The sequence below is a fragment of the Panthera uncia genome, assembly GCF_023721935.1.
Source record: "Panthera uncia isolate 11264 chromosome C1 unlocalized genomic scaffold, Puncia_PCG_1.0 HiC_scaffold_3, whole genome shotgun sequence".
Lineage (NCBI taxonomy): Eukaryota > Metazoa > Chordata > Mammalia > Carnivora > Felidae > Panthera > Panthera uncia.
The window spans coordinates 35412991-35539549 of NW_026057584.1; the positions used below are offsets into that span (position 1 = coordinate 35412991).

Here is a 126559-nt window from a genome sequence, read left to right on the forward strand (position 1 = left end):
TTGTCCCCTTCACAGTGCCTAATATGCTTGGCACATCAGTAATCTTGTTCATCATTGATTGATTGCAAGTAAATTCTTTAAAGGGAGTTATCTTGTCTCTTCCCCTTGAATAATAGAGATATTGAGGAGAGGTACTGTTTTATTTATACTCTCAGAAAGAATCAGATGGTTAAATCAAGAGGTTTAATGGATAGAATTTAAGAAAAGTTCTTTTTATAGAGGTGTGGGTAGGATAAGAAGAACCAGCAGGGGATCGTGAGGCACCCAGGAGTTAGCAAGAAGCCACAACCACCCCTAAGCCTGAAGAGGAAGGGGAGTGATATTACTGGAATCCAGTACAAACTGAGTCCTTAAAAGAGGAAGCTTTAGAGAAAAGCTGAGGACATCAAGAAGCCTAGAAGAATCCAGAGGAATGTGGCCGCTGCCCAAATCCTTGGACTGGCACAGGGTTGTGATGGGGAGAGGTAAGGTGACAGGAAATAAATACTCCAGCCTACTGATTGATCTACTACTGATGTCTCTACAACCAAAGACAAGGGACTAGGTGAAGCAGTCCATGGAAGTCAGCCTCCTAGGACTCAGGGTGGGAAAGAGACAGTAGACAGCAGATCTGGAGAAGCAAACCAAGAGGGAAATCAAGAAATACTTGGTGACTGAAGTTTTTGCTTTATTCTGTCACTTTTATATCAAGATTTACCATTGCCTTCTTTCCTCCTTCTGTTCTTTATAATCAAGATGCCTATTACTTACTTTTGTGTTTTTCTGCAAGAAACACAATTCCTCACCACATATATACACATATATATGTACACAATAAAAAGGCATAAAGCATATTTTTCTCTTTTGCTGCATAGAACCAGTTTAATAAATGAGCTAGAGTCTGTGGAGTGGTATTGTGAGGCAGCCTTATTTTCTCACACCAGAGTGTTTCAGAACTGCTCTATCTGCCCTCCTTTGTCTGCCACTCAAAGACATCTAAGGCAGGCCCCATCATTTTCTCCAGTCACTTCTATATCCTAACAAACAATGCTAGCCTCAGGTATTAAAAAAATCCAGCTTCATTTAGGTCATAATCTCCCATCTCTCATGCATTCTAAAGCTTTGCTCCTTCTCAGTGCTTCCACCTGACCCGTGCTTGGACACTTGCAGAGAGGAAAGGAGGAGACAGAGGGCCCTCTTTTCTCTTCTTGTTCCTTGTTACCTGACTCAGAGTAGGAGAGGTGCAAGCAATGGTTTTCTCTAATGCGGGACATCTGGCCGTTCTTTAGCGACTTTCTGCTCTTAAGATTCTTTCACTGTACCCTTTCTAGACACATAGGCTTACCCTTCAGTACCACCCTATCTCACATGGAGTTGGGCAGTGCAGCGGCTTATTACTACTTCTAATGGTACCCTTCTCACAGAATCGGGGATGAGGTCATCCCAAGACAGATCACACTCGGCTGCCTGTTGTGATGTCCACTTTTCCATGTGAAGCACCAGGAATATTCACTTCGACAGCTGCTGGAAGTGTTGAGTATTTCCACTGCAGCTCTCTCTGCCTACAGCCCTCACTTTGGACTTATCTAAGCGAAAGGAGGGTATAGGTCTATGTCCTTCAAACCTCATGGGCCCACATCAAGCCCTCTGAGGGGTATTCCTGAGCCAGTCCCTTCTTTGAAAGTGGCTGAGAAAAGCAGAGCACTCCAGCAGATCTCTTCCCCAGATACCTTCTCTGCTAACCTTCTCCTCATGCTGACCTTTTCTTATACAGAGACACTGAAGACAGAAGAGCCTAGAAGTGATGCACACAGGGTTTGGAAATGTTACAAGAATGTGTGAGCACTAACAGGTATTGTTCTGTCTCAATTCATAAACTAGAAAAGTCCCGTTTAGGCTCTTGTTACAACCTTGGTACTGTGAAAATAGTAGAAAGTAAATTCCATAATCTCACCCCCGCAGGGAAATTTTCAGCTTCAGGATTCTACTCCAGTCCTTTTTGTAGGCATATTTTATGTAGTCGTAAATTCAATATTAATGACTTTTTTTTTCTTTGGTTGCTCAACTATTTGGTTATGAGCACTTTTCCTATTTCTATATGGCTTATCCAATAATTTAACACTATTAATGGAATGCAAATTATTATTAATAATAATATAACATTATTAATTGAGACTATGCATCCACCAAGAATATAGTAGGGAAGAAAATAGACATATAGATTAAAGGGCATTCTCAAAGGGCAGTTAGGCATTAAAGAGATAATCACAAAAGTATGATGAGTTGTGTGATCATCTAACATCTGTAGCTAATATTTCATCAGGTGGATAGGCCATGTTTTACTTAACTATTTCCCCAATGTTTCCTATTCTGAGCAATATTCATAATCATGTAAATGGTATTTTCCATATTCTGAATCATTTCATTAGGCTTGAATCCAACACAGAAGATTAGGCACAGTGCATTTTTAGCCTGAATTGAAATTCTTGTGTTTTGAGAATTCTGTTACAATTGTTCAATATCCATATAAAGCACTTAGAACAACATTGGGCATATTATAATCACTCAATACACATTAGATATTATTGCTGTCACTGCTATGCTTTTGAGATAGAGTTATCCTGAGATGTTGTGGCATCAGACTTAGGAGTTCTACTGTTAAAGTTCTACTGTAAGGAGGTACAATGTTAGAGGAACACCACCCTTTGATGAAGAAAGTATATCCCATGATTCCTGTAAAGGTAAAATAGGATACATAGCATATATCTCATGAAAACAAAGCACAAACCACTAGAAAAAGAAGTAGAATTCGACATTTCATTTCAGTCTCTTTGGCATTCTGAGACTTCTAGATCAGTGCTTTTATTCCCTAATTTCTTTTTGCCATAAAGCTAAGCTTCGGGCATTCTAGACTTGAGGATGGGGATCAGAAAATTAAGTTCCTCAGTTCGTGATCCCATCACCATCTGAATTTCTATCAGTTGCTTCTTGCTTATCTACCTGTTCTTTACGAGGTTTTTGAAGGAATGTTTGTAAAGTACAAAATATAAAAACATGTCTGTCACGGGAAACAATATACATATTTTTGCACATAACTCATTCATGCTTGCATCATTTATTATTGAATGTTTACTCTGCATATGGATGATCTGAAAATGTGAGCTATAAAGTATATCTGTCTCCTATCAAGCTTCTCCACTGAAGCACAGTGCTTTCTTAAAAATACAAATTCAACCATTTCAATCCCACGTTTAAAACTCTTCAGTGACATACTTCAGGGGGAATTCTAAAGCAGTCTGAGATTTAAAGTGCTAAGTTGTCTGATAAAACCTTAGGAACTAGGGGTGGGAGGGCATAAGAGGGAAGTAAACGTATTATCCTAAAGGTCACCTTCTACTGAGGCAGAAGACAAACAGAAGGAAAAGAGGGCCTATCAATGGGAAAACAGTATATCGTGTTGGTGAAAATAGTATTTTGTTTTCAAATAATAAAAGAGAAGTTGATGAATAATGATGAGAAGAGTGTAAAAGAGGTAGCAACTTAATAGATTAGAAAAATGCTGAGGGGGTGCCTGGGTGACTCAGTTGATTAAGTGTCTGACTCTTGATTTCAGCTCAGGTCATGATCTCGCAGTTTGTGAGATCAAGCCCCGCATTGGGCCTGTCAGCACAGAGCCTGCATATGGATGCCGCTGTCAGCACAGAGCCTGCTTGGGACTCTCATTCTCTCTCTCTGCCCCTCCCCTGCCTCAAAAATAAATAAATAAACTTAAAAAAGAAAGAAAGACTAGGGAAAAATGGAATGAAAAGCAATTTGATCATATCAGGAAAAATAAGAGAAAAAGGGAGAAATGAAAATGTAAAATAAATATGGACTATTTGAAATATAAATATAAATATATATATTGAAAAAATATATAAAACATAAATATGAAATAAATGAAATAAAATCAATTATATCAGTGATGGATCCGACATAATTCTTCCATAAAAGGCAGAGACTATTACATTAGGATCAAAACAAAACTCAATTACACACTGATTAAAGAAGAATCACTTGAAATGAAGGATAAAAGTAAAGTAAGAGACACCAAAACAAAACAGACAAAAACAGAAAACCATAAAAAGGTAAAAAAGAAATCAAGAAAGCAGGAAAATAATATTAATATTCAACATGTTAGAATTTAAGATTAAAAGTGTTAAATAGCACAAAAAAGCAAATTAGACAATGGTAAAAGGCATAATATATGAAGAAACTATAATACTTACAAATCCATATGTACCAAACAACCTAGAAAATAAAGCAAAATCCATTGGGAAGTCAAGGAGAACTGAATAAAAATGATAATAGGAGATGTCAATATGTCTCTTTCAAAATTGGTTATATCTAAGAAAGCCTTCAGACTACTCATATTTCTTCTTCTGCCAAAATGGCTTTATCCTAATTTGTCACCAGTGGGAATTGTGTTCACCTTTTAAATTTTATTTTGGAATCGTCTTCTCCAGGAAACTTTTTCTTCATGCCTCTTTCCAGATGGAACTTACTATTCTCCTTTGGATTGCAATAAATTCCTTGCATACATGTATCTAACACAGATCTGAGAGTTTTCTTCATATTTACTGGTGAAAAGTCTGTCTCGCCTAGGAGGCTGTAAGTTCTTGGAGAGCATCCATTGGGATGTTATGTTGATTTACTAATAAAAGTATTTCCACCCCACCTTGGACTCGGCTGAATTTCTTCTCTTGAAATCCAATCCAACCAAACTTTAAGCTACCAAACATGGGCCTACCACATCCAAAAGGTGGTAAAGAGCAACAATAATCCCATTACAACAGTGTGTTTTCAATAAAGTACAAATGTTCATCATGGCATGTGCTCACTGAGAGGCTTGACACCGTCCCCAACAGCCTAAGAAAGTCTCTGACAATTCTGCTCCAAGAGGGTTATGCAAATGGCTGAGGGTAGACTTGTAATATCTGGATGAGGAAGACACAGAAACGGTGGACTGGAGACATGATTCGATTAATGCCAGACAGAGGTGTGGCCATGCCTGAGAACCCAAATGATTGATTAGTCACCTTGGCATATGCCAGTACAGGACTGACAATCGGATCCCTCCTCCTCCTCCTCCTGCTACATTAGCCTATGGGAACTCAGAACCCCGTGACCTGGAGAGGGCAAGGTTGGAAAGGAAAAATTTGGGAGTAGACTTTGAAACAATGGATTTTTTTTAAATGTTTGTTTATTTTTAAGAGAGAGAGAGAGAGCAGGGGGAGGGGGGGGGGGGGGGGGGGTGAACAGAAGATCTGAAACATGCTCTGCGCTGACAGTAGAGAGCCCGATGTAGAGCTCAAACTCATGAACTGAGTGGTGAGATTGTGACCTTAGCTGAAGTTGGATGCTTAACAGACGGAGCCACCAAGTTGCCCCCAAACAACTGGTTTTATTTGGAAATGACTAAGTTAAGGGATATGCCAACAGACAGAAGCTGATTCCAGTTAGCAAAAAATAAATTGCATGTGTGCTTTTCCAAGCTAGTTATTTGGAAATATGAGACCTGTCACAAGTGTGTATATCCCCCCATCCCTGGAACCCTGGCTCTGTGTCTGACAGTTAGTAGATACTTAAGAAATGACTGTTTATTTGAAGGAAGGATCAAATAATACTTGAATAATTAAAATCTAAAATTTCTTATTTGTTATTGGAATTTGGGTAAATTAGTTGCCATTTGAGACTTTAAAGATTTGCTTTTATTTGTTTATTTTTTTGCTTTTCACTTTAAAGAGAATGGTTTGAGACAGTTATGGTCATCTAGATATTTGATGTGATTGAGTTGTGGTTTTTAAAACTAATACATGTAAAAGGGAGGCCAGACATGAAGGCCTACTTCCTCAGTGAGGGCCAGGTCTGTTAATGAATATCCAAGATCTGTTCTCAAAATTCACTTGTTGTTATTCAGGACAGAAGCTTAGCATCTCGGAACACCCCCCCCCCCTTTTCTTTTTCCCTCTATGCAATTCAGGACAAAGTAAACAGAAAGAGTAAAAAGATGTCCTACCACATCTTCAAATACTTGGCTATACATATGAGCAAAGACAGAAACAGCCATTTATCTTTGGGGATGATCAACAATTTTAATCCCTGGTAACTAATGAGGTTGAACACCATTTCATATGTTTATTGGCCAATTGGATATCTTTGTTTGTGAAGTACTGTCAAATCAATAACCAGTTTTTCTACTGAGTTTTCTTTTCCTTTCTTAGTGATTTGCGGGAGTTTTTTTTTTTTCTTTTTAAATATTCTAGAATCAAATTCTTTAGTTAATATTTTCTTCACTTCTGGGGGTATATTCTCTTCATTAATGGCATCTCTTTATAAACAGAAGGTATATATTTTAAGATAGTCTAATTTATCCATCTTTCATTTATGCTCAGCGCTTTATTTGTGTCTTGCCTAAGACATTTTGCCTACTTCAAAAGCATAAAGATGTTCTTCTGTGTCTTTTGTACTCTCCTTTGAAAACTAGTTTCCAAATACTTAATTTTCCCCACTCGTCCTGTTGTCACCTTTTCTCCTTCTCGTACTCTTGTGGAACAAGAAAGATTGCTCTGTAACACTTCCAGTCTTATATCTCAGAAACTGTGTGTATTAGGGGCGCCTGGGTGGCTCAGTTGGTTGGGCGTCTGACTTTGTCTCAGGTCATGATCTCACAGCTTGTGAGTTTGAGCACCCTGTCAGGCTCTGTGCTGACAGCTCAGACGTAGAGCCTGCTCTGGATTCTGTGTCTCCCTCTCTCTCTGTCCCTTCCTCGCTCACACTCTGTCTCTCTCTTTCAAAAATAAATAAACATTAAAAAAATGTTTAAAAAGGAAGAGAGACTGTGTGTATTCTAAATCATCACCATCACTAAATGTCGAATCTCTGTGTGCAGAGTATTGCACAAGAGCAACACGTGCATTTATATTTTGGGTGTTTGGAAAAGGACTCTGAGAAAAACCCTTGAATTCTCAGCAATTCTCCTCCCTCCCAGTTTGCTGAGACTTTTATGTGCTTTAATAGTTTATTGTCCCTGCAGAATGCCTATCCAAATCCAAACCCCACAAAACCACACTGAGCTGAAGCCATGCTTTCCTTAAGATAACAGAAGAAGCAAAAGTACAGAAGGATACTGACTTCAGCCCAATAAAACTGGGTTCTAGGCCAATTTTAGCTCTGAATGTGCCTTTCCATATAGCTCTCAAAAAAAAAAAAAGTAATTCTTTTTGTTACTATTAAAAAAGAATAGCAACACCCAATTTGTTATTCCGTAAGATGTCACCTGATGTAAACTCTGTCAAGGGTTTGTTTAATGTGTCATCTCTATTTCATCTTCTTGTTTTTTTTTTTTTTAATTTTTTTTAACGTATTATTTATTTTTGAGACAGGGAGAGACAGAGCACGAACAGGGGAGGGTCAGAGAGAGGGAGACACAGAATCTGAAACAGGCCTCAGGCTCTGAGCTGTCAGCACAGAGCCTGACGCGGAGCTCGAACTCACGGACCGCAAGATCATGACCTGAGCCGAAGTCGGCCGCTTAACCGACTGAGCCACCCAGGCGACCCCATCTTCTTGGTTTTAGATGCAAGATAGAGCTCAGTTCGTTTCTAGTTGAGAGAAGATGCTATGAATGCTAGTATCTGGGATGAATCCTTATGGGGAAAAATAAAGTGTTTCTCTTGTGAAACTCTTCCAGAGTTTAATTTTGTTTCAACAATTTGACCAATATTTTTTTCAGAAGAATAAAGCCATTATTTAAGCATCATTTTGAAGCTGCTGTCAGATTAATGAACAAATTTTATGCCCTATGCCAGACCTCATTTTCTCTATAAAATGGAAAACCGTAGGAAACTAGAGTATAAAGAGAAATACAACCAGCATTAATCTCTAGAAGCCCTGCAAATCAAGGAGAGTCTGCATGGAAGGCTTTTACTCTCCCATTTCAGTCTGTTTTATAGGAGTCAGACAGTAGTTCCACAAATGGTATTACAGTTCCAGTGTACTAAATAGCCATAACTATGAAATATGCTTACTTAAAAAAATGAATGCTTTCTCTCAACCACAACATTCTGCTTTAGAATAAAATTCTGTTCTTCGAGGTCTAGAAGCCAGATTCTTTCTCCAGATTCAACTTGTCACTTCTTTCAATCAGTTATTCACCCATTGCACCCTGGGTGCTCCATTTGTGCCAGGAGCTGTTCTAGATGTTGAGAATATTAAGATGAATACACTATGGTCTCTGTCCTTCAGGATTTTATAGCGGGGAGAAAGATAATTAAATTCACACCTATATTATATGATATGCTAAGTGCTGTGGAGAGGAGTCACCAAAATCTGATGTGGCATTCAGGGAAGACTCCTCAAAGGAGGTGATATGTGTGCCGACAAGTGGTGGATGAGTTTGATTTGGCTAACTGAAAATGAGAGTAATCTAGGAAAAGTAAATGCATGAGAAGAGCCATACATAAATAGTACTACTCTTCCAATAATGGTAAAGAAGAATCCTTGTGGGGAATGGTGGGGAGGGAAGCTACAAAGGCATATGAGGAAAAGGTCATAAACTGTGTTTGGGCTTAAGGACCTGTACTTCTACGAACAAATTACAAAGGGTGTCAAATGCTGCAGGGACGAAAAGTAGAGGAGGACAGAGAAATGTTATTGAATTTGGTGGCACTGAGATCATTGGAGATTAAATCAAGTCATTTCAGTTGGATAATAGATAAGGATAATGGATTGCAGTGGGTGAGTGTCAATGAGAGGTGCAGAGATTTCCAGACACCTTCTTCTGGAATCTTGATTGCAAGATGAGGAATTAAAAGAAGTATGATTGACTTATGGTGATGTTTCTTTCTTTTTGACAGAATTTTAGACTTCAGATCATTTCCAATAGTGCAGATAGTTCCTGTATAGCTCTCGTGTTTCCTAAATGTTAATATTTTTATCACATTTTCCTCATTTGCTTTATTTCTCTCTCTGTCCATGTACTATCCTGCCCCCTGACACACACCTCATTATTTATTTTTTTTCTGAACTGGTTGGGAGTAAGTCACAGATACGATGCTGCTTTATACTTCATATTTCAGTGTATTTCCTAAAAAAGAAGGATATTCTTTTATATAACAATAATCCAATAATCAAAATCAGGAAATCGATGTGATATATTATTATCTAATTTACATATCTTATTTAGATTTTGCCAATTGTTCCAACAATGTCTTCTAGTGCAAAAGAAAATCCCAGATCAAGTGTTTCATTCATTTGTCATAACTCTGAGCCTCCTTTAACCTGGAATAGTTCATCAGTCTTCATACTTTATAGTGAACTAGCATTTTTGAAGAAAATAGTCCAGTTATTTTGTAGGATGTTGCTTGATTTGGGTTAGTCTGATGTTTCTCCTGATTACATTCTGGTAATGCATTTACTGCAGGAATACTATAGAAGTGATGTTGTGTCTTTCTCAGTGCATTATATTAGGAGGCACACGGTGCTGATTTGTTCCGTACTGGTCATTGTAATTATTTGATCAAGGTGGTGATATTTGATAGATTTTTTCACTGTAAACTTTCTGTTCTTCTCTTTATAATTAATAAGAATCTTACAGGAGATATTTTTGGACTAAGTAAATGGCCCATTTCTCTTCAAATTTTCACCCCTAGCTATAGCATCTGTTGATGATTCTTGTTGAATCAATTATTATTATACTGGTTGCAAATGGAAATTTTCTAAATTCATTATTCCTTTCTACATTTAATTCCCTCAGAGTATGAGGAAGAGCTTTCCCTTCTCCTCCATTCATTTAATTATTCATTCATGTCACTGTGGACCCATGGATTCTTACTCATTCAAAGAGTCAAAATCATCTACTATGGGTAGTTTTTTTAATTGAAGTATAATTAATACATAGCATTATATTAGTTTCATGTGTATATTCATGTGTAAATAAACAAGTCTATACATTACTCGACGCTCATCAAGATGAGTGTGCTCTTAATCCTCTATCTATTTCACCCCTACCCCTACCCCACTTCCCCTCTGGCAACTGCCAGTTTGTTCTGTGCATTTATGTGTTTGTGTTTTGGTCTCTTTTTTGTTTATCTGTTTGTTTTGATTCTTAAATTCCACATAAAAGTGAAATCATATGGTATTTGTCTTTCTCTGATTGACTTATTTCACTTAGCATTATACCCCTCCAGGTCCATCCATGTTGGTGCAAATGCGAAGGTCTCATTCTTACTCTGGGTAGTTTAAAACAAACAAACAAACAAACAAACAAACAAACAAACACACTTGAGCACATTTAGAGGCATAGAAAAAAAAAAGCCAGGGAAAATTCGGGAGGGAGAGTGCATAATTGATGTAGCAAAGCATCTAACTTTTATTCTGCAACTCTGTTAAACTCTGACTAGTCTGGGTACTGAGATGCAAACATGAGTAAAACAGGGCCACATCACAAAGAAATGTTATATATTGGGGGATGGGTCGGGAGGGGCAGCCCCCTGGAAAAGGGAACAGAAACATTTACTAAGGTGATTTGTAAGAGCTGTAGATATGAGAGCAGAACTGTGGGTGGCACTGAGAGGAAAATGATTCATTCTGGTGGGTTGTGAAGGCTTCCTGAAGAAATGACCTTTGTGATACATCTCAGCACATTAGTTGGATGGGGGGAGCAGGGGAGAAATAAAGAGGAGTAGGAAAAACATTCCAGACAGAAATGTGAGCCATGGAAATGTGGAAATAGCTTGTTAATTTCTCCTGGATAGTCAGGAAAATAAAAGGCTCCCAGTGAGTTGACTCGAAAGGCTGCAAGGATATGTGGTCACTTGAGGTTGAGGCTGCCTTTGCTCAATTTGGGGATTGAGAGTCAGAGGGTGTGGACATTTCAGTTCAGAACAGATCTTGATTTTTAAGGGAAATCCCTCCCTGACCAGGCCTCAGAAAAAGATACTTTTCTGCCCACCTCCATGGTTACCATGATCATCAAAACGAACTCTGTGCCCACTTTAAGGAGTTAGCTGCTAGATCTGAGTCAGCCTATTCAGGGAATCCTGTGAAAATGTGGAGTTCCCCTTAAAACATTTGCTTTTGACTTCTGAAGATGTACTCACAGACCATTTGCCTAAAGAGAGAATGAATCTGACTGCAATGTTAATTATTTAGCTTTATTTATTCATCCACACTAACAAAAAAGCAAATGTAAGCCAGAAGGCAAGAAGTTCCATTTATTTTAGATTTTACCTTAATTCCAAAGATGCAAAAATGTGGTTAAAGTTTCAATAGATTAATATTTCATACCTGAAAAAAGTCCCTCCAAAAGTGAGGTATTTTTTTGTTTTTGTTAATCTTATTTTGTTTTAAGAATGTAGAGATATATTAACGTGGTTTTACATACCTGGAAGAAAACAAAGTAATGCATTTGTTACCCCATCATCCAGTACACATAATACTCCCAAAGAAATTTAAACGAAAAGATTCTAAATCTTAGATTTCATTTTAGCAAATGCTGTCTAGCTGCAAATGTAGGTCACATAGTTTTGGCATCCTGTGTGGGTTTCCAGCTGTCTGCTGAACACAGAAAACAGAAGAATACGTGTTCCATAGCACGGCACACTTGAGAGTGAATTTCACGTTAAAGTCTAAAGTTATTCACTTACTGAAACTTATTTTTCTTCAACGTTCTCACTTCTGGTTTTTCCTTCTCTTTCGGGTCAGGATTTTTAGGTAGTGCAGAAAATATAACATTTTCTTTCTTTCTTTCCACTGTGGACTTAGTTTTCTACCAAATTAAATTAAAAACAAATTCAATCTTGGTATTAATCTAATTCAGATAATAAACACTGGCCTGTGATAGTTCAGTTTATTCCCAATGCAAACACAGAAAAGCTAACACACCAATGGATTCTTTGAGCTTTTAGGAACAGGAGGATAAGTAAGAGAGCCTTGCCCCTCGGTGGTTTATGAGTTAGGTTTGTACATCGAGACTAACCAAATAAGGCAGTAAACAATAAATGTCATGTGAATGCCACAGATAATAAATGCCACAGAAGCCAAAAGAGTGTACAATTGGGGCCAAGGGAGAAAGTAAAAGAAGTTTGTGAAATTCTCAGCCCATGTGGTTGTTCCACCAAATTGACATAGCTGAAGGACTCCCTTACTTTGCTACTGACTAATCGATGACCCTCCAGTAGTTCAGTTAAATTAAATTCCAAGAAGGTGGAGAGTCATCAGAACCTTTCTCCATCACTTATCCATCTTTTCTCATATTGCAGACTGACATTTATCACTTCTCCAGCTCTTGTAGTAGAACATGGCTGCCCATAGTTCTCAAGTTTACATGCTGCCTCAGAATTCTACTTTCATTTCTCAGATGAGAGACTCTGACTGGGCCAGCTAAAAGGGAGGTGTCCATCACTTGTCCAGTCAGCCAGGGTCATGGGCAGTCATATAGTAAAATGTGATGGCGGTGGTCACGGGAGTGGGTGTGGGGCTGTGGCAGTTCCCAAAGAAAGGAGGGTCTCTGTGAGCTGGAGCAACACCCAAAATGTGTTTCAACAAATACCTGCTTCTCGTGGGTGGCTATCTGCCCTCGCATAGGAAAGGAGGGTTATGGGCTAAGATTAGTTTACAGATGACCACTCTGAGGGAAGACATTGCATAAGGGAATTAAAAATTCTGGAGAAATCTAAGGAGTGGGAGCAATTAGTGACTGAAGAATTAGGAAAGGCCTCATGGAGAAGACATTGGAGATAGGCCTTGACAATGGGTAGATTATAAAGATAGAGATATGCATAGCAGAAGAGAATGGGGATATAAAAATGGTGCGTACAATGGCCAGAGGGAACATTGACAACATAGGGACCTGGAGGCAAGAATGATAAGTTCTGAGAAAATGAGAAGTAACCCCTGATATCCCTCACGATTAGGTTTGCCTGCAAACGATAAAACAAAAGAACAGGCAACAAAATAACCATGGCTTAAGTAAGATAGACGCTTATTTCTCTCTGATACAAAGGAGTTGAGAGTTCAGGGTTGGCAGGATGGCCATGAACATCAAAGACCCAGGCCCTTTCCATCATGTTATGTTGCCATCCTTCATCAGTGGCTTCTAGCTTGCAGCCCAAGATGGTAGTCCAGGTCCAGCTATCACATACACATTCTGCCCAACTAGATAGAAAAAATGGGGGAAAAAAAGGTGCACCCTCTACCATTTAAAGATACTTCTCGCAAGATGCACACATTTCTGCTTACAATCTGTTTGCCAGAATTTTGTCTCAACGGACATGCCTAATTGCAAGGCAGGCTGGAAAATGTAGTGGCCCTGTGCCCATATAAAAACCTAGAGTGCTATTTCTAAGGAAACTGGAAAGAATACATACTAAGAGACAGGAAGTCTCTTCCACCCCCACTTTGCCAAAAAAAAGTAGGCTCTATATGATGGATGAGGCTAGAAAGTTTCATTAGAAGCACTTGAATGTTAGGCCAAGGAGGTTGTTTAATTTGGTTGGCAATGAACAACCATTAAAACTTTTGGAGCAGGCAAGTGACATGATCAAATTTATACTTTAAGAAGATTGCTACTGAAATGGTTATGAAGTAAGGCAATAACTATTAAGTATCATTTGAGAGTGACTCCTAGTTTAACATCTAGAGATTGTGTTGGAGGTGGAAGAGGCAAAAGGTGTGTGCACGTGAGTGGGAATGTGGGGGATGGGAGGTAGGAGGATTAGGAGATTGCATTAGTCTAGAGTCTAGACAAGAATTAATAGGATCTACATTGGGCCTGTAGCAAGGAGAAGATGGGATAATGGGGGAGAGGGAGAGGAAAAAGGAAATTCCAAAGTTTTGAGCCTCAGGGACTGAGGACCGATTGTGCCCTTAATAGAAACAAGGAAGTCAGGAAGAAACAAGGAAGGAGGAGGAGCAGGTTCGAATGCCAAAAGGGAAGACCACTGGTTTGGCATCAGGTCCTGTGGTTAGCGCGTCAATGGCAGGGATGTCCAGCAGGATGGCTGGGAAGTGAGGCAACATGAGCAAGAGTCTCCAGGACGACTTTTGGCAATTCTAGGATTCTCTGGTGTCATATTGCTAGCACTTAACAGCGATGTGTGGCTCAGGAGTTATGATACTACTGATTCATGGCTTGCACTTGCACCTCTCTGAGAAGCTGAGAAGGCAATAAACCTCCATCACTCTTTCGTATTGAAATCTCAGATTATTCAAGGTACTCTGGGCACATTTAGCATGGGTAAGTGAGACTTGGGTGTACTGATCCTGCTATATTTCCAGGAAAATGTCAATAAAGCTGCAAATGTAATTTTTGACCTAGGTTTTAAGTGGAGGAGATTGATGTTGAGGTGAACACTAAAGGCTTTTCAGAGAAATTCTTATTTCAGGACTTTATAATTTGTTTATAAATCAACTATTCATTCAATAAATATTTATTGAGCACTGCTATGATGTACTAAATACAGGGTTTATAAGGGTGGATAAGGCAGACACAGTCCCTGCCTTAGTCTAGACCAGGGGTTGGCAAATTATAGTCCATGGGCCAAATCTGGCCTGCTGCGTGTTTCTGTTCTGCCTGCAAGCTAAGAATGGTTTTTACATTTGCAAATAACTGAAAAAAATAATCAAAAGGAGTACAATATTTTGTGATACCTGAAAACTATAAGAAATTAAATATGTATATTTATTTATTTATTTATTTATTTCCATATATACAAGGGGCACCTGGGTGGCTTAGTTGGTTAAACGTCCAACTTTTGATTTTGGTTCAGGTCATGATCTCACAGTTGTGGGATCGAGTATCAGGTCCAGCTCTGTGCTGGGCGTGGAAACTGCTTAAGATTCTCTCTCTTCCTCTCCCTCTGCCCCTCCCTTGCTCATGTTCTCTCTTTCTCTCCAAAAAAATGGTAAGAAATTCAAATTTTAGTGTTCATAAATAAAGTTTTATTTTGTATAGCCCACCCACTCATTTACATCTTGTTTCTGGTTGCTTTCACACTAGCAGGGCAATAGTTGAATAAGTGTGACAGAGATGCATGGCTCACAGAGCCTACTGCATCCTTTGCAGAAAAAATTTGCCAACCCCTGGTCTTGATAGAATTAATCAAACACGTGATCACACAAACAAATAGATATTTAAGCAAAGTGGGTGGTTTGACTATTGTCTGATTTTACCCAAGAACCTTTCTCGCTACCACTCACCCCCTCTAATATCTAGGTCTGTGGTAGGTAGTCTCTAAAAGATGGCCCCCAGTGAACTGGGCTTCCCAGGATTTAGATTGTTTTAGCCATCCCATCTCCTTAAATCTGGCTAGCCTATAACCTGCTTATAAGCAAGAGAATGTAGCAAAAGTTACATGGTGTGGCTTTTAGACCAGGTCAGAAGAAGCCTTTCACCTGGCCTCTTGGAAGGCTTGCTGTAAGATAAACCAGCTATTTACCTGAGTTCACCATGCTGCAGGAAAGCCTGAGCTAGTATATGGAGAGGACATGTGGGGAGAAAAATGCTTGGACAGCCTCCAGCTTTTCCAGGCATCCCAGGCTAGGGAATAGACATGAAGATGGTGAACAAGCCATCTTGGATGTCCCACCTAGTCAAGCTTTTGATGACCAACCCCAGCTGATAGTCTACTGCAACCCCATGAGGGACCCCAAGTGAGAACTACTCAGCTGAGACTAGTCAATCCTCAGAACTATTGGAGATTGTCATGAATGTTTGTTTAAATCATAGGTTTTGGGATGTTTTTCACACAGCAGCAGAAAACTGGAACAGGGTCTGGACTTGTATTTTTGAAGGGGCATTGAAATGGGTGGGGTGGGTGAATTCCACATGTTGACGTTTGGACAGGACTTAACAAAGTCTTAGGAATGGAGAGGTAATCTGCTGGCTTATCTATAGGCCTTTTCAGGCCTGTCCTGGAATGGAGATAAAAGTCTGCAGGCAGGACTGATCACTGGCAGGTCCACTAATATGACTGCACTGGCTACTAAAATATGGGAATATTTTCATGCCAGTTGGGAAGAATTATAACAGTAACTACAGTATGCATATCTCAGAACACGTGGTTATCACAGAAACTCCATGCACTATAGTACTGAGACTGTTTTTCTGGCTTTGAGTGCTATATATGTACACACATACGCATTGTGAAAGCCTTCCTCCCATCCTGTTGAGATCATATTCATTACTCCAAGTTTTAAAGTCTTCCTAGGGATGGCAGCACTCCACAGCTGAGCTGCGATAGGGCTGCTGCATGAACCATCACTCGGTTCTTCACAGGGTCTCTAGTCACCTAATGATTATCACTGTAAGAGGGAAGTCATTGAAAAATTTTGATACAATACCCAGTATCGAACCATGATTCGTTCCAGGAAATAATTCAGAGAGCATGTTAGTTTGGGTTTCTCTCCAAAGCAGAGCCTGAGACAAGGATACGACAAATGTACAAATGTACAGGGGGTGCATTTGCAAGTTGGTCCCAGAAAGCAGTATGGGAGTAGGAATGAGATGGGGCAGAAAGGGATGTCAACAGATGAGATGTCACTATATTGGTTTTCACTGTGGACAACTGGGACCAGATCCTATTAGGGACACTTTGAAAAACCATGTAGAGCACACCTCAAAGTTGTCTTTCCAAAAGATGGGAGTCTGGGGGGCACTGTTTCCCAGTGATGCCTGGTTACCACTGTCTGAAGTTGGCTTCTGGGGTATTTGTCCTTGGGTACTTCCAAGCTGTGTCTGCACAAGGGTTGGGTGAACTCCTGTGGCTTTGGAGAAAGCACCAAGGCAGCAAAGTGAAGAGATCAGCAGACACTTGTGTTGGGATGCTGATGGTGTCCACGGGAGCCAACTACCTCAGCTGCAACTGAAATCAGAGGGAGGCCCAGGGGAGGAGGCATGGGGTGCCTGGAGAATCTTCCCTAGATAGTGACAGCTGCATCAAACACACGAACACAGCAATTGTTACAACCCAACAAATGCTTTGGCAATTGTTACAATGAGTTATTGACTGACTCATACTATAACTTGTGTTCATGGCAAACAGTTTCATACTCTAATTTAGATAACTTCAACAATAAGGGAATCTTTTTAATTTTTGATTTATATATTGGTTTATATACTAGTAAATATTAACATCAGATTGCCAAATCTTTGAAGTACACTCCTGGCTGTATGCTGCTGCTCCCTCCCGGGCTCCCTGGTGCTGGCCAAGGATAAGCCTTGGAAGTGTCCTGATGTCAACTCTACTTTTCCTCTTTACCTCGTCCCCAGGTTACAGCATCAGCTCTGCTCTCCCTCCACCTGCATCCTCACAACCTGCCCTTTGAATTCTTATAAGCTTCTATTGGAAGACGAAAAACTGAGCATGAAATGTTTCTTGCTCTTGTCACTCCCTCTATAAAAATCCTACTTGTCCTTGAAAAAAATTGAATGCATCTGATTAGGGAAAAGGTCATGTGTAAGTTGTGGAGGGAAAAAATTAATATTTCAAGTTATTATCACACTGCACTAACACTTGCGGGAAGCGCTGTGAAGGCAAAGTACAGGATGTTAAGAAAAAATATACTGAGGATGACTGGCTGGGAAATCAGGGAATGCTGCTGAAAAGGGACTTTTCAGTTAAGATCTAAGGGATGAGAAGAGATTAGGCAAAGACCAGGGAAGAAATTTGAGGAAGAGAGAACAGCATGTGTGAAGGCCCTGGGGCCTCTAAGTAAGGATCTGAAAGAAAGCCAGAAGTGTGGATAAAGATGGCAAATGGAATCATGCATGCACTTTGCTTTTTTCCTAAAATTGCAGAAGCTTTCTCCTGAATGAGAATAAAGGGGAAACCTAGGATTATAGTTGCTCATCAGATGTAGGAGTCCACGCAAGCGAAATGTCTTGTATAGCCATTGTCATGAACTTAGTTGTTTGAGAGTAAGGCGAAGATGTTTACACACTAATGGAGAGTGTAGAGCTGACTTAGTGATAAGAACGTCAAGCCAATGGGAAAAAATGACAATTATATTTTATTATTTTTTAAAATTTTTTAGCATTTTTATTCATTTTTGAGAGACAGAGAGAGACAGGGCGTGAGCAGGGGAGGGGCAGAGAGAGAGGGAGACACAGAATCTGAAGCAGGCTCCAGGCTCTGAGCTGTCAGCACAGAGCCCAACAAGGGGCTCAAACCCATGAGCCCAGAGATCACGACCTGAGCCGAAGTCCTACACTTAACCGACCTCCAGACGCCCCAAAAATGACAACTATTAACTCCAGGCAAAGTAAAATTTATTCAAGAAAGGAAAAGTAATGTTTGATACAACTTGGCTCAGCTATAAAAATGTTTGCATAGCCTCAGAAATGTAAACACAGGGTATTGTCTAACCACAATTATCAGGTAGTCGTGTTGAGAAGACAAGGGAATGGGAAGAACACTGTTGGGGGCGGGACGAGAGAACAGCAGCAGAGAATGAATTCTTACCTTGCATAGTAAGAACTCAATAGAATAGTATGCTTACAATAAAATAGGGAGCACCTGGCTGGCTTAGTCAGTAGAGCATGCAACTCTTGATCTCAGGGTTGTGAGTTTGAGCCCCACATTGGGTGAAGAGATTACTTTAAAAAAAGTTTTAAAAATGAATAATAAATAAAAAATAAATAAAGACAAAAAAGGGTGTCTGGCTGGCTCAGAGAGTAAAGCATGCAACTCTTGGGGTGGTAAGTTCAAGCCCCACATTGGGCTTTGAGGTTACTTAAAAATAAGTAAGTAAATAAATAAATAAATAAAGGCTTAAAAGTATGGTATTTAGAATTGTAAGCACAAAATTCCAAAGAATCAGCTGAAAGTTTTAAGGGGTTGCCCTTGGGGAGATGGAAGTTATGGGAGAAGAGGCATGTGATATTTGTTCAGATGGGGCCATTACGAACTTCACAGAAATTTCTTTCTTTCTTCTATAAGTGTATTATAACTTGGATTGAAAATAAAAACCACACACTGGTAGGAGTATCTGGAGGAAGCAGGCAGCAGCATGAGTAGAGTCATAAGTGGGAGGTGGGATCTTCCAGGCCATATTATGAATCTTAAGGACAATAGGAAGCAAATGAAGGAAAGATATTTTCAAAGGGGAAACTGCATAACCTGTTTTATATTTTAGAAAGGTTCCTTTTGCTGTTCTCTATTCGAGAACAGATAGAAAGAGGAAGCCAGAGTGGATATGGGGAGACCAGATTGTCATGTGAGAGAGGAGGCTGGCTTGGATGAGAGTTGGGGAGAAGTGGAAAAAATTCAAGTGGGTCTTTGGAAGTCGAAGTCTATAGTAAATAATTCCAGAGGGGTGTAAGAGGAGGGATGAGAGATTTTTCTTGATTAAAAACCACCATAAGCAACTTCAAAAATTATAGTTAATGACTCTAAAATTATTCCATTGATAAACCGTTCAGATTATGTAACATTGCAAATAGGCAGATATATTCATTTTGGGCTGAGTGCTTCTGGAAAATATGCCGGCTAGCCCCTTCATGGCCTTGCATCCAACAATCCTATTTTCTTCAATTAAGCAGCTATTTCAAAGACATGTCATCTGTTTACCATTAATGCATCCTAACACAGCCATCCGTGGATCAACAGCAGAGACCATCTAGAAAGGCTACATTATACTTGTGCAATTTTTATATGCTTTCTCATATGCATGTACATTTCAATTCCAAGCCAACATCTTTAAAGCGAAATATCACAGGGAAAATAAAATGACAGTGAATTTAACTTTACAGGGGAAAAATGTATTGAAACTTATATTACTTAAACATCAATGTTCTTTTTCTGACTTTTGCTTTACTCAGATGTTCAAAGTGAAGGACTTTGCAGTCCTTCTTTGCAACTCCCACATGGACATTTCTGTATACTTCCAGGCGAACTGGCAGTTTCTCCTTGCCATGACTTAAAATTGTCCTAATATTTGCTAACCAAATTTGGGTGTCATTTTCCTTCCATAACAGTCCTTTTCCTTTCCCCAGGGGTAGAAAGAGATGCTGAGGTGTTCTGAGAAACAATTAATTTAAAAAGAAAAAGAAAAGGTGAGTGAAATAAGTCCCTTTAAGCTCAGTCCTCTCCATAAAGGCACCTTGACTCTGTCCTAGTCACTTGATTTGCTGACTCATGAAGCAGCCAAACATGTCACAAAAACAAGCAGCAGTTTGTGTGTCTGAGATTTAAAACCAAAGCCCACAAGTGATCAGAATGAGGTGAATGGAGTTTGCTCATTCTTAGTGATCTTTTTTGGTCCAGTTTGCTTTGCATCCTTATCTAGAACAGTTTCAAAATGTTGACAGAGAGTGGAACCGGCAGAAAGAGTGGGCAGAATCTCCTTGTGTTTTGTAGGGAACTGTTTCTAGCCCAGGACCCCAAAACTACTTGGTTGGCTCTTTGTAACCCTTTCCTCACCAAGCCTTCAGAAGAATGTAAGAAATATCTGTCATTCAGCATTCAGATTTAGCAGTTGTTAATATTTTCCCATATTTGCTTTGTATCTTTTGTGTCAGGAAATGTAATGTCACAGATACTGACTGCTGAAGCCCACTTTGTCTCTCTCCAGGTTCCCATTTTATCTCTATTTTTCTCCAGAGGTAATCACTGTCTTGAGGCTTAAGTGGAACAAAGAGGTCAATCTTCTTATCCATGTTTTATCGTTTTACTATATTATGTATATATCTGTAAGAAATATGTATGACAGTCCGGAGCTTTTAAAAACCTGCCATAAATGGTTTTAGGCTCCACATTTCATCCTACAACTTGCTTTTTTCAATCAACACTTTGTTTTTGATGTTTATGCATTTTGATATAGGTAGCCCTAATTTACTTATTTTCATTGCTATACAGTGCTTTGATGGGTAAAAACACCCATCCCCTGTTTCTGATGAAAATTTAGGTTCTTTTCATCCTTTTACAAACAACTTTGCAATGAATGTGGTAGATTACATTAATGTACCCAATTCTTCGCGTGCCTGGGTGGCTCAGTCAGTTAAGCCTATTACTCTTGATTTCAGCTCAGGTCATGATCTCACAGTTTGTGGGTTTGAGCCCTGTGTCTGGCTCTGCACTGACACCATAGAGCCTGCTTGGGATTCTTTCTCCCTCTCCTTCTCTCTCTGCCCCTCACCCACTCACATGCGTTCTCTCTCTCTCTCAAAATAAATAAACATTAAAAAAATAGACTCAATTCTTCACTGATCCCCGAAACCATGTCCTTTGCTAGATGACTTTGGAGTTACTCCTACTAGAATGTATTTTTCTGTTTGGCCCTGCGACTTGCTTTGTCCAGTGGAATGTTAGTAGGCGTAATATGATCGAAGGCTTGGAAAGAAACTGTGTTGTTAGGTTGGTGCTCTTACATCTTTGTCATTGCCATGAGAACATGCCTAAACCACTAACTAGACCTAGGAGGAAGATGGTCGAAGTGGGTCAGAGGAGGGCTGCCTGGTGGAGGCCAGCTTATATCAGCTGACACCCACATGGGTGTGAACCACCCCAGCTGACAGGAACAAAGTCACCTACCTCAGCTAATCTCCACCCAACCTACAGATGCATGAGCCCAATACACGGTTCTTCTTGAATGCCATGGAGATGTTGTAGTCTTTGTTCCACAACAATGTCTAATTAATATGGTAGATACCCTTGTAAATAAAAGGAGAGTTCTAAGATTTTTACCTAGAAGTGGAATTGCTGGATTACCAGGGATATGAATTTTCATCTATTTGTGCTAGATAATTCCTAAATTCCAAGCGATTGGACTAGTTTACACCTCTACCTGTGGTAGATCTCATTTTCCTACATTCTTACTAACACTTGTTATTTTGTCTATCTTTTCTCATTTCTTCCTACATTTCTTTACTTTCCTTACTTTCTGTACTTCAGTCAGCCCAGCTTGGGCTCAAGACATGTGAGTCAAAAAGCCATCTTGAAAATGGGTTCTCCAGCCCCAGCTGTTCCTGCCACGAGCTATTCAGATCACTCCCTCTTGTGTGAGCTCTCCCAGGTGAAGCCTCAGATACCGTGGAGCAGAGAATGTGGTCTCCTTTGCCCTTTCTGAATTCCCAACCCATAGAATCCACAAGCATAATAAAATGGTTGTTGCTTGTAACTATTTTTTTTTCCAAACAGAAAGGGAGGGAGGCAAACCATAAAAGACACTTAAATACAGAGAACAAACTGAGGGTTCATAGGGGGTGAGAGAGAGGGGAAAATGGGTGATGGGCATTGAGGAGGGTGCTTATTGGGATGAGCACTGGGTGTTGTATGTAAGCCAATTTGACAAATTATATTAAAAAAAAAAGATCCTTGTAAGTTTGGGCTGCTCTGAATCCAAATAAAGAGAAGTTTCAAAAAAATAAATAAATAAAATGGTTGTTGCTTTATAGCACTGAGTTTGTGGGTGGCTTGTTAGGCTGTCATACATAAAAGGAACAGTGGATCATCTCAGCCTGGTGTGGGACCCTTTTAGCCCCAACTGCAGTGCAGGGGTTGACCTCCGGCTGCCTCTGTCTGCTTGTGCACCCAGACCTTGGCTCCTGGGTTCCTGCTTTGAGTTACTGTTTCATCTCTTATCCAAGAAAACTTTTGGTTTCGGTTTCGAACTGTCTTTTTTTTTTTTTTAGATTTTATTTTTAAGTAACCTCTACACCCAATATGGGTCTCAAACTTAACAACCCTGAGATCAAGAGTTACATGTTCCACCTACTGAGCCATCCAAGAGCCCCAGTCTTGATGTACCTTTTATTCTTTTCAAGGGCTCCTGGGTGCTGGGTGGTTCAGGCGGTTAAGTGTTTGACTCTTGACTTCAGCTGAGGTCGTGATCTCATGGTTTGTGAGTTTGAGCCCCACATGGGCTCTGTGCTGACAGTGCAGAGGCTGCCTGGGATTCTTTCTCCCTCCTTCTTTCTCTGCCCCTCCCCCACTCGCTCTCGCATGCTCTCTCTCTCTCTCAAAGATGAATAAATAAACTTTTAAAAAATAAATACTCTTTTCATATGTTATCTCTCATTGTTGTGTGCCTGGAGGTTTCAAATCAAACTTACAATGCTGACTTGCCTGCTTGTCAAGTGTTTTTAGTAAAAGATCTCATCGAGCATACAGCCCATCGGGCTCATCATTTCTTCAAAATATTGAATAGCACCCATTGTGTGTAAACACTTTTCTAGACATACTGGAGGATATCAAGAAAAGTCAGAGATGATCCCTGCTCTCAAAGAGCTTATAGTCTGCTAAGGACAAGATATACATAAATAACTACAATATCACACAGATTCATAAACCGTATGAGTAAAATGATGAAGATACAGAAAAAGTACTACCACTCAAAGATGATAAATAAACCAAAATAAACCAAGTCGGTGTAGTATAAGAAACAGACTGGGCCATCTGCTCCCATGTGTCTCTGCTCTCTTGGAGAGGCCCATCTACCATGCTTTTACCTCCCCTGTGGCTATTATCACTGCACACGTGACTGGTAAACTCGTATCTCTGCTCTGGACTCCACAAAAATCTTCCTCTCACTTTCCTGCCTCTGGTCCAAGCCTCCACATTCTGCCAGGTGCGTGGATGTGAAATCTCAGAATTGACTCTCACTCTTCTTGCTTTCTCCTCCATCTAGGAAGTTCTCACCCCATCGGATGTCCCCTCAGACTATCTTCTGTGTGTATTTATCCACCAGTGTGGGTTGCCATCTGCTCACGTGAGTATTACTGCGTGAAAAAAATGTGGCATCTCTAACTCTAAACTTTCATATTTCTCATCCTTCCTGCATGTTTGGGCCAGGTTCTCTTCCTTTAAGGAGATGACACTTTTGTTATGGTACTTTTATTATGTTTCTTCTCTGGCTTCAAAACTTTTAGAATGTCCCTCTTTTCTTTCTTTTTTTTTTTTAAGTTTATTTATTTCAGAGAGAGAGAGAGGCAGAAAGAGAGGGAGGGGCATAGAGAGAGAATCCCAAGCAGGCTCTGTGCTGTCAGTGCAGAGCTCCACACTCACAAAGTGTGAGATCATGACCTGAGCCAAAATCCAGAGTCAGGTGCTTCACCAACTGAGCCACCCAGGTGCCCCGGACATCCTTATTTTCTATTGTATCTCATTTAAACTTTTTAGCTGGATCCCAATTCCTTCCTCAAATCAGCCACACTCTGAGGAGGGCATGCTATTTCCTTAATTATATTGGGACTATCTCCCCATTGTCCTGAGTGCTTATTTTCATAGTGAGAACGTTTTCCACGTTGCCCATTGTCTGGAAGGCTCTTGCTCACTGTTACTTTTTGTTAAGCATTTTTTCTTCATCAGATCCTATTATATAATATTCCTTGTCCTTTGAAATTTTCAAATGAAAAAACTGCTAAAAGAAATGAGGGTGCTGTCATATGGAGAAATGGTGAAGCATGGCCTGTGAAGAGGAGCATGAGAGAAATGTCAAGTGGTATCCATAAGACCCCCCCAGAAGGAGTCTGGGCAGGTGCTATTGTCCCCATTTCCTAGATCAGTTGAGGTCCAGGGGAGTTGATTTATTTATTCAGGGTCACAAAGCTATCTTGTGTCTGAATGAGGCCTAAACCTCACAGCTTCTCATTCTGAACCCAGAAGGGTTTCCATAACACAGCAGCGTTAGACATTGTATGTATAGCAAGTGGATAGAAGTTTTCTGAAGATAGATTTCTGCTCACAATGAGAAATAACTTTAACAGTTAGAGTTATATAAGAGCTGAATGAGTGACTTTATTTATTTTTTTTAAGTTTATTTATTTATTTTGAGAGAGAGAGAGCATGGGCAGAGTGAAAGGGAGAGAAAGAATCCCAAGCAAGCTCCACACGATGGGTGCAGAGCCCAACACGTGACTTGAACTCACAAACTGTGAGATCATGACCTGAGCTGAAGCCAAGAGTTGGACGCTTAACTGACTGAGCCACCCAGGTGTTCCAAATGACTTTATTTTAAAAATGAGTTCTGCATAGGAGAAACAAAGATAGGATGATGGAGAGAGGGTCCCTGTTGGGAAGTAAGGGGATGTGACAGCTATGATCATTTTGAAGGGTAAAATTCTGTTATTCCTAGCTTGTTTGCAGGTGCTGCTTTTACCTGGCTCACTGGAGTGGGGAAGGGAGGGAAGAGGGATGGAAGGTGTTGTTTGTTTAATAAGTATTATAGGTGACATCCTAAGGGATTTATAATTTCATTTGATCAGCAACATCCACATCAACTTAGTAGGAAAGGTTTTTATCACCATCCCAAATTTGCAACAACAACAAAAAAAATTCAAGGTTAAGAGAGCCTAATAAATTTGTCTAAGACCACATGGCTGATAAGTGGAGAAAATGGGATTCAAGCCAAGCAGAGGGAAGTCAGTGAGGTCAGGTATTTGTTTCCCTAGCTCCCTCCATGTGGGAGTCTCCAAGGCTGGCTGCTTCTCTGGACCAGAGGGTTCCTGTCAGGCACCCTCCCTAAGGTTCATTTCTTTTTATCACATCATACTGCACATGGTGGGACCTAAAAATGCCTATTATATGATTACCTGATAAAGGGGTCAAATAAATAGACAAAGAGAATTAAGTCAGTGTACCAGGAGGTCAGAATTGTATTGCTTTTGACCAAAGTTTGCTGCCTGACGTATGGAGCAAGAGTGGATGTCAAGGAATATTTACGATACCATACACAATTCAACAATAAAAAAGTATAATCATGGGAGACATTTAGAATCCTTACCATACCTTAAAGGTATTCTTGACCAAACATGGACACGTCTGAAGTAGCATTAACTCTAAGTACAATGCAACTGGAGCCTGTGGTAAGTAATATCAATAGATAGATAGATAGATAGATGATAGAGATAGATAGATATAGATACATATATACAAGAGCTTGTGTTAAAGGGCTTGTGACTCCTTTTTCCTGGTACTCTTGTGGACTAGATCGTTCTTAAATTACTTTCAAGAAACTTTGGTTTGAGTATAGATATGTGGAACAAATTAAGAGATAGTATCAAATGTCTGCTACTCAAGTGTCTCCATGTATTTATGTTCACTTGTCTTGAGACATTCACTGGCATCTGCCTTCAGTCATGGCTGCTTTGGATGTGGAGTGCTGGAGAGATGTGCCTGGCCAGGTGGTTTTATCTACCATGATTATTTTTAATCTTGGAAAATATGGTATCCAAAATAGCTATCCTGAGGGACATGGAGTTTTGATTGAAGATACACTCATATAAACTGGTGCATGCTGCAAAAACGACCCGTGTGTGACTTGAAGTAATTTTGTGTTTAAAACCAAAATGATTCTCCGGCTAGATATCATCAGCTGATGGCTCTCCTAGGAAACCTGAACTGGGGGAGTTTTATTATGGTCACACGAGGGTGGGGTGTGGTGGAGCAGAGCAGAATCTCTGCCCATGTTATGGTATTGGAGCAGGGAAGAGAGGTGCCCAATGTAAAAACTTTGCAGGTAAAACGTTCTTTATGGTTTCCAAGCTTGAATTGCATGTATCATTCCAGATTCAAGCCCCTGTTGCATAAGAAGTATAAACTGCTCTGGGTGAATTTTAGCACAAAGGTGACTATGTGGTTAATGTTAGGAGAACTAGCACTTTAGCTGGGCTTCTGACTGAGGGATTGTAGTTTTTACTCTTTTGGTGTAAGCTCCAGGAAAAGTGTGTGTGTGTGTGTGTGTGTGTGTGTGAGTGTGTTGAAGTAAACCCTACATATTTAAAGTGCTAACAGTGAGTATTTGAATACCCGTCATTGTCTGTCTGATATTAAATACCAGATTGGTTTTCTAAATAAATGATCACTCTGGTTTGTGACTTTTGAAATAATCATAGAGTTTGGAAAGTAGGCAATCAAAGTCTACAAAATTAAAATAAAATAGGTTATATAGTCAGCAGACAGAAGAATAAAGATGCCTTGAAATCTAATTGAGGGAGGGAACAATTGGACTTAGAGACATCTTAATTATGTCATGAAGCTAGAAATTAAATGTGGGAGCCAGGGATTTAGTACAATGCTGAATGTCTTATGTTTACCCTTCCAGATTTACTTTCTACCTCTTTCTTCCCTGCTCTGTGCCTCTGGACTCTGACAAGTATGGAGGATGTTAACAGGTTCCTTGGTCCTCTGGCTTCCAGTTGGGTTAGGTCAACAGGAAGCACAGGAAGGAGACTGTAGGAAGCAGGTATTTATTCGGCTGTTTTCTTCCTGTGGGATACCCAAAAAGTGATGGGAGGTCTAAGCTCCTGTCAGGAGGCCCTGCCTGCATAGCCCACCTGTTCTCACAAAGCCCTGCCTACCCTGCTCCTTCAAGTCTAGGTGTGGTGAGTCCCACGAATGCTAGCCTGGGTGATGAGTGCTACATTATTCCTTATGCTTTTGCTCCTTTTGTTAATAGCCCTTTTATTAAACTCTTCTCAAATAATCTTTTTTTCCCCATACGTTCTCTGCTTCCTGTGTAATTTTAGCCCTTGAGCCATCAAAATAAACAGAAAGAAAGGGGGGAGGAAGGGAAAGAAGGAAGAAAGAAAGAAAGAAACCAGGGTGTAGTTATGAAGTTGCTAAAGCAGAGTAAAAGACATCTGTGAATGTTAGCGCCTCTGAAAATTTCAGAGGGCTGAGTCAAAGGCAATGGGTGAGCATTGAGGAAACATCAGGAAATCTCAGAGGTGCTTTGTACTTTACTGCACTAAATAACCAAGAGGTAAGCGCTGGTCACTTGATAATTGTCCTCCCCCGAGACTAGCTTGTTCTCGAGGTGGATGCTATTGGATTTCTCTCAGGCTTTGTGCTTGTTCGATATCTGTTTGTCACACAGCTTGGAGGTTTATTGGGCAATAGGGGCCTGGGTTTTTTTCCCTTTTAATTATTGAGGCAATAGTTTTTCTTTTCTGGCTAAATTGGGTGTCCAGGATTTGAACCCAACGGGGTAGAAATTTACTAAATAATTCTGGAGAAAATGTATCCTTCTGGAAGGCCTTACCTGAGGGAAAAGATCATTTTGTTTCTTTCCTGTTGAAACAGAAGACCTGAGGTAAATTAAGTGTCTATTAAAACAGGGACAAATCTGAGGGGAAAAAATCCACTTTAATAAGCTATTTATTTGAAGGCTAAATCTTAGTAATAACATACTTCAATGTGTGTGTGTGTGTGTGTGTTTACCATTGTTCCATGGGAGATTTATAGAATGGTTTAGGCTAGGTAATTTGGTCTTTAAAGAAGTCAACAAATTATTTAGGGTCCAATTAGTGCAAGGCCTTGTCTAAGGCAAAAGAGATCCAGTTGTTGACCAAGATAGGCAAGATTCTTGCCCTCAGAGGGCCTGCATGCTGGCTGACACGTGGATGGCCAAGCAAAACCCACTACCCCTACATGTAATGTGAAGTGAACTTTTATTGTAGCTTAGCCTTAAGTTTGACAGGTCATACAGGATTTATCAAATACTGATTTTTTTCATCATTCCTATGAGTGACTTCAACATTTTTTTGTTTTTAATTAGCAGCATTTTTTTTTAGGTTTATTTATTTTGAGAGAGACCGAGACAGTGAGAACAAGAGAGGGTCTGAGTGAGAGGGAGAACCTCAAGCAGGCTCTGCACTGTCAGTGCAGAGCCGGACGTGGAGCTCGAACCCACGAAACTGTGAGATCATGACCTGAGCCGAAATTAAGAGTTGGAAGCTTAACGTACCGAGCCACCTAGGTGCTCTGGCGTCAACCTTTTCCATCTTGCTTTCTGAGCTTTATATTTTTGTCACATCTTTTAGAGGGTTACTGTGTTAATAGCAACTTCACCCAGCTGGATAGTTTGCATTAAATACTTGTTACCCCTCTCTGGAGTGCATGCTTAGGGGCACAATGATGTGCGTTCAGTCTTTTGTCTGGGTGAATGCTCAGTTTGTGAATACTTCCTGATGACAATACCAGGCAGCTCAGTATCCAGGAAGGACAATAACTTTCCAGTTTTCAATGAACAAGATGAGCCCCCAAGCCATATCTGGTAGGAATCCTCAGGTATACTTTCTTCTGCATCTTTCTTTGACTGGAGAGGCATTCTGTTCTGCCTTCAAAAGGACTTTTATGAGCCAGATGTTCAATTCATATTGTATTTTGTGACTTTGGAAAGAAAGCTGAGCACCTGGACAAATGCTAGGAGGAGGAAATGTTTAAAAAATGGTAACAAAATGCCCAATTTATACAATCCATTGAAAGCACGCAAGGCACCAGTGTGTGATGAGTCCTCCATTGTTAGATCAAACAAAGCAGAAAAAACTTGCTTTGTCTTTGTCACTAATGAGATATTTCTATACAGCTGGAGTCTTTTTAAAGACCTCAAAGAAACCACACTTTATACAAAATGCTATTTTACTTAAAAAAAAAAAAAAAGACCAAGCAAGATTCCATTGTCTAAAAGACACTGAAAATACATTCATTCTAAAAAATTCTTCTAATTTAGGAGTGAATTGCAGTCCAGATTAAGTCCTAGAGTTGGTCTGAATAGTTCAGTCTAACTGTTCTGTAACTGTAAACCCTATGGTCGCCATCAGCTGGGAGATAAAATTTAAGTGGGCACAGCGTTTTGTCTGCTCTACACCCTCTTTTTCTTTCCCTTTCATGACCTTGTTATCTATAACCATCTATTAAACACTGAGTTCAGAAAACACTTTCACAATGAGATGGAAATGACTAGGTATGTTCAGCAGAGTATGTGGACTTTAACTGAAGGCAAAGGAGTAAATCTGCACCAGGGAAGAGTAGAGCACCAGCGGGTAGAGGAGAGAAATGCGGGACAGTGATCCTTTCTTGATGTTCCGCAGCATCAAGGGGTTGATAGATGCTACACCAACCACCACTGCCCACATTGTGGGCAGGGAGGGCGATGGTGGTCAGGATGGGGTGCAGCTACAATTGTCATACATGCTGGTTTTCAAAGAAGCATGCTTCCCAGTCCTTCTGGGATGGAACACTAAGCCTTGCATCTGATCTAAGTATTTTAGAATAAAGAAAAATGGAATTAAGAACCTCCCAACTCTGCTTCCTATTTCCGGGCTATGTCTGCATGTGTTCATATTCTAATGTAGCAAGTCTGGCTCATCCGTTTCTCCTCTGGAGTAGAAAAGAATGCCTGTGTGTGGATGTCAGAGAATGACCTGCTGACAGAAAAAGGATGGAGACAGTTACCAACTGTAACGTGTTACCAACTGTTACAGACATGGCCTCTCTAGAGTCAGGCTGCTTGGGTTCAAGTCTTAACTCCTCATTTATTAGCTGTGTAACACTGGGCAAATTAATTAAATTTTCTGTGCTTTCGTTTCTTTGGCTGTAAAATGGGGAACATATTTGTATTGATGCCATGTAGTTGTGAGTTATTTACGTGAAGTATTTAGAACATTTCCCAGGACACAGGAAGCATTGTATAAGTGGTAATAATGGTAACAGTTTAAAAATTATTATGGGGGCACCTGGGTGGCTCAGTCAGTTAAGTGTCTGACTTCAGCTCAGGTAATCATCTCTGTTCAAGCCCTGCATCAAGCTCTGCACTGATGGTAAAAGCCTGCTTGGGATTCTCTCTCTCTCTGTCTCTCTCTGCTCCTCCCCCCACTTGTGCTTTCTCTCTCTCTCAAAATAAACTTTAAAAAAATGTTATGATTTTATTATTAATGAAGGCCTTGTTTACTACTGTAAAGTCCAACATTTTAATTATTTTTTCTCTGAGATTCTAAAATCCCCATCCTGAGAGGCTCCTTTTGCTGTATTCTCTGGCAACACCCCGACACTGGAGGAGCCCAGCTGCTCACTCCTGATGCTATAGCTGTTACCTGGGCTACTGAACTCTGCCAAAGGACACATCACAGTGCAATAGATCTGTGTCACCACACATTTATGAGCACCAATCTCAAAAGGCTTCCTTAAACCACCCAGAATTGTATTTCTCACCCTCTTTCTTCACAAGATCTGTCAAACCTTACCCCGTCTTTTCCAGTCTCCAGCTCCCCATGTCCTTCACTCATTCTCAGTTGAGAATCTTGCTCCCCATTTTGCAGGGAAAGAGTTGTGAGAATGAAGTGCCTCTGACTCTGTCTCCACATCTACACGTCCATTGGCATCTCTTGTACTGGAAGAGATGCCCTTTCTTCCTCCAGTCTGTACAGGACCCCTCTCTACCACTTCCTTGGGGCTGGCACCATCTATCACTCATTTTTTCCCCATATTTGCAATATGTGTTTCTCTACCTGTTCCTTTTTCTATCCACACCTAGAGAAGCTCAAGTCTGTTACACACACACACACACACCACACACACACACACCTTTCCTTATTCCCATGCAACCTTTCAGTCAAGGCCCAAGAAACTTCACTCTTCTTGTTCACAACCAAACTTTTTTTTTAATATCAAATGTAAAATTGATTTTTATTTTTATTTTTTTTAATTTAATTTTTTTTAATTTACATCCAAATTAGTTAGCATATAGTGCAACAATTATTTCAGGAGTAGATTCCTTAATGCCCCTTATCCATTTAGCCCACCCCCCTCCCACACCCCCTCCAGTAACCCTCTGTTTGTTCTCCATATTTATGAGACTCTTCTGTTTGTCCCCCTCCCTGTTTTTATATGATTTTTGTTTCCCTTCCCTTATGTTCATCTGTTTTGTCTCTTAAAGTCCTCATATGAGTGAAGTCATATATTTGTCTTTCTCTGACTAATTTCACTTAGCATAATACCCTCCAGTTCCATCCATGTAGTTGCAAATGGCAAGATTTCATTCTTTTTGATTGCCAAGTAATACTCCATTATATATATATATATATACCACATCTTCTTTTTTTCTTTTTTTTTTTTTAATTTTTTTTAACGTTTATTTATTTTTGAGACAGAGAGAGACAGAGCATGAATGGGGGAGGGTCAGAGAGAGGGAGACACAGAATCTGAAACAGGCTCCAGGCTCTGAGCTGTCAGCACAGAGCCTGATGTGGGGCTGAAACCCATGGACCGCGAGATCATGACCTGAGCCGAAGTCGGCCACTTAACCGACTGAGCCACCCAGGCGCCCCTATACCACATCTTCTTTATCCATTCATCCATCGATGGGCATTTGGGCTCTTTCCATATGTTGGCTATTGTTGATAGTGCTGCTGTAAACATTGGGGTGCATGTGTCCCTTCAAAACAGCACACCTGTATCCCTTGGATAAATACCTAGTAGTGCAATTGCTGGGTCGTAGGGTAGTTCTATTTTTAATTTTTTTGAGGAACCTCCATACTGTTTTCCAGAGTAGCTGCACCAACTTGCATTCCCACCAGCAATGCAAAAGAGATCCTCTTTCTCTGCATCCTTGCAGAGAATCTATCATTGCCTGAGCTGTTAATGTTAGCCATTCTGACAGGTGTAAGGTGGTATCTCATTGTGGTTTTGATTTGTATTTCCCTGATGATGAGTGATGTTGAGCATTTTTTCATGTGTCGGTTGGCCATCTGGATGTCTTCTTTGGAGAAGTGTCTATTCATGTCTTTTGCCCATTTCTTCATGGGATTATTTGCTTTTGGGGTGTTGAGTTTGATAAGTTCTTTGTAGATTTTGGGTACTAACCCTTCATATGATATGTCATTTGCAAATATCTTCTCCCATTCTGTCAGTTGCCTTTTAGTTTTGCTGAATGTTTCCTTCCCTGTGCAGAAGCTTTTTGTTTTGATGAGGTCCCAACAGTTCATTTTTGCTTTTGTTTCCCTTGCCTCTGGAGACGTGTTGAGTAAGAAGTTGCTGCAGCCAAGATCAAAGAGGTTTTTGCCTGCTTTCTTTTCGAAGATTTTGATGACTTCTTGTCTTACACTGAGGTCTTTCATCCACTTTGAGTTTATTTTGGTGTATGGTGTAAGAAAGTGGTCCAGGTTCATTCTTCTGCATGTCGCTGTCCAGTTTTCCCAGCACCACTTGCTGAAGAGGCTGTCTTTATTCCATTGGATATTCTTTCCTAATTTATCAAAGATTAGTTGGCTATATGTTCGTGGGTCCATTTCTGGGCTCTCTATTCTGTTCCATTGATCTGAGTGTCTGGTTTTGTGTCAGTACCATACTGTCTTGATGATTACAGCTTTGTAGTATAGCTTGAAGTCTGGGATTGTGATGCCTCCTGCTTTGGTTTTCTTTTTCAAAAGATTGCTTTGGCTATTTGGGGTCTTTTCTGGTTCCATACAAATTTTAGGATTATTTGTTCTAGCTCTGGGAAGAATGCTGGTGTTACTTTGATAGGGATCGCATTGAATGTGTAGATTGCTTTGGGTAGTATCAACATTTTAACAATATTTGTTCTTCCTATCCAGGAGCATGGAATCATTTTTTCCATTTCTTTGTGTCTTCTTCAATTTCTTTCATAAGCTTTCTATAGTTTTCAGTGTATAGATTTTTCACCTCTTTGGTTAGATTTATTCCTAGGTACTTTATAGTTTTTGATGCAATTATAAATGGGATCGATTCCTTGATTTCTCTTTCTGTTGCTTCATTGTTGTTGTATAGGAATGCAACAGATTTCTGTGCATTGATTTTATATCCTGCAACTTTGCTGAATTCATGAATCAGTTCTAGCAGTTTTTTGGTGGAATCTTTTGGGTTTTCCATATAGAGTATCATGTCATCTGCAAAGACTGAAAGTTTGACCTCCTCCTGGCTGATGTGGATGCCTTTTATTTCTTTGTGTTGTCTGATTGCAGAGTCTAAGACTTCCAATACTGTGTTGATAACAGTGGTGAGAGTGGACATCCCTGTCTTGTTCCTGACCTTAGGGGGAAAGCTGTCAGTTTTTCCCCATTGAGGATGATATTAGTGTTGGGTTGTTCATATATGGCTTTTATGATCTTGAGGTATGCTCCTTCTATCCTTATTTTCTTGAGGGTTTTTATCAAGAAAGGATGCTGTATTTTGTCAAATGCTTTCTCTGCATCTATTGAGAGGATCAGATGATTCTTGTCTTTTCTTTTATTGATGTGATGAATCATGTTGTTTTGTGGATATTGAACCAGTCCTGCATCCCAGGTATAAAATCCCACTTGGTCGCGGTGAATAATTTTTTTAGTGTATTGCTCGATCTGCTTGGCTAATATCTTGTTGAGGATTTTCACATCCATGTTCATCAGGGAAATTGGTCTATAGTTCTCCTTTTTAGTGGGGTCTCTGGTTTTGGAATCAAGGTAATGCTGGCTTCATAGAAAGAGTTTGGAAGTTTTCCTTCCATTTCTATTTTTTGGAATAGCTTCAAGAGAATAGGTGTTAACTCTTCCTTAAATGTTTGGTCGAATTCCCCTGGAAAGCCATCTGGCCCTGGACTCTTGTTTTTTGGCAGATTTTTGATTACTAATTCTATTTCCTTACTGGTTATGGGTCTGTTCAAATTTTCCATTTCTTCCTATTTCAGTTTTGGTAGTGTATATGTTTCTAGGAATTTGTCCATTTCTTCCAGATTGCCCATTTTATTGGCGTGTAATTGCTCATAATATTCTGTTATTATGGTTTTTATTTCTTCTGTGTTCGTTGTGATCTCTCCTCTTTCATTCTTGATTTTATTTATTTGGGTTTTTTCCTTTTTCTTCTTGATCAAACTGGCTAGTGGTTTCTCAATTTTGTTAATTCTTTCAAAGAACCAGCTTCTGGTTTCATCAATCTGTTTTATTTTATTTTATTTTTGGTTTCTATAGCATTAATTTCTGCTCTAATCTTTATTATTTCCTGTCTTCTGCTGGTTTGGGGTTTTATTTGCTGTTTTTTTTTCCCAGCTCTTTAAGGCGTAAGGTTAAATTGTCTATCTGAGATCTTTCTTCCTACTTTAGGAAGGCCTGGATTGCTATATACTTTCCTCTTATGACCACCCTTGCTGTGTCCCAGAGGTTCTGGGTTGTGGTATTATCATTTTCATTGGCTTCCATATACTTTTTAATTTCCTCTTTAACTTCTTGCACAATCAAACTTTTTAAGGAACTGTCTACATTTGCTGTTTATATTTCTTTACCAAGGATGAAGATAAACCTTGGGCTTCCCAGGCCATTGAAACTACTCTTACCTAAATTTCCAATGTCCTACACTGTCATGAAATCTCAAGGATATTTTAGTTGTTTTGCTCTCTTTAAAAAATAAATCTTCTCCTCTTGCCTTCTGGCTACAAACATCTGATTCTTCTTTTGCCTCTCTGCCCTTCTTATGTGTCTTTATAATCTTTTCCTTTCTACTCATACCTTAAATACCTTCCTCTTAACTTCATAGCCCATACACCCAATTGCCTGTGCGTATATCTATGTGGAGGTTTCTCTGACACCATAAATTTAACATGCCAAAGCTGAACAAATAAACTTTTCCCCTAAACCTGCTTCTTTTTGTTTGTTTGTTCGGACCAGCGTTTACTGTCTCAGGGAATGGCACCATCATTCACACAGTGCCCAAATCAGCAACTTGGGGAAGTTACCTTAAATCCTTTATCTCCTTCATTCTTTACTCATCAATTACCTTTTATCATCCTTCCATCTCCTAAATGGTATGAATCCATTCACTTCTCTCAAATCACTTCTTCCTGCTTTACCTGGCCATTCTTTCTCACCAGAATTATAGTCCTGACTCATACTCAGCCTTCTTTCCTACATTCTGTAATCTACCCTTGAGTGAGTGATCTTTGAATATTCACACCTGATCATGGAACTCTTGTTTAAAATCCTTCATTAATTTTGCATTGCCTTTAGGATTAGTACAAATTCCTCTGCAGGGTTTCCTTATGGGGCACTCCAGGCTCTGGTCCTGCCAGCCTCTCTGGCTACCTCTCACCACTTTCCCCTTGAACTCTGTCATCCAGGCACACAGACTATCCTGGGCTCTGCAGAGACTCCTTGTTTACACTCACCTACATCTTTACCAAATTTTAGCACAGTGCCTAATATAGGGGGGTACTCAGTAAATACTGATTGAATGAGAAATAAGGTTAAGAATTCTGCTGCTTCATTTTTTCAGTTGTTTCTGGTATCTTATATCTTATCAGAAGCCACATCTATTCCCCTGTTCCCATTTCAAAAATCTAACTTATCTACCCACTTCCCACCACTTTCTACACTTAAAAAATTTTTTATGGGTACCTGGGTGGCTCAGTGGGTTAAGGGTCCAACTCTTGGTTTCAGCTCAGGTCATGATCTTATGGTCGTGGGTTGGAGCCCTGATTTTGGCTCTGTGCTCTTAGTGCAGAGCCTGCTTGTGATTCTCTCTCTCTCTCTCTCTCTCTCTCTCTCTCTCTCCCTGTCTCCCTTTCTTGTGCTTTCACTCTCTTTCTCTCTCAAAATAAATGAATAAACTTAAAAAAAATTTTGTTGCCTTCCTCGTAGCCCAGAGGTTGCAAATTACTTATTTCTAGATCAAATATGACAGGTGAAATTTGTTTGGTCTACACAACATTTTAAAATTTGAATTAGTTGCAATACTTAAAATTCAAGATGTTTACATAAAACTTCAGCTTCTCTTGAAAACAAATCAGAAAAATCAAAGATCTTCCACTATACTCCACCAGCATTCCCACATGGTCATAACCGGTTGGATCTGGGTAGCAATCTCTCTCTTTGAAAGGCAGGTAGTTTCTGGTTTATGTTAGTCACATCAGGCCCACTTCATCACCAGATTCCTTTGTGGTACTTGTAGTACCTGTGGGCATCTAGTTTGCACCACCTGGTATGGATTTGCTCCCCAATAATACATTCCTCAGCAAGAAATTCAATCACAGTCATGTCTGTGGAGTCCCTGAACATGCACAGGAATGTATACGATTTCTGTGCTGGAGCAGTTCCCAGAGAATGGGACCAACCCTGTCATCGCTGCTCTGCCCAGTGTGGGTCCTCTGCTGTCTCTGTGTCCATGCTGACATGCTATGGGGGAGCAGGATAAGCTCAGAGATGTGCCTGTCAGGGGTCCTTTCCATGGATTAAAGACTCAGTGACACAGACCCCAGCCACAGCCCTTACATATCCAGTTTCCATAAGGATTCCACAACTATCCCCAGCATCATATAACCACCATCCCCATTCAGTTTGGGGGAAGCTGCCTCCTGGGTCTGGGCCAGTCCCCCACTTTAACCTTGAACACCAGCCCAACTCTTCCCTGCTGGCACAATCTGCTCTCACCCCTTACATTCCTGCTAGGAACATGAAAGGTGTTTACTCCCACTACCACAGAAGGTCTAGAAGGGAAATCCAAGCCTCTCAGAGACATAATACTGGGATTGTGCTACTATATATTTTACTCTTCCCTGGTGAACTCATCATAGTACAACACTCACAAAGTAAGGCACCCATCAGCATTTTCCTCAACGTCTCATCCTGTTATATCCATTATTTCAGTTTCTGTGTATTATCTTGCCTGCTGAACTGACTGCAAGTTTCTCAAAGATGAGATTTCTTTTATTTATCATTTTTATCTCTAATACTTAGTATAGGTTCTGCCATATAATATTTGCTCAATAAATATTATTTCAATAGATGAACGAATTATACATAGGTCAGTATTCTGAGTGCCTTAAAAGTAGTCAATATTTAGGGAAACACAAACTAGAGCAGATATCTTCAAAGGCCCCTTTTCAAAAATAGCCCAGCTCTACAGAAATCTGAGGATCTACAGAGACAAGCAGTTAAATTTATCCCATTCAAAGTAAATCCCCCCTTCAAACATTTATTGGTGATAACTAGAGATTCCATTTCTGAGTAATTATTTCTCTTTCAGTGAGTCAAGGTCGGGATATTTTCAAAACTGTAATCCTGACTTAGCCACACTGATTTCTGTCATTTAAGATTATCCTTGAAATAGGGAATGCATGTTTCTTATCCTGGGGTTAAAATTCATTTGATAGTCTAGACATTCTTTGTTTGCTCTGGATGAAAGTTCACATTTCTCTGTAACACATGAACAGGTAAATTAAAACAAGTTTTGCACTGTGATTTCCCATTAATCATGATTATCAATTCATGAATTCCTGATAAGCCTGTTTGGTTAAATCTGATCTTTCACCTCCATGTTTAGAAGTTGAATTAAGGATAATTGCATGCATTATGCCACTTGTGACAGTATTTGAGCTGATTAGCTTGTAGAGAACTGATTAGGTGAAGGCTATAGTAGTATAAAAGTATGCATTATAATAGACTATGTAGATGAGCTTGTAGTGATATTGTATATGACACGAAACCAAAAGAACAGATTTTTATTCAGATTAGAGACTCTCTTTAATTGTACTCTGTAAGCATCAGGGCGCGTGACAGTCACTGAATGACTATGGAAATTCAGCCCCACATTTTTTGTCAACTGCCCATCATGACTCTCCTGTTCTCTATGGGAAAAAAAAAAGAGAAAAAGCATAAATAGAAAGTTCTGGCAGGTGGGATAAAAACGCACAACAAAGAACACAGCTCAAACCCCCCACAATAAGGCACGCACTGCAGCATTTCATTACATCTACTGCCAAGACTTCTGAAATACAGTACATTTTGAGAAAGGTCTTCGAGAGACCCCCCCCAGACCGTCCCACACGTAAAGCCTCTTATCTCATTTTCAGGCAACACCTCACAATTCCCACATGCTTTCCTTCTTGTGAGTTTTTGATGTGTGATGATATCTCACTCAGCTTTGGTGTTCCAGTTTGCTTCATGTTTTTCCTTTTGACTTGTGCATCGTTGATAATGTAATCATGGTTGCTCCTGGCAGCCTCCGTGTGTGTATCCTGTTTTGTTTCTCTGTGTTGCAATTACCTGATGTCATTTGGGCTTCTAATTTTCCTAGACAGCATAAAGTATCAGCAGTAGCTACTCGGAAAGGTAATAAACACGAATATTCCCTACCCCACCTTGTCTTGACAAGCCTTCCATTTAGCCACATATTTTAAAATGTCTCATCTTCAACATCTTCCGCAAAGCAAAGCAAAATGTGATGTTTTGGTGTGATGGTGACTAGGGACTTTTGAATTATCTCAACCTATCCAACTCAAAACATTCAGAGAGGGTGTTGTAGGAAAATGTTATTTTCTTGGAAGACCATTGTGAGGAGAACTTTCAGCAAAAAATTACCAAATCTTACAGGAAGATGGCCTGACAGAAATACTAACAGGGCTTTCTGTTTGTTGACAACATGTACTTATTTTTTAAGTTTTTTTCCCCGAAGAACATACATCTTGTAACTTGTATCTTTTCTTATACTACAAGTGAAAACTTTCTAGATGCACGCAGCTTAATAAAAACATTTGGAGGACAGGTCAAAAAAATGAAGTTATCATATGACTTTCAAAGGTAATGATTTTATTTTTCTATAAGAATCATATACGACCTAAGGGTATAGCCTAGGCTGAGACGTGTATGATCTAGGTTAGCCCAGCTCTTGGCTATTATCTTGGTATTACAGTGGGATTTCCAGTTCAATGCAATGCTCTCATGATCTCAGTTTTTTCCATCTATAAAATAACAGTGAGACTTATCACGTGTATTAGGTAGAATAATGACCCTCCCGAAGATGCCCATACCCTAATCCCAGGAACCTGTGGCTATGTTACCTTACATGACAAAGGGAACATTACAGATGTGATTAAGGGTATGGACCTAGAGAAGGAGAGGGTAGTTTGGGTTATCCAGGTGGGCCCTGTCTCATCATGAGTCCTCAAAAGCAGAGAGCCTTTCCCAGATGTGTTAGATGGATGAGATGCAAGAAGGAGGCTGGAGCATGAGAGAGACTTGACCTACCACTTACTGACTTTAAAGATGGAAGGAAAAGGCCATGAACCAAGAACTGTGGATGGCCTCTAGAAGCAGGGAATGGCCCTTAGTTGACAGCCAGCAACAACACGGGGATCTCAATCCTTGTGTCTGAATCCCAGTTGCTGAGTTCTGCCCCCAACACCAATAAGCAAGGAAATAGATTCTCCCCTAGAGCCTCCAGAAAGGAATGCAGCCTGCTGACATCTTGGTTTTAACCCAGTAAAACCCATGTTGGACTTCTGACCTACAGAGCTGTAAGACAGTATGCTACCTTGTTGTTTAAACCACTAAATGTGTCGTATTTGTTATAACAACAATAAGAAACTAACACATCACATGGTGGGCAAACAACATTCATATGGGGGATTAGGAAGGTCTCAGCCTTTTTATTTTTTTCTACCACAGACTGTTTTCCATAGATAGAATATTCCGGAGTTGCCCACGTAGTTACACTTCTGAAGAGTATTCTGAGTTACTTTGCTTTCTTGGACCTTTGTGAGGAAGATGTGTGACAGAAGAAAGGGGGAGGGCCAGAAGACATCAGAGCCTCAGGGGAGGATCTTGCCTAAAAGGCTGTTACTATATAAAGAAAGAGGCACTAAATAAATACTTTATGGGGCTGGGTAGGTTGAGTGTCAGCTAGTGCCTGGGAGCAGTGTGGGGATGTGGAGGAAGGAGAGGTTGTCTAGAGGGTGGCAGGGCCCAGGAGTGATAGGCTGAAAAGGAAAGGGGCAGGAGGGTAGAAGCTGGGGGTGAGGAAAGAGAGAGAGAGAAAGAGAGAGAGAGAGAGAGAGAGAATTTTCTGGGGTTGAAAGCAAGAGACTCCCAAGAGATATAGGATTTTTAAAAACTGTTAGGGATTCTGTACTCCTATCCCACACTGTATTTTTCAGAAATATGGGTAAAGATTGGAATTCTCATTTAGACTATGCTTTTTCAAAAACAACTCCATTCTGTACTGAGCCGAAGGTCCATGATGAGCCTATTATAAGGACACAGGAAATAAATGAAGTGAAAATGAATTAAATGTTGGGACAAAGAAAGAGACATAGAATCCAGATCAAACTGGCATTTTCCGGTAAAATTTTGATGGATTTCAGTAGGTAGATAAATAAGATAACTGAGACTATACTTTCTCATAAGGATCTTTTTCTATACGAGTAGCTAAATCTCCATGGATAGAATATTTTTATTTCAACAGCTAAACCTCCAGCTTAAACTGATGTTTGCTCAACATTAAAAAGGATTATAGTTAGACCAGGGTTCAAATTCCAGTTCCCCCTCTCGTTAGCTGTTTATATTATTGGTGTAGTTACTCAATATTAGAGTCACAGGTACCTCACTTCTAAAATAATAATACCTGTCTTTCCATGTTATTGTGAGAATTAGATACAATGTTTAAAAAGTGCCTAGCAGAGCTGGTGGTACATGGTAATGAGCACTTAATAAACAGCAGCTACTGTTATGATTAGGGACACTAGAGGATATTGTTGTAATAGTTTAACCCAGGATATGAAAAAGGACAAATGGATGACAGTTGGTAAGACTTAATAGCAATTTTCTTTGGAACTGTTGACATAAATAAATGCACGAGCCCATGATTATACATTTTCCAACAACTTTAGTTAATTGTGGTTTCATTTCTGAAACTGTTCTCAACTCTAGGACTTGCAGAAGTGAAAAATACTGAGCATAAAACTCAGAGTAAATGAAAGCAATATAGAATCCAAGCGCTTATTCCTCAGCATGTTACAATCATAACTAATAACATACCCTTGCTTGTAATCCAAACTTTCTTTTCTTGACTTTCCCCCTATTTATGAAGGCAGGGCTGCAACACAGGCCTTGGTCAAGGTTGAGACCATCCCAGGCCTGTCTTCAAGCTATGGTCTGCTGCTTGGGGGGTGGTCCACTGCCACTGCTGCTCTCCAACCATCTGCCTGTCTTCTTTTAAGAGTTTAGGAAACTTACCAGTTGAAGTCTAATAAGACTCCATTTCCTCTGACTACTGTTTGAACAGACAACCTGCTTTTGTTTCAGCTGCTCTCCCTTGCTCACTGTTTACATGCTGTCAGTTAGCTATAGCTGTGGTAATGCTGAGTAACAAATAGCTTCAAGACTGTGGTGGTTTAAAACAGAAACAATTATTCTCATACAATAGCCTGCAGGAAGATTTGGGCTCAGCCACTAGGGGCTGGGAGGCTCGGCTTTAGGCTGCAAGTCTGTTGGGCTCAGCTCCAGGCTGTGGGCTGACTCCAGGTGTGTTCCATATGTGTCTCACCCTCCTTGGACTAGGGATTACCCGGGGAAAGTTCTTCTAATGTGCACAGTTTGGTGTATAAGCCAAACCACACAAGCGTATTTAAAGCCTCTGCTTGCAAACATTTACCAACCAAAGCAAGTCAAATGGCCAAGCCTAAACCAAACATCAGTGAGATGATGGAGGACAGTCCACCCACATTGGGAGAGTGGTGAAAATCTATATGGCAAAAGATATGGGTGTATTAGGTTAAACCACATGAAGATATGAGTGTATTAGGTTAAACCATTGCTGATATCCAACCATTTTTTTGCTTAACCAAAAATGCCAATTATATATAGTTTGACCTTATACTCTTATTACCCAAGAGAATAAAGAATTGGAACAAATAATCCAATCTATCACAAATGGTTAATCAATAGACTTTTCAGATTAACATACTGACCTTCACAACTGAAGTTTTTACTCTTACCCATTAAGTATGAGGATAGCTTTGGTTTTTCATAGGTGTCTTTTATCAGTTTGGGGAAATTCCATCTATTTCTAGTTTGCTGAGTGTTTTGATTGTGAAGGGATGTTTTTAGTCTCTCTAAGGTTACTTTACATATTCTGATAAATGAGCAATCAATGTTAGGGTTCAGTTCTTCATGAGAGATAGTATCTCCATTTAATCCCAATATTAGGGGTTTATTTCTTGCCTAAAAATCTTTTTTTTTTTAATTTTTAATGTTTATTTTTGAGAGAGACAGACAGACAGAGTGCGAGTGGGGGAGGGGCATAGAGAGAGGGAGGCATAGAATCTGAAGCAGGCTCCAAGCTTTGAGCTGTCAGCACAGAGCCTGATGTGGGGCTCGAACCCACAAACCTCAAGATCATGACCTGAGCCGAAGTTGGATGCTTAACCAACTGAGCCACCCAGGCACCCCTACCTAAAAATCGTTTATTCTTAATGTTAAAATACTCCATTATAAAATATACCTATGAATACTGATTTTTTTTAACTTTTAGAAAATATTCAGGTTAAGATGAATGTACATAGGTTAAAAATTTCATTGACTTGGGGTGCCTGGGTGGCTTAGTCGGTTAAGCGTCTGACTTCGGCTCAGGTCATGATCTCACGGTCCGTGAGTTCGAACCCCGCGTTGGGCTCTGTGCTGACAGCTCAGAGCCTGGAGCCTGCTTCAGATTCTGTGTCTCCCTCTCTCTCTGACCCTCCCCCGTTCATGCTCTGTCTCTCTCTGTCTCAAAAATAGACATTAAAAAAATTAAAAAAAAAAATTTCATTGACTATAAGCCAGCCTGCTTGTGGCAAGCTATGTTAATAATCTTTTCCATCCAAAGCTCCTAAACCTGAAACAAGTTTGCTACCCTGTAATTTTCCCATTTTAATTAACTTTCTTTAAACCTAATATCAACTGAGGACATTTTAAATGAATTCATTAGTCCAAATACTCAACATCCTTTCCTCTCAGCAACTGAAATAAGCAGAAATAAAAAAAAAATTTTTTCTAAAAAAAAAAAAAGTAAAAAGAAACCCAAATCCATATATGGTACATGTTATATGTTTTGGCTGAGTCTGAGTTGCAACTGTGACACAAAGCAAAAGTCCTTATAAATCTAATATCCCTCACCTCATCCTCTTCCATCATCTAATTCAGCATCTGTTGCCTGGTTTACTTGTGTTTTCTTTGTGGTCTATTCTCAGTCTAAGTATTTTGTGGATAGAATTTGTCTTCCAACTCCTAATCCCCAATGAATTGTAGAGGGAAGATGCACCCTCTATAACTGAGAAAATAAACAGAACAGCACATACCTCATTGCAGTGAATTTTAACTTTGTGGGTCATAGACCCTTTAAAGAAACCGAAGATTGCAAAAATCCTCTCCTCAGAAAAACGCACACATGCACAGGTAAATAAAATTTTGTATGCAATTTCAGGAGGTCCTCAAATGTGTACAGAGAATATAAAAATCCAATAAGCCTTTGAGCCTGTATGTGCAGTTTAATAAGCAAGTGTACTAGACAAATTCCGGAGGAGGAAATGTAAGTATTTTCTCACATTGGGCTGTAAGTTTTATGTCCAGTTTAGTCTCTTGTGTTCCAGACTACTCATCACTCTGGATGTCCCTGATGTCTTCAGAGATCACAGTCGTCTGCAGACAAATCCTAGAAATGATTCTGCCTCGTAGCGCAGCAGACAAGTGGTTAATACTCGGGCAGATTGGAGAGAAAGAAAGCAATACAGACAGGGAAACAATATTTCATTTTGCCTAGGATCTCTTTTTTATTGAATTCCTTGCCCCTTTGTTCCCTTCTCTCCTAGCTAAGAGCTTCCCGTATTGTCTTGAGGATGGGAAAACACAAGTTGGGGGAAGGAGGAGGCTAATTTTTCAGCAAGGCTCTTCAATGCCAATGACATGACAGATGGATTTGGAGGTTCACACAATCACTTTTTCCTTAATCATGCTGGCTACCACATGGTGCATAGACACAATTGGAAATGAAGGCTTATCCAGGAAAGATGTTTTTTAAGAATGCTATCTATGCACAAGCTATAGAAAGTACAGAGTTCACAAAGCTATGGAGCAGGCTTGCATTCTAGGTAGAGAGCCCTGCCCTAAAATGCTGCAGTGCGTGCACACGTGAACACACACACACACACACACACACACACTCCTTCTAGTCTAGCAATTGTCTTACAAAGATCCTCTCTAAAAGGAAACACATCTTTATCTGAAAGATGCCACAAAGAAAAGAAGACTCATGCCATCCATCAATCTCTGGTAACTGGATTCAGCTCACAGATAGACTCCTCTCTTTTAATTTTTAAATCACCTTATCAATCAAAGCACCGTATTGTTCTCCGCCTCATTGGAGCTGTTCTGAGTTGATCCTATCTACTCTCTTCCTGCTTGCTTCTTGGATTTTCTCCTATTGTCTGTGGCTTATAGAAATCATTCAGAGACTTCTGAAACACATGCTTAAAAGAAGGTATTCATTTTTCTTTAGTTAATAAATACACAAATTTCCTTGGGAAACTGTGTTGGCTCAGTGAAGTTCAGGCTATCAATCTCCAAGTTTGGGTCATTGTGGCATAAGAGTGAGGCACTGGCAGTGAACCACAGCAAAAGAAGACAGTTCAAGTTGAAGCTACAACAAGAAAAACCTAGGGGTAATTCTCTTAGCCCCGGTGCCTGGAGTGTTTCAGGGAATGTCCTGGGAAATAAAACTTTATGGTGGCTCTGCCTTCATAAATCCTGGAGGAAATTAAACAGAAGAATACTTAACTTTTAGTAAAACATTGCAGCCCAATTCTGATCCCAGGTGATCCACTTCCCATACTGTTCATTTCAGAGTTTTCCAGAGTTGAGCTGTGTAGCTCTGCTATTAGTCTATCTTGAAGAAAAACAAGGTGGTGGAGTATAATTATTCTCTTTTGTGACATTACACAGTAAACCCCCGCACGACTGGCAGAATGGAACATTTTTTCTTTTTCCTGTTAGAGTAACTGTCTTTCTTTCTGACACTTTTGGGGGCAGGCGAAGAGGAAAACTTATGGGTGCTTTCTTTTCTCATCTAAAACTGTTTTATTTGAGGTAATATTTTGATCACCTTTTATGAGCTGCATTGTCCTTTCTAATGGAGAAACCCGATACCTACCCAATAGTGAAGCCCTGGCTGTATTCAGGAAAGCAAGAAAAGCCAGGGGAAAGGTGACACTGACACAGGGCAGGGCTGAGATATTGGACGCAGTGCTGCGAGATTCTGAGCTCTCTTACCACACCAGAAATGATAGCCCAGTGGCCTGAGTCAGTTAACTTGCCTTTTTGGTTCTGTCAAGCTCACTCTCGAACAGCAGCCATATAGGAAGAGTAGTATTTATTGTTTAGTCATTACGCTTATTCAAAAAGGAACTAAGGTGTAGCTAATACCCATGTGTGTAATTACATCTCACTTGCTACTATAGGATGCAGAAAAATATGAAAAACAATTGGAATCTTCTATATTGAGAAACCCATTTACATTTATTTATATTAATTTGATATGCATTGAGATTCTACATTGTACAAGAGGTGCTAAGAAGGGTGCAATGATTAAAAAGATATAATTTCTGCTCTCAATGAGCTTAAAATCCTGTATATAGTTTTAAATTTTTTTGTAATGTTTATTTTTATTTTTATTTTTATTTTTTTTTCAACGTTTTTTATTTATTTTTGGGACAGAGAGAGACATAGCATGAACAGGGGAGGGGCAGAGAGAGAGGGAGACACAGAATCGGAAGCAGGCTCCAGGCTCTGAGCCATCAGCCCAGAGCCTGACGCGGGGCTCGAACTCATGGACCATGAGATCGTGACCTGGCTGAAGTCGGGCGCTTAACCGACTGCGCCACCCAGGCGCCCCTGTTTATTTTTATTTTTGAGAAAGAGAGCACAAGCAGGGGACGGGCAGAGAGAGAGGGAGACACAGAATCCAAAGCAGGCTCCAAGTTCTGAGCTGTCAGCACAGAGCCGGATGTGGGGCTTGAACCCAATAAATAAATTTTTATTTATTTTTGAGATAGAGAAAGACATAGTATGAATGGGGGAGGGTCAGAGAGAGAGGGAGACACAGAATCCTTAGCAGGTTCCAGGCTCTGAGCTGTCAGCACAGGGCCCGACGCGGGGCTCGAACTCACGGACCATGAGATCATGACCTGAGCCAAAGTCGGATGCTTAACCAACTGAGCTACCTAGGTTCCCCTCCTGTATATAGTTCTAATAATATCTGTGATCAAATTAATTCTGCAAGTCCCCTATTTGCATAGTCAAATGAAGAAATGAAAATTTCAAGCGTCAATTTGAAGATAGGTATACATGTACTCCTTTCTTGAACAAACACCTCGTACGCATCCTGTTCAATTGTGCTTTAATACAAGAAGCACAGTAACTTGCTAGGGAAATGTGCTTCCATCATGTTATCTAGTTGTTTTTTCTCTGTTCACTGTCCAGAGTTCCCACAGGAGGATGACTGAATTGTAAACAGATGCTTACAGAAAACTTTCAGATGGGCAATGACCATTCCTTCAGATCTTCTCTTTTTGTCTGGTATTCTTGTCACTTGGTCTGTACAGCACATATCCTGAAGCCTGAATTATACTGTTGGCTCTTGGCATACTTGAATGTACATACCTGAATATTTGATGAAAGATGCTGAGTGTTCAGGTTCGAATGAATGACTTCTTACATTGTATAGCTACTTGCCAACTGCATATGCTCTACAGGAAGAGGCTTTTCTCCCTCAAGTCCCATCATCTCTGTCCCTACATCCTGAGTAGCCCTACAACAATTTCAGTCTCCATTCCCTTAGCACAGGGCTTAGAGAAAGTCCTTCAAACTTTTTTTTCTCTACACTTTCCAAGAGTGGTTTCTCTTAGTGTGTCTCTAATTCCACATTAGCAGATGTACTCTATTCATAGGGGCAAGTCCACATCAGGGTATAAACTTGTGAAATGAGATCCACCCCCCCCCCATGTCCTCTGGCCGCTGGAGGCTTGGCAATGCATTATGGGATGACCCATCGACTACTTTTTAAAACATTTATCAAGCACCTAGTTCTATGCCTGGCATTGACCTGCAGATGTCTATGCCCTTCATCTCATTTGATTCTTACTTCAGCCCATGGATGTAGGTATTGTAATATCCCCATTTTACAGATGGGGATCAGGGGACTGACTTGCATGGAAATGGCTGACTTGGCCATGTTAACGCTTAAATCCAGGTCTCCAGTGCCATTTAAAAAATACATAGCTCAACTTTCTCTCTCATTTATTACCTCAGAACAAAATTAAGCCTGAAATGTGAAAAATCAGTCAACTACACGCCACATTTGAATCTATAATAGGAAGTAAGCCAGGGTTGCACTTTTCCCCCAAGTTTTCTAAACAATGTAAAAAAAAACTCATTTATTTCAGCCTGAACATTGTAATATAACATTTCAGCATTTCCCATTAAAACCAAGAAATTACCACATATCCAAGTAAACTAAAGAACGCTATAATTGTTCATGTTTCAGAAATGTCATTGGATATGTGAGCAAAGAGGCTTGTTATTCTACATGCCATAAATATTATTGCTTGAGTGGGTAAAATGCATGGTTTTTAAATTCCTAATCAGTGTTTTCAAGCACTCATATAGGCACTTCATGATTGCACTTTCACTGGGTATTTTGGTTTTTCCTTCAACTGTCAAAGACACCAGCACATTTGTGTTTCTCCAGGGACATAGCACCAGCTTTCCAAGCTCTGGTGTTCCTGTTTCCACATGTCCATCACATAATGTGCACACATGCCCTTGGCTTTGTGTTTCCAGGAAGGGACTTCTCCTAGGTAACACTCTTGGTCTCTCCCATAGGCTCCTTCTCACTTTCCCACATGAGAGGAATAGTGACGTGATTGATTGGGCTTACAAAGAATTAACATCTATTGGTCATGCTCCTTGAATGTGTGGGTAGAAACCATTAAAACATTGCAAACATTGAAGGGTCCTTTCTCTGTCATGAAAGGAGGCAATAATTCTGAATGAATGATTCTCTCTGCAGACCCAAACTCCCCCTTTGAGAGAGAGTATTTGAAAGCCCAGCTTGGCCACCAAATTAAAATCATGTTCTTCAATTGGTTTTAACTGTAATGAAACTGACATTTGAATCTTAATGTTCTTGTTTTATGTCTTGGCTCTCAGTTAACTGGAAGAAGAAGTTATTTATGATCTCCCAACCCTAAAACTAACCAGTATTTCAACTCTCACACATGCCAGTGCCAATTATCAACAACCTAGAGCACCTGGAAAACCGAAAGCAGACTCTGACATTTTCATCGTTTATTTGCTGCTATTAAATGCCACGGGAAAACCACCCTAAGTGAAGATGGTCACGATAACCCTATAGTCATTCACCCATTCATCTAGTTTATGTTATCATTTAAAGACTGAGCCTTGTATAAAATGATGAGGATATAAAGATGGGTAGGACATGCTGCCTGCCTTGAGCAATTTGCAGAATCGGTAGACCAGAGGTGATATAGCAATGTGATCATTGATGTAACACGATATGTACAAGCACCACAGAAGCACAAACTCAGGTTCTAGGGTGAGGGGGATGGGTGAGACTAGGTCAGGCTGGGTCAAGGGGAGATATGAACTGAGCCTTGAGGATGAGAAATAACTGGACAAAAACAGAAGGTGGGGGGAGGGTGTTCCAGGCAAGGATGTGCTCAGGGAAATGCTAAGGATGCAGTAAGACTTGGAGTAAAAAACCTGTGAAGACCTTGATGAAGTCGAAGAGGAGGTGTAGGGCACATTCCTTTGTATCAAGTCTGGTGTAGACAGGAAAGAGTTTTTTCCCCACTAAATGTCATTGTCCTTGCCCCAGCCTCAACAGTGTCCTGGGGAATGGGTGTGCTTATGGGCTGAGGCCAAGATCACGAGACAGAGCTCCACCCAAAGCACATGCATTGAGAGTAGGGTGGGTGATCCCCCATAGGGAGGTTGAGGGTGCAGTCCTGGGGTGATTGGATGCAAGAGAGCAGAGAGGACTCATGCTCGCCGTAAAGGAGATTACTTTCCACTGGAGCTGAAATAGCAGGGAGGTGGCCAGGGTCAGTCTTGCAAGAAATTTCTAGGTGTGAACCTTAGCTCTATCACATATGAGCTGAAAAACTTTTGACAAGTTACAGAACTCCTCTTCCCATCAGTTTTCATCTCTTAAAATGGAGGTAATAAAGCCTTCTTCTCAGGGTTGCTCTGAGACAACACATATAAGCTCAATAGCCGATAGATACTAGGGCCGTTGTGGAAATTGTTAACATTACATCTTTGGTGGCATCCTAGCTTTTCCTATTCCCATTCTGTGACCCTTAACTCATTTGTCATCAAGGGCTTTAGCAATGTTTTAGTTATCTTCTGCCACTTAACAACCGCCACAAAATTTAGTAACTCAAAGCAACAATGATTTATTATTTCTCACAAGATTGTGAGCTGACCAGGGCTCAGCTGGATGGTTCTTATAGTGCTCTCACTTAGAGTGTCTCACACCACTGTAGTCAGATGGCAGGAGCTGGAACATTCCAGATGGCTTAAATAACGTGTCAGTTTCCTGGATGGGATGGCCAGAAGGATGGATGCAGATGGAACACTCCTCAAGTAATCTTAGGACATCTCTCTCTGTCTGCCTAGCTTCTTGATGTGATCTGTTTACCAGGGCAGCCAGACTCCCTGGTATCTCTTAAGGCCTAGACTCAGAACATCACTTATGCCATATGCTCTGGGTAAAGCACCCAGGTTCAAAGTGAGAGGACCTTGAATCTTCACACAAGGGTGTGAAGACTGGGAGGCAGGGTTCATTGACAGCCTGTTTTAAAGGCCAGCTATTTCATGCTGCTTTTAATTTCTATATAGCTCAGGTCTACAATGTCTTATTCAAAACCCTTGGAGTCACACGTATTTTCCATAATTCGGGTTTCTAAAATATTTTACAGAGAATATAATGCATGTACTGTGTATTATATACCCAGCAGACTTTGGGGCAGCCCCATAACCACACACCTTATAACTCTGTAATAAACTGCAGGACTCAAGTGGAATAACTATAGACTACAATTAGCCTCATAGAAGGTCAGATCAAGGTTTGGTGCTTTCAGAGATTTTTGGATTTAAATTGTGAGTAAAATATTATGAACCTGTATTCTGAGTCAAAATAACCTTTTAAAGGCACAATAAATTTCTCCTATCTTGGGGGCATATACCCATGATCAATTCAGGTCCTCTGGGAAGCAGACATCAAACCAGAATTAGAAGTGTAAGCAATCTGGGGGAAACCACTGTGGAAAGATAAAGGGAAGGAGCCGCTGCAGCGGGAGCAGGGGGGTGGGGGTTGCAGGGGATAGCCTTCCTATCGGGACGTAGGTCTGCTGTCCCTAAAGGAGAGAGGGAAGGACAGAGGACTGGCTGCAGTGAAACTCCAAGAAATTTTGGCTAGCCCAGTGAGGAGGCCCGTCTGGAGCAAAGATTGCCTCTTCCAAGAAGGTCGTGTTAGGCGGTTCCAGCCAAGCCTCAGCTCCCTGCTGGCTCAGTTGCGGCCTGGGAAGGGGGTGGCCTGACCCCAACACCACCAATTGGCCCTCAGCTCACAGATGCCCCATGCAAGTTCTCTCTTCCAGGGCTATCTGAGCCCGGCCGCCGTGTCTGCCACCATCCTTCTCCCTCAGCATCCACACGCTTCGTTCCTTCAGTTCTTGGTTTCCAGTAAACACAGTGCTTTTCAGGACTGTGTCCTCCATGGTGAACCCCAAGTAACTGGGGGCTCAACTCCCATTTCGGGACTATCTAATGACTCCATCAGCCACACGGACTTGCTCCCACCCCATCTTCCCAGCCTATCCAAACAAGTGATTTTACAAGTGCTCTTTCCTTAGCTTTCCTGAGATGTCAGAGTGAACAGTCATTTGTAGCACATATCAGGAAGGGATATCTCTGAGAGAGAAAAGGCCCAAACGGCCTAGAAGGGCCGTGGGGACAGGGCAGGTGACATTGTGCTTGGCAAACGTGGAACGACTTTCAGAGCAGTGAATATTCCCTGTGGTCTTTAGGGCTCTGTTACACATCTCCCTCCCTCCGCAATGCCCTGATCCACATACAGATGTAGGAGGGCTGCAAATGAAAACCGATTCCAGCAACATCTCACCCCGGCCCTCCACAGTGCCTAGCTCACGACATTTACATCCACACCGCTTTAGCCTGCAGTCGGCAGCTTTGGGCCATGGGTCCATCTTACAGAGTGGGAAGCCCAGAGGGAATGCCCCAAGTCACCAGGGAGTGACAGAACTGGAACTGACTCCCCTCAGGGCTCTCTCTCCCTCACCCCACTCTGCCCTGCCCCTCCTCGTATTAGGAAATTTGCTCCAGGGGACATTTGCTCCCATCTTAGACCTAAGGCACTCATGGTAGGGTGTCTGAAAGGTCCAAAGGTAACAAAACATTAAAATCACATTTCTCTTTAAATAACTATTCAAAAGACCCCTTTAAAAATATGTGGCTCTTCCTGCCAGATTAGAAGTCCCGGGGAGTCTTCCAAAGACTTCTGGGCCACTAAACGTTCTGAACGCTCCGGGCGTTTTCCACGGCGTTCCACATTCTCTCGGATGTAGACGGTTGCTACAGATGTTGAAGAAATTTCCCAGGGTGGCCCCGTGGCATGCAGGTATTGTCAAGGGTGCAAAGGAAATAACTGTCACCAAATCTCTGACCACTTTTTCTAAAACATGGGTAGATAACTGTCCTCAGCAAATGGTCAGTCATGCAGAGTGGACAACTTGCTTTAACCAGACAGAGTGTGCTTTGGTAGAGTTTCATATGATAATCCAATAAAACTGATAGCAAAGTTAATCTGACACATATAGTGGGGTACATAATAGTTATCGTACTACATGGTAATTAGGCATAAATGAAAGCAGTTCCCATAAATGCCTATAATTAGATTTGGAATTCCTCCATGGGTGGAGGAAATGGATAGAGAAGCTAGAAAATGCTATTGCATGTTTAATACAGTACAGAGTTTTTTCTTAAAGAAAAATTACCCTCAGCTAGCTGCCCTGATGCCCATTTTGTGACCAAGTTCTGAAACCCTCAGTGAATGATCATTATTTTTTTTCTCTCAGCTGCTTCTCTAGGATAATAAAGATAAGGAAGGGGGTGAAATGCACCGCGAGGCTCCTTGGAGGCTGAGCATACGATTCTGCTATCACAATAAAAGGATTTTTTTAAATGGGCAAGGAAAAAATATTTGAATATTTTTGAATATGGAAGAAAGTGGCTAAAATGAATACTATTTTTAAACAGTTGAGTCAAGTTTCTAGTTTTTATTTTTGGTTAATCTTCTAATAGACTGATCAGTGTCAGTGCTGATTAAGTTCCTGGTACTATGAGCCTCTTGGTCTTCTTAGACATAGTCATGGGGGAATCCCATGTTCTCCTTATAAATTCTCTTGCAACCGGGGCTCAATATCCACTTAAAGGGCATTTATTGAGCACCTGCCCTGTGCCAACACAGGCTTAGGGCTGGCAATAAGGGGCGATCAAGCAAGGTCCCTGTTGTCAAGGAGCCTGCATCCTAGAGGAGGAATAAGCCATGTAAGTAGACAGCAGTGATACAGTGGTGTGAAAGGTCACAGCCCAGGTGTGCATGCAATGGAGGCACAGGGCGGAGACTCGAAGGCCTATGCAGAGAAGGTGAGACTGAGATGGGTCTTTGTGACTGTGTTAGAGTTTTCAGTATGGAAAAGGAGGGGCCTTCCAGACTGAGGGGGCAGGGAGGCATGGAGGCTGAGGAGCTGGTGTGGGGAAAGTTGTGGGGGATGAAGCTTGGTAGCAATTATGCTGGGAAAGGCCCTGGATACCATGAAAGGGTTTTGGACTTCCCTTCGAAGGCAATAGGCAGCAGCGGGAGGGAGTCCCTTGCTAATGACCTGGGACTGAATTCCCTGAACTGGGTCCAAGTGCTCAGATCTTGGAATAGCCTTTTCTGTGGGATCCTTGCAACAGTCCAGCTGCTCCTGGCTCTTCCTCCTCTTCTTTCCACCTGTTCCTCACCCGGACTCCTGTGGCCAGCTGGAGGGGATAGTCGATTCAGTGCAAACAACCCTCGATGCCAGCACCTCACCCTCCACACCACCAGTTCCCAGGCCAGAATCTCCAGCAGCTGCCGCTGCTTCCCAAGGGAGCCCAAACAGTTGTCATTTTGGCATGTGGAGCTGGTAGAGATTTGCCATTCCTTCCGACTCAAGACTTACCCAGCTCTCTGTGACTTCCTAGGAAATAACTCAAGTAGACATAGGAACTGATTTTGAGGAAATTTGAGCTCAGAATCAGAGCAAAGTCCCAGCTTAGCAAGAGAACCCTACTTCCCACCTGCACCCCAGATGTTTAGGATCATTTTTAGAACCGTCAAAGCCTTCCACAGTCAGAGATAAAAGGGTGAACCCCACAGGAGCCTGGGGGAACCATCATCCAATATAAATGAGTTTCAGCTTCACCAAATAGTTTCCTTTCCTTTAATGTGGAGGAAGAATTAGAATTTTAAAAGCACAGAGCAGTGAAACTGAAGGGGAGAGACAATTGCCAGTAGAGGTCAGGCATCATGCTAGACAATTCATATACATTATGTAAACTCATTCTCACCACAAGCCCAGTGAGATGGGATTATTGTTCCCATTTTATAAAAGAAGAAATTACTGCTCAGAGAATTTAGATAACCTGTTTGAGTGAGGCATAAGATTCCAGAATTTCTACCTGGATGACTCTGGGGGAGAAAAGGAGAGGCTGGAATCCTTGGGCACCATCACTGCTGCATGTAGGCAATGAAAGACAAGTTGTCCCAGGAGCTTAGGAGCACTGATGCCATAGCCTAAAGGAGCTTACCTTCCAGTTGGGCATGAAACCCTAGGAACTAATGACATCTGGCATTTAGTTAAACACAAAACTGTCAAGGAGTAATCATAGAGTCTTAGAACTAGAGAAGTTGTCTTACAGATTATTATCATCTGTGATCCTCATTCCGCTCATAGGGAAACCAAGGCCAAGAGAATGGATATGATTTGCCAGGGTTAGCTCATTTGTGAAAGCTGGGATGAGCGCCTCGGTCCTTACCAGCTGAGTGAAATATTCACTGCTTCCTCAATAGGCAATCTACCTAATTGCACTCTGTGGCTTTTTTGCAGTGTTTCTCCTTCCGCCAGTAAAGCTATTGGCAGGCCCAGGCCTGGCTGGGGTGCCTTGTCGGGGGGATGTGTGGATCTCGGGTGCCTGGCAAGGTCAGAAGAGAGGGAGAAACAGGAGCAAAAAAGCAATGGCTATGTTTTTTCTCAAGCTTTAGTCCCAGCCATGAGATTTACAACAAATAAATGTCCTCTAGAAACAGAGATAACACTCCTTTGAAAAATATTTAACGTTACCCACATAATTTTGATGTCCAATCAAGGTCAGTAAAAGGGTTTTTGCCTTTATGTGTAATATCTGTGAGGCATAGTGACTCAGTTGGGGTGTCGGGAGGCAGTTGTGGGATACACACGGAGACCAAACATTATATATGTCATTAAATTTGATAATCATATAAGTTATTTATAATTGTGGAGCAGGTGAAGTTGTTTTCCTTGCTGCCAATTGTCTCATGTTGTTTCTTTCTACCCCTGGGGAAATTTCTCAGAACAAGACATAAAACTCACTCATTCTAAAGTGTAAATAGCAAACGATGCTTAAAGTAATATTTCTCCTAGGAGTATTTTCATCTTAACATTTTAAGTCAGATAAATTAAGCTTTGCTGGAGAAGTATCAGGCTTTATTTCAAGGTGGAAGAGAACCTTCTAAAGGTAAGTAGAACATTCTTAGTACCTCTGAGATCACATTATATGAGTGACTCTTCAGTCTTTCAGCTAGAGGAGTCTTTTCTGCTTGCAAAAACAATAACTACCAATTAATTAATGTAAATCAAATGTCTAGAATTCCTAATGCTATGAGTAGATATTAATAACGGGTTAGAATTTGTTGAATGTTTAACTGAGCATCAGGCATTGAAAGAAACATTTTATGCCTGAAACTAATTTCATCCCACTAACTCCCTGTGCCGCAGGTAGTACTATCATCTCGATTTTATATATAAAGAATTCAAGTTTATAGAGATCAAGGAGGTTGCCAACAAGATTTTAGTGTTCCCATTTCACAGCTGTGAAAACAGAGCCTTGAAAAGAAACTTAAGCTCTTTCCTCTGTCGCTCTGCTCCTATAGTCTCTAACTTTAGTTAACACAGAAAAGAGTATTGGTTTTTTTAATTTTATGTTGTTTTGAGGTTCTGCCTTCTGTGTGATGTTTAGTGACAGGCTAAGGCATTACATCTTAAATGAATATAAATAAGTCCAATTTGGCCCTTGTTCCAAAACCAAATTGATAAGGGCAGTATTTTGTGAGGTTCATTTGTGGACATACGTGACTACATTGTTTCTTAAATGAACATGAAAACCATGATGATTATGATCTTTTGAAAAATTCATGGTTGAATCAGATCCAACTTAATTATGAGATTTGCCTTATGAGGTTGTGTGTACAAGTCATCAAGCAAAAGAAAGAACAGAAGGTCACAGAATTCACATCCGTGCAAGCATATGGATTGGTGTCTAAACACACACACACACACACACACACACACACACACTCTTCCACACATCTGGCTTGATCCAGAGAGAATCAGGAAATTCAAAGTCAAAATAAAAACCATTTTTATTTGTGTACTGTCTAGAGAAATATCATGGAATGTTATGGAAACAAAACTCTAAGCATGGCCGTGGGACAGTTCAATTAAGAGCTAAATGAATAACAGTGCTCAAACCCTGTGTAGGTAATTAAGACCCGAGGTCTGACTCTCCCTCCACCCATAATATCTTTATAAAGGACAAGTGACTGGGTGGGGAGATCACAGAGATTCAGGTTGCATGCTTGTGTTAATAGAGAAAATAACTTTTTTGCATAATATTTAAAGACATGAAAAATGTCAATTTTATTGTGGTTATGGTCTGGACCCCTTTTTACCTTGATGAACTACACATGAGGCTTTCTTTGTGGACACGATGTATTGAAAAGGGGAACAAGGGAAAAAGTGTTAGCAAAGCTTTGACTCAGGCATGTAATCTGGCATATAATAGGCAGTCAATAACTTTTATGGGACCATTCATTTGACAAGCAAATAACTCAACAAATATATATTGAGTTCCTAACATGTGCCAGGGACTGTTCTAGGCTCATGGGATACAGCAGAAAATAAAATGGAAAAGTCTTTAATGTAATGGAGATTATATTCTAGTAAACAGCACATAAATATTAGAATGTGTCATGTGTTTAAAATGCTGATAGCTGCTCTGGTAGGGTAAATAATCATTTCCAAAGATATCCACGTCCTAATCCCTGGTATCTACACATATGGCACCTAATATGGCAAAAGAGACTTTGTAGCTGTAACTACTTTAAGGATCTTGAAGTGAAGAGATTATCCAGGTGGGCACAACGTAATCACAGGGGGCCCTGTAAGGAAGAGGCAGAAGGGACAGAGTCAGGGAGAGTTTGCAACCGTGGAAGGAGAGGTCAGAGTGATGTGGGGCAGCAAGCCAAAGGATGCAGGCAGCCAATAGAAGCTGGGAAGAGAAGATTAGGGGGCAGATTCTTTTCTAGACCCTCCAGAAGGAATGCAGGCTTGCCTACCTTGATTTTAGCTCTGTGATTTCAGACTTCTGACCCAGAAATGTAAAACAAAACAAAACAAAACAAACTTGTGTTAAACCACTAAATTTGTGGTAATTTGTTACACGCAATGGGGAAAATAAAGGAATGAGGATAGAGAATTTTGAGGTGGAGGAGGCAGGAGGCAGAGAGCGATTGCAATTTAAAATAAAGTGGGCAGGGAAGGTGTGCCAGATTGTATTCTCTAAAGATGGCTACCACAGTATTTCCCATCCCACATACTTTCCTTAGAATGTAAGTTTGATACCCCTCCTATCAGAAGGTGGGAGTCTATGTTTCTCCCCTTGAGCCAAGGTAGGTTTGTGACTATGTGAAAGGGACGCTATGTACTTCTGAAGCTAGGTCATGAGAGCTGATACAGCATACATGTGGTGCTCTTTGGGATATCCACTTTTGGAACTCAGTCACCATACCATAAGGAAGCCCAAGCAGCCACATGGAGAAGCCACATGTAGCTGTTCTGGCTGATGATAGGCATCATCAATTGGCAGACATGTGAGTGATTTCAGAAAGGTATTGGAGGAATGCAGATTGTGTAGGTACTTGTAGGTCACTGAAAGAATCTGAGTCTTTCCTCTGAAAGGAGCAGTTTTGAGGGGGTGGGAGTATCATCTGACTTACATTTGCAAAAGACCTTTCCAACGGCTGTGTTCAGAATTGACTCTTGATTTCAGCTCAGGTCATGATCTCATGGTTAGTGAGTTCAAGTCTGCTTTGGATTCTCTCCCCCTCTGCCCCTCCTCAGCTCGCATGTGCGTGAGCACACACGTGCATGCATGTGCTCTCTCTCTCACAAAATAAATAAACTTTCATTTATAATAAAAATTAAAAAAAGAAGCTGATCTCTGAGGCTAAGTTTAGCTGGTTTAGCTGTAATAGGTATTTTCTGTAGTTGTAGGATTTTATAGTTTCTTGTAGCACCAGACATTCTTTGTTACACTAGAATTGAATCAGTAAAGAGGAGGCTGCTGTTTTTAACCTTCTTATTTTACTCTCAGGATCAAAGCACACAGTAAAGAATTTTATAAACAGCAAAGTATTATCCAGATGTGTCAGTGTTGGTTTGCTATCATGACATTGTGACTTTGATGTTGACCCTTTGGAGCTCTACTGTCCCAGGCTTTGACCACCCCTCTCCACCACTAATACAGACACCCACTTAGTATGAACTCTTTGGCTGGTGGAATTTATCAGGAAATTTCCATATTCCAAATGGGGTGACTGAAAAATGCTTGAGAAGGCTAGAAAGGAATACCCAGAACCACAAAGATATTCCTTAAAAAAAAATCTACAGTCTGTGTTGTTTTCAAATTTTGGATCCCTAACATATCCATGTGGTGTGATCTTGGCCCTTTTGAAAGCATACATTGCCCTAATGAAATAATGAAAAGGGAATGATAAACACAACCAATAGAGAATCCTAAGTCAACTTCCACACATGGAAACAATTGCCTAAATTATGGCAAAACCTGGCAATCCCACGTTGGCCTTATTATTCATTTGAGAAAAGAATCAGCATAGAAAAGCCATCCTTGTATGTACATTTTGCTTCTTTTACATCTCCAAATTACTATTTGCCTGCTGTTGTTTTTGTTTCAAAGCTGGGCAAAAAAAGAAAAAAAGAAAAAAAAATCATGTTTCTAAACCAAAGTAAAGCGTAAGACCGTAATCTCAGACGTTCAAATAAAGTTTTTTGAATTCTTGCCTCAGTTTCTTCACTTTTTACAGGAAGGCCTTCTGTAGCTGACCGGAAAAAGTGTAAATAAATAAGGGAAATGAAACTGAAGAGCATCCACCAGCACAGCAGGAGAGCTGTATAAACCCCAGTAACCCAGTCCTTTTTCCACATAGGGGAGGAAAGCTGGGGAACACTGTCCTCCAAGTCCTTGCCACTCACAGTATAGGCAATGGACCAGAAGCATCTACATCACCTGAGGGCCTGTTAGAAATGCAGAATTCCAGGTCCTACCCTGGACCTTAAGGAGCAGACTCTGCATTTTAGCCTTTCCCCAAGTGCTGTACATGCATATTAAAGTTGGAGAAGCAGTGTCTAAGAAACTCTCACCACTTGAGGCCGAGAGGAGCTTTCAAACCGCTTGTTCAGCTTGGTGTGAGCCTGCATTTGCAAAACCAATCTTAGAGTCATGCAGGTGACTGACAGCTTTGAGGACAAGGGTACAATAAGTCCCACATCATTATGCATAAATGTTCCTCCTTACCCATTACAAAGGTTCAAAAGATACTGAGCTACAGATATTCCACATAATGACCTTCCAAATTTCTTGGCACCAATCATTTTCTAAGAGACTCCAGTGCCTGCACATATTAAATTAAACTTCCTCTTTTCACAAACTGTCAGTTCTTTGCTGCTGACTTTTAAGCCATGCCCCATAAATGAGGCTATTGGAAAAAAATATAACAGGAATAACATAGACAAACTATAGATAGGTACTTAAGGAAATAAAAAGATTAAAGCACCTTTGAGAAGCAGGTCTAATTATTAACTGCGGTGTAGTTTCTGAGTTCATTGAAATTCTGTTTATCATAGGTTCTGACAGTGGAGGGAAGAAAGAGAAACAAGAACCTGCTTGGGGACTGTATTCACAAACACACAGCTGTCGCCTTAACTAGGGTCGTGCGTACCATAGCTTTGTTTTTCTTGTCTTCCAGGTGTTTTCTGAGGATGCATCACGTAGAATTTCAATGAGTTGGAGAACTCTACTCAATGTATAAATTAAACTGAAAGCTTCTCAAAGCAAGTTCAAGCCAAATTGCTGTCCTCTGCTTATTTGAGGCAGTTACTAAGGAAGCAATGAAAATGACACTTTTTAAGCCAGGCTCTCATAAATCAGGTGTTTCCACACTTCTTGAAGTGACAATAGAAAGCCAATTGAAAAACATAATAGCAAAAGACACTGCTCCCAAACTGTCGTCAGACTTTGGAGTGAGTAAAATGTTTGACAGGAAAGATTGTGTGTGAGCATTTTTCATTGCACCAAGAGCCATTCAAAGGCACCTTCAGAGCAAAGATTAATGAAAGAGAATTCTCAGGAAGTAACATAATACAGAATCTCTTCCTCTCCCCTACCTACCTCTCCTTTGGGGAGATCCAGATTTAGCTTGGGACAAGATTTACGATTCTGAAGGTACGATGAAAGGTGAGTCATAGTTTACAATGCTATTACAGCGTCAGAGTCTCACCTCTGGACATACGGTTTGACATTTCTTAACCCAATTTGTATTTCCCCTTGGTGTTTAGGAGGCCAGGAAGAAACCACTGATGAGTGAGAAGCCAGATGTCCAATGTCACAGCTACATAGGAAACCAATATCCCAACTGTAATGATCCCCAGTTTGATCTGAGTTTGATGCCCCGCTGGTGCCACTCCCAATCTGTCAAATTCTCAAATGCCAGACCCACCTTCCTGACACTCTTATTAATACTTCTTGCCCATCAGAATTGATCATGGACTCTTTGAAGAGTCAGCCCAGAGTTACTGCCTAAGGAAAAAGCATGGAAGGAAGACTGATTTCATGTGTCAGTTCACACTTATAAGCAGCTTAGACTTTCCTCTGAAATGTAAAAAAAAAAGTAAAAAAATCTTTCTAAATTCTGTGGCTGAGGTACCACGTCCCTAGGCATTGTAGGGACCTATCTTCTTTAAATAAAGTGGGATGATGGTCGGAGAATGGGAAACTCCAAATTATCATAACTGAATGCCATCTGGCTGTCTGCTGGCTAAATATTGAGGCATTTTCTAATCAACAGTAAAGACTGTCAACTCTTCAGTCACTCTTCAGAATTTAACCATATATTTACTATGATCTAACATACAGAAGGCTGCCATTGGAAATAAGTATGCTAACTACTCATTCTTTGAAGTTTGTTCCCAAACTTTTTGAGCATTAGGAATCTTCTCTCTCTCTCTTTTTTAAAAGGACTTTCCTTAGAGCACTTTTGAGTTCATAGTAATTTTGAGCAGAAGAAACAGAGATTTCTCACATACTCCCTGTTCCTACACATGCATCACTTCCCCCATTATCTCCATCTCCCACCAGAGCAGTACATTTGTTATAATTGATCAACCTATATTGATAAATCATTACCATCCAAAGTCCTTCATTTATAGTAGGGTTCACTCTTGCACATTTTATGGTTTTGAATAAATTTATGACATGTAGTCACACATTTATGATATGTAGACATAGTATCATACAAAAGGATTCCTTTTATAAAAGAATATTTTGTTTAAAAAACCTTTTGATTTGGAAATAATTTTAAACTTACAGGAAATTTTCAAGAATAAGAAGAAAACAAAGAACTGTACTTCTTTACCCAGATTCATTTATTATGAACGTTTTACCTCATTTACTTCATCATTGGTTCTCTCTCTTGCTCTTTTCAATATAATGCATTTATGAACCTCAGCCATGGCCCCTGCTCATTCCCTTTAATGTCTGGGACCATTTTCCATCTTGCAAGTCTTTAAGTCTTAGGGCAGATCCTGACCTCAGTCAGCACAGAGCTCTTGCTGGTCCCCCTTCTACCACTAGGTCAGACCTGAGGATTTGGGCCTGATGTTATGATTTTGAAATCATTTATCTTCCAGCAGGTGAACTACTGGTTCTATATCGGGAGCAGGGGGTGGGGGTGGGGTCTCATATATCTCACTCTTGGTTGACTCTTGTTCCTCTTGTTCTTGTTGTTAATTTACACAAATCCACGCACACATTTTTGGGTTGTGCACAATGCTGTGAACTGATCTTTCCCATACTTTATGATTGTGTTGATTACAAGGGCCAGAATGATGAAGTTTTGGGGTGATGGGGGGCTCACAGGGTCTAGAGCCAATAGCCAAGAAAGAATTCTTGAAGGTATCTTTGGTGCAAAAATGTGATTTTATTAAAGCATGGGGGCAGGACCCCTGCACTGGAGTTGTGACGGGTAACTCATTACATAACCTCAGGTTGGAGGGGGTCAGGGATAGAGTAAGTCTCTAAGGTATTTTGAAGCCAGGTTTCCAGGATCTTGAGGGGCTAGCTATTGTTCAGGAAACACCACTTATTACCTTTTAATAAAACCTCAGTCATGAGACCCTTCAGATATACGTCGGGGGGGCCACAAGCTTGAAGTATGAATGCCAGCCTAGATCTTGGGGCAGTTGAGATAAAGGAAGTAGACTTACAGGATCCTCAAGGTTGGGATAATGTTAAGCTAAGGTTCTCTTTTGCTCCCAGCAAAGTGTCACCATCAAGGCAGCTGAGGTCCTAGAGGGAGGGCACTCTGCACGTTTTTTCAAGGACTTGTCAATGGGCAGTAGGCAGTAAGAGAATTTAATTTTTCATTTGTCTTAGTTTCCCACGTTACCATGGCAAGCACTTAAACCCCTTTCCTTCATTCTTGGGTAGCCAGGAGTGTCCAAGGAATATCACACATATTCCACAGGGCAGGGGAGAAGGAGGGGAGGGTGCCAGCCTGTATTTTGCCCTCAGCTTGCTCCATGCTCTCTCATCAAGAGCAACAGGGGCCTGGGCAAAACTTTCTCCTCGTTGCTTGAGCAGTGTGGGCTAATTTACTGAGGCATTAACTTAGGTTTTGTTTTTGCTTCTAAAAACTTTAGCAAAACTGAGCACCATTAGGGCTATATTCTCTTTATTTCCCCCTTTCTTTTTCCTGGAAGGGGTCAAAGCCTCAGGGGTATTTAAAGAGCTGAAAGCAGAAAGTGCTTGAAACAACTTCTCTTTCTGGCTTTCCAGAAAGTCTTGAGAATACTAAATGAGAATGTCCCCTGACAGGGGAGAGAATGGAGAGGAGTAGATAAAAAATATTAGAAGATGAACATTCTAGAAAGCCAAGAAGGGTCCACAGTCTCCCTTATGCCTCCTAGGGGAAGTGACGAGTTCTTTAAGGGGAATGTCCCCTGTGCCTAGGGAGACTGGATCCCAGGCACTGGAGCACAAGGGTCTGTAGAATACTACAACCAAACACGGCATTAAGGGAATAGTGCCCTTGGATTGATTGTTTTGTTTTTAGTGTTTTTAAATGGTCATAAAGTAGAATTAACATTTTTTTTTTGGTGTACAAATCAAGGAATTTTAAGACATGTATAGATTCGTGTAATCAGGATATAGAATAGTTCTATCACTCCCCCAAGCTCCACTGACTCCCTTATAGTCACCCCACCCCCACTCATAACCCCTGAAAACCACTGACACATTTTCTATTGTAGTTTTGTCTTTTTGATACTGCCAACTAAATGGAATCATACAGTCAGTATCCTTCTGAGGCTGGTTTCTCTCACTCAGCATAGTATTTTTGAGATTCATCCATGTTTTTGTGTGTATCAACAGTTCATTTCATTTATGGCTGAGGAGTATTCCATGGTATGGATTTACCACAATCTCCTTATCTTTCACCTGTTGGAGGACATTTGGGTTGTTTTCAGCTTTGGCTGTTACCAAAAAAACTGTCATGAACATTCATGTACAGATTTTTGTATGAACATATTTCCTTTCTCTGGTGTAAATACCCATGAGTGAGATTTCTGGGTCATATAGTAAGAGTATATTTAACTTTATAAGATACTGCCACGCTGTTTTCCAGAGAAGCTGTACCATTTAACATTTCTACCAACAATCTATGAGAGTTTCAATTGTTCCACTTCTTCGTTAGCACTAGATATTGTTAGCATTTTTTTATTATGGTCATTGTAATAGGTGTATAATGGCACCTCTTCATGGTTCTAATTTGCATTTTCTAATAAACTCCTGGATTTAAGGGCTCCTGTGACTTCTGACAGTGGATTTCTCAGGACTGACTGGTATGGAACAGAGATGAGGACAGCTCCCCCCAATATTTTGTTGTAATGACTGGGGCTGAGGAGTGAATGAAAGGCCTAATAATGACCAAGAATGTTATTCTCTACAACCCAGCAGTGGGGTTTCTGAGTCAGATTTAATATGATTTAAATAAAATAAAGTTAATAATTCTTGTAAACTCAATTGTGGTGGAAATTCATGCCCAGTTCATGTAGCTTACAGTTATTTCAAATCCATATATTCATAATTTTGCATACCTTATCTTGTGGTATATCATATGCCCAATTGCATTAGTATGACTTAATTATGAAAACTTAGCAAAGTGCTTCCAAAGGATCTCTCACATAATTGCTAATGCGGGTATGCACCACAATTCCGATTGGAGACACAGTATTTCCTTTGCTTTAGAACAATGGAAAACACTGCAAACTAAGTAAATGAAGACAATGAGAATATAGGTCCAGGTATTAATTAGTGTTGAGTGAAGTAAAGAAGGCTACTCATCAGTTGCTAACAGACAGTAAGTCCAAAGGTGCTAGAACTACAAGATGCTAGAATCCAAGTATTTTAATAAGTAAGCCAAACGTCTTTTGTCTCCTGGCCCCTAACTGTAAGTATTTCTAAGACTTTAATTTCAAGGATTCACTCTCTCCACTCTCTCCCTGGGGGCTCTGTGAAATCTCCAGAGTGGGGAATATATGTGTCACATTCCCCACTTCCTGATTCAGAAGCCTCTTACTGTATAATAAGGAATTTGTCTGGACTTTGTCCCAGGCTTTTTGTTATTCATGAGCTCCTTGAATCACACCTGATTTTAGGTTAATGAGGTGACTAGTGGTAGGCCCCCACATAGCTTCAGGATGGGGGCTGGTCACCTGAAATACAACCATATGTTTAGAGGGTTGGAACTTGGAGTCAGTCCAACCTCAGGGGAGGGTTATGGGGGAAGCTGGGGACTGGGCTAAATAATATAACCAATGGTTCAAGCAATCATGGCTACAAAATGAAATCCCAATGAAAATCCTGGACAGGAAGCTCAGCGGAACTTCCTGGTTGGTGAACACATCAACATACCAGGAGAATTACATGTCTTAATTCCATGGAGAGAGGGCACAGACCCCTCTGCCTTCTGACCCTCCCAGACCTTGCCGTATGTGTCTCTTCATTTGGCTGGTTTGATTAGTATCCTTTATAATAAAACTGTAATAATAAGTATATTATAATAATAATATAATATAATATAATTAATATAATATAATATAATATAAGATAAATCTCTAATAATAAGTATATTCCTGAGTTCTAGGAGTCATTTATTCTATGAATTCTGTGAGTCAGTGAATTATTGAACCTGAGGAAGGTCATTGGAACCCCCTGAGTTTGCAGGTCAGTTCAAGTGCCCTGGGGACTCCACCTGTGGCTGGCATCAAAGGGGGAGGGGCAGTCTCTTGGGACTGAGCACTGAACTCATGGTGTCTGCACTAACTCTAATTAGTGCAGAACTGAACTGAAGTATAGTAGTGGGGCTGAAACAGAACTCTCCACATCAGTCCTGTGGGCCGGTCCTTGGCTGTTGCCCCAAACCCCATCTCTGTTCTTCCTCCTGTGCCTCAACAGATGCTGCCAAGCTGCACACGGTCTGGCAATGACTGGGCACCTAAGTCAGATCGTATCTTCTCTGATGTCCTGGTAGAAGAAATGCCCCAGCTACTTCGCGGCCCCTCAGAAAAAGGCACATACGACACGGCCATCCCTCTAGTTTTCCTTTTCCGTGGCCCCGTGTTTAAGACACGGGGGAGGGCTGTCCCCATCAGGCTCATGAACTGCTCCTTCTCTACTGTCACCTCAGCAGATTTCACTGCCACTCTCCCCTTATTCTTTTGGCCTTTGGAAAAAAGAGTGCTGAATGCCAGTGTCTCCAAGTGGCTACTTGCATGGCTCTTCAGAAAGAGCATGAATAGATCCAGTGAGTCGCAGGCTGAGAGTGCTCCTTGGGTCCATCTGTATTCACCAGAGAAAAGCTAGTGGCTTTTTAAAAGGAGTTCACTAACCTCATGTTTTCTCCTCCACTTCTCAACTGGCTCTTCCCCATGCCCTTTGGCAGTTTTTCCAGGCTGTGTGACACAAACACCTCATTCTTTAAGAGAAGGGGGCGGGATGATCAATGAAAACTCCCTAATAAGTTACAAGCACCCTGAGCGGTTCTGTCAGGCTTAAAGGTCACATATTTCTGAGGTATGAAAAACACGGAGCACACTGGAAGCCTCATGCATAAGCAAAGCTTCTCATTGCATTCGAAAGTAATTTAAACGGCTGGGAAACTTATCTCTATGATAAAGGCTGCACCTTTTTATGTATGTTAAACCTAAGGAAAGTGCTTAAAATCCTCCCTGGCATTTGCCTTGCACAGCTCTTGTGGGGTAATGGGCCATGACGTGCTTTGAGCTCCTAGGAAGGAAAAGCGTGATGTAAGTGTAAATGTATTATTATTGCTATTAGGAATGGTGATCTGGAGGGAAGATTAAATGCTAAAGATAAAATCACTGAAATCTATAAGGGAAATGTAAAACTGGGCCCATGAAGTTCCATACTTCAATTAAATTAAATGACCACATAATGCTACATTCTAATCCTGTGTGCATAAATTAACATAAAAACAAAATGACACAAAACTGCCAACATCAGCAGGAAATTGAGGGGCCATTAGTCATTAGCCTCTCCAAGCCCCCTCTCATTATTATTCAGTGCCTAGGAATCTGACAACCGCAAAGTGCTTAGCAGTCATTTGTTGGTAAATGTGCTTCCTCAAAGCTGATTCTTTCCTAGGCTCTCTTTCTAGCCATTGACCCAGATTCCCCCACTTCATGCGCAGCCCCAACTGGGGCACTGGTCTTCCTGGCCTGTTCCTGGAGCAGCTGCATGTCTTCCCCAGGGCTTACAGGTTCTCCACATGCTGAGAGCTCGGGAGTAATTAGCTGATACTTGATTGATACAGAGGCAAGTCCTGATTCGGGCCTGTCCTGCCACCTGGCTCCCAGTGTCTCGACAGAGGGTTAACCCTGCGATTCCTTGGGCCACACTTGCTGTTTCTGCTTTAACGACAAACTCCTAGAAGGGACTCTGAAACCAGGGCAGTCTGGCAGTCCCTGGAGTCCTGTGGTACGTGTGGCAAGATGGACGTCAGACCGACTGTGGTGCTGTGCTGTGCCCTGTCAGCAGCGGGGCTGAGCCTTCTACATCTGGGCTCCTGAAAGGAAACCTCAGCTCTCCCATAAGACCCTTATCAATGTTGTAGAAAACAACAAATCAGCCCTTGGCTGGAGGTATAGATTGTCATTGGCAGATTAAGGTAGCATGTTGATTTTTCCAACCAGCATGCAGCTATGCAGCGGGAGTTACAACTTGAACTGATGTTGTGTCCACCACTACCGGAGCTCAGATGTGTCCTCAGATGTGTCTGGTGAGCCACTGGGACAGACCTGAGCAACACCTATCTTCATGATGGCTGAGCTGCCTCCTGAAGATAATTCTGCCTAAGGAAGAAGGAGCCAGGCTCGAGATCGGGTGCACAGAGCCTCTGCCAGAGGAGAGCTGATTTTGAATATGGCACAGTGCTGTCTCTCCTTTCCATCCTGTGCACGTGCCCAGAACCTGTCAGTAACATTGGTTCCCAAGCAGTATTGTTTTGGAGCCTCTGTAATGGATTTAATACCAAAGGGAGAGAGACACACCCCTTTGTTGTCAACCCCCTTGCAGCTCGGTGCTTTTGGGGCTCTGGAACATTGCCTGCTGGCAATGGAAGAGGAGCCCTCTGGAACCAAACTTCTTTCTCTGCATATGTGAGACAACCCTGGAGATGCACAGAAATGCTGAAGAAGCATATTTTAGGAGACTAGGGAGCTATGTGAACAGGTGTGTGAGTCAGAAATCTGGATTATTTTGGTATCCATAGGCTAGTGGAGCATGAGGAATCCGGAGTTTCCAGACGTATAATTAACACGCTCAATTTTACCTGTGAATTGTTTCAATAGAGAATTATTGAGCACCTGCTATGCCTGGCACTGTGCTGGCTTCTGAAGTTACAGGTCTCCAAACCAAGTAGTAATAATGAGAAATCAATAACTAACCCTAATGAGGACTATGATGATAATGAAGAAGAAGATTATGTTGAGGACTATCATAATTTGTGTATCATTTGTGCACCATGCACTGTGTTCCACATATATTATTACTAATCTTTGCGACAGTCCTAAAAATAGTGCTGACTAAATCCATTTTAATGATGAGGAAAATTGACCTGTCAGATGGCTAGTAGATGTCAGAGATAGCATTCAAACCTAGATTTGTAGGACCCTACAATCTCAATCCTTCTATCACATGATGGGCTGTTTAGTAGAAAACATCCAGAGTGCAATGGAAGAAGGGGAAAAAGAGAAATTAAGGTGCCTCTTGACTCCTGAGAACCAAACAGCATGTTTCAGAGAGGCGCTTTCAGGGGTCAGTCATTCAACGGATGGTAACAGGGAATAAAAGATTTTGCACATAAGTGTGTACCCTAGAGCAGTCCCTTATCACCCCCCTCCCCACTCCCCCCCCAAAAAAGCAGAATTATACAAATATCAGACCACTGAGCTTTTCTTAGTAGCCCGAAAGAGTGATTCTTCCAGGGTGGTTGAGGTTGAGACATGCCCGAGACTCCATCTATCTCTCTTGGGATAGTTGTGAAGTTTCCTCCATATTTTTGAGCTTTTAAAATTACCAAGATTAATATGAAAAACTTTTTGGAAAGAGTGCGGGAGTAAAGAGAAACTGAAAGTTAACGTGTTGGAAGTTAATTAAAGTTCAGTCTGGAAGGAAAATATAACATCTTTGACAAGATAATATCAGCCAATAGGAAAATGGCTCAATTTATACACCACCTTTCAGGAATACATTTATTTTATCATGTGAGGCACAACTGTGCATGCATACTAGCACTGACTCAATCTTGTGGAAAGAAAAATAAAATGTTCTTTTACTAATAGGCACTACTTTATTATTTCCCCAAAGATAAGATAAACTCAGCTGATGACCTGAATGTAAGATGTATAAAATAGTCTACTTAAAATGTGAGATTGTGAAGAAAATATGCTATCTTACTAAATAAGCTACTCGGGAACATGTAATCCTAAAGAAAGACAAGACGTTTTTCTGACACTTGTTTATTGCTACAATGATATATTGGGTATGAACTATGCCTCCAAATTATTTGCTCTCTAAGAAACAAAAATCTATCCCTCTAATGCTTATTACCAGAATGCTCCAGACAAATACATGCAATTTCATGTAATTTCGTCTAGGCAAATCAGCTGAATTTCGTGCCGTCATTTTTCCCAGGCAAAGCTGCTATCGTTACCATATGACTACAGCCAGCAAACAGTCCCACAGTTAGCTCATATCCTCACAGAATCTTTTCCCCCAAATGTCAGTGTCGTTCAAATACATTCCATATGAACAACATTCAAAGGAACAGTTCTGTAATACTGCCACCCACCCACTCCCTCCTCCAAAAAAATTCGGGCTTACAAGAGAAATATGTTTTTTTTCTTTTCTGGCAAGAACTTAAAAGATATCTGATTTAAGTGCTTAATTCTAGGATGTCGAGCAGAGCAGAGCACTTGAGCTGTGAAAGACAGCCATGCGTTTTTATTGTAGACCCCACTCTACCATGCTATTAATTCATGCTTGATTATGCATCATACCTAAAATCCCATTTCCCAGTGCAACCGCAGTCCCCAACAAAAGCTCAGTGAGGGATCCATTCCTTTCCCCTCAATACACATCCTCAGCTCCTATTAATTTTAATGTAACATATGATAGTAACAATATTCACAAATTCAAAAGATAACCACTGCCACTTCCAGAGCTTTTTCCACTTCAAAACATTAATTTTATACAGAGTATGATTATTTGGGCAAAAGAAAAGAACATTTCTTTCTAGAACTTTCTTCCTATACAGACAAGTAAAAATGCATTGTATTATAATTATAATTGCTATAATTTTTAAGCCCAGCTTCTCTTATAGATACATTTGCTTTTCCTACCTTTATAAAGTGACACAATCAACTTACTTAAAAGCTTCTTGCCTTCGTCAGTTTGGGCTTCTATAATAAAATACCATAGACTGAGGGGCTTGTCGATGGTAGAAGTTTATTTCTCACAGTTCTGGAGGCTGGAAGTCAGAGATCAGGGTACCACCATTGTTGGGTTCTGGCGAGAGCTCTCTTCTGGGTTGCAGACCACCAATTTCTTGTTGTACTGTCACATGGCAGAAAGAGGGTGTCATGAACTCTCTGGCTTCTTCGTATAAAAGCCTGCATCACAGTCATGAGGGCCCCACCCTCATTACCTAATTAACTCCCAAACATGTCACTTCCAATATCATCACATTGGGGATTAAATTTCAACATATGAATTTGGGGGAACCTAAATAGTCCATAACACTTCTCTACTGAGCATAAGGCCCCATGCTCCCCAATATCTTATAGGGCTGTGAGGCTCTGTACAATCTATTAGACTGTAAGGTCAATGAAGGCAGGGCACATGTCTGTCTCATCCACCACTTGTCATTTAGTAGACCCTCTGGCCCTGTGCCTGCCTGCCCTAGGATCCATTCTCTGGGCTGTGTGTGTGTGTGTGTGTGTGTACATGTGTAGGACGGGTGTGTGTAGGGGGTGGCTACAGGGAAACCAGGGGGTTCTAGTCCTCCTTTTCTGTCTGTCCAGGGCAACATCTCTTCCACAACTAGTAAATCTCCTCCAGGGCTCCCACTCCACCAGAAAGACCCCATTCTAGTTCTAGTTTCCCCACCACCCTCTGCCCCTTAATTCTAGGGACCCTACCTCCACCTGTTGTTCCTGAGGTCAAGGAGCTGGTAGTGACTTCCTTCTCTTGCTCTTCTCTTGGGTGTCTCACCATTCCCTACTGAACTTAAGCATGAATTTAGGAATTCAGATTATACTCCAAGAGAACTACTTGAGTTTTCAGATTTGTTGACATAGGAATCCAGGGAACATGCGTGGGAATGGATATTAAGGGTATAGGATAATGAAGGAAGGAACATAAAATTGGGTCAGGCCAAATTTACTGATATGGCTCCCTAAGCAGGGATTCTGCATTTGATGCTGCAGCTTGTTACAAAGGACTCTGATTGCCTGGCTGAAACATGAACCAAAAGATGGCCTACACTGAGAAAATTAGAAATGCCAGATCTGCCTTGGTTTAATGCAGAGGGAGGGATTCAAAGGCTTAAGGAGATAGTGATGTTAGATTCGATCTGTCTTTAAGAGCTACTTACTCACTCTGGGAGGCTCCAGAAGACACACCTTTCACCATGACCGTGAGAAATAAATTTGTGAGCTCTGTGATTGCTCTTCTCTGTAGACCAGACCTTACAGTGGGAGCTGCAGTTATTGAATGGAGAAACCTAAATGCAGTGGGAATAATTGGATTCCAGGGTGGCAGGGGCCAAGTGGCATCATTCAGCTGCCAAAGGCAAGATGGGTGTGGTTCCCATAATGGCCAGCAGAGTTAAAGCAGCAATCAGAATAGACTGACTGACATAGACCCCTGGTGTTGGTGCATAGACTGTGATGTTCCTAGAAGTGAAATAGATAGGAAGCTTACTAAATTCTTAATCTGTATAAGCGGAAAAGTTCTAGGACAAGTGAATAAAAGTGTAACTTGAATCATAAAAACAGTCATAGATCCTTAATCAATTTCCAGACTTGAGCCAGTTTACAGACCCAGAACTCCTTGAATAAAGGGGAAAATAGATTCCCTTGAGAAGAGCCCTGGTAAACTACCAAATATTTGTACTTTTCATCTTTCTTCTAGTGTTCCCCAAAGGGACTTATGGCTTTTACCAGAGTAGCTATGAATTGGAGGAAAGGAAATAATCAGAGCTTTGAGGGGGACCACTGGACACTGACTCTGAACCAACCAACACTAATTTCAGGAGATTTGAAATGTCACTCTGGTCCACTGGTCAGAGTAGAGGCTTATGGACATCAGGAGAGCAACAGAGTTTTATCTCAGGTCCATGGGTCCAGTGGGCCGCTGAACACATCCTGTGGTTATTTCTCTAGCTCTGGAATGCATACTTGGAATAGATTCTTTAGATTTTGGAGGAAATATACTCCTCATCTGTCTCTGTAACTCCAACCCATTTTCTGAGTGACCAGAAAAGCTGCTAATTTTGAGCGGGGCCCCAAAGAAAAGAAGGTCTGCAACAGGTCCATGCTGCTGTACAATCTGTTCTGCCATTTGGATCATAAGGTCCAGAAGATCTGTCACTAACACTTCAAGCTGCTTGAAGTGTTAGTGACAGATAGCCATGCTGTTGGGAGTCTTTAGCAGCTCCCTACAGGTGAATCACTAACACAGGCTCTTAGGCCTTTGGAGTGAAGTCCTGTCATCCTCTGCAGATAACTGCTCTCCATCTGGGAAACATCTCTTGGCCAGCTGCTGGGCCTTAGGAGAGACTGAATATTTGACCATGAGCCACAAAGTTACCATGTGATCCATTATGAACTGGATGTTAATTGACTCACCGGATCATGAAGTTGGGCATGCACAGTAACACTTCATTATCAAATGGAGGTGGTATATATGTGATTGGTCCTAGGCAGAAACTAAAGGCACAGGTAATTTACATGAAAAATTGGCCCAAATGACCATGGTCCCTACTTCTGCTATACTGCCTTCCCTCTCCTGGCCTGCAATTATGGCCTCATAGGGAGCTCCCTATGGTCAGTTGACAGAGGAAGAGAGAACTCAGGCCCGGTTTACAGATGGCTTTATATGCAATTGCAGGCACTATTTGGAAGTGGACAGCTGTGACACTATAGCCCCTTCCTGAGGCATCCCTGAAGTACAGTAGTAGTAAAGGAAAATCTTCCCAGTAGGCAGAACTATGAACAATGCACCTGGTTGTTCACCTTGTTTCTTTAAAAAAAATTTTTTTTAATGTTTATTTATTTTTGAGAGAGAGAGAGACAGAGTATGAGCAGGGGAAAGGCAGAGACAGAGGGAGACACAGAATCTGAAGCAGGATCCAGGCTCCGAGCTGTCAGCATAGAGCCTGATGCGGGCTCAAACTCATGAACCATGAGATCATGACCTGAGCTGAAGTCGGATGCTTAACCAACTGGGCCACGCAGGCGCCCCACTGTTCATCTTGTTTCTAAGGAAAAATGTCCGATGTACAATTAAATACAGATTCATAGACTGTGGTCAATAGTTTGGATTGTCAGGGACTTGGAAGGTACATGACTGGAAAACTGGTTACAAGGAAATGTGGGTAAAGATGTGTGGATAGACCAGTCTGAATGGGCAACCACTGTGAAGATATTTGTGTCCCATGTGAAAATTCACAGAAGAGTGACCTCAGCAGAGGAAGATTTTACTGATCAAGTGGATAGAATGATTTGTTCTGTGGATACCAGTGTCTGTGCCCAGCCACCCCTGTTATCACCCAGTGGGCTCATGAACAAAGTGGCCATGTGACAGGGACAGAGGTTATACATGAGCTCAGTAACATGAACTTTTACTCTCACAGCAGCGGAGACCAACACTGAATCCCCAATATAGTACCATTTCCTGAAGTGATCAGCTAGCTACCTGTTGGTCAGTTGATTGCATTAGACTGCTTTTGTTATGGAAGGATCAGTATTTTCCTGTTACTAGAATAGACATTTCCTTTGGATAGAGATTTGCCTTCCCTGTACACAATGCTTCTGCCAAAACTACTATCTGTGGACTTATAGAATGCCTTATCCATCATTATGCATTATGAATTGCTCCTGATTAAGGAGTTGACTTCATGGTAAAAGAAGTGTGGTGATGGGCTCATGCTCATGGAAATCACTGGTCTTACTATATTCCCCTCACCATCCTAAGGCAGTGGAATGGCCTTTTGAAGACAGTTGTAGTGCCAGCTGGGTGGCAATCCTTTGCAGCGCTGGGGCAGGATTTCTTCAGAAGGCTGTATATGCTCTGAGACAGTTGTCCAATATATGGTGCTGTATCTCCTATAGCTAAGATTGACAGGTCCAGAATTCAAGGGGGAGAAATGGGAGTGTCACCACTCACTACTACACCTGGTGACCCACTAGCAAGATTTTTGCTTCCTGTTTCTGTGACCTTATGCTCTGCTGGCCTAGGGATCTTAGTTCTAAAAGGAGGAATGCTTCTTGCAAGAGATACAACAATGATTCCATTGAATTGGGAGTTAAGATTGACACCCAGCCACTTTGGGATCCTCATGCCTCTCAATCAAAAGGCAAAGAAGGGAGTTAAGGTGTTGCCTGGGTGATTCATTCTTACTACAAGAGGAAATTGGACTACTATTCCACAATGGAGGTATGGAAGAGTATATCTGGAAGACAGGAGATCCATTAGGGCATTCATACCCTGTGATTAAGGTCAATTGAAAATTACAACAATCCAATCCAGGCAGGACGGCTAATGGCCTAGGCCCTTTAGGAATGAAGATTGCAGTCATCCCACCAGGTAAAAAACCATGACCAGTTGACGTGCTTGTTGAATATAAAGGGAATACAAAATGCATAGTGGAAGAAGGTAGTTATAAATACCAGCTACAACCACATGACCAGTTACAGAAATGAGGACTATAATTGTCATGAGTATTTTCTCCTTATTTTGTTATGAATATGGTTGTGTGTGTATGTACCTTTGTTTTCTCTTCTCTTATCCTCCTATCATGTAACATAAGATGTATAGATTTTATATCATAGTATTTAAGTATTGTTAATTTTACATTATAGTATTATGTATCAAGGGGAAGAGTGAACATCATTCAAAGTTTTTACCTCCTCTTCTGAGGAAGGAACTAGTGCATTTTCAGTTACAGGCAGGATGGTTCTTTCATGTTAGGTAGAATTATAACATTGTTATTGTCTTTATTTTGTGATTAAATATGGTTTAAAGAGATATTTATGGTTGCCTACTTGACAAGGATGGACTTGTGATGGTTCATTTTATATGTTAAATTCACTGGGCCTTGGAATGCCCAGATAGCTGGCTAAACAGTATTTCTAGGTATGTCTGTGAGAGTGTTTTCAGAAGACATTAGCATTTGAATTGGTAGTCTGAGTAAAGCAGATTGTTCTCCCCAGTGTGGGTGGGCCTCCTCCAATCCCCTGAGAACCCAAGTAGAGCAAACAGTGGAGGCAGAGAGAATTCTCTTTCTCTGCCTGACTGTTGATCTGAAACATTGGTTTCCTCCTTTTGGACTGGGACTTAAGGCATTCATTCTCCTAAAGATCTCAGGTGTTTGGACTTGGATTAGAACTATCTTCCTAGACCTCCAGTTTGCAGATGGCATATCATGGAAATTCTCAACCTCTATAACATATGTGTGCCTATAAATACAACACAGATCTATCACCTATTGGTTCCATTTCTTGGGAGAACGCTGACTTGGATATCTTCTGATTCAGAAATTCTGGAGCAATCTGATTTTAAAAAGTACCTCCAACTGATTTTTGATGCAAACTAAGTTTGAGAACTGCTGCCCTATATGCCCCAGGACCCTTGCCCCAGTGCTGGAGAACTCTGAGCCCCAGATCTATCTGTGCATTTGCAGGAGGCCTAAATGTTCCCCAAATGAGACCATTCAGCTTCTTATCTACATCAATCAATAAGACAAGTAAAACACTACACCATATTGATGAAACTCATTAAGTAAGAATTCTCCTTTACAAACTCCAATTAATTCTTCCCAATTATCAGCTGAACTTCAATTGAATAGCTTTTCATTTTGACCTGAAATTATCCTTCTCAGACAGGCTAATTTAGCAATGTTGACAATATTCAGGGTTTAAGAACCTTCACCTAGATTAATGTATATTCCCACAACCTAAATTCCATGATAAAAAGCAGAAACCATGAAGTTGCTTTCCATGCATTTAACAGAAATTTATTGAGCCCCCTACTCTAGTCTAGGCCTTGTGTCTACAGCGGTGAACAAATAGATGTGATCCCTGCCTTCCTGGCATTTATCAAGCTCCTTGCTTTGTTAAGCTTCATCAGGTTACAAGGAACAGAAATAGGTTCCTTTAGATAAAAATCAGATTTTTAAAGAGATTTTAGAGATTTTTTTAGGATTTATTGTAAAATGCAGAAAAAGTTTAGGAAATACAGGAAAATAAATAGCCATGGAGACTTATCTTACTGAGAAATTGAACAATAATATTTCATCATTTAGAATCAGCTACCCTAGATACAAAAGCTGTATGAGAATAATTAAAATAACAGTGTTCCAGGTTTTTATTTTATTTATTTATTTTTTTTAACATTTATTCATTTTTGAAAGACAGAGAGAGACAGAGGGGAAGGGGCAGAGAGAGGGAGACACAGAATCCAAGGCAGGCTCCAGGCTCTGAGCCATCAGCACAGAGCCTGATGCAGGGCTTGAACTCACGAACTGCAAGGTCATGACCTGAGCCGAAGTCGGTCACTCAACCGACTGAGCCACCCAGGTGCCCCTATTCTGTGTTTTTAAAAAGTGGGGAGTAATCATATATAGTTGCCCATTATTAATAGTTGATTTTAGCTAAGATGCTGGGGCCTCCAGCCCAACCAGCTCTAGACAAGAAGTCAGGGTCCAGTGACACTCAGCATGGCATTTAGGGAGAAAGACCTGCCTTGGAGCTGAGGACAGGACAGGTACGGAATATTAGCACTATCCCAGTCCAATATCTCCTTTTCATCTGGGTTTATCAATTCTTACCTGATGTAGAGGAACGCACCTCTACACAGTTTAAGATTTAGGCATCAGAGCTCAGGATGGCCCAGCTCAAGGGGTGGATAGGATGGGATTTGGGGAGAGAAAATGTAGGCATGCTGGAGAGTGGCTGGGATGAACAGTCCCATTAGACAGAACTTTTCACATGCTGCAGCCAACAAATAATTTTTTTCTGTACTTGTAGCACTGGCCCAATCTAGCACTGCCTTGCAGATCAGCCTAAAGGGCCTATCAACCCAGAAAAACCTATTACAGATCTTATGTCCACTCACATGAAAGGACATGGAAATAAACTCACTGTACAGGAAGAAAGGTAATTCTGAATGTCCTCATTTCAGTTGGATCACAGTGTTTGCTGTAGGGAAGACAGGGAATCTTTTCGAGACCTAATAAGCTAAGGGGGATTTTGGTGAAGAATTTTCTGAGTCACAGCAGGGGCATGCAGAAGGCCCACACTGGCCTATTTGGAGGCATTATTGGACAGCTGCTTTTTATTCCATAGCTCAGCACAATGCTCTCTTTGCCATGAATTTCATGGGGCTTTAGGCAAAATCTTCCAGCAATTCATAGCTTGTGCACTGAAGGTTACCATGACACGCTCCCTCTCACACTCAGGCACCATTTCCAGCCCTGAGGTCCTCTGCTTCTGATACACCAAAACTCCATTATTAAGTAAACGAGGAGCAGCTGTGGTATCAGTCCTTAATTAAAACAAAGCCATACAAAGATAGCCAACATGCACTGCCACACTCATTTTAGTTTATTGCATAAAACTGTTTTATCTTGAGATCATTCATTTACCATAATCATTTCCTATTTCTGAGGTGAAAATTTCACTCAGAGTTTGTAATGGTGTTCTCTCTGTTATACCTACCAGTCAACATCACAGTCTGATAACATTTCCAGAAACAAGCGTTTATAGGAAGGGAAATATTTTACATATTTTCAAAAATCTCTTAAGGGCTTTTTTCGTGTACTGCCCATTAATATCTCTGAGCCCATTCTATTCAACCCTGAAAACAGAAATCTGCGTATAGAATTACTACAATTGCTACAATTTTTGCCCCAGTGGTTAGAGCTTCCTGGTAAACAGAATGTGTGCCATTGTTTCAGTACCAAGAAAAAAAAAACAACATTCTAAGTGCTTCAAGATCCAATTTCAACAAATTCCAATTCTCACTCTCCAAAGTGAAAGAAAACATTTCTATTGATTTCTGACAAACAAGTGGATCAAAAGAGCTTGCTGTTTTTGTTCAAGGTCCCTCTCTCTTTCTTTCTTTTGTTATTATGCTCTCCTTTGCTTTACCCCTTTGATTGGCTTGTTAGAGAATGAACTCACCCAGACATCTTTTGTTCTGAGTGAATTTTTCCCCTGTAGATTTTTAGTGCTCTAAGGAGCTGTAATCAGATGATCAGATGATGTGTGGGTGAAGTCTGAATTGGCTGTGACATAGTCCAGATGTTCTCCTGAACCTTTGGCACTGGATGCTGACTTTGTGGCCAGAGCCCTGGTTTAGGCTTACTGCTTCAATTATTGATGGGCCAGATACCGTCTTCAGTGATGGTGCAGCTGGCAGCCTCTTGACCAAGTGCAGGAAAAACTGTGGGAACGAACTGGTGGTATTTTGCCATTTCATGGTGGATGTAGCATTTTGGGAGCTCATATTTGTTACAATTTTTACAAAGCCTGAGTTGTCTCCTGGATATTCATTTGTTTGTTCTTTTAAAAAATTAAGATATAATCTGCATGCTAAAAAATTGCCCTTTGAAAGTAGACGATTCAGTGGTTTTTAGTTTATTCACCAAGTTGTGCAACCACCACCACTATCTAATTTCGGAATATTTTCAGCACCCCAAAAAGAAACCCACACCCCCTGGCGGTCAATCTCTGTTTCCCCACCTCCAAATTCCTGGCAATCATTTGTTTCCTTTCTATCTCTATGGATTTGTATATTTGGGACATTTCTTATAAAGGGAATCATACAATATTCCTTTTGAATTTGAATTCTTTCAAGGCTCATCTGTGTTATAGCATATATCAGTACTTCAGTTGTTTTTATGGGTGAATAATATTTGATTGTATGTATATGCCACTTTTTCTTTATCCATTCATCAACTGATGGACATTTAGGTTGTTACCACTTTTTGGCTGTTGTGAACATGAACATTCACATATAAGTTGTAGGCAGACTTACGTTTTCAATTCTCTTGAGTAAACATCTGGAGTGGAATTCTTTGGTCAAATGGTAGCTTTGTATTTAACTTTTTGAGAGACTACCAAACTATCTTCCAGAATGGCTGCACCATTTTACATCTTTACCATCAATGCATGACCATTCCAGTTTCTCCACATCCTTGTCAACACTTGTTATTGTCTGTCTTTTTGATTGTAGCCATTCTAACAAGTGGGAAGTGGTGTTTCATTATGATTTTGATTTACATTTCCTTAGTGACTAATGGTCTTAAGCATCTTTTCATGTGCTTATTGGCTATTTATATATCTTCTTAAAGGAAATATCTATTCATATTCTTTGTCCATTTTAAATTGGGTTATTTGTCTTTTTATTGTCAAGTTGTAGGAATTCTTTAAATATCCTAGATATATAGATATGTTCTAGATATATTACTGGAGATGTGATTTGCAACTATTTTTTCCTGTTCTGTGGATTTTATTTTCACTTTCTTAATTTCCTTTTAAATACAAAAGTTCAAAATTTTGAAGTCCACTTTATAGTTTCTTCTGTTGCTTATGTCATTATTTATTTTTTACCAACATTTTTGAGTCCCTATATGGATCCAAAACACAAAGATGAGTTAAGATACCATTTCTGCCCTCAATCAGAATCAGATTCTTGCATGGAGAAAACAGACATGTAAACAGATACATTGGAGAGTCTTATTTTCAGATAGATTCTTCATCTGCTTCATTCAGATCTTTGCTCAGATGTCTTTTCCTCAAAGATACATTTACTGCCCAGCTGATCTAAAGAGTACTTCCTGTTACTGCCTCCTGACACTATTGCTTAATGCTGTCTTTTCATCTCCTGACCTTATTTCTCTCTCACCAAAATGTAGATTCCAAAATTCCAAGCATCTACAACAGCACCTAGTACATAGTAGATGATCAATAAGTACTGGTAAAAAGAATAGATATTATTATCATAGGTAAAAGGGGGATCAGTTCTACTGGGGAAAAGAATAAAGAAAGACCTCTAAAAATGGGAAACCTTGAACAAAGTCTTGAGAGATAAGTTGGTGATAGGGATGCTGCAGAAAAAACAAGCTAAGAATGAGAATTCCAGCAGAGGGGATGCATGGACTAAGTTTAAGTTCCACAGACATTTTATTAGGACATAGGGATTGATTGAAGAGCCCACTTAAGTGCCAGTATCATTCTCAGGGGTGCTTTTGGAAAGTGAAGTGAGGGAGAAGAAGGACCACTGGACAGGGTTATCAGGAATCTTGGAGTCTGATCCTAACTTTGTCACTAATTTGTTATTGGCCTTGGGCAAGACAGCATACCCTCCAGTCATTAGATCCATCTATAAAACAAGGTGACTGATCTTTAAGGCATCCTCTAACATCAGGAGTCTAGAATTCCATTTCAGAAAGGAGATTAACTTTTAATATCTTTATAGTGAAGGATCATTTATTTCCCTTTTCTTCTTTATTTCTTAGATGAAATATAACTAACAAGAGTCATGATCACAAATCTTAAGTGTACAAGTCAATGCATTTTTACATATGTATGTACCCTTAATAACAAATCAAATCAAAATATAGGACATGTACTCCACCCTAGAAAGTCCCCTCATGCCTCTTCCCGATCAACAGCTCCCCAGAAGTAAACCACTATTCTGACTTTTATAAACAGGTTTTGTCTGGTTTTGAATTTCATTTAAATGGACCCACATAGTATGTACGATGTCTAGATTCTACTTTTTTGTTCAACATAATATCTATGAGATTCATCCATGTTGTTGAATAGATCAGTAGTCTTTGTTTTATTGCTGAGTGGTATTCCATTATATGAATTTATCACAATTCGTTTATCCATTCTCACACTGAAGAACATTTGGATCATTCAGAGTTTTTGGCTATTAGGAGTAAAGCTGCCCATTGACATTCTTGTGCATGTCTCTCGGTGGACATATCTGCACAGTTTCCCCCTTGGGCTTGCACCCAGGAGTGGAATTGTTGATTCATAGGGTAAACATATGTTTAGCTTTGGACACATGTACTGCCAAATATTTTCCAAAGTGGTTCTGCCAGTTTACGTTCCTACAAGGAATGTGTGGGAGTTCCAATTGATCCACATACTTTTCAAAAATTGTTATTGTCAGTCTTTTCAGTTTTAGCTATTTTGGACCATGTGTGGTGGTCTCCCATTGTGGTTTTGGTTTGTAGTTCCCTCATACAAATTATAATGATCTTTTCTTATGATTCAGACATTCTTTTCTGATGGGTGACAAGAAAAATTGGGTGTTTTACTTTTTGAAATTATGGATCTGTGAAAGATCTTCATATATTCTGGATGTGTCTTTGTCAGTAATATAAATATTCATTTGTATTAATTATATATAATTGTATATACGTATTATGTAATTATATATGTATATAATTATACATGTACATCAGTACAACATAAAATGTTGTATATATCTTTATATTATAAATATAATGAATAGTAGTTATTAATTTTACTAAGTCCAAATTATCACTTCTGATGTAATCACTTCTGTTTTTTTGTGTCCTGTTTGAGAAATCTTTACCTATTTCAAGTTCGTAAAGATATTCTATGTTTTTTCTAAAAACTTGATTAATTTTTTAAAAGTTTGATTATTTTAGTTTTCACATTTAGCTTTATGATCTATCTTGAATTAATGTTAACAATATGGTATGAGAAAGAAGTCCAAGTTCACTTTTTTTTAATATGGATATCCAGTTTCTTTAGCACCACTTGTTCAAAAAATGTTTTTAATATTTATTTATTTTTGAGAGAGAGAGAGAGAGAGTGCAAGCAGGGGAGGGGCAGAGAGAGAGGGGGGACTAATGCAAGCAGGGGAGGGGCAGAGAGAGAGGGGACCCATGATCTGAAGTGGGCTCTGCCATCCAGGCGCCCCTCCAGCAACCACTTGTTGAAATGATCATTCTTTCTTCACTGCATTGCAATGTTGCCTTTGTCATTAAATGACTGTACATGTGGGGGTTTATTTATGAACTTTCCATTTTGTTCCAGTGGTCCATTTGTCTATCCTTGTACCAGTATCATCATGTCTTAATTATTTAGCTTTAGGATAAGTCTTGAAATCTGATAGTGTAAGTCTTCCAACTTTTTCTTACTCAAATTGTCTTGTCTTTTCTAGGCTTTTTGCATTTCCATATACATTTTAGAATCAACTTGTCAATTTGCACACACATGTACGTGGACACACACAAAGAGATAGGGTGTCTCCTGAAACCATAAACATCCTAGAGGAGAACACAGGCAGTAACTTCTTTGACATTTCCCATAGCAAACTCTTTCTAGATATGTTTCCTGAAACAAGGGAGACAAAATTTAAAAAATAAACTACTAGGTCAATATCAAAATAAAAGGCTTCTGCACAGTGAAGGAAATAATCAACAAAACTAAAAGCAACCTATGGAATGGGAAAAGATATTTGCTAATGACACATCAGATAAAGGGTTAGCATCAAAAACATATAAAGAACTTATAAAGATCAACACCTCAAAAATGAATAATCCAATTTAAAAATGGGCAGAAGAGGGGCACCTGGGTGGCTCAGTCAGTTAAGCATCTGACTTCAGCTCAGGTCATGATCTCATGATTCGTGAGTTCAAGCCCCGCGTCAGGCTCTGTGCTGATAGCTCAGAGCCTGGAGCCTGCTTCAGATTCTGTGCCTCCCTCTCTCTCTGCCCCTCCCCCACTAATGCTCTGTCTCTCTGTCTCTCTCTCTCACTCTCTCAAAAATAAATAAACATTAAAAAAATTAAAAATAAATAAAAATAAAAATGGGCAGAAGACACGAACAGACATTTTTCCAAAAGAAGACATACAGACTGCCAAAGACACATGATAAGATGATCACTTATCATCAGGGAAATACAAATCAAAACTATAATGAGGTATCACCTGACACCTGTCAGAATGGCTAAAATCAACAACATAAGAAACAACAAGTGTTGGCAAGGTTATGGAGAAAAGGGAACCCTCTTGCACTATTGGTGGGAATGCAAACTGGTGCAGCCATTCTGGAAAACAGTATGGAGGTTCATCAAAAAGTTAAAAATAGAACTAACCCATGATCCAGCAATTGTACTACTAGGTATTTACCCAAAGAATACAACAATACTAAATTCAAAGGGATACATGCTCCCTTACCATAGCATTATCTATCACAGCCAAATTATGGAAACAGCCCAAGTACCCATCAATTGATGAGTAGATAAAGAAGATGAATGATGGGATCTTGCCATTTGCAATGACGTGAACGGAGCTAGAGAGTATTACCGTTAAGCTAAATAAGCCAGTCAGATAAAGTCAAATACCATATGATTTCACTCATATATGGAATTTAAGACACAAAACAAAAAAGCAAAAGGAAAAAGAGAGAGTAAGAGGCAAACCAAAAAACAGACTCAACTCTCGAGAACAAACTAATGGTTACCAGAAAGGAGGTAAGTGGGAGGATGGGTGAAATAGATGATGGGGATTAAGGAGCCTACTTGTTGTGATGAGCACTGGGTAATGTATGGAAGTGTTGAATCTCTATATTGTACACCTGAAACTAATATTACACTGCATGTTCCATAACTGGAATTTAAATAAACACTTTAAAAAAGTAATAGGATCTCTTGAATCACAGTTGCATTGATCACTTTGGGGGAGAAGTGACATCTTAATCATGAGTTGTCCAAGCCAGAAACTTGGAATATTTCTCCTTTTATTTGTCTTAATTTGCCTGCTAATTTCTCTTTTCAATGTTTTCTAGTTTTAAGCACCAATTGGAAAATGAAATAAAAAATGCAATAGCATCAGAAAATCTAATACCTATCATTTATAATGTAAGCCACCTCAACAGATACTGCTCTCCCAATACACCTCTGTTTGGGGGAGGATTTGTGGATCTCATCTGTCAATGGATCATGTATAAATATGTTCATTTAAAAAATTTTTTGACTGATAAACATTAAATTTGATTCATATTTACTGACCTTCTTCGGCAGCTTTGACACCACATATAAATCTAGTTGAAAACTGCATGTCTTTTTAGAAAAACCCAAAAGGTTTAGGAAATAATGGGATTGTTATCTTGTTAATAATTTTTTTTCCTGCTAGGACTTTTAAGCTCTCCCTCTTGGATTCTGACCTTCTTTCCTCTCTCACATAGCAACTTTCCTACTGACAAACTTCTGGGTTATTGTTATTTATTGTTATTCATTTGTTACTTCTTATAATGTTTTAAATAACTGTTACTTCTCAAAGCACCATTACAGTTATCATTCCATTCAATACTTAATCCTGTGAGGGGTGCCTGGGTGGCTCAGTTGGTTGAGCCTCGGTCGGTTGAGCGTCTGACTTCGGCTCAGGTCATGATCTCGCAGTTGGTGAGTTCAAGCCCTGCATGGGGCTCTGTGCTGACAGCTCAGAGCCTGGAGCCTGCTTCGGATTCTGTGTCTCTCTCTCTGCCCCTCCCCCACTCACACTCTGTCTCTCTCCTTCAAAAATAAATAAACATTAAAAAAAAAAGACAAAAAAAAAATCCTGTGAATTACTGAGCAAATAGTAGGCCTATTTTGCAACAGATGAAACTGAGGGTAGAGGTTAAGTACTTGACCATGCCCATTGAGCTGATGAGTGAAATATCTAGAATTCATAGCCAGTTTTCCTGATGGCAGTAGTGTTACCACTGCTCCTGGCAACAAAATTTTTTTGTTTTCCTTCCTAAAATAGAGCGGAGGGTAGAAGGATAATTGCCTCAATACCATACTTCATTTTTAAATCCATAGCCCAATTTAGTACTGACTACACAAGTAGAGAAAATTAGATCTTGAAAGGAGACTTACGCTGTTATGAAGGAGTCCAATTTCTTCCTATTGGTATAAATTAATGAGATAAAACTACTTTAAAACTACTTTAAGATGCAGTGAAAGTAGAGTAACTTTGAAATGCCTTTTTATACTTACTTAAAAGTGAAATGAAAATCCAGTGCGGACAACGTCCTGGTGAAGTTGGTGCCCTCACGCCCAGCCGCGGGCATGCTACATTGCTCTCGTCTTCATGAAACCTCGTTTAGCAAAAAGAACCCAAAGAGACAAAAAGGCACTCACTCATATCTTTTAGTCCAATTATCTTATCCCAGAGAATTTATCCTGAAGACATGATTCCTTTAATATTGATTTTTAAAAGTCAAAACAGAGTTCTTTATTAAAATATTATAACTAACTGCAATTGCCAGACATCAATAAATGTGTATTCAGAGTCAAAAAAACAATAAATGTGAAGGTTCAAGTGCCTTTCTTCTGTAGACTTCAAAAAGTGATCAATCTTGATATATTGGATACTAGCTTTACTTCCTAAACTCTAAATTGAGTGCAATGGAGAGCCATGTCTAAGCTGAAGCTCTCAGTAAATGTGCATAATGCAGGGGCTTTAGGAAGCCATGAAGCTTCATGTGACCGGGAGCCATGTGGTTGGACAGGTGCTCCTCCCCTTCGTGGCTCGAAATCTTTCATTTTCTGCTTCCTCCACTCTACTGTCCTTTGTACCCAAACTACCGGTAGCCCCATATATTGTATATTGTTTACTCTTCCCTCTCATGCAGTGAGAGAGGGAAAACCTTGATGTTGTGGCCGGAGCCTGTTGAGAACCCTGCTAACTAAGTAGCCTGTAGAGCTGACTGGGAACTTTCAGCACCACAGGGAAAAAGGGAGAAAGAATTATTTCAAGGCCTTTCCCTATTACAGACTTGGCTTGACTTGTAGAAATATCTTGCAGAATAGAAAATGACTTAAGGAGTAAGTTAAAAAAAAAAAGAGATGATTCAAGTTTTAGATATTCTCCTGTATAGTATTAGGAGAGCCACATTAGTATTCTCCCCCTGGACCAATAAGCCACGTTTACTTATATGTATTTAAACAAATACTTAGATTGCCCTAACTTCCCAGGACTGGGCAAAGGAACACAAATATCTTGGGAGGGGACCATCCGGGGTTTTCTGTTTCTTCATCATGAATACGCATTTTCCATGATTTTTCAGTCTCAAAGCCTTAATGTAGCTTTTACTTCCACAGCCTGCTTGTATTTCTCTGCTGTCCGCCTCCTTTTTTCAATCCCATTCTTGGAATTTGGTCTTACTGGGAGGATTAAGAAAAGAAAAACATAACTCCGTGTTGAGCTCATTTTACCATATGTTACATTATAGCTAGAAGCCAGAGAGCTTTTCAAAGACTCAACCTGAATTCTGTTGTACTACAGAATAGGTCAGAAAGAGCCAGAGGTGAGAGACCCAAACACCACTGGTTCTAAGCCCTAATCAATCATATTTTGCTCTCTAGAGTAACCAGTTTATTTCATTCCAATCCAAGATGACTCTCAGGGGGTACAACTGTTCCATATACTTTCAGAGAAGCCCATTGTTTCCCAAGGGTTTAATAACCACACTGTGGCAAAAGGCCTTTCAAAGTATTATATGACCCCTCTTAAAGCATTTGCCTCCATCTCTGAGGTAATGAAAGGGATAGGAAAATGATTTTTCTCAAGGAACAAAGCCTCAAAGAAGTAGGTAGCTCCTTTCATCTTTGTGTCTTACTCCTTTCTGTAGGCATAGGATGTTCTTGGTATATTCTGCGCCCAGAATGTTGCTACTATATATTGTTTGTACTCATTCTGTGGATAACCCATGAGGAAAAAAAATAGTTTTAAGTCATTGTTCTGCATCAATTAAGCCTTGAATGGGGAGCAAAAAGAGGGGAAAGAATTCAGCACTTTGGAACATGCCTTATTTGTTATAGACTTATGAAGCATATGATTATGCTGTCTGCTTAGGGAACCAAGAAAAATCTAGGAGCCTGAAATGGGATACCTTTAAATGGAAACGTGTGTGGCACTCTTTTTCATTATGATGGCTTAAATGTCCATGGAGTGTGGAGCCCAAACAAAACGTATAAAACATGTCATCTCCCTCTTCAAGCACACAGAGAGGTAGTCTAGCAGACAGTTGTATGTGTACATAGCTCATGTGAACTATACCCTCAAAGTCATAGTTTCAGGAAACGGTATATGTGTGGGGAAGGTTATGAATGAGTTTTTGGAGGTAGAAAATAGGAGAACAGTTGTGGAGGGAATGAAGACACCAGGGTTACTTTCAAAAATCACCAACCTCTTGGGTTGACCCACTAGTTGCTTCACTATGTAAATCCACCTGGAGTAGATTTTGGGAAGAGGAAGAACATGGAAAAGAAGAGGAAAAGAATGCAAGAGCTGAAAAGGGTATTACAGAGTGACCCCCAAATGTTGCAAGTTGGTGTATTTAACAAATTCAGAATTTAAATGCCATAGGCTGGGAAGAACTCCAAAGTTCAGACAGTTTCCAACCTGTTCAATTGTCTTACACCTGGTCTACTGCATGTATATTCATTGCCTGATCTCTGAAGGCATTTGGGTTAGTGATCCCAAAACAGCTCCATGCCGCAATGAGGAAATTAAGGCCTACAAAAGGTGGGGGTCAACCTTACCAAGGCCATGTAGCTAGCTGCAACAAAGCTACTGGTAGAACCCATGGTCCCTAACCCCCAGCTCAAAGAACAACAGCTGTCATTCACTTTGTGCCAGGTGGTGTGCTGAAAGCTTTCTGCTTATTATTGTATTTAATCCTCACAACTTTGGGAGCCTGGTTATTGTCTCCATTTTATGGACAGAGAAACTAAAATTTAGAGAGAGAAGGCGATTCATCACTCAGTGGAGAAATCTATTGGCAAAGCTCTTCATTTCTGTCTCTTCTGCTCCATGTTTTCTAAATGAGGTGTTCAGAAGAAGGTGCCCATGGCTTTGGTACTGGTGTCTGGAGGATGGTTTTAAAGAGGCCAGATTAGGGGCACCTGGGTGGCTCAGTTGGTTAGGCAACCGACTTCAGCTCAGGTCATGATCTCACAGTTCGTGAGTTTGAGCCCCGCATCAGGCTCTGTGCTGACACCTCAGTCTGGAGCCTACTTCGGATTCTGTGTCTCCCCTTCTCTCTACCCCTCCCCTGCTCACACTCTGTGTCTGTCTGTCTCTAAATAATAAATAAATGTTAAAAAAATTTTTTTTTAAAGAGGCCAGCAAAGTAGCTCATATGGAAAATTTGGTGGAATATATGCTCAAATTGAAAAATTCAGTAATGTTGCTATCTTTGTTCAAATTGACTATAAGAGTTATAAGAGGGCTACCCCTAATTCTGCCTGACATTTTGAATAAATTATGAACTTAAATGGATGCAGTTATTATAAATTATAAAAATGATCATTTTAATCAATTATTATAGCCACTGTTCTGATTTTTATTGCAATTAAGAATTCTAGTTTGATTTTTATCTCTTGAAAAGACTTAAGACATTTGCTTGACTATTGGGTTCACCACATTCTTATTTCTTTTTCTTTGGTGACAGCACAAGCTGGTTTTAGACTTCAAGGAGAAGAAAGTGATGGAGTAATTTCTGAAGTATTTTTAAAAAGGACTTTGTTGAATTTGTAATCAAATGAATATATAAATGGTTCTCACTTTATGTAATAGATGGCTCCTAAGAGACTGTAATAACATTTTTTTTAGGATGACACTGAATCCAATTTCAAAATGCAATGTGAGAGCTATGAGAAAGATTGTATGTGATCAATGAATCTTTTTGTAAAGCAAAGAATCATTTTGAAACACAAATGAGCATCTACCAACACATCTGTTTCACCAGTTACAATTTTAGCAGTATGTTTCTTAAAGTCAAGCACAGCTACAAAGAAATTTTAAATATTGAAAATTTTCCTAGATGATGTTATAAAACTGAAAGATTTGTCCCCAAACTTGATATTATTGTATGATATTTACAAGCAACTGAAATAGTGAAAGAAATGCACATTTGGGATTGGTTTCCCTGCATTGACAGATAATAGCAAAGAAGTATTGATTTCTACTTGTCCATTCCTTTTTCATTCTTTACCACATGCTTCAAAGGTGTTGGCTTTGAGCCATTTACTCTTTCACACCAAAATTAGATCTTTGAAACACAGGAGAATCTCTCACTTTCTCCCTCGTTCTCTGAGATAAAACAATGAAGGGGCTAAAACCTTTGGCAAGCCTTAGAATCCTTTGTTTCCTTAGTGCTTTGTGAAATGAAGAAAGTGTGTGAAGTTCACATCAGAGAAAGCAAGCTCTACTGACATATTTAGACTGAACTCAAAAGTTTGGGGGGGATTAGAGTTTTTGTCATTTAGTGCTTTAATATGTGGGTTAATGCAACTTCCCCCCATAGCATCTCTGGGCTTTCAGCACTTCCCACAAATGGGCAGAGCCACTTGACCTTGGGGTGTGGGACTTGGACCCTACATTCTGGTGACATGTGGAGCCAGTAAGATAGCACACTGAAGTGGATTCAGAATGGGGGGCCCAAATCCTAGTCTAAGCTGTGTGACCTTGGATTTTGCTTAGAGGCTGTTCTTCCATGAATATAACAATACCTGCTCTACCCACATCTGGAGACTGTTTGAAGCATCAAATGAGAAAAATATGAAAGGGCTTTCAACAATACAGCAGAGAAAGTGGGAAAATGTGAGTAAGTGGCCTGGAGCCCCATGGTTGGTCGGCCTCAGATGCCAGAGAACTGAATAGAAAAAGGCCTGAGAACGTTCTCCCGGCAACAGTCTCCCCTGTCTACACTTACAAGGCAGGGTGAAGGGACACAGGAGATCAGCAACAGATTTTTCCAGGAGAAGTGGAAGAAACCCACAAAGCACATGTGGTAGGAAAGGGATTGACTCTATTTGTCATTCTTCCTGCTCTGTCCTTGGCTGTGGTCTCCCACTTCACACTCAGGCTGAGGGAGGAGACAATGGGTTGTTCTTAAGATGGAGACAAACATTCCTCCCGAATATCTTTGCACCAAGACCCTCTTGTCATACCCCAAATATAATCAGGGCTACTAAGTGTATATGTTAACCTTCTTTCCTTTTTTCCTTTCCCTCCTGTTCTGCCTCTTTTGTTTTTTTTTTTTTTTTTTTTTGGTCATGTTTGATTCTAGTGTTTCCTTTTTTGTTTAAGATTTTCATTGTGCAATGTAATAGGCAACGAGAAGAGTACATAACATAAACATCCAGTGTAACACACAATTTTATAGAAAATACTCCATGTCAGCCCTTCCCAAATCACAGACCCCTTTCCTCTCCCAGAGGTAACATTACCCTGACTTGTGATAATTTCTTTTCTTTTTTTTATTATTTTTTATGTTTATTTATTTATTTTTGAGAGAGACAGAGAGCACGCGAGCAGGTGAGGGACAGAGAGAGAGAGAGAGAGAGAGAGACAGAATCCCAAGCAAGCTCCACAGTATCAGTGCAGAGCCTGATGTGGGACTCAAACTCACGAAACTGTGAGATCATGACCTGAGCCAAAATCAAGAGTTGGATGCTTAACTGACTGAGCTACCCAGGCACCCCTAATTTTTCCTTTTAAAACTAGATTTATATAAAATAGAAAATAGCTTTATATTATGAGTTCCTAAAGAGGAAAGTTTAGTTTCCCCTGTTTTTCAACTTTATATAAACAGAATAATACTATATACATTTTTGTGTCTTTTTCCTCGTTCAGCCTTAAGTTTGTGATTTGAAATCACATTTTTATTACTATCGTTTAATGTTTATTTCTTTTTGAGAGAGATAGAGAGAGAGAGAGACCCCTGAGTGGGAGAGGGGCAGAGAGAAAGGAGGACAGAAGATCCAAAGCAGGCTCTGCACTGCCAGCCACCAGCCTGATGTTAGGCTTGAACTCACGAACCATAAGATCATTACCTGAGCCGAAGTAGGACACTCAACCAACTGAGCCACTCAGGTGCCCCCGGCAATCATATTATTGCACATCTTTATAAATAGTTTACATTGTTCTTGTATAGTATTCCATTACATGACCCTACCACAACTAACATATCTATTCCACTCATTAAAGGACATTTGGGTTGCTTTTGTTTCTGGGTATTACAAACAATGCTGTGATGAGTGGATTAGAATTGCTGGTAATAGATGATCTCAAAACTGTTTTACAAAGTGGTTGTACCAGTGTGTATTCTCGCCACATACAACATGTAGGAGATTCAATTGCTCTACTTTACAACACCTGGTATTGTCCACCTTTAAAATTGTTGCCCATGTGTTGAGAGTATAATAGTACATCATCGAGGTTCTGATTGTCTTTTTCTGATTTGTAATTTGCTTTATTAAATAGTGATAATGCCAAACCTCCTCGGCCTTATTTATCTCCAGTCCTCAGTCCCTAGGCTCCAGCCCCTACTTACAGTTCCCAAGCTGTCATGCTCCCTTTCACCCTTGGGCCTTTGCACAAACTACTCCGCATCTCTGTCTCTCTCATGTCTTGCTCATGGTTGTCTCGCTCAGGTGTTCTCTTGGATATCGTTGCCTGCCCGACTCTTTAAGCCCTTCCTCTGCATCCTCAGGGCACCTACTAATTGGCACACAACACAATGCTGGCTTAATTCTCCTATATTAGGCTGTGAGCTTTCTGAGGGCAGGGGCCATGCCTCACTCCTCATTTATCTCTAACTCATAGCTCACACAATGACCTAGCTCACAGTGGACACTGAATAAATATTTGTTGAATATCACAAATTGAATAAACATAAAAAATTCAAGTGTTTAAATTCTTAGTGGAACTGAAGTTGAGTTTCAACCGAATTGAAAATGTACTATAGGGGCGCCTGGGTGGCGCAGTCGGTTAAGCGTCCGACTTCAGCCAGGTCACGATCTCGCGGTCCGTGAGTTCGAGCCCCGCGTCAGGCTCTGGGCTGATGGCTCAGAGCCTGGAGCCTGTTTCCGATTCTGTGTCTCCCTCTCTCTCTGCCCCTCCCCCGTTCATGCTCTGTCTCTCTCTGTCCCAAAAATAAATAAAAAACGTTGAAAAAAAAAATTTAAAAAAAAAAAGAAAATGTACTATAAATTAATGAATTGAGGAACTCAAACCCTAAAAAACAAAATGTACCTCTTTATCATTCTATGATCCCACTGAAATATTAGTGACTTAAACTCCATTCATACTGAATTTTGAGCTGGAAGGGAACTTAGAGATCATGTGGCATACATGTGTCATTGTGCAAATAGGGAAGTACAGACGCAGAGAAGTCGACATGCACATGGCCACACAGCTAGATAGAGCTGGGATTGCCATTCCTGGATTCTAAGTATGTGCCTTTCATCTCAGAAGTGGTTTGTTATCAAGTGAGGGAGAAAAAAGTGTTTTCATCTGGAATAACGTAGTGTACATACAAAGGAATTCAGCGAGATAGGCCTAACTTTTTATATCTGGGTGTGACTACTACTGGTAAGCAGTATGAGTAGGAGCCATTAATTACAAGGTTCTGAACCCCCGACAGTACCTGATTCCATGCTGAACAGGTAGCGGTTGTTCTGAAACAATTTGTCTGTAGAGTTGGGCTGGGAGCTCTGGGCCAGGCTGCAATAACTACTAGAAGAGGCTCCTGGGTCACTGGGCCATCAGTTTCCTATCCATCTCTAGAGTCCACCGCTGCCACCGCTGGTGGCCAGAGCAAGGTACAGTGGCACTGGGGAGGGGCCATCGTGAGCTCCTCTGGCTAAAGTGGCCCCTGAGCTGAGTCTTCCTGGTATAACTGTATCATGTAGGTAACCCCATTGTTCACTACACACACACACACACACACACACACACACACATATCACCTCAGCTGGATGCTGGGACCAGGGACAGACAACTTAGAATGCTACCTGTCAGTTTCTATGACAAATTCATCCTGTCATACAATTTAAGGAGATGTCAAGCAGAAAGAAGTTTTTCTAAATTATTTAACTAATAAACGCAAGCACAGCTGAGCTCCTCAAACGTGTCCTTTTATGATTTTATTGAAATTCATATTGTTCCCAAAGAGATACTGTCCAGCCATCTTAACCCCAGGGAAAATGACTGAACAGGAATCTTAGGGGGGAAGCAGACCTAGAAAATGCCAGGGGCTCTTTAGTTGTAGTACACTATTTTGCTATGAGTGCATTTAAACAGTGTAATAATCAAGATGTGGTTCTGGTACCTGCTGGCACTTCGACATTAGATGGGCTATTCTGCTAATTACTCCAATTGAGGACTGCCTACTTGACTTTTTGAGTTCCTTGATTTAGGATGTTTTCAGATTGAGTGTTTTCTCTTCCAGTGTCTGCCTCTGTTCCGAATCAAGCACAGAAAGGAGCCATAACTCAGAAAGGATGCAATGAGATACACTTTTTGCCCTGAGGATACCAAAAAATTGGTTAGGATAAGTTTTTTTTTTTTTTAAACAAACACCATCATCCTATTTCATTCTTTGATTCAAGATATCCTGTTTTAGGAGATGATCAATGAAAACTGGTAAGAACTATACAAATGTAGCAATAATATAATGTTAAATGGTAATTCTTATTATGATACACAATTGAGAATGAATACCAAAATTGCATTACATGAGAAAAATAACAAGACGGTTGTATCTCCTAGGTCATGTTTTTGTTCAGGGCTTGGGAGTTTTCATATAAAATCCAAATGATTAAGAGTTCCTTTCTGCCATCTTTAGACATGTCTTCATGTGACTTGATAGGAACACCAGAAAGTCATGGGCATGACACTCCTGGCCAATACTATCCAATGATTTTCTTTCCAAGAAAATAAATATACAGCATAAAAATCAAGATCTTTTTTCATTTCAAGGCACCCTTTGATATTACTGTTACACTGAAATTCTTCCTCCCCTATCGACCTGACCCTCCACATTCTCAGCATTGCTTTTCAGCATGCATATCCCTCTGCAAGCCAGTTGGAATTTGGCCTGGAAAAAAGACATATGGGCCTGCATGAGGTTATAAAATCTGGCTTGGAAATCCACAGCTTCTTATAAAAACACTATTTTTTATAAATGTACCATTTTAAGGAAGATGGTTACTAAGCAACCTGATTTAAATTATTATGAGAAATGGGAGGAAATTCTTCCATTAGGTCTGTTTTTACTTAGGTCAAAAAGTTTTGGGGCTTTTTTACTTTTTTTTGGCCTGTGTTGGTTTTGAATCTATTTTTCCTTCTTTCTTTTTAATGCACATATACTGTGTGCCAGTTAAACAATGGGTATTAGGCTATGTGAGCCCTGTGGGCAAAACAGTGGAGATGAGTTATCCTACAGCCCATGCCCTTAAGGAGCTGGGGAGGGGGGAGGGTGTGTGTCTTACTAGCTCTTTGTGGCAGTAACCCCCTCAAATTACTGAACTGTGAAGAGGGAATTTCAGATGCTTGTAGAAGTCCAAGGCTGCAAATCCACGTGAGCCTCTTGAAGGCTGAGGCCAGCTCTGGAAGGACAGGAGCAACTTCTCTTTCCTGTTCTCAGGCTTCACATTTCTCTCTGCTCAGTTGCTTCATCATTCACTCTTTGTGGGTTGGATTTTTCTGATTCTTCATGAATATAATGGACAAAGTCAACCAACTGTTCTAAATGTCTTTTGTTATTGTTATGGTAAAATACACATGGAATATGCATGGAATAGCATTTGTTGATTTGGTATGAATACATTTGAGTAAAGATTGGAATAACTTTAGGAATACACACACCATGAAATTTATCATTTAAATCATGTTAAAGCATACACTTTGGAGGCATTAATTACATTCACAATGTTATGCAACCATCATCATTGTTAAGATCTAAAACTCTGTTATTCTCCCAAATAGAAACCCCATACCTATTAAGTAGTCACTCCCTATTCCCCTCATCTCCAAGTCTCCTGCAACCGCAATCTCCTTTCTGTCTCTCTGGATTTATCTCTTCTGCGTATTTTATATAAATGGAATCATGCAATGTCTCTTGTGTCTGACTTCTTTCACTTAGCATTATGTTGTCAGCATTCATCCATGTCATAGCATGTGTCAATATTTGATTCTTTTTTATGGCTGAATTACATTTCATTGTATGGATATACCACATTTTGTTTATCCATCCACTGATGGACATTTGGGTTTTTTCCACTTTTCGGTTATTATTAATTATGTTGTTATGAACAGTTATGTACAAGTTTTTGTGTGAATACCCATTGTCAATTCTTTTGAAGATGTACATAGGACTGGGGTTGCTGGTTCATATTATAATTCTATGTTTGGCTTTTTGAGAAACTACCAACATTTTTTCCACAGCAGCTGCACCATTTTACATTGTCACCAGCAATGTGTGGGGGCTCTAATTTCTCCACATCCTTGCAAGCACTTGTTTTTTTCCTTTTTTTTTTATTATGGCCAACCTAGTGTGTGTGAGTACTATGTCATTATGATTTTGATTTACATTTTCCTCATGACTAATTATGTTAAGCATCTTTTCACATACTGGTTGGCCATTGGTATATCTTTGAAAAAAGTCTATTCAAATCTTTTGTCCAGTTTTCAATTGAATTGTTTGTTTTTCTGTTGTTGAGTGGTAAGAGTTCTTTATATATTATGCATAATAGACCCTTATGCAACTGTCTTCTTCCATTCTGTACCTTGTCATTATATGCTATTGAAAGTGTTGTTTGATTCCAAATGTATTTTAAATTCAAGAACCAGTAGAAACTCATTTGCTTCTCTAGGTTGCAACTGCTGGGAAAGAAAATTGACTTTGCCCAACCAGAGACAGGTATCCACCTATGGCAGAATCAGTTATGGCCAGGAGGGTAAGATCATATAGTACAAATTAGGCTTCTGGGTCTACTTCTTTTGGTGGTGGAAACATAGATACTCATATGCTTAAAGAGGAAATCATGATGGCAAATAACCATAGTTCAGTTTTTTAGCAAACAATAAGGGTAGTTCATGGTAGAGGTAAAAAAAAAAAAGTGCTGTAGGACTTGAAGGGACATATAATTTCCAACTGAGAGGGTCAAGAGAAAGCTTCCTGGAGGTTGCACTTAACTGGACTGGCTCGATAGACAAGATTTGTTCATACTGGGGTGGAAAGAAAGGTATCAGTGCAAGCAGGAAGCATAGTGGGATTCAAAGTCCAAGTGGAGAGACACAGATTTGCTGGAGACTGAGATTTAAGACATAACGTTATTGAATCCATGAGAGTTAGTGATATTGCAAAGAGAAAACAGAAATGAGAAATAAAGCAAGGCCAGATGAGGTGAGTCTTGGTGAGGTGTGGAAAGATGATGACAATGAAAGATGAGTTCACGGAGAAGGCTTACTTGATCAAATTCTACTTTGGCCATGGGGTCTTTTCTCTTATATTTAGTTCCATGTATCTCTTTCCTGCTCTAGGAACCCCAAACCCCATGTGCTTTCTTTCCTCTGAGCCCACAGAATTCCTTTCTCTAAGATTCACCTGGTAATAGTCTTGTATCACTACTGGACCTCTTGCTTTCTATTGCTACTCGTTCTTCCATACTGATTTCTTTCATTCTCATCTCCCCAGCCAGTCTATGCACTCTTAGAGGGCCCATTGACATTTTTACTCCCTGATACAGTGTTTTGCATAGAATTAGTGCTTAATAATATTTGTTGATTTGGTGTGAATACAAAATTCTAATAAAGATTGGAATAACTTTATAAGCTACTCATGGGATGCTTCTTTAAGCTCTTTTGTTCTGTGCCATTAATTTTTTCTCTATATGTCTTGCATGAAATAGATCTCGTGTTAGCATAGATGGGGACATGTTATCTATGGCATAATTTTTTCAATAAGCCCGTTCATTCATTACCATTAATGATTTCTCTCCTAAGATTATGAAGAGGCTGGAAAGATATGACAATAAGTGTCAATGCTTTTTCAAAAAGAAAACAACATTTTCAATCTAAAAGATCATTAGTGATACAATGATAAAAGTAAAACTGGAAACTTGAGATAATGTATCATTACTGCTCTGAGAGGTCTAAGATAACAAATTGGAAAATTTGTCTAAAATAATTGCAGGAGAAAGATTGTTATTACCTGCTTTTGTGAGTGAAACAAAGGAAATTACCATTCTTCTTGAGGTAGATATAATTTGTGTGCATCTGGAAATTAATGATATTACAAGATATAATTGCAGAATGTCTTAATTTTACCGCATAATTATCTTCTTTCAGCATTATAGTATATTAGCATGGTAAAAATTTAATCTATAGAATTCAAAACAGACAAAAGATTTATTAAGATTTTTTTCCCTTATGAGAAGATGAACAATCAAAGAGAGCAAAATACGCTCAAAAGATGCTCTTGCTACAAAGCAAAAAGCTTGAGAAACAGAAATCGATCCTAAAATGCCCCCAAACATGACTGTTTTGCTTCAGCATTTATCTCTTATAGGCATTTGCCATTTATACGGTCATTTGAGTTCAGCTGCTAGACTCCCCTAGAGAAATGATGAGAGAGGCAAAACATGGGAAATGGAGACAAAAAGAATTATGCCCAAGTTCACATCTAACCTGCCATGGTCACCACTGACTTACATTTCCACTATTTTGAGGTGAAGGCTAGATAGCCGTTCATAAGACACCATATGAGTCATAAGTGTTGGGAAATCTCTTAAGTTTCCAAGACAATATTGCAAATGGGCATTTCCAGGTTCAGAGTTAGTTACTAGAAAGAGCACTGGGAAAGGAGTAAAAAGTTCTATGTGCTACTTTGAATTCTTTTACTAAATAATCAAGGGGAATGGAGAATTCAGTAAACGTCATTAGCTCAGTTTCCTCACCTTTGAACGAGAGAGACATGTTACGTAAGAGTGGCAGATAAGTTTTATCCCAACTGCCGACCTTTTGATTTTAATGGCTTCCTGAAGTACTGTGTTGAGAAGGATCCTGAGGTCGTTTAAGGGCTCGGTGACAGAGACTTGTGCACAATTAACGTTTGGGGCAAGCGGTGGGTGGGGAATGGTCACGTGGGAGCCTTGAATTTGTCAGTTCTGAATCGCTAGGATTTGGGGGCGTGTCTGAGAAGGCTTAATTCTGACTCACAAGCCCTCAGTCTATAGGACTTCTATGTATCTCTGTTTTGTGACCTCTGGGTCCCCTCAACATCTTCTTTTCTGATTGCCAGGTTGAGATGTTGGCTGCTGCTGTTTCCGTGAAGCCTGCAGTCCCAGCACCTCATGGGAACATATGCTCCAGGGTGTTTTAAATGCAATCCTTCTGCCTGCCTTGTTTCAGTAATTTAGTTCAACAAATTTTCTATGTGCTAGGCAGTCTGCTAAGAGGCTGTAGTTGCCCTGCAGCTGTTTGGGAATCCATTCTCCACAAACCCCACAGCCCCAAAGAGCTGTAATACTGGTTCGAGTGCTGGGAGGTGAAGGGCTCCTTATGTTTGATAGCAAGGAATAGAGAGAGGCTCTCAAAGTCATTCTCGGAAGGGGGCAGGGATTAAAAGACATGCAATAAGCAATCTTGCAGGGCTCAAGGCAGAAGCTGAAAGAGAGTAAGGCTTCTCGGATTCTAGATTTGAAGGATAGCAAAGTCCTCAGATCCCCCTTTCTGATTGTTCCCAGCCCTTTTTCCTTGCCCCAAATCTATGTTGGATGAGCATGCCCAGAAGGGCCCAGAAGGGCATCTTTCCTGAGATGGGGTTGGCTTGCACCAATGTCAGAGGGAGAGAGCTACTCAAATCCTCCCAACACGTTTCTTCTCTCCAGGATGGTCAGAACATCATTTCCTCTGTTCTGAGGCAGTTCTGGAAAGTTCCCCTTGTCTTTGTTCAAGGTGAGATAGTTGCTTGCATTGCTGACACCCTGGATTTGGCATCACTTTTGCACTGACCTCTCTCTGCACAGTCTTGGAGGTTGCTAGGGCTTCAGGTCTCAGGAAACCTATCCCTTACTCTTGACCTGGTTCTTGCTGTCCATTTGATACGCCCTAATCACACTCCCTGGCCAGCTGGAAGCACAGCACAGGACCTGGAAAGCTGCTGCCATGGGGGAGGTGTGAGGGGCAGCAGTGAAGCCTTGGAAGACAGAACAGGTTTTGGAGGTAATTTTTTTTGAGAGAGAGAGAGAAAGTAAGAGTGAGAGCGGGGGAGGGGAGAAGGAGAGAGAGAATCTTAATCAGGCTCCACGCCCAGCACAGAGCCCCACTTGGGACTCGATCTCACCACCGTGAGATCATGACCTGAGCCAAAATCTAGAGCCTGATGCTTCACCAACTGAGCCACCCAGGCACCCCTTGGAGGCAATTTTAAAGAAGAACAGCTCAGTTGTGATGCCTGACAGTGTGTGCAGAGTGGGTGGGGATGCAGGGAGGGTATTTCACCATGGCTATAGGAGTCAAGAGTGGCTGAGTGATGGAGATGATATGGTTGAGAGCTGAGAAAGTAAGCAGGCGGGAGAGCAGAAATGGTAGCTGTGAGTGTAGCTAAACATAACAAAGCTTGATTTGTTGGTTTTTTTACACCCATACCCACAGGTTATATTTTAGTTGGATTGTATTTTTTTTTAAACCTTTCATGTGAAAGTCAATTGTTAGGCCATCTAAACATGCTCACCCATCAAAACACCACCAGAAAGGGTTCCCAGGCTAGTGCCCAAAAAGTCTGTTCAGGATCATAAAGATGAAAGAGAGCTTGGAAATCACTGAGTAGCACACACCAAGGCAGAAAGCATGGGCTCTGAAGTCAGACCACATTTACTAAGTAGGTAACCTTATGGGGTATGTAATCCCACTAGGCCTCATTCTCCTTATGCATTACATGGAACAAAACCAGCCTCACAGGCTTGTCATGAGGATGAAAAAATGAGACGATCCTGGGCAATGTGTGAAAGCTGAGTTGCTTGTTGTTCCCATCACTGCATCGTGTTATGTGAAAGAAACCTCGGTCTGTCATTGACAAGTAATTGAGGCTTTGCTGGGTCACCCCAAGGGCTAAGGGATTTGATGCATTTGTGTTTCTACTACACTAGAAGCCCAAGAGTTGAGACTGTGATCACACATATGCCACTATTTTCTCCCCATCATATAAAAGAATAGCATAGGGAAATGATGAATGCCCAACTAGAGGAATTATTACTTAATCTGACCTCTTCTTTTTTACATATACAGAAACTGGGGCACAGGGAGGTGAAATGACTAGGCTCAAGGGCCCCAGCTAGACTGTGGCAGAACAGGAACTAGGAGCCAGGTAGTTCATGGTTAAAGCGGCTTCTTATTGTGTCAACTTGTGTGTCACAAAATAAGGCAGGGGCCAGTGGGATCAACTTCCCCACTACTTGTAGACACATGATCACGAGAACACTCTTGGAGCTCAAACTGGGAATACCAGCTGAACGCCCAGCTGATCCAGGGACAAAGGAACAGGGATTTGGGTTCAGTTTTTAGAGGGTGTGGGGCTGGTACTCTCCTGGGCAGAGGGGGTGTAGAAGTCTGGCGATACTGGCAGGTAGGAGGTGCAGAGAGCAGTGATGGCAGCTGATATCCATCCATGAAGGGGCAGCACGTCTTTGGTGCCCTGAATGGGAGAGCTTGGATTAGGCCAGGGAAGAGAGTCCCACAAAAGTAGTATCGAGGGTTTGGTGGCAGAGATGAAAGAGGATGGCTGATACTGTCATTCTGTGGACAGGTTGCTCCTAAGCAGGGTTTTTATATGTAGGGAACTACAAATGGGGTATACCATGAAAAAGAACATCACACCTCAGCTCGTCCATATCATCGGGCACTCTGGTTACAGAAAGGAGGAGGGATCACATATTTAGTGAACGTTCACTATGCAACAGATGTGCTAAGCCCTGGACACACATACCTATCTGTGGGGGATATGTTCCTGGACCCCCAGTGGATGCTTGAAACCTCTGATAACACCAAACCCTATATGTAGTATGTTTTTTCCTATACGTACATACCTATGATAAAGTTTAATTTATAAACTAGGCATAATAAGAGATCAACAACAATAAAACTAGCACACACAATTCATTCTTACTGTAGATCTTAGCTACCTAAGCATATGATTGCTTTTTCTTCCTAAAGTTGAGAACTGCCATCTCTTCACTCAAAGAAAGCTCTTCATGGCTTCTCCTTGGCCATGAATTGCCAACATTACTACTCTTGTGCTTTGGGGTTATTATTAAGTAAAATAAGGGGTATTTGAACACAAGTACTGCAATACCCAGGTGGGTGGTCTGATAACCAAGATGACCACTAAGCGACTAATGAGCAGGTAGTGTGTATGGTGTGGATACGTGGGACAAAGGTACGACTCACATCCCCAGTGGGATGGTATGAGATTTCATCATGCTACTTAGAATGGCATGAAATTTAAAACATATGAATTGTTTATTTCTGGAGTTTTCCATTTAATATTTGCAGACCACAGTTGACTGAAGGTAACTGAAACCGCAGAGAGTGAAACCGTGGATAAGGGGTACTTCTATACTCCCTCTGTCCTCACAAGCTGATTGGAACAGTTGACATCACTGAGACCCAGAAAGAGTCCGGTGGCCACGTCCACAAAGATGGTTAGTAGCAGAACCAAGAAGTGAGCCCAGACATAGCTCTGCCTGAAACCTCAGCTCCTTCTACTGCCCCATGCAGGCTCAGAGATAACCAAGCCCCTTCTAATTTGACCCTCATTTTGAAAATCTGAAATTCTCTAGTTGAATCTCCTGCCTCAGAAAGTCAGATATACTTGCCTTGCTTCTTCATTATATTCTCTGTCACAGAATCACAAGTCCCATAAGGCAGTGAGGCTCAGTGGGGGAGGGGTATAACACAAGCATTTCCACAGCTGCCTAACATTTGAGATTCTCCCCCTTGGAGAAAAGCCAGGTGTCGTTGGGAGATGGGATGGTAGGGTGTGGTTTGAAAAATGTTTGCAATTTCACTCTCCCACTGTCTCTTCAGTACCAGGTGCCCTCATAAGTGAAAGCCAGCTGTCCTGACTCTTCACTTCCTCCCTCCTCACAAAAAGCTACCAGTTTTCACTCATTCAGTTAACAAATATCTATTATACCCTTATGAGAGATGATGATAAATATCACAAGCATTTAAAATGTGCATTTCTTTTGAGAAATTATTTCATTTCTATGAACTTTTACTAGGAAATATCATGGACTTGGTTATAAGGACGTTCAATTGCAATGTAAAAGATAAAAACTAAGTGGAAAAAACAATAAAATAGAATCCTATACAACATAAAGCATTATTAAATGAAAATGGCAGATTGGCCATAACAGTATATGAATATTACATAAAACAATGTACGTATATTTTTGAAATTTAATATGCTATTTTTAGAGCAATTTTCACAGCAAAACTGAGCTGAAAGTACAGTGTTCACATATATCCCCTGCCCTCACATACACAAAGCCTCCCCCACTCAACATCTTGAACCACAGTGGTATGTTTGTTATAATCTATGAGCCTACACTGATACATCATTATCAGCCAAAGTCCATAATGTACATTATGGTTTACTCTTGGTACATTCTACAGTACATTATGGTACATTCTATGGGTCTTGACAAATATATAATGACATGTATCTACCATTGTAAAACTATATTTTGAAAATAGAAACACATACTTTAAAGTATTAATATTTATGTTTGGATAACAGAATTGCAGAAGAATGTCTCTCTGTATTTTTTACTCTAGGTATACATTATTTTATAATAAAACAGTAATTTTCAAGAGCCTCTGTTTAAGTAGGGGAACTAAAAGTTAATGGAAGTGTTGCCTTGATGATTACTGGTAGGTGGCAAAAGAAAGTAAGTCCAACTAAAAAATTAAAAGAAGTTAGGTAGAAGAATGAGACTTGATATTTTGAGGGGAAAAGACAAATTAAAAAATATTAGCAATCTATATCACAAAAAGTTGTTGATATCTAATATCTAAAAACTAAAGGAAAATGCCATTAGCCCTATAGAAAAGTATAGATAATACTTCTATCCATTTTTTTTTTTTTTTGAGAGAGAGAGAGAGAGAGCATGAACAGGGGAGGAGCAGAGAGACAGGGAGACACAGAATCCAAAGCAGGCTTCAGGCTGTCAGCACAGAGCCTGATGTGGGGCTCAAACTCACAAAACGTGAGATCATGACCTGAGCCGAAGTCAGACACCTAACCAACTGAGCCACGCAGGCACCCCTATACTTTTATCCATCTTAAATAAAACACAAAAAGTAACTGTAAAAAACCTAGGGAAAGATGTTCAACAAGTATACTGCAAAGCCATTTCTTACCTATCATACTGGCAATGATCCAAAAAACTTGACAAGATATTCTGTGATAATTCTGTGGATGTACAGGAAAGTACTAACTCTTTGAACCAGTGGTCCCACTTCTAGGAAGCTATACTAAAAATTCACTAGCAAGGGGCCTGGGTGGCTCAGTCAGTCAAGCATCCAACTCTTGATTTTGGCTCAGGTCATAATCTTGCAGTTGGCGAGATCTGACAGTATGGGGCCTACTTCGGATTCTCTCTCTCTCTCTCTCTCAAAATAAATAAACTTCAAAAAAAATTAAGAAATAAAAATACACTAGAAAAATATAAAATAACATATGCCTAAAGTTTTTTGTTGAGTAACTATTAGACAAAAACTAAAATAACTCACCACTTTGAGGACAGACGGGGGCCACAGCTACAACAGAGCTTTGAAGACATGCTCCTGCTCCTGACTCCCCGCTGTTCACTCTCCCCCAGGAACAAGTCAGCCAGGAACTTGCACTGCAGTCATGACTTTTAAAGACCCCGGAAAGACACCCATGGCACCAGAGGTGGCGATTCATCGAATTAGAATTACTCTAACAAGACACAATGTAAAATCTTTGGAGAAGGTATGTGCTGACTTGATCAGAGGTGCAAAGGAAAAGAATCTCAAAGTGAAAGGACCAGTATGGATGCCTAAAGACTCCAAGAATCAGTAGAAGAAAAACTCCTTGTGGTAAAGGTTTTAAGACCTGGAATCATTTTTAGACAAGGATTCACAAGTGACTCATTGATCTGCACGGTCTTTCTGATATTGTTAAACAGATTACTTCCATCAGTATTGAGCCAGGAGTTGAGGCTGAAGTCACCATCAAAGCAAAGATGCTTAAATCAACTTTTTTAATAAACTGATTGTCAGTTGTTAAAAAACAAAACAAAACAAAACTATGATAACTCAAATGTCCAAAGATACGGAATTATTTGAAAAGAAAAAAACATGGTACGTGCACACAATGAGTCCGATGAGGTTATAAAAAAATCTTAAGGGAGTTCTCTGCCTATAGTGATGAAGTGGTCTCCAAAATATAGTGTTAGTAAGAAAAAAGTAAGAAAAGTAAAATTTAGAGCACTGTGTTTACCATGCAATCTTTTATGTAAAAAAAAATACACATAATCACATATACTTCTATAATTACGAACTAATATACATACATGCATACATATACATCATTGCTAACATTAAAAATAGAACCCTGGAATAATAAACCAAAAAAACTGATGAAAATGATTACTTACATGGTGAAGAAGGAAATAAGGTTAGGGGACCGGTCAGGAAGCTAGACTTACCTGAATAAATCCTGTTTTATAGTGTTGATATTGGGACAATACAAATGTTTACATAATTATAAGGCAAAATTATTTTTTTAACTTTTTAAATGTTTTTATTTTTTATGTTTGAAAGAGAGAGAGACAGAGTGCGAATGGGGAAGGGGCAGAGAGAGAGAAGGAGACACAGAATCCAAAGCAGGCTCCAGGCTCTGAGCTGTCAGCACAGAGCCCAATGCAGGGCTTGAACTCAGGAGCCTCGAGGTCATGACCTGAACTGAAGTCAGATGCTTAACCAACTGAGCCACCCAGGTGCCCCTACAAGGCAAAATTAAATCAAAATTATAAGAATTCTGAAATATAAAAAGACAAAAGAACCCAACTATATCTTTAGTTGGTGGTTTAATTACATAGAAAAAAACTATTTAAAGAGATTTTAAAACATTGTATTTTGGTGGAAGATGGTATATATGTATACCATGGAAAGATATGTCCTATGGTTAGAAATACTTAAAAGTAATAATCATATTCTTAGTAATAATTTTCTTATGGTTATTTTGAAACATACACAGAAACACAAAACATACATACACATGCACACATACATTTTGGCTATGTTTCTTTTAAAAAGTTATCCATAAACATGTCCCATATAATTTGACAGATAAATTTTATCAAATATTCAAGGAATAGATCATCCAAATTTTCCATAAGATTTTTCAAAGAAAAGAAAACTGGGGAATGTTCTCTTTTTTGTGGTAGACAGAATAATGCCCGCCACCAAAGATATCCATGTCCTAACTACTGGAACCTATGAATATTTGTCTCACATGGCAAAGGAACTTTGCAGGTGTGATTAAATTGAGGATTACGAGAGATTATCCTGGATTATGTAGTTCCAATGTGAATCCAATATAAAGTGTACTTATAAGTGAATAAAAGTAGAAAAACCAGAGTGAAAGAAGAAGTGACTGACAACAGAGGTCAGAGTGATGTGATTGCCGGCTGGAAGGAGACCATGAGTCAAGGAATGCAGGTAGCCTCTAGAAGATAGAAAAGGCAATAAAACGGATTCTTTCCTGGAGCCTGTGGAGTGAGCATGGACATACTGACAGCTTACTGTTGGCCCAGTGAAACTCATTTTAGACTTGTGACCTCCAGAACTGTAGGATAAAAAATTTGTGTTGTGTTAAGTCACTGAGTTTATAATAAATTATTACAACACTAAAAGGAAATGAAAACCTCCCCTCCCCGGGAGTCTTTTAAAGAATAACATAATCTTGATTACCAAAATCCAAGACAGTATGAGGATGAAAGTATAGAGGCTGATCTCATTCTTGAATAAACATCCTAAACAAAACATTGGCAAAACAAATCAAGCAAGTATTAAAAAAATAAAACATCATTATCAAGTTGAGTTTATCCTAGGCATATGAGGACATTTTATCATTAGAAAAGTTATTAAAGTAATTCACCACCATAACAAATTGAAGAAAAGTCACAAGATAACCTTGATAGGTGAAAAAACTGCATTCAATAACATTTAAAACATATTTATGATTAAAAAGTAAAAACTCTTGGGCCATGATGAAGTAATTAGCTCTTTTTATTGCAAACAACTATAAAACTAGGTTAAATATATTAATAACTGTTTTCAGATGTTGAATAAAAATAACATATGACCACAGTCCCTGAGAGAAGAGAACGAAATGAGATGATCACCCCATGATCAACTTGGCTATTTACCTGGAGGCTCTTTGCAGACTGTGGTATAGAGAGCAAGGTCAAACAGCACAGTAGTCTTGCTGAATACAGGAGATAGACATTGGAACTCAGGGCTTTTGAGGTGAGCTAGAATTTACAGAGCAGTATACAAAGAAGAGGGAGCTAGACAGAAAAAGAAGTCTAAACAGGAGATTCTCTGGGTCTTTGACCAAATACTGAGCTGTTTATAGAGCAAGACTCCACAAGCCAGGCAAAAAAAGATGACCCGGGAAGAAAGTAATACGAGTGGACCAACTAATGAGCTGAACAACTAGTGGCGCTCACAAAGATTGGGAGGCATTTGATATCCAAACCAGCCAGAACAGAGAGACCTCACTGAACCCACAGGGCATTTGGTAGAGATCCTGCAAAGGAGCTCAAGTGGCCCTAGCTACACCAGACCCATTCTAACACAGTTTAAAGATAAGCTTTAAAAATATGAAGCAGATTCATAAGTAACTAAATACCTGCCCTCCCCAGTTGAGCACCCTTAAAAAAAAGGCAAATTCTTGCATTCAACAGTGTAACATTCACAATGTCTAATATCTAATGTACTGAAGATATGCAAAAGAAAATGGCATCCTTAACCAGAAAGAAAATCAAGCAATAGAAACAGACCCAGAAATTATTGGGATGATGGAAGTCATGGAAAAATACTTTATAAATATGTCCAAGGATTTAAAAGACAACATACACACAATAAAGGAATAAATAGGGAATTTCAATAGAGAAAGAAAATTTATAAAAAAAAGGAGTTGATGGGAATTATAGAACTGAAAAATATAATATCCAAAATCATTTATTGATTTAATATTATTATTAATAGATTAGACACTGCTGAAATAGTGAATTTGAAGACAGGCAGTAGAATCTATACAAACTAAAGCCCGGAAAGGAAAAAAAAAAAAAAGACTTATAATATCGGACAACATTAGGAGGAGAAAAGAGATAAATTGGGGTAGAAAAAAATGTGAAGAAGAATCAGAAAAATATTTTTAACTGAATGATAATAAAAATGCAGCATACAAGAGTCTGCATTGTAGCCATGCTTAAAGGAAATTTGTAGTTCATACTTTTATTTGAAAAGGGTAAACTATTAAAAATAATGATCAAAGTACCAACTTAGGAAGCTAAGCTAAAAAACAAAAGCAAATTAAACTCGAAATAATCAGGAGGAATGAATTACTAAAGATAAAGGCAGAAACAAAATAAAAAGCTGATAATTGAGAAAAATCAATTAAATAGAAAGTTAGTTCCTTGAAAGATTAATAAAATTGATAAGCCCATAACTCGACTGGGGAAAAAAAAAACCCAAACAACAAATTACCAATATTGAGAATAAAAGAACATTATAGATCATATAACATTAAAATGACATCAAGAGGATATTATGAAAAAATTTGTCCAAAACATTTGACAACTTATGCAAAATGTAAAAATTCCTTGAAAGAAAAAAAGTCACCAAAATGCATACAAGAAGAAATAGAAAATTTGAGCAGCCCTATACATATCCATTAGACTTAATTTGTAATGAAAAGCATATTAACAACTTCAACTTAAATTAATAAATTGAAAACAAATGAAAACTAGATCCAGATTGCTTTACTGTTTGGTTTTTTAAATTTATGTTTTTATGATATAGAGAGGAGAAAACACTTCCCAAAACACTTTATGAGGTCAGCATAACCCTGATAACAAAACCAGTAAAAGACATTAAAAGAAGAAACAATATCTTTCATGAATATTAGTGCAAATATCCCTAGCTAAATATTAGCAAATTTAATCCTGCAATGTGTAAAGAGGATGATACTTTATGATGAAATTGGGTTTCTGCCAGGAATGCATGGTTGGTTTAACATTCTAAAATCAATTAATGTAAATCATCAAATTAATATAATATCATATTAATAAATGCAGAGAAAACACTGGAAACAATTCATTATCTGCTCTTGATGAAAACCCTTAGAAAACTAGGATCAGAGAGAACTTCCTCAATTGATGGAAGACATCTACAAAGAATCTACAGCCAACATCACACTTAGTTGAATACATTTCTCCTAAAATGGGGAACAAGGCAAGGATAGTCAATATCATCACTTCTATTCAACATTGTACTTCAGTTCCTAGTCAATGCAATAAAACAAAACAGACCCCCAAAAAAAAAAAAAAAAGAATATGGATTGGAAAGTACATAATGAAACTTTTAATTAAACTTAATTTTGCATGTAGAAAACCTTAGAGTCTGCAAAAAATATTATTAGAGCTAATAAGTGAGTTAAGCAAGTTTGTGGCATATTCATTATCTATTGTTGCATAACATTACCTCAAAATTAGCAACATAAAACAAAAAACATCTAGTATTTCATGATTTCTTGGGGTCAAAAGTTGAGGCACAAGTTAGGTGAAAGAGACACACTTGCAATCTCACTTGTACGGTTGCTGGCAGGATTCAGTTCCTCATGCACTGTGAAGGCTGCCATTTTTCTGCTGGTAATGTTTAGAGTCCTCCCTCAGTTCCTTACCATACAATCGTCTCCACTGAACATATCCCAGCAGAGCAGCTGATTTCCATGAGAGCAAGAAAGCAAATTAAAGCAAGCTAGAATTAGCAACACAAAAGTCAGTCTTTTTGTAACCTAAATCCCATCTTTTTTGCTGTGTTCTATGTGTTAGAGATAGATACTAGGTCCAGCCCACACATAGAGTGAGGGGATGATACAACCATATGAATACCGGAAGAGGGGATCATCACTGGGGGTTATAAGAAGCTGTCTACTATATGCAAGTAACTATATAAAACTCAATTGTATTTCTATATACTAGCAACAAACAACTCGAAAATGACATTTTAAAAACACCATTTACTATATCATTAAAAATACAAATACCTAGGGACAAATTTTATGAAATATATTTAAGACTTCTGCAATGAAAACTACAAACCATTACTGAGATAAATGAAAGCAGACCTAACTAGATGGAGAAGTATACCATGTTCATGCATCAGAAATCTCAATATTGTTAAATGTTACTTTTTACCAAATTGATCTGTAGATTCAATTCGATACCAGTCAACATTTCAGCAAAATTTTTGTAGAAATTAAAAAAACTCTAAAATTTATGTGGAAATGCAAAAGACCTAGAGTAGCCCAAACAATCTTGACAAAGAAGAACAAAAGTGGAAGACTTAAGCTATTTGATTTCAAGACTTAATATAAGTTGAAGAAATTAAGACTGTGGTATTCCTACAAAGGTAGACAAATAGATTAATGGAGCCAAATAGTGAGACCAGAAATAGACTTATGTTTATATGACTTGTTGACTTTTGACCAAGATGCTAAAGCACCGTAACACCTTTAACATAAAAGCTAAAACTTCAAAGTTTCCAGGACAATATATACACACTTAGAAATAAGGAAAGATTTAGAACTTCTGGAAATACCTGACAATTAAAAAAAAAAAAAAGACTGATAAAATGGAGTAATGGAAACTTTCAAAAGACGTTGTTAAAAAATGAGTAGGTAAGCTACACATTGGGATAAAATCTTTGCAATACATATATCTTACAAAGAACTTGTATCTAGGATATATAAAGACAACTACAATTCCCACGAGTGAATAATAAAAACACACATAACCTAATATCTGAACAGCCATTTCACCAGGTAGATGCACAGTGGCCAGGAAACAAATGAAAAGTGCTCAACACCATAAATGACCAGGACAATTCAAATGAAACTACAATGAGATATCACTGCACACCCACTAGAATGGCTGACATAAAAAAGACTGACCATAAGGGGTGCTGGGTGGCTCAGTTGGTTAAGTGTCTGACTTTGGCTCAGGTCATGATCTTATGGTTCATGGGTTTGGACCCCATGTTGGGCTCTGTGCTGACAGCTCAGAGCCTGAAGCCTGCTTTGGATTCTGTCTCTCTCTCTCTCTCTCTCTCTCTCTCTTTTTTTTAAATATTAAAAAAAATATATATTAAAAAAGACTGACCATGCTAAATGTTGACAAGAATGTGGAACATCTAGAATGCTTCTACCTTTCTGGCAGGAGTTTAAAATATTACAACCAATTTGGAAACCTGTCTGGAAGTTTCTGATAAAGTTAAACATAAACCTACCATATGACCTAGAAATTCTTTTTCTAGGTATTTTAGTCTCTTTGGCACCCATATCCATTATGTCCATTAAAAAACACTTTGAGAAAAAATTTTCTAATGAATATTATAGACATTGGTTATTAGGCAGAATACACAAAGAACTCCTATGAATTAATAAGAATAAAACAGCTGAAGAGGAAGGTGATAAAAAACAAAAACAAAAAACAAAAACCATGAACAGGCAGGAGGGCCTGGCTGGCTCAGTCAGTGAGCATGTGACTCTTGATCTCAGGGTCGTGAGTTTGGGCATAGAGATTACTGGAAAAAATAAATAAATAAGTAAAAGAACAGGCAATGCTCAGAAGAGCCTGCTTACAAGGCCCTACTACCTAAGCGGTAATCAAGGAAATGCAAATTAAAACAAGATGGCAAGAATGTAAGAAGTCTAAAATACCTAATCCCCAAATAGATAGTTTTCAGAAAATACCTGGTTTGGGCAATAATGTGGAAAATGGAAACTCATCTAGTGAAAGGGTGTGAATTAGTGCAACCCCTTTGGAAAATAATCTGGCAGTACATGGTATACCTGAAGTTTAATGTACCCTTTGACCCAGTAGTTTTCCTCTTAGGCACATACCCTGTAGAAGGGGAAAACAAAAAAGCATGTGTGCACAGAAACCATGCCCAGAAATGTTCATAACAGCAGTGTTTGTAATGGAAAAACATTCTGGAAAACTTAAATGTTCATTGATATTAAAATGCATAATTCCCTGTGTTCACACCATAATGCGATAATCAGCAATGAAAATGGGTGAGCTAGAATTACCTGCAGCCAAGTGGATGAACCTTCTAGCAAGAGGAAAAACCTCAAAAGCATACATACTGTATAATAATGGCATCACGATGCTGCTGAAGTAGTAGTATGTTTTGTTTGTTAATAACAGCATAGACTCTAGATCCCATCTCCCGGATTTGTATCCTAGCTCCATAATTTGGTAGCTGTGTGACTTTAGACAAGTTACTTAGCTCCTCTGTATCACAGTTTTGTCATTTGTTAAGAAAGGATGATTGTGGTATCCAACTCATTGGGTTGTTATAAGGATTAACAATGAGTTAAGATTTGTAAAGTACTTAGAACAGTGCCTGTCAGAGTATCTGTGTCTGTTAAATAAATGCAAATGATAAATATCAAATTCCAGAGAATGGTCACTGGTGTGAGGCTCGATATCAAAGGGAGCTGCAACTATATTTTGAAAATCTTATTTCTTAAGCTGGATGGTAGATACACAGAGGTTTTTATATTATTTCTTGATGGGTCAAAAATATTTCAAAATTTAAAAGGGGGCACCCAAACTATTTAAAATATATTGTTAAACTTGTCGGGAGAAGACAAGTTATAATTAGAGACTTGATATTGTGGTATATTTCAGATGTCTGAGAGGAGAATCTTCCTTAAAATGTGTAAGTCTAACTATTGCACCTTCCAGTTTGATGACATTTTCTAGAAGCACCCCTAAACCTAGGGGACAAAGTATGGCCTTGGAATCCGAAAACCTAAATTCTCTCCACATTTCTGCCGTTGATTCGAGTCTCTGGGCTAGTCTGTCTCCAGTGACATCCTCAGGCTTCATTTGATTTATCTTTAGAATGGATGTGTTGTCTTCCACCTCTTGGAAACGGCAAGAATGGAACCATGTTTCCTTATCTTCAGCACAAGAGGGAGAATCAGAATTTCTGTCCCCACCCTCCCCCACTGCCTTTCACTAACGAGCAAAGAAGTTTATTTTATTTTAATGAAGTCTGTGAAAAATGATTCATGCTTGAAAGCAGCCTTTTCCCTTTCCTTATGACAGCTTCAGCTTCTGAGTGTAAGCTAAAATGTAGAAAAACCCTCTGTGGTTTTCCAAATGTACATATGAGCATATGTGCTGTGCTTTCAAAAATTTCTTTGTTAGTGAATCTATTGTGCACACAGGCAAGAGCAGTCTAGACCCTCAGAAGGGGAGATTCTCAAGAAAAGTTGTCTTCTGATTTCCCGATTGTTTGCTTTCAATTGTGCACTTTAAGGGAAACAGTGACAACAACATAATGGTGACAACTCATGCCCTTCGTGTGTATGCACTGTTGCATTTCTGAGAAAGCAGGTGTAGCTGTTTCTTCCCTGCTGTGCCCCATTTTAGACTCCCAGACTATGGTGTATTTAAAAATAAAACAACAACACACAAAATAACTGCTCACCCTTTCCCATGTCAATGGGAATCATATACTGATAACCAGGAGGTCTGGCCTTTTAGGTCTAGTTGTTTGAAAAAGAAAAATGAGTCCTCTGCCCAGCTGGTATGCTAATGGCATCTACTCGAGCTTTTTTCCTTATTATAAAGGAGAAGAAAATATTTGGCTTGCAAGGTCCTGGCGCATCCCTTTCTCTGGTTCCTTGCAGTCAGCATGGCGGGCCCCAGATGTGTCTCTGGTTGACTGACAGTCTTGAGCTTCCATCGAAAAAGAGGTTCAATAAAGCTCAGAGCTTATTTGGTCAAGCATGGTTGCTCTTTCTTTTTAAGCCCTCATACACTTGAAGGGGAATTTAATCCTTGCATTTCTGATTGTTTACACTAAAGAGTTGTGTTGTGAGAGCGATTTGATGTCTGGGAGACTATTTGAACATTTTAATAAAGCTTTGTGAGAAACATTTTCTCTCAAAACAGAAAGCTAGATTTTGCCATGTACAAATAAACATGAAATATCAATGGGCTCGGAGCTTGTAACCTGGAGATTCTGAATGAAGCCTACACTTAACCAATCAATATATTTTTCATCTTTATTTGTTTCCCAGTGAGTATAATGCCCCTCTATACCAATGCTATTTCTCCTTGTGCAGATGATAAACATATCTCTGCAGCAGGGAAAAGCTGGGACCGTGCAGACACAGCATCACATGGGACAGTTTTCAGGGTTCATTCATTCTTCAAACATTTCTTGAGCGCTCACAAGTGACTACTGGACACAGGGATACCAATGTGAAGAAGACTCAGTTTTATATTCAAGGAGTCCGTGGTCTGGTTCAGAAAGCAGACTTGTAAACCAACTATAGTTGACCCTGGAACAGCACGGGAGTTAGGGGCGCCGACTGCCCCATAGCCTGTCCTGAGCCTTCCTGCTCTTGCACCATTAACATACAGATCCAAGTGCAAAAGAATCCCTTTTTCTTATTTCCTTCCAGTGTAGCTGAAACAGGCGGTATTATCAGTAGGAACTTCATTTGAGAAAGCACCACCACAGAAAACACAAAAGGAGAATGAATGGGAAAACAACAAAGAAAATATAGAAATCTGTAAAATAATTATGCTTACAAAATATAGATTTTGTGTCCTATGACAGCCAACATTTCTGCCAGCCCCACTAACCATTTCTTAAGCTCTTTGCTCTCCCATTCTCTTCCCTACCTTGAGCTTCCAGGCTCACAGATGCAGGAAAAACAGTGTATAGTGAATACAGCAGATGGGCCACCCTGTGGTATTGTGCAGGCTTCAGGCGCTCCAGGGAGTCAATGTCTTTGAAGAAACAATCTCCCCCAGAGACACTTTCTGGCTCTCCATGGGGATCCTGGCACAATTAAAGACTCGTGGCAGAGTGAATAGGGTGCTGGTGTGAGTCTTTTCCCCATAGGTAAGAATGCAAGATCCAATGTTTCAGACATGTCTTTTGCATGACCCTCCCTTACCTCCTCCCTATTCCCACCCAAGTTCAAGTTCAGACCTTTGCTACCGCTTGTTCAAACTACCGCACTGGTCCGGTCTACAAATGGTGTGGCAACTTCTTTTTTTAAAGTTTAGCTCCAACCTGATCATCTTTCTCCCTCTGTCTGCCAGATTGAGGATTTTCAACCTGGTGGTCATTACCAACCCACCTCCCCAGCCAAATATCCTTTACACATAACCTATGCTTCAGTCAAACCATAGTCCCTACACATTCCGTCTCCTAAATATGCCCCTGCCTTTGTTCATATGGATGCTTCCATGAGGAATCCCCTGTTTCTTCAACTTAATGGGTTGAAAATGCAAACTATCCTTATAAATACAATCCAGAACCATGGACTTGGTTAAATTCTTCATCTTTCCTTTGCACTTATTATTTTACTGATTTGTATTAGAGTTTTAAAAATACATATCTCTTTCCCACTTACCTCACTCCTGTCTCTAGACTAAATTATAAGTAATTGAAGACAGGAATAAAATACCCTACAGACCAGTGTGGAGATCAAAAAAGAGACTGTGTAACGGGGCACCTGGGTGCCTCAGTCTGTTGAGCATCTGACTTTGGCTCAAGTCATGATCTCACGGTTCGTAGGTTCGAGCCCCAAATCAGGCTCTGTGCTGACAGCTCAGAGCCTGGAGCCTGCTTTGGATTCTGTGTCTCCATGTCTCTCTGCCCCTCCCCTGATCACACACACACACACACACTCTCTCTCTAAAATAAATAAACATTAAAAAGAGAGAGAGAGAGAGACTGTAAATTGCAAGCACGGGGATTGGTACATGGTTAGCCCTACACAAATGCCATTAAGGTCTGGAGCACTATTCTAGAGTCAAATAGAACTAGATATGAACTCTGACTGCACCACTGACTAGCTTGGTGACCTCAGTTTTCTTATCTGTAAAAAGGGGTTACTTACCACTGCTCCTTCTTCATGGTGTTGTGAGAATAAATTAGATGGTCAATTAAATTTAATCATGGATATAAAAATATCTAGTTTAGTACCCGGCACTTGGCAATTTCAAAATAAACTTGTGCTATTTTATGGGTCCAAGAACGGCACTTTGTATACAAAAGCCCTTGGGAAAGATTTGGATTGGAGGTTTGTGCCTCAGATGCAAATACTTCCCACAATATGTAAATCCAGATTCAGGTCAGAGGTCCCAACTCTCCCTCACACCCAGGCTCCCTCGTTGGGGGAGGGCATCTCCTCTTCCCATCCTATTCTCTGTGACTTTGTCCTGGATGGCTCCCTGCCCTGCCTCTCACCACCCGTGCTCTCTCTTGGGTGGCAGCTGGTCTGCTGGAAGACATGCTGCTAAATTACCCTCCTCCGATGTGCTCACTATGGTTTTCTGGGGAGGATGAGGTGGGAGAGCATTCAGCTCTTCTGACCTGAGTTTCTACCATTTTGAAGACAATACCAAAGGAGCTACACCTTACACCTGCAAGTGAGGATATTTGTGCATGTGCCTATTTTAAGTTGATTGGATTTAAATGGAAGATTAGACAATACTGCTAATACTAATAAAAGAAAGAAAAGGAAGGCTGGTTCCATTGTCAATCTGAGAGGATTCCTGTAATTCATTGCAAACAGGAGGCGTCCAGAAACTGCTCTATCCAGTTGCTTTGCAGGTGGGCCCTGATTTCCAGTCCCGGAACACCAGACGCACATTTCCTGTGGATATTAACTAGCCATCCAATTGACAGTCTCAGTTTCCGTGTCTGTTCTGTGGAGAGAGCACGCAATGCATTGCAGGAAGCCGATCGATTATTTGCAAGTGGGATACACGATACCATCTCTAGTCCTCCAACCACAGCTGAAATCCAATTCCATCAGCTGGCTTGGATTTAGAGGGGAAATGAAAGTCACATTTTGGAAAAGTGAGATTGATTCAACATGTTACAACTGATGCTCATGCAACAAAACAAAAAACTAGTGGAGACACCCCCAGATGATCTATTCCAATTACCAATCCCAAGGAATCACAACGGTGTCCATGAATTTAGTAAATTTTTTGTAAATTTTTAGTAAAGTTTGATGACTCTCATAGACGCTCAGTTTTCTTACCTATTAAAGGAGATAATTATGTACTTCATGGTGTTGTTTTAAAGATTAATTTAGATAATAGATGCAGAGATGAATTACCATGAAGCTAATGAAGATTAAGCTCTTCATTTGCATGGGCCCTTTTCAAGACCTTGTGCCTAACTTTTTATTTGTAATAATGCATCCTTTTTCTTAAAGAGGGTGCAAAATCCTATAAGCTCTCAAAATCCACAAACCTGGGCCTGCTCCCAGGTGGATGTATAGGGTCGGTACTCAGATGGCAGGAAGTAGGTGACAAGGTCAGCAGGACAGAGGACCTGCAAGAACAGGTTGGGAGTCTCTCTGGAGACTTGTGACTTTTATTGTTTACTAAGCGTCAGTGCCTCAACTATTATAATAGCTAGGGCTTGAAAGGGATCTAGCAAAATATCATCTAAAAACATGAGTTGATCACGGCTTAAATTTTTCCCTCATTTAGTGGGACCTGTGTCATGACCAAAAAATGTTCCTAAGGATCTTAACCTCTCATGGTGGAAGTCCAGGTACAGCAGCCATTTGGGGAGAGACTCTGGGACAGGTGTCTCTCAGATCACATCAGGCTAGCAGCCTGCAGGGCCAGCCGCAGCTCTGGTTCTACAGAGCCTTTGCAAGAGCTGGGACAGTCCCAGCCTGGCACGTGGTAAGCGACATAGTACCTTTGAACAGCCAGCCTCTGCTCCAACAGTTTTTTTTCAGGCAGATGCACACAGAATCATTTTCAACCCCCACCGTCTCCCTTCTTCCTCCTTCTTTCCTCCCCCCTCCCCTTATCCTTCTTTCCTTCTGTTTTCCTTCTTCTTCTTTCTGTCTTCCATTGCATGAATCATGATACAAATTTCAATCCAAGATAAAAATGTACTTTATTTCACCCTTTCGGCTGTGATTAAGTTCGGTCCACAGCAAGGACATTGCCGTTTCCATGGGAACCAATACACTCTAAAGCTGAGGAGGATGACAGCATAGAAAAGTAGAAAGAAGGCAAAGAGGTTTGCTACAGCTGCTTTTCACCCGCTATGGAGGAAACAGAACTGTGGAATCCAGGGGCTGCAGAGGAATTTACAAGGTCACTAAATCACATGCCCACCTCCAGAAGAGCCAATAAAACAATTCTGGAGATAAGCAAATGTCCTTTATTTAAAGAGGGCCAGAACAGATTCCATAATCTCCTTTGAAAAGACATTCAGCTGCTATTTTTTAAGGGCAATTATTCAGCGTACAATTTGAGCAATGCCTGGGTGCCTGGGATGATTCCAGTCAGAACTCAGGAGACACAGCTGCTGGTGTAAACGAGCTCTTCAGCTTTGCCAGGGAAGAGACCCTGCCTCACTCACCTTCTTTTCCTTCCAAAGCCACAGTACTCCACCTTTGCTATATTTAATCCCACCAAACAGTCTGCCAAAGTACTCAGGACCTACCAAAATGAGAGCAAAAATCTCTTGCCTCCCTTTTTATAGTTTTCTTTCAAGAAGAACTCATTATTCCAGCCTTCCTATAATTATTATCGACAACATTTCTACTGGTTTTAAGCATATCAAAATATTATAGAGGTAGTGTTGGGAGTGAATGTTAATGCGATGACTTTAACAGAAAAACAAACAAGAACAATTCTCTGGTAGCTGACAATGGATGTGGGAGCCAAGGAAGAGTTGTTCAAGACTTCGTCCCAGGGGCTGGACCACTCTTAGTGCAAGTCTGGCCAAGGAGCCAATGGTCAGGTCGCAGTTCGGGTAATCAGTCACATGATGCAGGTAAAGGAAAAGGGAAAAACATTCTGCCCTTAAACTACACAGAGGGCTTCCTACATACAGATGTTGGGCTGTGAGCTAAAAGGAAAGTTATTCGTCAGGAAAGATCTTGGCCTGGTCAGTAGCATTTCCCCCAACTTTGAAGCCACAGTTCATGATAAATTTTGAGCCCTGGTCCTCCCCTGGTCAAGGTTGTACCCTTGTTGGGAAGGGGCTGACCACATATGGAAATTCAGGTGGGTTGCCTAGATTTGGGTGTTGCCTTGGGCAAGGGAAGCACCCTGAGCCTCAATTTTTTTTATTAAACATGGGATGGTAATATCTATATCAAATATGAGATTAGCTGAGGAAAAAGATAAGCCACTCAGTGGTGCCTGACATGGCCAATGAAAATTGCTTGATCAATTGTGGATATTATTAATATGCTGTCATTTTGGTCTCCTCATGCAGGCCCCACAAGGAAGCCAGCTCAGCCTCCTTGCTTATAGCTTCTGTTGCTTGAACTGGGGATGAGACCTCTCATCACGCCCCTCCATCTTCCTATTTCAGCTTCTATGGGGAGCAAATAGGAGCATGGGGCCAACAGGATATCAGCAAAGCCTGGGGTGAGTTTGACCTGGGCAAGAGGCACGGACGGGGGTGACCTGCTTTACCTCTTCCCCGTGCCACCCCATATTACAGAGGCTGCTTCCTGCTGCCTTGCATCTCTTGGCGAAGGGGGGAAGGCAGCTGGCAGCTGGGATGGGAAGAAACTGGGGCAGTCACTGCCCATGCGACCCCTTCCCCTTTCTTGCTGCTTGAATGCTTACGTGATACCCAGGGCAAAAACGCCAGCCCTGAAAGTGCTCAGCCTCTCCACCAATGCCAGCTGTCCTCCAGGTCTGCACTTGTTGGGGAGAAAAAGAACCCACTGTCAGTCAGGTTTTCTTGCAGCAGAATCATTTGTAACATATGCTGTCCTAATACTTGCCACCACACAAGTCATCCAAATGGGTGTGGGGTTCCCAGCCACTGGCCTGCCTGCCCTCCCCAGCAGCTGCAGGTTTAGCCTCTCTGTCTCTCCTGAACCGCACACCGTGGCATCCTCCTAATTCTCCCCTGCCCTCAGTTTCTCCCCAAACCATAATCTGTACCTCTTCCAGACAGATTTCTAAAACAAAATACCATCTGTGCCTCTGAAACTCAGTACAATCAGTCATTCTCCACTGTCCATGGTGTAAAGCCCAGATACCTCTGTGTGGTATATTAAGTGCCCTCACTCTTTGCCCTTTGTGCCTCTCCAGTTTTGTTCTTACTGAGCCCCTCCCTGCACGCCAGCCACACAGAACCTACTTACAGCTTCCCTCCACCCAGTTTGGCTGCTTGCCTACGTCTGATGGCTTAATGGCCCATTTTCTTCCTCTTATCCCATCCTCTGGCCAGGAGGTTCCCCCAACCCCCACCCGCACATCTTTCAAAGTTTAGTCCAAACAGACTTGTTTAAGAGACTTCTGTGAAGCCTCCTCAGGTGTCACTCTGTGCAGGACCCACAGCCCTCCGCGCTCCATCTGTACTCCCCACACGTCCATTGACAGCTCTTTCTGGTTTGTTGCCCCATCTGCTTATTGATCTGTCTCCCACTATCCTGGGAGCTCCTAGAGGACGTGAAGCAAGCCTTTCTCATCTTTGTTAAGTCCTGTGCTGATCGCATTTCCTGGTCCATAGCAAGAACTAAGTGTCTCTGTTGAATGAGTTGTCAAATAATTCAAAGCCCCCCAGCCCAGATCAAGTCCATACAATGAGTTGTGACCATCAGCTAGGGCCAATCCTGTGAGTATGGGGGCAGGCCACTCTCCACCGATACGAGAGAGCACAGGGCAGCACGCTGCTCTGCAGGGCCGGGGCTCAGTTCTCATCTCCAGGGGCCCTGCAGGATGTCCTAAGACTCAGCACACTGAGCGACAAAGGGGATTAGAAGCAAGCTTGTGGCCCCGCCCCCACCACAGGAGCCAGAGGCCTGGCTGCCCTGAGATGATGTGGGGCCCAGGTAAAAATATTTTTTCTGGGAACTTTGTCTATATAAGTAATTTGATTACAAAAATATATCACAAAACCCATGGGCCTGTATGGGGTATAGTAATTTAGTGAAGAGGATTTTGAATAACGGATAAAGAAAAGACGCTTACTTATTTCTTTACAGTCCAGTCAGTATATCTGAAGAGTCTTCGTAATATCCACACGCCGTCTTTTCCTGCTCAAGTCCAGGAACCATCTCATTATGTTCTTTACTGTCAAATGTGCAGGTCCTGGTGAGTTTTTGTATCTTTCACCACAAGTAAGAGGTAGAAATACCACTATTACCCACAATGATACAGCTCTTTAGAGCCAGTTTGTATCAAAACGATACAGATCTTTGGCCTCTGCAGTTCCCACCAACTATTTAATGTCAGTCACAGAGTCACTTACGATGTCATGTCATATAGCCTGCCCCCATACTTGCCTCACTGGCTTTCTCAAAGGTCGTTTCTGTGCTTCATTGATGATGACCAAACATGCAAGTCTTACCCAGAGTATGCAGAAAAAATGTGAGCAATGATTTATTTTCTGGTCAGGTAAAATTTTCCTTTTAGAATGTTATAATGGAAGCATAGTATGATATTCCTCTTAGGCTATGATCGCTGAATTTCTAGAATGTATCTCTTTTGATTTTGATGTAGCCCAGGATACCATCACCAAAGAGGAAGAGAGGCAAGAAGCCTATGGCTGAATGAGAAGAGCAGTCCAAGTCCTTTAAGGAACATTGGTCCCTCACTAAGACTTGCCCTCAAGATCAAGGCATCATCACATACATTGGAGGCAGAAGAGTGTACCACTCAGAAGGGCTTATTGGGCTATGGAGCAACAGCTTCAAAAGCTCTTGGACCAAAGAACAGACACACCTGGGGACCTTTAAAACCAGTGGCACAGAGCCCACAGAAGAGGTAGGGGGACTGTCCTGGGTGCCCACAGCAGAGGGGGTTGCAGAGAATAAAAGACAGTAGAACCACCTCTCCCCTATGTGGGTGCTATATACCAGATGGCACCATGGTCAGCATATATAGGTAAGCGAGAGCCAAGTGGGGCCCACAAGTGTAGTTCAAGAGAGAATAACAGGTTTAAAGAGTGGGCAGTCTACCATCAAGAGTTCAAAGCCCTAATTTTGTTCTGTGCCCAACATCAGAGAGAGTCACCCCAAATCAGCAAGCCAGTACCATTCTGGTGGCCCAGTCTTATGTGATCCTGTGAAAAGAATACCTTACAGTTCAGTGGCTATGATCTGCTGGCCAGGTAGCCCTCCAAGAACCTTTTTGACCACAGACTGGGACAATTGCAGAGACAAAAAACACAAAACATTTTAAGACATCTGGTTGATCCCACACCTTGGATGGGGGTAGAAGTTTGGAGAGCACCCTAGTGTGGAAAAATGGAGATGACCTCACGGTACTCTGCTCAGATGGCACTGACCACTCCAGCTGGTCCCTTCAATTAGAGACTGGCCTTCTCTGAGGAAGGTTTCCTGAAGTGCACAGTCCTCTGAGGCTCGAGTGGAGCGGGCCATTTGCCCAGGTCAAAGGTCATGCTGGTCAGTGGTGGGGCAGCCCTGACGGTCCTAATGGAGAATGAGATAAGCCCCAGCTCCTCTCATGGAAGGGTGGTTACAGCTTCTGTGCATAAATTTCTAGAGTCAGACCTAGAAAAGACAGAGGAGGACAAGAAAAGTGCTTTTGTAACTTCCATTAGGGAGAATAATAGGTTTAAAAGAAACTAGACCCTCTATTCAGAGGCAGTAGTATTAAAGTATAACAGGTTGAATGGAAGCTCCCAAAGGATGCCCAATACACCTCAGCACAAAGGCCTTTTATAATTATGAAAGGGAGACCATGATTTTCTTCAAGGAGTTTTGAACTCTGGTTTCTCTGCCAAGTCATAGTGAAAGTCAGTGAGCAATGAATTAGGAATTCAAGGGTCTCTTGGGTGGCTCTATTGGTTAAGCATCCAACTCTTGATTTAGGCTCAGGTCATGATCTAATGGTTTGTGGGTTCGAGCCCCACATCCGACAGTGTGGAACCTGCTTGTGATTCTCTCTGTCCCTCTCTCTCTCTGCCCCTCTTGTGTGATCTCTCTGTCTCAAAATAAATTAAAAAACAATTTTTTTAAAGAATTCAACAGAGCTGGGGCACCTGGGTGGGTCAGTCAGTTAAGCATTTGACTTTGGCTCAGGTCATGATCTCATGGTTCATGAGTTCAAGCCCCACATTAGACACTGACAGTGCGGAGCCTGTTTGGGATTCTCTCTCTCTCTCTCTCTCTCTCTCTCTCTGCCCCTTCCCCACTCGCATCCTCCCCCTCTCAAAATAAATAAACCTAAAAAAAAGAAAAGAGTTCCACAGAGCTTAGGGAGATGTGAGAGTTTTATACAGAAAAATCAGTGAGGCAACAGGCAGGGGATGTGAGGACCCCATCTGGTGTTGGTTCTCCTGAGAGGGCAGCTTGCCATTTGGTCATGGGGTAAGCAGTAATGGTGGACCAGACCTGTGGGAACCTGTGGGAATTTTCCCAGTCTGCTGGGTTGAGGTTGTCCAAACTGATCCAACCTATTTCAGTGGAGTGATTCCAAATGTTTCTTTGCATACTTGCAGACACAGGATTTGCCTCCCAGATAACATTCCAACAATTAATTGAAATCGTTTAGATGAAGCGCTAAATGACAGTCAAAACCCAGTATGGTATGGGAGGCCCTCTGAATTTACTATTTGAATACAGTAATCCTTTGCTAACCATAAGGTTCCATTCCTAAAACATACTGTGGTTGGTGAGCTGGAGGTTTTGCAGTATCTCCTAGAAAACGTTTGTGGAAAAGCAAACAAAAATTGGTGCTAAGTATCTTTTTTAGACTGAAGGGGAAAAAAAGACAAGCAAAACCCTTGATTTGTTGATACTTGAAACTTTCTCCAGGAAGGTGTCTTTGTCTTAAATTTTCTTCAACTTTTTAGGGAATATTGGTGTAAAAACCTATCTATTGAGAGAGTTTGCCAAGAGTTTTATTCTTGAAAGTCCATATCCTTTTTTTTTAAGTTTATTTATTTATTTTGAGAGAAAGAGAGCACAGGAGAGAGAGGGGGAGAGAGAGAGAGAGAGAGAGAGAGAGAGAGAGAGAGAGAGAGAATCCTAATCAGGCTCCACGCTGTCAGCGTGGAGCCAGATGCAAGGATTGAACCCATGAACCGTGAAATCATGGCCTGAGCTGAAACCAAGAGTCAGACACTTAACCTACTGAGCTACCTAGGCACCCCAGAAGTCTATATTCTTTTTAAAGTTTTAAACTTGCCTCTGTTGACTTTAACTATAATGTGTTTTAAACCTGCTTTGGCTTTATTTTTTTTTGAAACACTCTGCAAACTGCACATGTAATGTTAACAATTGGCTTTTTCTGATCCTTACTGTAGGTGGGGGAGAGAGGTGTTACTCTTCCATCTTCATGCAGTGTGAACAGTGTGCAACAAATATAATTTCCCTTGATGCACTATCTTAATCACCTAACAGAACTGTCTACAAATTCTATAATAGTTGTATTCTCTTGTTTCCGGGATATGGAACTAAACAAGCATAAAATAAAAATGAGAAGGCTAAAAACTCTTTGTGTAGAAATATGAAACAGAATTACCTAAAAACTATGCTTAGTAACAGTTGTATGTATCCTGACTGGTTTGCTGCTAACACATGAAATGCCTTTGTGAGATTTAGGAAAATGCTCCCTCCGTTCAGTTGGAGGTGTTTCAGACTGCTGCAGAGCCCCAATGGCTACTTTGCCATCAGTGCAAACCCAACACGACAGTGACCCAGTGACAGTACATGGTGACCCTGATCCTGACAACTCTCTATGATTTCTCCTGTGCACCTAGCCTCAGCCCAGCCCTCAACAAAATAGTTGAATAGGTGGTTGAATGAGTAAATTAAAAAATGATCAATAAAATAAAAAAAAAAAAGCTGGAAGTGAAGGACTATGGAAGAAACAGAGCTAACTGTCAAAAACATTTTGTGTCAGGGGTGCCTGGGTGGCTCAGTTGGTTAAGCACCCGACTTTGGCTCGGGTCATGTGGGTCTGAGCCCCACATTAGGCTCTGTGCTGACAGCTGCGAGCCTGGAACCTGCTTTGGATTCTATTTTTCCCTCTCTCTCTGCCCCTTTCCCACTCACACTCTGTCTCTCTCTGTCTCAAAAATAAAGAAACATTAAAAACAAACATTTTGTGTCCTATCTAAATATTAGAAACCTTTCTATTCTTGGTATGAATTACCCCACATGACAATACACTGCTAAATACTAAATGGTTAAACTAGAAAAGAGTATAAAGTGACCCCGAAAATAGTGGCAGATAGTTAAGTGTTAATTTCTATGGGTTTGGAGCACAGAAGTCCAGAAATCAAGGAGCCCAGGACAAGAAGTCTGCTTTGCTGATTTTCTTTTTTCATCTCATGAGTGGTTACTATTATGCTTTGAAAGAGTGCAATTTCGGCATGGCAGCAATCAGTTGCAGAACACCATTATGCTAACATTTCTAGGGAAAAAAAGTTTTAGGAACTAGCTCTTTAGAATTTCTCAGAAGTCAGTGGAGCCTACACATGGAATTCAAAGCAAGTCTAGTTGGTATGCATCTTTTCCTTCCTTTTCTAATTTTATCACCCAAAATTGAGTATCCTGAGATGTTAACAGCAGAAAGAACTTGAAATAGACACTGACAAATAGGCTGTAAACAGGAGCTGGTAGATAGATAAATCAGATGGCCTCGAGACTTGTGTTTCTTGTTTCTATGACACCATCAAATCTAGTGGCCTGCTCCTTTGTGCAAAATGGGCGTTCCGGTTTTGGTGGAAAAGCAGCAAATGCTGTCCATTGCAGTAAACTGGAGTCCAGCACAGGTCCTCTCTGGCAGTCCTTCGGCCCAGAGGCCAGCCCGGGATGGAGCCACCCTGATGGCTGGCCGCTTATAGCTAACAACCTCACAGAACACTCTCTTGCCCACAGCATGGTGATCCGATTTAAAAGGAGTAAAGTGCTGTTAAACACGTACAACCGCTGAAACCAAAACATGCAGTTCCTTTCACAGATTGACCGTAACTTGACTTTCTGAAACTAAAGATTCACGTTCATTCAACTCACGGATCAGCAGTCACTCCACGATGTGTTCAAATAATGGCTTCACAAAAGCAATCCTGAAACTCCAGGTGTTTTTTTTGTTGTTGTTGTTGTTTTAAACCAGTCTATTTCCCTTCGTGAGGTAGAAGGTGCATGTTTATTCGCTTTAAACTGGATACATGTTAAACCAGACTCCAGAAAGAATGAAATATCATTAACAAGATTTACCCAAGAGCTACCCAAATAGAAAAACGACGTGCGCAACGATCTGTTTCGCAGGAACGAGGCTGAATCAAACATCTGTTGGGCTTTCCTCCCCTCCCTCTTCCCTCCCCAATGCTTAATGACATCTGAAGTGCTTAAGCTTTGCACATTCCTTCACTAATTAAATTCCTGCAAAGCTGTCTCATGAATCAGGTGCTTTGTGGAGCACGAACACAGACCCTGCTTTTGTGTAGCTAGTCCCTGCCTGAGCACAGGTAGGAGCTGAACGCACACTTGGCCTGTTCAGCACTCTTTTCAGAAAGGTTTTAAGAGTTCTATTTTTCCCAAAGATCTTCCTTTGTTTTTTTATTACTGTTCTGTTAAAACTAAATTAACAAAAATAAAGAAATGAGGAGTTAAGTTGCACAGGTAAAGATTCAAGAAAAATGTGTAAGTACTAATTTTTGAGGGCACAGGTATCTTTCAGTGACCCAAGTGGAAATAAAGGGAAAAGAAACTCTTGCCAAAGAGAAGTCCTGCTGCCTCAGACCCATTCTTCCTCCCTCCCCACTTCCCTTCCTTCTTTCCCTCCTTCCATTCATTCAACAAATCAATATGCATTAAGTGCCCCCTATAAGTTCCTCACACAAATGAGCCCTGAAGTTAAAGACAGACTCATTCCCTACTCTAATGGAGCTTCCATTCTGCATCTCAGACCTTAGGACTCTTAGCCCAGAACCAGAATGAGCAGCGGGATTCCTTCCATGATCCAGAGGTGATATGGTCATTGAGAAAGCAAGGGGGTGGGGGGTGCTATAGAAAGAAGTTTCCAGTTGATGGATACCTTGGGTCAGGGATCCTGGGGACTGGATCCACCATAATCAAGAGTGATTACTGGGCGCCTGGGTGGCTCGGTCGGTTAAGCATCCGACTTTGGCTCAGGTCGTGATCTCACAGTTGGTGGATTTGAGCCCCGAGTCATGCTCTGTGCTGACAGCTCAGAGCCTAGAGCCTGTTTCAGATCTTGTGTCTCTCTCTCTCTCTCTCTCTCTCTCTCTCTCTGCCCCTCCTCTGCTT

At 40.4% G+C, this 126559-nt stretch overlaps 1 long non-coding RNA gene and 1 pseudogene across 1 annotated transcript; both read left to right on the top strand.

The window, feature by feature from the left end:
• Window positions 1-19538: 19538 nt before the first annotated feature.
• LOC125911316 (uncharacterized) lies at window positions 19539-102934 on the top strand. The gene is made up of 3 exons (XR_007454310.1): window positions 19539-20074; window positions 23647-23727; window positions 102034-102934. It is a non-coding gene; the product is annotated as an uncharacterized LOC125911316 (long non-coding RNA).
• A 391-nt stretch (window positions 102935-103325) lies between these two features.
• LOC125911317 (40S ribosomal protein S20-like) lies at window positions 103326-104802 on the top strand (annotated as a pseudogene).
• Window positions 104803-126559: the final 21757 nt, after the last annotated feature.